Source organism: Diadema antillarum, unplaced genomic scaffold, assembly GCF_040938485.1.
Source record: "Diadema antillarum isolate AM-2024a unplaced genomic scaffold, OU_Dant_1.0 seq00000507_RagTag, whole genome shotgun sequence".
Taxonomy (NCBI): Eukaryota; Metazoa; Echinodermata; class Echinoidea; order Diadematoida; family Diadematidae; genus Diadema; species Diadema antillarum.
The window spans coordinates 3,007,441-3,147,500 of NW_027271462.1; the positions used below are offsets into that span (position 1 = coordinate 3,007,441).

Sequence of the window (140,060 nt, forward strand, 5' to 3'; positions counted from 1 at the left end):
TCTATATTTATTTATTTATCAGTTTATTTTTATTTTATTTTTTTTATTATTATTATTTTTTTTTTTGGGGGGGGGGATTTGTTTGTGTCTTTCGTTAGTACTGTAGGCACTTATCATGTTCACTATACAAGTTCATTCTGAAAATCTTTGTTTAACTTTGGACAAATGGAAATGGGTCCCGTGATTGAGGGAAAAAAAACTAAAGAAAAACAAGAAACAAAAACAAGAACATACTTCTTTTCATTCCATGGCAAGAAGAACGCATGAAGACAAGCGAGTGGAACTCTCAGAAGAAGCTCCTCCTTCCCTGCTATGTCGTCCCCATTACTACATTGTACAATCTAGAATCATAATCACCCTCCACCACCACCATTACTGATGCACATATACAATACTGATTGCTATAACTAATTAGGCCTACTATTTAGGCCCTACTACTACTGCTGATGTTGCTAAAAATCGATGATATAATACAATAACAATAGTAATAATTCACCTGGGGGTGTGTCATAAAGCTGTTCGTAAAGTTACGAACAACTTACTAGCGACTGGTGATCAGTTCTGATGTGCTATACTTATCAGAATTTCCATAATTCAGCACAAGAACTGATCACCAGTCACTCGTAAGTCGTTCGTAACTTTACGAACAGCTTTATGAAACAACCCCTGTTCTTTCTTCCATCATTGTTATGACCACCCCCTTCCCCCCAAACGCCCTCCTTCTGTATAGACTTGATATTGATGAAATACCCATATTGATGACGGTGACGACAACAATGACAAACATAGTGGACACGACAACAAATTAATAATTGTCAATATTATCTTTTTTTTTCATAATGATGATGATAGTACATGTAGAACAAGAAATAAAAAATAATGATACCAATTGATTTAAACGACTTTTACTTCTTATACTCCTATACTAGGACCAATTATGGTTGCATGGTATTTGCTCCTGCATGGACAATATTGCTCCAATGAAATATCTGCACGCGAAATACCAAACATAAATTCTATTACCCATAAACATAACCCTATAACCTTAATCCTAATCCTCGCATCAAGCTAAACCCCAAACCCTATATCACAACCCTATAACCTAACCCCGAGTCCTTGAGACCGGAGCAATTATTATTGTCACAGGAGCAAATATGCCGTGTCGCCGTATAACGTCCTGGTGATATACCAGCCACTGGTAGAGCAGTGGCAACACTGAAAAGAGGCTACCCTATAGGTAAATAAAACCTTATTATTATTATTATTGTTATTATTATTATTATTATTATCATCATTATTATTATTATTATTATTATACAGTCCATATTTTCACAAACCCGACAACTTCTCATTCAAATTGCTATCGATATTCTTGACTGCTATTTCTACTTCATTTACTACCATACCTCATATACCATCTCTCTCTCTCTCTCTCTCTCTCTCTCTCTCTTTCTCTCTCTGCTCTATCTTTTGTACCAACTTTCAACTTGAACAAAGAAAATAACAAATGGCCCGCGTATACGCAATGTCATACTACATTATGTTATCATCATAGCAGATGCAACGTTGACGATATTAAAGGCAAAATTTCCCTTTAGGTAATTCAATATTTCCTATGATGAAGTTGCTAATTGATAAACCGGTTTCACGTATTGCATGTGGAGCCTTTGAGGTCATTCCACGCTAAAACGACATATCCGCTACAGGTAGGCCTATACTGATTGAATAGTGATGATGTCCGATTCCCAAAGCTATATCATGATGCACTCGTTCATGGGGAGCACATTTCGCTTGATCAAAGATGAATGGTTCCCCTATAGATGTAATATTGCTGATCTTTCCAAGTAACTTGCTTTGTCATATAAGCGCCTTGGGTTTGTGTATCACTTTGCCCGACGCGTTTTTGCGCCATGCCGCGTCCCCAGCGGGTTCTCAACAGACAATAATCGTTCGCCCTTCGCAAAGCTGGATCTGCTAAGCCGGATTCTGTGCGTGAGGTTTAAAATCGATATTTACTTGTAGTCAGAAAAGGTCCATGTTGTAAGATATTTGAACGTATTCCTCTCATTTCCATGCATATATTTCCACTCTCCACCCCCCCCCTCTCTCTCTCTTAATAGAGGGAGATGGGGAATTCCTGTGAACTTTTGGTCAGCCATTCATTTTGTTTAATCCTTTGTCATCGCTTCGTCTTCTAATGGCGTGTAATTAAAAAAAAAATGGCAAAAAGTCTCCAAAGGTCTTTCGTCCTCTCGCATCGAAATGACTGTCGATATCTCTCGATCATATGCTTCATTTTCATATGCTTCAATTTATCTCTCCTTCACTCTATCTTTAGTACGTTAAGATACATCATGGTCGTATAGTTCTTTCCTTTATGGGATCATTATATCAATACATTTATATATACGTGTATATGTTTTTAACATCGACCTCTGTAAACGCACCTAAATATCATGGAAAAACTATGAATAAAGTACATTTCCGTAGCAACAGAATAAGTACACACACACACACACACACACACACACACACACATAGGCCTATATATGTGTGTATATATATATATATATATATATATATAGCAATAATAATGTCACAATAGAGGAATGCATTAAAAGCAAATTGCCTCGATTTTAAAATCAAGGCAATTGGCATTTAATGCATTCCTCTATGTGACATTATCATTACTATTTCTAATACTGCCAATACGCGGAGCAACTACAATATATACTTATATAATTATATGTATATATGTGTGTCTGTGTGTGCGTGTGTGTGTGTGTGTGTGTGTGTGTGTGTGTGTCTCGCGCGCGCGCGCGTGTGTGTGTACTTATTCTGTTGTTGCTCCCGAAATGATTTACTTGAAATGTTTAGAAGAAAGAGAATACTCAATGTTAAAGGCATTATCTACCATTTGCAGATGAAAAAAAAGCAAAATAGTTCTAAAATGTGAGTTAGTGATACAAAGAAACGACCTTATGAGTATCACATAATCAATATACAACAGATAAACAATAGTTATGATAAAAACCTTTCTAGAATAAACCGTCTAAAGTTATGGTTTATTGAGAAAAAAATTGTATTATTATATCCTTATATTTTAGGCTTCATCGCAAAATTTTTATATGGTAGGATGTTTTGTGATACGATTGACCTACACATTATGCATTAAATGTGATAACTCGAACACTTTTTCAGCTTCCAATGGGAAACAATGCCTTTAAGTCCTAAACCTTCTTCTACTACAAATAATATCTTTCCAATCATTATTTTTTTTTAACAAAATGATTATGATAATTGACTTGTGCTGACTTTAGCAAATCATTTGGTGTATAATGATAATAATGATAATAATAATAATAATGATAATGGACAATTACATAAAAGTTGTTTAGAATGCATGTTGCTACATATTAGGGTTACGTACAGGACGAGTGAAGAACCACCCCCCCCCCCACACACACACGCACCCCTTCCACTACACACGTACATGACAATGACAATGGTATGACAATGGTTTGACAATGGTTTGACATTTTTTTTCTTATGTCACCCAACGTCAGGGTATTGAAGAAAATTCAAACAAACTTCGTAACAGATAAAATCAGTTAATTAATACATTAATAATACGTAAATTACATATATATACAGAAAATTGCATGATATTTACAAAATATACAAAATATACAGAATGGTGCAGGACCCAGAAGAGAGAAAGAGAGAGAGAGAAGGAAAGAGAGAAGGAAGACAAACAAAACAGTTTACAAAAAGCAGGGCAACAATAACGCAGATAAAAGCAATTTCAATAGTAATATAAAGCATTCAATAATATACATGCACATGGGCGCCCGCGCGCGCACACACACACACACACACACGCACGCACACACACACATGCAGGATTCGTGATTCCTCGATACTTATCATTATGTTCGGGGTGGGCGGGGGCTTAACACGTCGAAGCTTTGGCATCATTTCATGTATCCATAGAAACGTAGAATACATCAGAGTGACAAAGTACAAACGCTCATTCCACTCTTCAAGTGATTCTGTGGTTAAATTACCATCAATTATCATCCTAACGTGCCGTACCGGGTATAGTTTTCTTAAATGTCCTTGAGTAAAGATAAGACATGTCTCGGTGGCTGCAGCTCCATGAAAATAATGGAAATCGCGAATCCTTTAATGCTCAATTATGACATTATTACAGCTCACGCAACAACGTCCCATAAATGCACCAATACTGATAATGACTGGACCATCCATTATGACTCATGATTTAAGGTTTGATGAAAGCAGATTCACTGCATGTATACAATAATTATCATGATCATGCTCAAGGATGAATAGTATACGAAACTGAAAACATCCTCAGAAATGACAACTGCAAGCGAAATGCATCGATTTGTTGTCATGGGATCTAAACGAATGTGACTGACTTTGAGTTTATTATAAATCATGATAATTGATAATCATTACGTTTCACTCTTTCAAACGTCAAAGATTATCAAAAGCTCTGAGGTTTCTCATTTCACATTATTTTTTTAGGTCCTCTGAAAACATTTGAAGAGATTTATCGCAAAACGAGTTAAACCTATTGTTACGTTGAGATGTATTTTGTCATTAAAGCTGCTAAAAACAAAAAAAAAATAATAAGAAAATACGGGATATTTTAATCACAACTTCTAGAATATTCCTTATAGGCCTATGTTACAAGTGAGGTATTACAGGAAAGGTTTAATTTTGCTCTATCTGATGATGGACTTACTTTGAAATGTTTAAAAATGGCTCTTCGCTCATTTTGCGATAAAACCTTATAATATAAAGGGATTTCCACAAAAATTCACTTTTCTAGCATAAAGAGAGAGCATTGACTAACCGCTTTTAAAAAGCAGGGGGAGTAATTGCTGCACTTAACATATGTCAGTTAAGTTGATGGAATGTGTAATTTTCATGAAAAATGAATTTTTGTGGAATTCCCTTTACATTTTTCTTTATATTGTTGTCTACACATGACGTCATAACCTCTAGTAGTTTCCTAATCCAGCGGTTCCAACACCAAAACTTTAAAATGCATTACTTTTGCATCGATTGTGGGATTTTCCTCAAACTTTCACTGATGTGTTCTACTAATGTTGCTGCTTTCACTCAATCCTTATTACTCTTTGGGTTTTGGTTTCCTTTAAGGACAAAACACGTCCTACTTAAGCCAAGACCTCTTTTATTAAAAGTTCACCTTCATAATGTGGGTTGAGTGAATGCAGCAATATTAGTAGAACACATTAGTGAGAGTTTGAGGAAAATCGGACAATCCGTTCAAAAGTTATGAATTTTTGAAGTTTCTGCTCAGTCACGGCTGGATGAAAAGATTAAGTAAGCTTGTGATATCACATGAGTACAATAACGATATAAAGAAAGAATAAAGAAAATTCAACATATTTCCATTTTTCTCGCATGACAAAAGAACACTCGACTTCTCTCTTTCAGAAGGCAGGGGGAATGATATTACCCTTAACATACGTCAGTAGCAAGTCGAAGAAATGTGCACTTTATTCAAAAAGTAAAGTTTTGTGAATTTCTCTTTTTATTTTCGTTATACAAGTTGTACGCATGTGACATCATACACTGCAGTACTCTTCTCATCCAGCAGTGACTGTGCAGATACTTAAAATATTCATAACTTTTGAACGGATTGTCTGATTTTCCTCAAACTTTCACTGATGTGTTCTACTAATATTGCTACATTCTCTCAATCCTAACGTATCTACGAAGGTGGACTTGTAAGCTATAAGGTAAAAATATGTGGAATTCTATTTATGTTGTCAGTACATTAGTCTTGCACTATTCTGCGACATCACAGACCTGTGTACACTTTCTATCCAGCGATGGATTTAACCAAAGGTATAGGTATATATATATATATATATATATATATATATATATATATATGATATCTTGGAATTTTCCACGTGTTGGACTTCGAATGTTCGCCATGGATCCAACGATTAATTTTTTTTTTTGTAATCGTTGGATCCATGGCGTACTTGAGACTCTTTCTTCTCTCTCTCTCTCTCTCTCTCTCTCTCTCTATTATTTTAAATAATTGTGTAAATCATCTGATGTAAACTTAAATAAAGCTAAATAAACAATTCCAATGATACCTCACTGGCTGCATAACAAGGAATATTCTTGAAATTATATACTATTATGATTAAAAATATCCCATATTTTCTCATCATTTTCTTTGTTTTATTTTTGGCAGGTTTAATCGTAAGCATCTCCAAATGACAAAATTTGAGTAAACTGATCATCATGCGATCAAACTAATCCTTATGAGGAGTGTGAATGCAAAACAGCTAAAGGCCATTTTCAATGTTTTTATAAGTAAATAAAGTAATTAATTAAATGTTTTCAAAGATACTGCACTAGTTACATCACAAAAATATTTTGCAGACATCATTTAGATTATCTGATACATAGTGATCATTTTCTTTCTTTTTCAGCAGCTCCACTCTCAACTATCTCAAGTTCGAAACAATGGATATACAGGATTTTGGCATTAATCTTTAAACTCTTTACATATCACCGAATTTGAACGAGTTGTCCGACTTCCTCCCAAGTCGTTAATGTGTTCCAATAATATTTCTGCAATCAGCGAATCAACATGATTATGCACGTGTAGGGGTGAATTCTCGTTTGAATATTGGGCTGTCAAAGTGGATCCCTTTCGCAGCTCTTCATGAACTGGCCAAGAAACATCTCCTTTGCCTGGGCATTGTTGTGGTCCATCGGAAATCTGATGAAGATGTAGGAATGTGTGTTCTCAGTGGTGTTGCGTGCGAAACGCTGCATGTCATACCTCTTGCATATCTATTTCACGTACTTACGAAGACTTAAATGTTATTTACCTCGAACAATGTGAAATACCAACAAATAGATAACAAACCATGTGACATTTGACAATATAATATGTCCTAATGTCACTTTCAGCGTTCATATAGCATCTACAGCGTTTGCATTATGTTTTATCCAGCATTATCTTTTTGTTTCATTTCTCAATACTGGACTCTGGGATGAATGGCGAATGCTGGATCGTTATTGGACCCCGGACGATAATTAACTTGCCCACTGAATCTGTATTGATAGCAATGAATGAATGACATTAATACCTCCATCAAGGAGGAACTTTGTGTTACACACCTCCTTGCCTCGATTATGTACTAGTAATGTTATAATGAATGACTCGTTATGTTATACCCTTGGAAAACTGGCGATCGAGTACGTTGCAAGACCGAGTGCATGCACAACATAAGGTGGCGCTCTCCAGACTTTAGAAATAGTACGCATCGATCACCACGGATTTCTAGACGTCGTACCGTGTGAAAAGAGGAAATTGCATAGTCGTGCATGGTCACTCGGTGAACAAACCAGACGCGAGTAAAACACAACTCACGGCCGGCGGAACCGTGGGCCGAGGTGGCTTGGGCCTCCACCTTTTCTTTTCCGCACAATATACACATTTAGGATGTAACCACTTTGGGCCCCCACCTTTTTGACCTCGGAAACGGGACCCCCCCCCCCCCAAAAAAAAAAAAAAATAGAATGTGGATTGCAAGTTATCAGCCGACGAACCCGTGAAGGGGAGCGCGTGTAAGCCCCCCTTTTTTCTTTGTTTTTTTCTTGTCAGCTGAAGAATATTTGCTTGTGAGCTGATGAAACCCGGAAGTGACACCTGAAATAAACATCAACTCCCCCCCCCCCCCTCCCCCCCCCCCCACACACACACACACACTTTTGAAAAAGTGGCGCCGGCCGTGAACTGCTCTTGATCGGGGCATGTTGATAAGAAGAAACAATGACCTGTAGCTGGGTACCGAAAAAGAACGAGCAAAACGGTGACGCAACGTCTTTAAACCTGGCTTTAATCCGTACACAATATGTCAAAGCAGTCCAGTGGAGAAGGTGGGATAGGTATCACCGCGCACGCAGAAGAATCGCTGTCCCTGAACAAAGGCAGAAAATCTTTCGGCAGGTCGTGGGCCGTTTGAAAGACGCGGAGATTTTAATCATCACAATGAAAAGAACGATTACACGAATCGAAGGATGTCATGGTCACTATAGCCTAGGATTGAAAAGAATTGAATTGGAAAGGCTGTTTTATTCATCAATATCTATCGCAGCCCGGCTGAATTACGACATTTAACAAAGGGCCATGAATACATTAAAAATACTCACAAAATACAGTGTAGCAATGAAAAAAAAATGCATAGAACAACGACAAATCAATCTTATTCATCTTAACCATTGCACAATGAGATCAACCTATAATACAAAACACTAACAAATATTACAAATACAATATCTCACATGGGTCTAGGGCAATTACCCCCTGGGCAATTACCCCGGGCCCTTCCCCTGGCCCTAATCCTAATCCTAATCCTGAACCTAATCCTAACCCTAACCCAAACTCCTAACACTAAACCTAACCCTAACCCTAATCTTTACTCTAACCTTACCACTAACCAGTATTTAGCTGGGGGGTAATTGCCCTCTGGGGGTAATTGCCCGGATACGATCTCACATCACTATTCTCAATGATTATCAAAAAATAAATTGAGTGTATGTTAATTGTGTGCCGGTCATTTATACTTATTAGTACAAGTGTTGTTATACAGCTCAAATCAACACATTTTACACAGCCAAAATAATCAGTTTGATTAAAAAAAAATATTTTATCACAATCTTCTCTTCCTACACATAAACTCCACATAGGTTCCAATATCAAAATACATTCAATTTACACACAGCGCATTACATCAAATCAGTCAATCAATAAATAAATACTATATTCGAATTATTATAAGACATGTACATACGAAAATAGCGTCAGACTCTGATATTTGCACATCTCTCTCTCTCTCTCTCTCTCTGTTCTAACTCTCATTCCACCAATACACACACTCTCTCGTATCTCTAAACAGCAAATATACACTATTGTATCTAACCAACACTCTGTGTTATATTATTGCACATTAACTATATTTGCACCAGAATTTGATCTCACGTAATAAACAACACCAAAACGCTGAAACGTAACATTATGAAATATTTTGAACCGTTTCTGAGAATGATAATATAAGGAAAATACATAATGCGACTATACCCCAACCTTTTCTATATTGATAATAAACTCTCTGGCAACGCATACCATGCACATCATAGGTTAAAACATATTGAGGGAAATAATGAATGCTCGGGGCACTTGAGGAGACATAAAACATATAACAAACAAACAAACAAACAAACAAAACTGTAATATTCATCAGGCTTTAATGAGTGTATGAGATAGGGAATGGCACTACTTTGGTACCGTTTTGTTTTGCAGTTAGATTGTTGGTATCTATTCTTTTACGTAGGCTGTAGTTGACATTCTTGGTAGTAGGAATCCAATCACTACATAGTGGGTTTCTGGCTATTTTAGTGGCAAAATCCAGGCAAGTATTATTATCTGATTAATAATAATGTGACCTATACGTTTTGCGTCCAACAAGAAAGCAAAACCGCTCCAGTGTGAACGGCCTTTTTAAAGATGAAGTAACAGGAGCAGTTGTTCCGGCAAGCTTCTTAATTGATAGGAATTGTTCACATTCATCCCCTCTCAGGGAAAAGAGGAATAATAATAGAGATTAAACAAATTGATGAAGATGGATAGGCACTTAAAGGACAAGTTCACCTTCATAGACATGTGGGTTGAGTGAATGCAGCAATATTAGTAGAACACATCAGTGAGAGTTTGAGCAAAATCCGACAATCCGTTAAAAAGTTACGAATTTTTGAAGTTTCTGCTCAGTCACGGCTGGATGAAAAGACCACTATAGCTTGTGATGTCACATGAGTACAACGATATAAAGAAAGAATGAAGAAAATTCAACATATTTCCATTTTTCTCACATAACAAAAGAACACTCGACTTCTCTCTTTCAGAAGGCAGGGGGAATAATATTACCCTTAACATTCGTCAGTAGCAAGTCGAAGAAATGTGCACTTTATACAAAAAGTAAAGTTTTGTGAAATTCTCTTTTTATTTTCATTATTATAGTTGTACGCGTGTGACATCATACACTGTAGTAGTCTTCTCTTCCAGCAGTGCCTGCGCAGATACTTAAAATATTCGTAACTTTTGAACGGACTGTCCAATTGTCCTCAAACTTTCACTGATGTGTTCTACTAGTAATGCTGCATAGATTCTTTCAATCCTTATGTATGTGAAGGTGGACTTGTCCTTTAAGCAGGAGGAGATGATGACGATGAAGAGGAAAAAGAAGAAAAAGAAGAAGTAGAAGAAATGGAAGGATTCTCTCTCCATCTCTCTCTCGCACTTTCTTTCGCCTTTCAGGGAATTACCTTATGTCAATCTAAAATATTTCAGAAAAATACGTCTACATTAAAAATGTGTTATGTAGTCATTCTTCAAAGACTCTATGTGCGGATAAAGTTGGGTAGAGCCCCCAGATGGTTGAGCCTGACACAACTGCGAGGGTGGGTCTGGACACATGATGGCGCTTTTCTATGCACCCACTCAGTGCCACACGGCACTGCACCCACTTGACAGCCCCATGCAACTTTCGTGGGCAGCACCACCCCCCCCCCCCGACATGTAAGTGTGCACGTTTTCAAAAAGTCTACTCAATAAAAATTCTCTTAAGCACTCAAAATTGTATTCAAAACCAATTTGTCGACTTTAGATAAAGTTACAATCATCCATGACCTCAGAGGCATTTTCCCTTGCACAACAATATATGAAACAAAGAATAGAATTACACTTTTTAACAATTTGAAATTCTTATTGCTGCCGGTAGCACTGTGACTTGTTTAGATGGTAGTGTTTTCTGCAAAGCCAAAGCAAAAAAAAAAAATAAAAAAAAATGCTGAAATAAAAAAATAAAAGCAAAATCCTTTCACTCACTAAATTGCACGTATACTAGTAATCTTATTAGTCTCCTTTATACCTACTTGTATTTCATCTCACGCAAAACCACGTACTGTACCCACAGAAAATGTAAGAGTTCTGTGACTGTACCTCCAATAGAATCTGTCGTAGTCTCGAGATTTAGATTGTTCTAAATGATCGATGTGCAGTGCTAATAAGATAGAACCCAGGTGGAGTGAGCATCCAATGAACATCCGTTATCTAGGGAGCCTACAGCCTACCTTCCGCTTCCTTTCCACACAAGTAAGTCTCTGAACTAGCCTAACCCTCTAGAGTACTGCGCATGTGCCGTTCTATTGGTGACGTCACACAGGAACCGGCGTTTTCTACGTACTGAACATGCGCTGATCACGTTCACGCAATGCACTACGTCCGTCATCTTCAGCAGACCGAAAGACCAACATGTGAGTACTGTGACCGCTACCAAATTTGTTAATTTGTACCGTAAGAATTCGACATTCCACTACCTATTTCACGATTTTACGTAGTATTAATTATGAGGTGATCTTCATTTGCTTTTATTTCAGAATCAAGATGTTTCAATCACTACTAGACAGCGCAAAGCGCAACCATTTCTCCAGTCCTTTTCTCTCAACTGCACGCTGTGAGGCGGCTGATGAGAACAGCACACAAGTGACGTTACCGGCTTCACAAAATGTCCTTCCAACTACGAGAAATTTAGTAGCAGCATCAGCAGCACAAATAGAAGGTAAATATGTACTAATGTATGACCTACCAATGCAGAGAGTAACATGGAAATATTTGGGTTTCTTAGCCAAGGATTTGTATTTTACGTGAGTGTGTGTGACGACATTTCTTGCAGTGACGTAAATTTACATGACATGACGTATGAACTATCATCAAATGAAATGATCATGATGATAGAAAATATATTGATCGCCAGTCTGAATTGCCGTTTCAGGGTATGGAACTATTCAACTATGTTAGACGATAACTTCTTACCTTTATCTTGCATTCAATTTGGTTAAGTGGTCGCAGAAATTTGGTTTATTGTAAAGTATAATAATGTCATGGCCTGGGTCCATTTCTTCAAAGTTTAGCACTTGAATGCTCGTGGCGTGGCATCCCTCCGTATGAATGACAAAATTTTGCTTCACAACTGACAGGACAACTAATAAATGAATTCACTTTCTGTATGGTTGAATCTACAACTCATTGACCACTTTTTGATTAATTACCTTGTATCTTCGAAAATATCCCTCAGTTTCACGTTCACCTTAATTGCATTCCACTCGAGGCAGAAGAAACCGCAGATTCATTTCCGGGCTCAGATTGTTGACTTGTACCGTACATGTATGCACGGAATTCTCGGCGACAAACACACGTCACAAGTGACATTTTTTACTCGACACTGGCACATGCTCATCATTTTAATCGACCGCCCATTTTCCCATTGAAAAGCACGTCAATCCAGTGAATGGGCAAATATGTGTTAACAATATTCAATAATTATAAAATGTGTGTTACTGTACTAATGAGAATTTTTTCAATTCTTTTTCCTCCCGTTTCCTCAGATTATTTACCTGTGTTCCCCTAATTTCTCTTGATTTGTATTCATGTTTGAATGTCTCAGCATATTGTGCCCCGTCCCACACATACTTTTGATTTATACGCGAGAATGCTGTTGCGTGAGGGTGGTCAATCTAAAAATAGGTGGTCGATGAGTAGTGACTAGTAGTAGACTTACTGTACATGATATTGTATCAATATGCAAATCTATAAACATGTAGATTATATCATGTAAATTGGTCACACTCATGATTATCTTGAAGAAAAAATAAAAAAATTGAAAAAGAAAAAGAAAACAGAAAGTAGAAAGCCAAAAAGGAGGAAGTCCTCAATTCAATCTTCCATGAGAGTATGATTTATTATCTTTCCTCGATAATTAATTTTCACACTTTATGAATGCTTGCACTAGTTTCAAACTCAAATATTTTCTTCCGTTTTGATGTCATAAATTTTAGATTTTTGTCAGTTGAAGATGAAAAGAAACAAGCAGATATTTTTGTGCGAGAACACGATGAACAAAGTATGTTTGTAATGTGTGAACACCATGGACAAAACTTGGAGGGAAGGGATTCCTGACATGCTTTACAAAGATCCTTTTATTTCTCTGTGACCATTGAAGTAAATAAGATTAGGGTAATAAGTTATAGTTTTATATCTTGAAATTGCATTTTGATTGATTCACCATTTATAAAATTATCCTTGCAAAAAGTTTGATTGTATATTATTATTTTTTCAATGGGGGGGGGGGGACGTACAATTTACGATATACAGTACTGATACACATGTACATGTACCTTTGACCCTATTTCATGCAGTTACATTTTTTTTTTTAATAGGAGTGATATGTGGTGTTATCAAATTACTTTTTGGAAAAACACATATGTCCATTTTGCAAGTTGAATATTGGTCAAATATTCTTTAAGTTATACATCAACTGCATTCAAACTGTTTTTTTTTTTTTGATCTGATTTTAGGTAGTCTCCTTTTTCATATGGTAATTTAAAGTGGCAAGATCACCAACTTTAGAACTCTGATTTAAACGCAAGTGGTATCTGAAATCATTTAGATTGTTTTCTTGAAGTTGGTCATAATGCAAATGATATTTTATCTATTAAAGAGCTGTGTTATGCCCTTGAAAGACCATATTCTTCTCTGCTATAAAAGCACTATAGTGAAATAATTTTAGTCCAAACCATATTGCAATTATTTCTTAGTATATTTACAATAGACAATGCAGTTGCAATAGTGCATGTGCTGAGCTCATTCTTCTGTGTGCCTTTTCTTTGTTTTTGTTTAATCATATATTTCTGTTGCATTTATCAGGTATACTTGTGATATTTTTTTTTTTTCAAGAAAAGGATCTGTTTTGTTAGTGGTCCTTACAGTGAGTAGAGTGGAAGAATGTGAAATACAAGTGCAGCTAGTCAATCATTTTGAAAGTGAGAACATTGTGTCAGGATAGGAGAAAAGAATTACTGTGATGGAAGCGGTGTGGGACTTGTGCTACTGTGTGTGTTGTTGTCACATCAGCACCAATTGACATCGTAAATGATTTTCAATAATTGAGCATTATTGAGTGTGGTCATAGGTTGAGTTCTGCTGGTTACATTCCACAGAGACCAGTTGCGAGTATGGCTCTGCCAAATTCTACGCCCTGTGTGGATTTGGTGGTATTCTCAGCTGTGGCATCACACATACAGCAGTCGTCCCCCTCGATCTGGTCAAGTGCAGAATTCAGGTAGGTGGTTTCTAGATGATGCAAGGGTGTGTATCTTTTTCACCTGGTAGCAGATTTGGCCCACCTTACATTTTATATGCATGGTGCCACATACAACCCCTTACCTGCTTGCCTTGGGCAAGTAAAACTCAACCATCCAGTAAGTTAAATGAATTGGCACTTGCGTGCTCAAAGTATAACCATTTGTGCAAGTGGAAGAAATGTGCATGCATATATTTTGTCATGCATAATTCAACTGTGGATTGATGCAGACTGTTACTGAAGTTGGATGAACATGCAAGCTTGCATCCATGTGACATTGATACCTGACTTTTGAAGTGCAGTGTTGAAAATATTGTCATGTGCCACATATCATAAAATACAGCCAAAAACAAAAAAACAAAAACAAAAACGAGCGTCTTAAAAACTTTCCTATGAAATGATTTAAGTCATTCTTCATAATTCATCCTGCAAAGGCTCCTTTTGTGTTCTTGTTGAGCGTGTTGAGCCAGTTTGCAGGCACCATGTAAGTTTGGCTGTAACATCTAAAGTTACTCCTTGTTTCTTACAGGTTGACCCTGCCAAGTACCAGGGTATTTTCAAGGGCTTCAAGGTGACAGTGAGCGAGGAGGGTGTACGTGCCCTGGCCAAGGGATGGGCACCCACTTTCATCGGCTACTCCATGCAGGGTCTATGCAAGTTTGGCTTCTATGAGGTCTTCAAGATTCTGTATAGCAACATGCTTGGAGAGGTAAAGAAACAAAGATATATCCACTTCTCGACACAAGCCACACACCCACCGCCCCCTTTAAAAAATGTACAATACCTGAGACCACTACGAAAGCTTTTCGCTTACCTGATATATTTGACATATTCAGGTAGCAGTCAGTGAAATTTGGAATGTACGGATGAACAAGCTTAGCTAAACAAATTTGAATTAAAAAAAAAAAGAGAAACGTACAAAAGCTATGCTGATTTCATTTGATAAACTAGTAATAATGTAAACTCTGAGTACCTTAAATCATAGATGTTTGTAAATCCAGAATGGATTTTAGTACAGTCATCTGTATGATTAAATATGTACTGTTGTGGTCTGTTCTGAAACTAAATTTTAAAACATTTTGTTGGCTCAGTTTTTGCTCTTGACTGCTAAGGAGCTGTGGTTCAACTTGTTCAGAATTTTTGTTTACCCATATGCCTTGAATGATATTGACTGTGGCATGGGTCTGATGAGAATTGTACAAGAATTTTTTGATTGACCTGGGAGGAATAGCAAACATTTCAATGTGTCCATTTTTTGTTGGCATAGGAAATGTCCTACTCGTACAGAACCTCCCTGTACCTAGCTGCCAGCGCCAGCGCCGAATTCTTTGCCGACATCGCCCTGTCTCCCATGGAAGCTGCCAAGGTCAGAATTCAGACGCAGCCTGGCTTTGCCAACACCCTCAGGGAAGCAGCGCCCAAGATTTACAGGGATGAGGGCCTCAATGGGTAGGTGGAATTCCTCATTACCTTTCCCAGTGTTAGTAGCCTTTACATCTATCTTTTCCTGGTGTTTGACTTTGATTAACTATCAACCATTTTAATAGCTCTGTTTGTGGGTGAAATTCATTGTTACGCAGTGTGACCTAAAGAAACATATCGCCGATGCACTTTGGTGCTTGTTTTAATTGTCTAATGCTATTAGCCTAGGCCTTGCCAAGCTGTAAAATAATGAAATTGCAATTGGCAAGAAGGAAGTATTTGTTAATATGTTCTCTGCACTATGAAATCCTGGTATTGGGTGAAAAATTAGGAACCCGTGGATCATATTCTAATATCTTACTTTGCAGATTTTGACCAATCAAAGCACCAAGTTACATGTATCAATTGCCAAATGTGATAAAAAGGGCCTTGCACCAACGTTTTAACAGTGGCAATAATGGGATTCAGCAAAGTTGAGCTTCATGGATATTACTTATATATCCTTCAGTTTTTCGAACGTACATTTTCATATGCTGGATCTGTTGTCTGGAACACTCTACCAAAACAACTCCGTCTATTGTGATTCAAAGGAAATGTTTAGAAGGAAACTCAAGACTGAACTATTTCAATTGTAACTACTAAGTATGTTCCTATGCTTTGTGAATGTTGTTTGTTGATGTATGTACAGCGCTTTGATCAGGTCCTGTAAAAGCGCTCAATAAGAAATAGTTATTATTATTATTTATTATAAGTGGTGATGATACTAAGTTTAGGTGTTGGTTTAATTGTGACCCTTTTCAGCTTCTACAAGGGTCTCCCGCCCCTCTGGATGCGACAGATCCCGTACACCATGATGAAGTTCGCCTGCTTTGAGCGCACCGTGGAAGCGCTCTACAAGTACGTCGTCCCCAAGCCCCGCAGTGATTGCACCAAGGGCGAGCAGCTCGTTGTCACATTCATGGCAGGTTACATCGGTGAGTTTGGACTTATCTTGCTCCCCACTGCTCCCAGTGCTAGAACTGGCTTTAAAGGTGCATAGACCCGGTAGTTGGCGGGGGCGCTGTTGGATGATAGTGTCAATCACCGTTAGCATTGATACAAAGATTGCCGAAGATGAACTGTCATCGAGAGTAAAGTGGGTAGGTGTTGCTAGGTAATATTGCCTTCGTTGTCTTCTGCGCATCACGCAGTCTGTAGTGATGCCGGGGTGTGTGCTTCTCAGTATGACGTCACAGAAGAAGTTTGCTAAAGCTGTCATCAATGAGCTGAATCATGAGCCGAACTGTAATTGGACCACTGACTACAGTGGATCGGATTCTACGGACTCATGGAAATGGGTTAAAGCGTAAGCGCTAAAGAGGAGTCGATAGCATAGGTCTCTGTAGGAAATTTGCGCCGTCTGCCCGCGTACGCATTCGACTAAACCACCTTGTCTATGTGCCTTTAAATCCAAAATTCAGAACAGAATTTGACTGTCATGTCAATATGGCATTATGATATCTTCTACAGCTTGTATACCCCTGTTGCCAAGATTTTGTTACATTTCTTCATACTTCTGTTTGCAGCGGGACGTAAGGATTTCTGAAGATGACCTTCTATAGATTAAGTTGTTGATATTGATGTGACCCCCTGCAGATATTAAGTTGTTGATATTGATGTGACCCCTTGCAATATTGATGTGTTGATACAGTTGATGAGATGGTTAAGAGAGTGGTTTCCAACTAAGACTTTTTTTTATTACAAGTCCTCAGGTTCTTGTGAGACATCATTTAGGTTACAGTACACTCTTTAGCAAACAGTTTACTGCTTGCAGTACCAGCAGCATAGTCAGACTTGGCTCTGTAGGCCAATCAAGGGAACAAGCAAAATTGTATGATTGAGGCAGGTGGTGACTGTAGGTGGGTTGATAGCCAATTTTAATCTATGGCTAATACTGGAAATATTATTGTCCTCTCTGTGTGTTGAAAATTAAACTTTCTAATGCAGTGAGTGATATTGCACAACAGGCATATTCAATAGAATGACCGTCAACACCAACATATTGATCAGTAGAAAGTCCTAAGTCGGTCTATGAGCCAAATGCTGCAGATAGTGTAAAGCGTGTGTTACTGTCTTAACATTCCCAACACTTTTGTTTCACTTTTGCAGCTGGTGTGTTCTGTGCTGTGGTGTCTCACCCCGCTGACACCGTTGTGTCCAAGCTCAACCAGGACAAGGGAAGCACAGCCATTGAAGCAGCCAAGAAACTCGGCATGGCTGGTAAGGATAATTTTCGTTCTCGAATATCCCAAGGGGAACATGTGTATAGAACACCTGATAATTATTGTAAAATGCCTGTGTATTAAATGCTGTGGTTAGCTTACCACTGGGTATTGCTTTGATCATGTGACACAGAATTGTACACACTTCCTTAGATCCGCTTCCGGGGTGGAAACGACGCACCTATCACTCGCCCCTTCGCACTTCCAGCCCACACTAGAGAAGCCTTTGTGTTTCAGTTCAACTTACCTCCTGTTTTGGAGCAGTGGGCTGATCGCCAGGGTTTCTTGCCTGTGGGTCGGTGGAGCCGTGAAGGTGTCCTGTGACAATAGGTGCGTTATCACCCAGCAACGCTGCCACGTTGTGTCGTCGGAAGTGCTTGAGTCATTGGTGTGTTACATCAATATACCTCCAGTGAAGGCACTTGTGCAGTCTTGCTTCATTCCTGCAAGACTGCTGCTTTTACTGGGGACAACATTCCGACATCATCATTGCATTGTCAGTGTGTGACCAGTAGAGATCATACCCTCAATGAATTTGTTAGACTCCAATTAATATTCCATCCTCAAAGTGTGTTGTTTATTTCCAGTGTAAGCCGTCATTTGTTAACCTGTTGAGGACAAAGTGATTTTGCAATAGAGCACATTCCCCATATAAACCTGCCTGAGTATACTCTGGACTGCTGTAAAAGTGGACATTTTTGCGGTGTGGAAACTTTTGCCCATTTCGCACAACCAGGGGGGCATTTCCTAAAGTGTTTTGGTTGGATATTTTTCTGACAAACTGTTACAGGCTACTTAAATCCTTGCATCTCATTGGCTGAGAGCAAATTGGTCCGACAACTTTGTCAGACAAAATGCTTCATGAAATGCCCCCCCCCGAACATTTTTTTTTTTGCTCGTCATATGTTCTACTAATATATGTCCTGATTCTGCGGACTTGAACTTTTACAATAGTCTTCAACAGGTCAATGAACCATGCAAATCCCCACACTATATCAACTTCAATTCACTAATAGAGAAAATATGCTGTCAGTCATTCATGTGGAGTACCGAGGCTTGGTAACAATTCTCCTGCTCAATATTCATATTTTGTACTTCTGTTTCTGGGACGACCACTGAATTAGGGCTTTCTATAGCTCAGTCGGTAGAGCACCAAGCTAGCAATCCGGAGGTCTCGGGTTCGAATCCTGATTGAATCCCATTTTCTTTGCTCATTTTTCCACTAATAAATTATATTCATTTCTGGTCATTTTTCTTCTGTTTGCGTTTGTTACATACTCAAAAAGCTGCATCACTTCGGTGATCCCTCGCATTTATCCTCAAGTTGAATTATCCTTCGGGTTTATGCCAGGTTCAAGTGTGTGCGTGTGTGTCACACACAAACACACTGCTATAGCTTCTGACCATCCGAGCATTGAGAATTTCGGTTTCTGGGACGAACACTGAACTAGGTCTTTCTATAGCTCAGTCGATAGAGCACTGGGCTAGCAATCCAGAGGTCTCGGGTTTGAATCCCGATGGAATCCCATTTTCTTTGCTCATTTTTCATGTTACAAATCCTTTTAAAGGAGAGATATGCCAGAGTCATTTTGCCCTATGTGATTTTTTTTTCTTTTAATTCATTTTCCTACATGCACTTACTGTTTCTGGTGAGTTGTGGAGTTTAAGAAAGTGATGATAAATTCGTCTTTTACCGTGGGTACCAAGGGGAAATGGGAAAACTCTCAACAATGAGAGATGAAAGACTTTTTGCCCATGAGAAAAACAGAAAGTACTGAAAAGAAGAGACAAATTCCTAATTGTAGATATTACCCCTCTTGCCATTTTCATGCTGCTGTATGCATGCAGTTTACATAATGATAAGTTCAAGAGAAGTGAGATGTTTGGACATTTATGGCTCAAATGGCAAATCATGCCATTTTGATTGAAATGGCAATTTGCAGTTGTGATTGACTCAGCATTTTTCATTCCTGTTTTCCAGGTCTGTGGAAGGGTCTCGGCCCACGTATCATCATGATCGGCACCCTGACCGCCCTGCAGTGGTTCATCTACGACTCCGTCAAGGTCTTCTTCCGCCTGCCCCGCCCACCCCCACCTGAGATGCCAGCCAGCCTGAAGGCCAAGCTGGAGGCTAAGAATCAGTAAACCCCAGCACCACTCCCAGGGCCCACAGATGCCATGACCCGTCAAATGTTTTGGAAACTTGAAAGACACCATACTCTCAAATGTGATGAAAATTATCTTGGAATTTCACATCCTGCAATACACCCATCTGAAAACACTTGCAATTAATAATTCCCTGTGGGCCACACAAATTTTGAATGTGAAAATAATGATTATGGATGAAAGAAAACGAAACAAAAAACAAATTTTGTATTCCTAAAGTCAGTGCATCATAATGGAAACAAACTTGGTACCTTACATGGATGTACTGTGGTACATGTGCTTTGTATTTGTGTGATACACATGTATCATAGTAAGTTCTACATCAGAAACTGGATAATATATATATTTGTGGCTAAGGTAGGCATGTAAAGAATTATAAACGGTAAGTCTATTTATCACTTACTTCACACGATGAGTATTTTGACTCATTTCAAAGATGAAGCAATCTTGCAGTATATTTATGCATATTATGAGACATTCTTTCATCAGTGAAACATGGAATCCAAGCCTATGACAATGCATGGATCATTAAATAAATGAGAAATGTCCAGTGTTGACAAACAAAAAGAGATGAATGAAGTTTGTGCGTGATTTGTTGCCGAAAAATCGAAAGGAAATCTATGGACTATAAATGATGTGGTCAAAGCATTGATTATGATGTATGTCTGACATATCACTATTTATAGAATACTTCGCAGATTTTTAATGCTCCCAGTATGCATAAGTGTGTACAGTGATTATCAAGAGAAGTGAAATTTAAGAAATGCTAGAGGCACTTTTTCCCAGAGAGTGTACATGTATATTTTTGTAGGACGTGTAGAAGCTTTCAATTATAACTTGATCGTTGTCTGAATGTGAAGCAACCGAGTTTGAGTTTGCTGTGTTTACACATTTTGGTCAGTTTCATGCAAAAGTGACACAAACAAAAATTGTAGGCCCTCCAGTTGTGTTGACGTTTACTTTATGCCCTTGAGTAATTCTGAACTGTTTCTGTCTTGATATGTATCGACTTCACACTCCATCAAATGATGGAAGTGTTGTGAGTCTGTCTGAAAATATGCATAAATTGAATAAACCAGAGTCAACTTGAAACAATTGGTTCTTGTGGAATCTTATTTATTGTTAGCCATCTCCATTTATTTGGAAGCTTCTGTACTTTTGACCATTGTGTGCATGTGTATGTGAGCTGTCGTCAGGGACTGTGTGTGTGTGTGTGTTGCGTGTATTGATGAATATATGTCATAGTGAACTCTTGATAAACTTTCATTGTACCTTGTAATCTCTGCTGTATTATGATTTTGATAATTCAGTGTTATTATTTTTTTTTTTTCATTTCATTTCATTTTATTTCATCATGTTACTGGGCTGAGCCAGATGGCTGTTTTTCAGCCAGTCCGTGAATTACAAAATCACATGCATAGAACACAACACAATAATACATAACTGCAATACACATAAAACATAGTATTTTCCATAATACATGCACAAAACTGAATTCCTAGACACATTTCATACAACATTAAGCTGTTAAAAAAGAAAGAAAAAGAATGACACAGTTTGAAAAGAGAGAAATTTATATGTATGGGGCAAGCAAAGTTACTTTGTTATAAAGAGCTGAATGCATGTATTAGTGATGTACACAGTAAGAGTTCCAAATTTCTTTTTTTTCCGAGAGCTTGAAACAAAAGTAGAATACCTTTCTATCTACACGTAGTAGCCATCCCCCAGGGTAAACTAATGCACTGTTGAAAAGAAAAAGGGGAAATAAGATTAGCGTGGGATTAATGCTTAGATTTGTGCATGTCATGGTGAATCAAAGCAAGTTTTTTTTTTTTTCCCATTTTGTTTTTGCTTTTTGCATTCATTCATTCATTTGCTGTAAGTATATCAATTAAGGATTTGTGGATGAATAGGTAGACAATATTCTTGCTTGTGAATGTGTCTAATCGTTAAATACACAGATTTACGTCTTTCCGCTTGTACTGTTATGCCATGGCCCCATGGAAGGCAATTTTTACTCCAGTGAATAGGCCATCCTGTATAAATTACAGAAATGAATAACTTAATGGATATATAGATACAAGTGTAAATGAAAGGTGAGACACAGATAAATAGATTGATTAGAAAAAATGAATTGACAAATATGAAAAGTACTGGTAATTCTGATTTATTAACAACAACAACATCATTTGAAGCTATTCATGGATTGACCTTTCTGTTGAACTCTGATTCATAGCTGCTGTGGTCTGTAGACTAGTAGAGGAAGTCCTTACTGATTCATTCATTTGCTGGTGTCCGCTGAACCAAGCTCCGTAGACTGGAAATTCACTTAACCTGTGTGGGTGCTCCACAATGGGAATGTTAACTGCATGTAAACCTCCCCTCCTCCCCCCCCCCCCCCCCCACCCCACCTGACCAAGAATACTGTAATCCCAGCATGCTTTTGGAAGCTCTATTCACACATTCTCAGATACCCTCAATATCATTTCTCGGCGTTTTACAAGGTGTTTTTCTTTCCGTAGAATGAAGTTCCTGTGTGGCTCAACATTCTGCAGGTGTAGTACAATTAACATAACTTGCTGTGCAATCCTCTTCTGTTCACATGGCAGTCATAAAATCCTGAACTCCCATGGTGATAATATGTGTAAATTGCAATGTTTGTAATTATGTAGAATCAATAAGACTGCAGTTGAGTTTTTATACATTCTACTTGTACATGTATAGCTTTATGCTATCATTTTGTTTTTTTATATTTTGCTTGAGAATTGCTTCAAAGTAACAAACTTTGAAAATGCCAGGAATGTTCAACGTCTTCAATATTTCACCCCCCCCCCCCCCCAAAAAAAAAAGAAAAAGAAAAGAAAAGAAAAGAAAAGCTCTAGCTGATTATGTACCTGCTTACATTATTTTGGTCTCATTCGTTGCCACTTGTCATTTACTGTCAAGCTGTTATTTTCGTGAGGGTTTAATTTTTGCAAATCACAGTTGGATCGCGAATTTAACAACACGCGAAAATGTCACCATGTGCTAGATTAATAGTGCATTTATAATAGCATCGGTGTCGATTCGCAAAAAATAACATCTCACAAAAATGTCTGTGACTTTGTCATTCACAAAAATACTGTATCTGTATGTGAAAATAACAGCTTCTACAGTGATTGATTCATATTTTTGGCACTGTCTGCTACTGTGCAGTATTTTGGCCTCCACCTCTTTCTCCTTGACTGTAGTACATGTGGAAATTGTGGTTACCATTCCACATATTTGCCTGTAGCTGTGTGAGATCAGGAGTTGTCTTCCGACAGTCATTATTCATTCATGTATGCTTTGCTGCTCAAATCTAGAGAGAACAGCGTGTGTTTTGACTCAGCTTCCTTTTCCATATCTCTTATCAATTCTGCCACAACAAAATATGTCTGACATAGACCAACTTCAAGCATCAACATTGACTCACTCAATAGCACATTAATTTAAGTGCCTCTACTGTGATTCAATGTAATATCTCTACATTGCTGTACTTGGGACATCTGGGTCCCATTTCATTAAAGTTGATATGATAGCAACTCTTGCTGGAATGGCAACTTCCCATAGCAAGAGCCAATCAGGAAGCTGGATTCTTGTCATTACTACGACAATTGCCATTCCAGCAAGGGTTCAAAACTTTTCATGAAATGGGGCCCTGGACTCCATTTCATAGAAAGTTGATGATATGATAGCAACTCCTGCTGCAATGGCAAGTATCATTGTAATGACAAGAATCCTGCTTCCTACCAAGAACTGCTATTCTAACACCTCATATGAAAGGAAACCTGGCATGTAGAACAAAAAGTGGCTGAAAACCTAGGGACCCACTTTATGAAGACATTTCATTTGCTACTGCAAGTTGCCATAATTACACATACATGTGCTTGAACCCATTTGCTGTGAGAAGTTACACTATTGCCATGGGAACTGCCATTATTGCAAATCGCATAATGATAACTATTTGATGACTACATGCCTACCATAAGGCAAGAGAAACTGCTCTTAAAATTTATATATATATATATATATATATATATATATATATATTTTTTTTTTTTTTTTTTTTTTTTTTTTACTTCTTTGGTACTTCTCTTATGCTGCGTTTATACCATGTTCCCGGCAGCCATGGCAGTCACGTTTCAGGCCACTGTGGACAAAACGGGATGGACGCGGTGGGAACGGATAGGCAGACGGGACAGGCCATGATTGCCGTGCATGCCGTGTCAGATTTTTAAACTGTAAAAAAAATTGCCAAAGACAGTCAGTCCCGGTGCCACCATAAAACAGGGTAAATGCGACAAAACGCGACGGCACCTAATAGGCCGTAACAAAGCTTGGACGCAGTCCGTACTACCCCCGTAGCAGGCCGCGAGGAAATATATTGATAGTCTAGCCAGAACAGATGCCGAGAGAACAGCGTCTGATAGCTCTATGTTTATTGGATCCAGGACTGGAACAAGCAAGACTAGAATATAGTACAAAGAGGGGAAAAACAGGAGAATGTCTCATCTACACATGGCGCATCACGTTTCGGTCAAACAGGGTTGCCATAGTCGCCGGGAACATGGTGTAAACGCAGCTTTAGATACTATACATTTAAGCAATTCAACAAATTGCAACATTCATCACCTAAGCTAACACAATCAAAAAATAAAACGTAACACACATTTTTTTTTCTTTCATGATTCAATCATTTTTTATTTTTTTTAATAAGAAATCAAGTGTAACCAACTTGACGAGTGAGATGGGAGGGGCAGGCTCAGTGTTGGGACACAAACGCAACCATGTGATCCACACACATTTCAAACCTCGCCAAACTTGCCCTTCCCCCTCTCTTTGCAGTCTCATCAGCTATCACCGTTATCATCATAAATTAATGTACTCTCTCTTCACTACCGCTACACTTCTGGAAGGCTTCTATCTTTACACTATGCAGGAAATATAAAATAAGCTCTATACTCTTCATTTCATTTACCGATCTTCGTTTTTTTTTTTTTCTTTCGTCTGAAGAAACCACAACAAAAAATTGCATCATGATTTGTTTTTGCTTTTTTTTTTTTGCTACACAACCTACTTGCACTACTTCATTTACAGTCTTGCATGGATTGATTTTTTTTTTTTAATTTGTAGATAATTTGACATATCTTTATAATAAAGAATGTGCTGGTACGTGAGACAAAGAATTTATTGTGCATTGGTAGGGTAGTACTTCCACCTCAATCCATGTTGCTATTAATCCTATATCAAGCAAGAGGTCAATTCGTGCACTTGTTCAGAATGGTGATATTACCACCGCTTGCCTTCCATACGATCTCGAAAAGTAATTCTACATCGTAGTGCCCTGCCGCAGGGTCTAGACTACAGCTTCTAACTAGCAGTAATAGTCTGCATTAACTGCTTTATACTGAGATGCCGGGCCGGTATGAAAAGTCAACACTGTGTGACCCGACTGTCTCAATAACAAGAGTCAAGCTCACGACTGGCTTCTGTACTATGACCTGGCCTTGCTTGAAAAGGAATTTGTACACAACTATGCAGACACTTGAACAGTTTTCACAACCGAACACATTAGGGGTGCAATGTTACATTAATCATGTATTCACTTTTACCACACAAATATGGGCACCTATATTGAAATAGCATATTTACAGCTCTAACTATCAATGATGTTGGCGTAGCACCCTCATCATTACTGGAGACACGAGAACAAGACATTTAAGTCAGAAGTATCTTATATCAGAATTAGAATTGGAGTATTTTGTGCAAAAAAATCACCACAAGGCATTTGGAAGTAACTTTTAAAGTCTTGCAAGGCCAATTATCATGTTCTCACTTGTTTTTCATCAAAAAATTTCATGAAAAACAAAATTACACATGAGCTCATTTTACATAGAGGACTTTCTTTGGTATCTTCAAGATTGTACAAAACAAAACTTTTTTTTCACACAAATAACAAATAATTTAATAATTACTACAATATTAAACAAATATTCACTTATCATGTACATTGCGAGGAGTACGTTTACTATAAATAGAACTGGAATGATACAACCACTGTGGGACACGATACAGGGATTGTTTATGGGTAGATATGCATAGGGTTTCTCAACGAGAAACAAATACTTATAAGAGAGCATTTCTACCTTAAAAAAATGGGAGAAAACACATAGTCAAAGAACAATTGCACAATGCTGGAATGGACGCAAGGCGAGCTCAACGGTTCACGCAGAGACATGCAAGCAACTTAAAAAAAAAATGCAGAGAGAAGCTAGGCTTAGGCTAGGCATAATCCCTCCTTCGTGCTACATGTACATCATTGATCTGAGCTTACAACTTGTCAAACGTCTTCACTTGCCTATAAAGCAAATGACTGGTTGGTGACGGGGTTTGGGAACGGACAGAGAGACTGACAAACTGATAGACAAATATGAACACAGACAAGACGATAGATAGGATAGATACAGGTGTTAACGAAGAGTGTGGTAGCTTTATACATGGATAGATGTACAGACTGATAGCCAGACAGAAATGAGACTAGAAGGGCGGGGTAGAACAAAAGGTGAAATTTGGATTGTGTTTGTAGATGACGAGGCATCAGAAGTGCAACCGACACATGGTACACCCGGCTCAGATCATGCAGCAACGATGAGATGAAGTGATTTCCTGCATCTCCTACTAACGAGCCTACAAGATGTGCCAGCCAGTTTTGAGTCACGACAAATGCACACATTTACATGTATGTATGCATACAGACGTGCATGTGAGCAACATACAGTAACGATGTTACATGTTGTGTTTCACAAAATCTTACATCACCTTCACCTCTTTTCCTTCAAGTGCAAAGCTGCGAAGCATTTCTGATGTTACGTTCCATTACACTGACATGAAGGGAAATTACAATTCTCGACATTTGAGACACTTATTTTTCCAATCTATGACATAATTTTACCAATCTATGACATAATGCCTTTTACCATGAAACACATATCAAGTGCATGCAAAGTTTTAAATTAAGAATAAAGGATGTTCTCCAGTGCATGGGTGATTACTCCTTTTCATCATCAAAATGTGAACAAAGCTAGTATGTGACCCTGGCAAGACCAACATGAAATCCTACAAAAGAGAACCACTCAAATGATCTTAAAAATTAGCTGGGCTCATGACAGCTTTGTGCAGCATTAGGCAGCAGACAATTTTAGCATCAGCAAAAAACAAAAATGTACAAATTACTCGACTTATTAACATCAGTTGATTGTATCTAGAGAATTAAAAACAAAACAACAACAAAAAAAAAGTTCACAGATGGTCTGTACAATACACATCAGCTCTCCCAATACCAGATGCTGTGATTACAAAAATATAACTCTTTCCTTATTTGTTATTTCCATTTCTGCATATTCTTATTGTTTCAGGTAATCAATCACACATAATTACAATAAAATCAGTATTTGCGACTACAGCCCTCAAATTTAGCAAAGTCTAAATTTGTTGTAGGTTCTTCTACTGACGCACCGCATTGTATAAAACTCCGTTCACCAACTATGTCAAATGGTAAAGCTTAATCTCTCCACCAGACTGAACACAGTGAACTCTTTCTTTGTGGGCATCTCAAACAAACAAACCACAATCTATGTACACAAGGAAGCAAATCTTTTCTCTGGCACCCTCTATTTCATTGTCTATCTATCTAAATGTGTATTGTCCTGCAGCAAATTCCGTGCTATCACACCGTCTTTGATATAAGAATTGAAAGGCATTTCTAAAGTGCCACAATGAGAGAATGTCCAGTCACATCATCACAAGTACAAATAGAATAATCTTCATGGCTAGTGCTGATTGGTGTGCCATTATTTTCTTTGGAAATAATAACAATGAAAATAAAACAAACAAACAAACAAACAAATACCAAAACACGGATACCATTATACTACTAGACCTGGGAAAAGAGAAAGTTGTGATTTCTGATAGTTTTACCACAGACAAAATCAGGACAGATAATTTTTTTTTTTTTGTCTGCTTACAAAGAATGGTGAAAGCCTTGCTTATGCAAAACTTTCCATGCACTGAAATAAAGAGTCAAATTTCCACATTATGCTGACAACCTTACTACATCCTTTGTAGGACAGCTTAGATATATACTAATGTCCTTGTGTATGTATAATTTGTGACGAACTCTTTTAGAAAACAAAGATGTACAGCTAAAACCAAAGCTTTTTTTCAATGCAGCAAAGTACATTAAAAGCAAAATCATTCATCATAAGATCAGCCTTTATGAGTAAAATACAATGTGTAGTACCCCAAAGAGCTTCTTGGACAAACAAATCCCATAAAACATCAATTTTTTTAGCAACAGCAGGGCTGTCTTCTGATTGTTCAGGTATCTACTGATGTGGCTTTTCAACTGTAAAATATAAAGAGTTTTTTAGTTTAGAGTGTAATGCGCGATGACAGCATCACATCTTCTCTTTCTCTATCTGACTTGTTACAATTTGCTGCTATTATCTTGTGTAATTCCATTTAAGCATATAGGATGCCTACAGGTGTATATCAGTAAACGTTACTGTGGCAACTATGTACACCTGTATATGCTCAATGAAAGCTGTGGACTCACTGATTCATCATAGATTTTCAAGAAATTCAACTGCTGCAGGACAATGAAAAAAAATTACTGATTACTCTATTTTCATTTTGACAACATTTTCCATGTGGTTTCTACTACAGCTGAGCAATCTTGCATGATAGTCCACACAAATTGTGCTTTACTGATACAATATGTTCATGACATAAAATGTACTTCTACGGCCTTTGGCATTGCAAGGTAGTTGAAAGTCTTACTAGCCTAAAATGTGTTGATAATTATCACACGTTTCTTATGCAATCACATGTTCCAACATGTTGATAATTACAACATGCTTTATAACCAGTGGTATGTTCCACTGCGGGACTAATGAGATGACACAAATTGCCACATTCTCTGATGTGCTTCGGTGATTAGTAGCTTTGAGATATTTGAAACTCTTAACAGAAATCGGTCAATCAGAGCACATCACAGCGCATTGTATATTTCAAGCTGCAGATTAACACAAGGCAGCAGCCATCTCTCGGAGTTTTTGGGACAGTCGAACCGTACGCTCCCTGTAATGAAGCTAAAATGTAAGACCGATACTCATTGCAAATCGGGTACCTAGACCCCCTACATGATGTATGTGTACAATGGCATCTCTGCTGAGGAACATTTTTAAATTTGAATGAAAAGATGTTGTAAAACAGATACAACAAATCAGTGGATACCAAACAATGGACAATGAAAAAAAAAAATCCTATTTTTTTTCTTTTATTACTGCATGTCTTGAGATACAGCATCATGTGGAAACTAAAAAAAAAATAACTCACTTGAGTTTGATTTGTTCTCAATGCATGTATCATCTACCTCGCACATATACTTGAAAAATCCAAACAAATAGCAAATTCTTTTCTTGTTCATTTGAACATTTTATAACAGAGAAGCTTTGGTGTTTCATGTTCTGCCAAAAAACGAGAGAGAGAGAGGGGGGAAAATGCCATGGTCAGTGATCATCATTTAATCTTTTTTTTTTTCAGGAGATGGTTGAAATTTTGAATTCAATCCTGACTAAAATTTCAAACAAAAAAAAATAACACCCCTCTCCCCCCCCCCCCCCACCCCCCCAAAAAAAAAATGATTAGATAAATAGATTGATAAAAGTTGCTGAGATTGACTTGAGCTACAAAAGTCAGATAAATGTGGAAGACAGAAAGTTCTAAACGAAACCTGTTGGTATGGAACATGATTGTCATCCAATAGTGGGCAGGAATCAGCCTACATAGGGCAAGATGTGACACAATATGAGTTGCTATAAAAAGAGTAGAAATATCAGAATAAGGAGCATACCAGGCTGGTACAGTGGTTGGATAGCTTGGGTACGAAAGACTCACAGTTACTCTACAAGTATTCTAGACGATGTCTACTTTTCATCACTCAAAAACTACAGAGCAAAACATGTTTGCATCAAGAGCGACCTCATAACATGGTCTGAGATGCCACGGTTGGCTTCAAGTTACGAGAACTTGTCTTTACATAACACGTTGAACATTCGACTAAATCTTCAGAATTTCTCCCTTTTGCCTCAAACAACCTAGTCCAGGAGCATGGACCCTAACATCAAGATTAGTAGAATCAAACAGAAGATTGATGCTCAAGAGATGTGAGCGTATTTACACAGAGATTGAAATGAATCAAAAACAGCCTCATATATATTTTTGATACAGAAAGTATACTGGTATCCTCCTCCAGAGACTCAAAGAGAGACTCCAGCTGTAAGTAGACTGATACATCCCTGCATGACTTCCCCCTTTAAGGAGTTCTGTCGGTGACAGGAGTGAGAATAGTGAGACAGGCGGCAAAGGATACCCTCTCCTCATCAGCTGGCAGTGTGCGAGAACAGTGCATCACGAGCACTAGTCATTTCACAGTCCTTTGAGTCTGTGATAAAAACACTTCAGAGAAATGCATGCCTTCTGACAGCAGGCATGTTTTGGCTAAACTTATCCAGCAGAATGCTTTTAGGATACACACCTTCCCTTCCTAACTACTTTTTGTATTGCATAATGAATGATGTCTTCGAGACCAACAATGGAGTGCCAAAGTAAGTACTATCTTCTTTCTTCTTTTTTTTTAGTGGGGGAGGGGGATCATGACGGTTTATTATACAAGGTTTTGGAGTAGTACTCCTTACTGGACGCTAAAGCCTATCTTTGTTTGGTCCCTTAAAAACTTTTAGACAATTTGGATAGGATTGTAACATTTATTGCTCCACGACTTTTACCACATGTCTAAAGTAGTACTTCACTTCTCACGCTGGGTGATACATTTAGAGGAAAATACTGTTTACATGAGATCCCTCGGACACAACGGGTGTTAACAAATTACTACAGACTTTAGGCCAATCTACACAGTGTACATCACTGTTAGTAGAAGTCTCTGTGAACTTGGTGTTGTATGCCCCACATACATAAAGGGAATAGATAACACAGCATTAAGATGTCACTGTGTGGTGTAGGGTACTGAAGGTGTAATGTAAGAGAACTGTGGGGTGCATGCTGTGTAGAAGTATTGACGAACATACATTGTATTGGGTGAGAAACACAGAACATGCCTTTATGGGGGATTACTGTCAACAGCCAGAGATTAATGAAGGCAGTGTCCTTGTGTTACACCAGGAAACACAGAGCACACTACAATGGCTTCATGAAAAACGTTCTTGGTGTTAAGTGTCACGATTATTAGCCTGTAAATCATACTGCATAGGATAATGGCGTATAGAATGAGAACCATGGTATGTAATGCCTTGGTGCAATGTAGTTGAATCACATAACTACAAGTGTCCTTGGATTTTTGCAAGAGAGATGTGATGCACGCTACATTGTAACATGACACCAGAGATTGTAGTGGTGGGCTGTGTTATGGTGTAGTGAGCTGTGTCACACATTAATGCTCTAGCTGGATTATATGGGGTTGGTGTAGTACTTTCTCATGTGTAGCAGTGTTAAACGGGGGTGTTGCAGATATTCAGAGAGCAGAATCGAAGTGACATAACCACATTGTGTTAGGTACACTGTAAGTGAAAGACCTTGCAACTTGACAACACTAACGAGTGTGTGGTTTCAGATATACATGTAATCATGCATTAAGTCACTTTGAAGGCATTTAATGCATGTACAGGTCAAAGTGTACAATCCTTGCTAGGTCTATTTTTTAAGTATTAATGTCACAACATACTGTTTCATTTTTTTCCACTACCAATCCCCTTTCCTGGCATGTAGGGATCCAAATTCCAAAGCATACAAGCGAGACTATGCATCATCTGCATTTACATGTGCACTCAAGGTGCTGTTCTGTAAAACAAGGCTAAAATTCCCATTTTATTTTTCCCCTGTTATTACTGAATACTGCCCTGCAGTTAATATCATATCTTGTTGTGCCTTATAAGAGGGACATCATGTAAACATTGTCAAGTAACATCATAGCTCATAATAAATGGCTTGCAATTTAAAAAAAAAACACCCAAAACTTAAAATAAAGAGTAACATTGATGACATCATTATACTTTACATCAATTAAAACATGGCAAGAAGATCCACAGAATTCATAAGAACACCCTCACTTAAGCTTGCAAATGCAAAGCTGGATGTACTCTGACAAATGCTCTGGTCTTTGTAGCATAACAGCTAAAAATCTTTAAGTCATCATGACTCGGATAAACTGTTTCAAGATCCTCAAAATACTGGTAACATCTGAAAATATTTGGCAATTTTACACAACATGAGAATGAGAGCCATTTTGTTATTAAGGAGGGATTCTGCTTTTCAAGTAATTTCATTATCAACTTCTCATTTCTCGGGGGGGGGGGGGGGGGGGGGGATAAGGAAGGTTTGAGGTTGGGGTAAGGGGACTTGGATCTGGACCAGGAGCAGCCTGATGCCTCCTAGTTGGAGTGCTCCATGGATGAGTTGTCATGGTGATGATCTGACTGGCCGTTGGTTGGGGTAGGAATCACCATCATCATCTGTGCTGGCTGCTGCATCAAACACTTGACCTGCTCGGCTGTCAGATGGCATGGTTTCCCCCGCTTGATGGCCTGACCAGATGGGTCTCGCCTGTGACAAACATGAGGAAAAGCATGGACTGGTTCAACTGTATGATATTGATATGTATTTCATGGACAGAACATCAAGAACTTATCAACAGTGTCGACTTTACACCTCTTTGTATGTTATTTGTATATGGTATCACTATCTGAATTAGGTTACCATACTAAACCAAGTATCACAGTTGATGCTTTTTTAACATCACATACCACACATACATGCACTAAAGCATTCTGAAGTATTTGGACGTGGTCTTGATGCTCTGATGAATACTACTTTTAACATAAAGTGCCCATATAATGAAATTGATCTGATTTCAGATGATTAACAGCATTCATGAAATTGATTGAATATCAAGTCTAACTTATGATGCAACACACTAAAAATAATCCAAAGAAACATTGATGTTTTGCGCAAAGGGGCAAATACTTTTCAGTTAACTAAAATCTAGAATTTCGGTAGATGCAGAGTTTCAATTTGGGAAATGAAAGATAAAAAGAAAATCCACCTAAAACGGTGAGCACTCCTATGAAATAACCCAGCATTAACACAGAAGAAAAGAAAGATCACTTCTAATAGGGACAAGTCAGTTCAGAAGACTTACGGTACAGTACTGAGACGAATTACTCACAGTTCTGCCATGCCATGGTTGACTGCTTCGTCTCTATCCTCCTCCATCCCATCGTCTGCCATCTCATCCCCGATGGCAGTGTTTCTCACTCTCTCCTCCACTTCTCCAATCTCCTCCTCCTCCTCCTGCATAGACCCCTGGTAGTTATCCCTCTCGCTCCTCTCGAAGACTTCTTCCCTGCCATAGCCCACATCCTCCTCCTCCTCCTCCTCCTCCTCATCTTGCTCGTTATCCTGGCGCCGAAAGTTCTCCTCTGCCTCCTGTCTTGCGAAGTGTTCCGCAGCCTCCTGCCTCGCGAAGTGTTCCTCGGCCTCTTGTCTGGCGAAGCGCACCTCGGCCTCTTGCCGTGCTAAGCGCTCCTCTGCCACTTGCCTCGCGAACCGCTCCTCTGCCTCTTGCCTGGCAAATCGCTCCTCCGCCTCCTGAGCGTAGCGTTGCCGCTGCTCCTCTGCGAAGTGCTCGCGATCCTCCATGCGATAGCGGGCCTCGTCCATCCTGGGCGAGTGCTCCCGGTTGCCAGAGTAAGTCTCTCTGTCGCCACCAGGGTGGGATTGTCTGTCACCCTTTGGGTAAGTCTCTCTGTCCTCATCGGGAAATGGGTCGCCCCCTTCACCGTCTTGGTACCCCTCGCCATCCTCCCCACCCAACACATACCGCTCCCTCTCTTCTGAGGGGTATCCGTCTCTCTCCTCACCCGGGAACCGTCCCCTGCCCTCCCCAGAGAAGTCCTCTTGTTCCAAGTCTCCGTCGTTGTCGAGGACTTCAATTTCGTTGTCAGCTGCTGCTGCAGCTGCTGCATCACTCAGCAGTGGTAAACTGCCACCAAGAGGCTGAGGGAGTGAAAGAAACACAAGAGGCTGAGGGAGTGAAAGAAAAAAAAAACCTTCGTGTTTGGTATTACATGGGGAAATGACGAACTATAGTGGAATCATTCATATATTTTTTGAGCTCATTTGAGAAAATTGTTGAGAACTGAAATACGCAACTGCAAAAGAATGAGATTGCTTCTCTCTGCTGCATATACATTTTGTACGTTAACCTACATGACAATGACAGATTTTATGACCAACAGATTTTTTTTTTTCTGGAATGGTCTCACATCATTTCCTTAAAGAGAATCTTATATATAATTTTGTCAAACATTAAAAAAAAATGTCCTTTCTTGCAATTACTGGGCCTACTTCTAGTGCTGACACTTTCTTACCATTACCAGAAATATTCCTTCCCATATCATCACTGAACCCACTATTACAACCAATGTACGTACCTCTTCTTTTGTACCAACTAACACCATCACTGTACTTACCACTTCCACCAGTATTGTCACCACAACTACAACTGTACCTACCACTACTGCCAATGATTCTACCATCATAGCTGTAGCTACCTTTACCACTAGTTACACACAATCATAGCCACTGCACCTACCACTACCTCAATGTACCTACCACCACTATCGCTAAGGCCACCACTATTACCCCATTACCATCCATTTACCACCACCAAAACCACCACCACTGTACCTTCCAATGTGCATGTACCTACAACCATCATAACTGTAGCAACAATTACCACCAGTGACCCACAATCATAGCCATTGCACCTATCACTACGTCAATGTACCTACCATCACTATCACCACAGCCACCACTATTATCCCATTGCCAGCCATTTACCACTACCACCACCACCACCACCACCACTGTACCTTCCGATGCATCTACTATCATCATAACTGTAGCTACAATTACCACCAGTGAGCCACTAGTACAGCCACTGCACCTACCACTACCTCAATGTACCTACCACCACTATTATCCCATTATCAGCAATTTACTATCACCACCACCACCATACCTTCTAATGTACCTACAACCATCATATTAAGTGTAGCCACAATTACCATCCGTGACCCACTATCACAGCCACTGCACCTATCACCACCATCATTATGGCTACCACTTCTATCCCTGTAACCACCATTTACCGCCACCACCACCACCAGCACTGCATCTTCCCCTACCAACGTTGCACCTACTGCTACCACTGCCACTGCCGGTACTTACATGGATGTGTGTCTCAAGGTTAAGGGGCATATCCTCCGTCGGCAGCATCCCAACAGATTTGCTGATGGGCGTGGTTGGAGTGTTGGGCGTACTGGGCGGGGTGTTAAGGCTGTAAGAAGATAACGACGGTCTGTCAGCAGGTTATTGGAAAAGCTCATGCAAAATATTTGGGGGAGGGCAAGCGTGAAGCAACACAAAGCAACAAAAGTTGGGGCATGCAACATATCAATGGAAGAAAACAAAGTAGAGCAGACAGTAAAATTTTCATGCATTGTGTGGTTGCAGGCACATATGAAGCTCTCACATTACTGGTAGCAACAGGCTGCTCCATTCAGAAAGAATTTACCAAAAATAAAACATGTTTTGAATGAAATCCCCCCAAATTAAAGAGATAGCTCTGCAAAAGAAAAAAACAAAAAGCACAAGAAGTATGAAGTACATAAAATTGCAAATCTTGATAGCATGTAGACCTAGCAAGTACATGTATGTCCATTATTGTACGTAGCTCAATCATGAAATGTAATAGAACTATGGCTTCTATTGTCAACGCCTCAAAATGAGTGTTTCGTTGTCGAGATGTAAATGTCTGTGTGAATGTCAACGTGATTTATAGCCACAGCGACAGAATCATGTTAGCATTGACAATTCACTGGAACAATTACATTACAACTGCCTATGTGCTGGCATCTGGAGTCATTTTCAAATTTCTACATGGTGGTCCCAAAAGAATTTATGGGACTCTTAATGATGCCTTTAATCCTTACAAAACAATCCAAACTCTCGATGTCCAATCATGGCATTATTATCGTTATCATGCAACACTTTATATGATATGCTCTTCTGATTCCAATTGTCCGTTGCAATAACTGTTGCAGACATTGTGAGGGTTGTGTGACAGAGAGGGGGGGGGGGGTGGAAGGGGGAGGGGGAGGGGGAGGGGAGAGGGAGTAGAAGAGGAAAAGGGAGAAAAAGGGAGTGAGAAAGAGAGAGCAACATCTCTTGAAAAGATAGGATGACCCATTGTGTCTGATTATCCTACTGGAGACCAATGCTATTCCTCTTGTCAGAAATGGCTAGGTCCAGTGCATGCATCAAAGCTACGACTACTGGTATCAATCACCATCGACCTTAAGACACGCCCAGTGAGTTAGAACCGTGGCAGGTGAATCGTGCGGTGTCAGGACAAAGGCTAACATGTGTACACATACACTACCAGGCAGACAAACGGGAATGGGGGGAGCCAAATGTGAGGAGACATGCACTGCGGACAGAGGGACATACATGACTGACGCCGACTCCATTATCACAGAGACTGTGTGAAAGATGTGACGTTGGCAACAGCCAAAAGTGTAACATTTCTTATGCATCTACGCAATCATGCATGGTCTTTAAGGTAGCTTTGCCGAGAGGTGATGATCTACACACAAGTTTTTCCATCTCCATGCACATGCAAACAAGTGAAACACATTAAAACTGACTGTTTAGCCGTAAAAGGTAATATGACATCAAAGGAACATTTGCCTACAGAATGACTCATCCACCAATCATCCAATGGTAAAAAAAGAGGGCACCGTGCTCTCCTCTAACATATTTGCTCACATTCTTGATCAATGCCATGACAAGATTTACTTAAGATGCAAAAGATAAAATCTCCTATTCGACATAATTTGGTGTTCAGTCTTAACGAGGACAGTGCTATGAGATACAGAAAGGAGTCATCTTCCCTTCCCGCCTGGAAAGACGTGTTGAACTTAGGTCACGACTACCTTCTCCACCTACACGTGTTGCCCAGTCGATTACAGTACCTACCTACCTATCTTTGTGAAAGCTGAAGATACGGAACCATGAGTGAGAAGAGGAAACTGGGCAAAGGCAAGGGATGTAGTGTGAAGGGGAGAAGGATTGTTGATAAAAGCGATGACAAACTGAAGAGGCAAAAGATTTCCTGGCCGACGGGTGAGGTCAGAAGAAAGATGGCACGAGGAAAGCAGAGATAGAAATTTGCCATTGGAAGACAGCAGAGAGAAACTGGAATCGAATAATAATTGAGAAAACAGCAAGGCTACTTCCAGAACATGAGACAGATGCAGACATAATAGACGGAAACTTTTGAAGAGAAAGATGACAAAAAGAAAAAGAAAAAAAAGGCCACGAAAAAGAAGAAAATGGAGAAGAAGATGAAGAAGAAGAAAAAAGAAAAAATATAGGAGGAGGAGTAGGAGCTGAGAAGATGTGAGAATTCCATCCTACTCAGAGACTCACCTGCCCATCCTCTGCGGCCTCCGCTTCATGAATTCTATCTCATCCACTGTCCACACGGCTCCCTTCACATTCTCAACTCGTACAAAGCATTTGTGAAGACTCAGATTATGTCTTACAGCATTCTAGGAAAAAAAAAATGAAGGGGAGGGGGCACACAGAAAGAAATCAGACATGTTACTTTCCCAACAGTGATGAAAAACAATTCTTTGCAATGTATTCATATCTTTTATATAAATTTGCTGCTTCTGCATCTTACAAATGTTACAGCATGAAGTGAGCTCAAATCTAGAAATACCACATGAACATTGGTTTCCGTCAAGGGTGGATAAACCCTGACAGTAGCAATGCCATTCTTAGAGTTTAGTTTTCAATATTCTTCAGCAGATCACACAAAGTAGTCAACCAAACTGCCCCTCAAAATTTCTCTTTCATCCTTCTTGGGGTTATATTGGGGTTACTCAATCCACAACATGCTAGCATACAAATGACGCACAGGTCTGAGTGCGTCAGTCGGAATTGTGTGCATAAGGTAACTATGGAATGCTTAACCCACGAGGCGAAGCCGAGTGGGTTTAGGCTAAATTCCATAGTTACCGCATGCACACTATATTCCGACTGACGCACGAAAAGACATGTGCGTCATCTGATTTATACAGTAGAATGGGTAATTTTCTTGTCAAAATCCCATTTTTCTATCGTGTTACCGGATGACAAAATTACTGGATGCATTTCCTTGTGGCTTGCCGTAAACGGGCATGCATACCCGTACTTACCGTTTTTACTGGATGCATGGCCAGCCATGCATAAGTTTTTACTGGATGCATGGCCAAGCTGAGTGCGCGAACGCTTGCTTTAGTGCGCGAACCTTTGTTACAAGTACGCGTACTCTTGCTGACTGCGCGATAACATGTTTACAACTGTGACTCAGCGTGCGGCCAGTAAAAATGATCACATAGCTCTCGACCAATCAGATCGCAGGATTCTCGCTACCCATTCTATAAAATCCAGAGACATCTCAACTCTGCCTCCCCCCCCCAAAAAAAAGAGAAAACATTGACCATTGCAGCGATAAGCTTTCCACTGAGATCTGTAGCCATAGCTTCTGGTAGAATGTGATATATACTGTAGCACCAGATAATCCTGACTGTCTCCAGCCAGAGACGATGTCAAAGAGCTAAATATTTCCCACTGACCTTCCATGTGGCAGCATTTCTCCTGAAATAGGCAAACGTCCTCGTGAACCAGTTGTAGATTTCATTCAGCGTGAGCTGTCGGTCGGGGGCATCGATGATGGCTTGCCGTATGAGGGCAGCATACGTGAACGGCGGCCGCACATCAGTATTCTTGTAGAAATCCGAATTGTGATGGATTTCTGCTATGAACAAAATGGAACACAAGTCACAGTTACATCACAGAAAAAGAACATTAAGCAAAGACATGTTAATCTAGGACAGATACAATGTATACATGATTGATGCATTGACAAAAGTGAATCAAATGTTACTGCTTATGAACCAATAGGATAGCCTACGATCCATTCATTCATACTATGCACAATAGCAAGTTAGTAAGTTATCAGGGTGGTTGAGACTAAATGCAAGGGGTCAACAGAAGACACTGCTATTTGCAATGAATTGGGCTGAACATATGAGTCTATTAAACTCTGTACCTCCAAATCACTGATAATATATTGATTTAGACTTAAAGGGCTAGTACAGTTTTGGTGGAGATGAGAATTGGGCTTTTAACTTTTTGCGAGATACCAAGAAAACACTCATGATATAGTACAGAACATACAATTTTAAGAGGAATTCAAAGTTTATCTGATGAAAATCGGGTTTCGCATGACTGAAACATCCAAAAACAAAGTAGAAGAAAGCAATTGTTATGAAGTGTGGGTCCCACACTTTATTAGAATCGCTCTTGTTTGATATCTCAGCCATTTCAAAACCAATTTTCATCAAATAAAGGTTGAATTCCTCATAGGAATTCATGCTCTTTCACATTTTATAAAATGTTTCTCATTATCTCACCAAAAAATGTTAGAAACCTGAAATTAGGTCTCAACCAAAACTGTACAATCCCTTTTTAAGCCTTTGTGTCTAGCAATAACGATACAAGGTTTTGAGAGAACAAAACTTCCTGGAGACACAAAAGAAAGTTTATGATTTCGATTTTTCAACACTTTTTTTTAAATTTTGATTTCGAATTATGATGGCCGTGGTCACCTGCATTCTTAATTATTCCATTAACTACATAGTGTACTGTGCATAAGTGGACTTTACAGCAGCTGTTCTGAAATTTTCAGTTAAACACTCACTGTGAGCATGTACCCTAATAATAATCTTGAGAGGCTCGTTCTGAGTAGTTAATCCGGTGTGTATAAGAGTAATAGGTGGGTAATTCAAACTAGAGCTGACGTTAAGACTGGAATGTTGGCTTGTACCTGTGCTAAGTGACAGGCCATACTTCTCGCTGTTCCGCCTCCTGATTGGCCCACCGGGGGTCACATGCTGCGAGGTCAGCTTGTGGGCCTGGTTGGGGCTGTGGGAGGGCTTGCACATGACCGGACTCCGCAGGGCCTGGCCCATGAGGGCCTGGACCGAGGCCTGGGTGGAGACCGGGATCAGGGGCGGGATCTTGGGCGGGTGGCCCGGCCCGGGGCCCGGGAGGGGTACGGGGTAAGGGGCGGAGGCAATGGAGGTGATGGGAACAGGAGGGGTGCTGGGCACCATTGGTAATGATGGAACTGCATGTTGGACCACTGAAACAGCCTTAGAGAGGGAGGGAGACGACTGTTGAAAGGAGAAAGAATAACAGTAGGAAGACCAAAGAATAATGTCAGTCTCTGCTCTGTTAAAATATGTTTCTTCACTGAGTGTAGCAGTATTTACTTCAAATATCAGTCTCTATTTGTCATGCCTTTGTTTCATAAAAATCTTTGTTTGATTTACTGGACATCTGACAGGTGTGCTAAGTTTTCTTTAGTGAGATTGCTTGATTAATGAAGTGTTCAGCATTCTCAATTAAATCCTGTTTATTTCTTTTTTTTTTACATTTTTTGTTCCTGTCTTGTTCTTATATACATGTATGTGAAAGAACATGGACAATAATACATCCTGGTGCAATGCTGTCCTATTCCAGGCAAACAAAGCACTAAAACTGGCAGGTGTACTTGTCAAGGCGGTGCTGTTCACAGCTGTAACAATTCAAGCTCAGTTGTGATTCATTCAGATGACAATGGCCTGCATGCATTACTGCACCACCAGCCTTGCAGTCCCCCACTTCTTCTTCTTCACAATTTTCACATGAACTTGAATGCAGTCAGCAGTGGAGTTGGTCCAGAAAGTCCCACATCTTGCATTCACAACATTTTGCTGCGACTCGAAACAATAACAGCGCATTTCCCCCTTTGTTCCCTGTCGCTGACTCGCGTGTTTACACAGCAAGCCGAGATGTGTTTGGCCAGGCACGACCAGATGATGTAGGTTTCCTGCTTGTTATTTCCTTGGGAACGCACAATATTTTTGTTTCAAGTGCAAGACAAAGGAAGATAAATATGGTAGTTTATGCCAGCTCACAAGCATCAACACTACTGTAACCAGGATGATAATGGAGGGAGCTCCTTATTTGGTGGGACAACACAAGCGTCGAAACAGGATCTGCCGTCAGACAAGCGTGTACAATTACCTTGGCAGAGTCTATCCCTGACAGGGGGTGATAAGCACGTCAAGTGCAAATGATGCAAGCTCAATTTGTTTAGAAACGGAGAGGGGAGATGTTGGGTGTGCATTTCGCAAATTAATCGCTGAAACGCGAGCCGACGTAAATATTGATGCGTTTAGCTGCCAAGGTCGACGGACAAGATGTCCGTCTGAAGACCGGCCTTGAAGTCTCCGGCACAGAGTTGGGCAGCGATCCAAATCTCTCGTCTGGAATGCGCTGGAATAACCTCGTGTTTGCCGTGCCCATGAAATCAATGTGAATAGTCTAAAGCATCCACAACAGAATAACAGTACATCTGCTCAAATTTATTTGGATATCATTTTAATGACAGCACATCCTCCTTTCTTCTCTCAAGGTATAATAATGCACTTTTGTCGATGGGTTTCAGTCATACAGGCACATGAACTCATGCAAGTCATCAATAAAATCTTACAAAGAGATTCTCCTATAACTACCTCTGGGAAAAGAAAAGGTTTGGCAGTGACAAAGATGCTCGTTCATTATTCAAGTTATTCAAGCGTTACGCAATCATGAGCACCATTCATTCAACCTCGCAATGGTACAATTGATCTTAAATTTTACGGCTTGCAGGGGTGGGTGGGGGGGGGGGGGAATGGAGTGGGGAGGGGTTGAACTGGATGGGGTACCTTGGCTGCCTCCTGCTTGGGTTCCACTGGGGGCTTCATGTGGAGGTGGGCCATCATGGCGGCTAGCCGCTCCCTCTCCTTGGTCAGCTGAATCTCCAACTGGTTGACCACCTGCATCTGGACTCGGGCCTGTGCCGTGCTGCGATCGTCGAGGGCATGCTCCGTGCTGAGATGCCTGTCATGTATGGGACAGTTGGCAGAAAGAGCAAAGTAGAACTCTTCGATGGATTGACTGTGCAAATGAAAACACGCTAATTGACATACATATGCACCTCAAGGAGACATACGATATATATCATACTCATGCATCTACAGCTGTAACTGATTAAAATGCAGACAATGCTGCCTACTAACTGCATTCACCATCTATCATACAAGTAATTTGCTGCTGCTATTCTACTCTGAGGTTGAAAAAAATAGAAGAGACTGCTCACTACACCTTTGCAGGCATGCCATTAAAAACCTCTTACTATACAGTGTTAATGCATAAAATTGTTTCATCTCAAACTCTTCACAACTGGGCAACCCTCCCCCCCCCCCCTTACACACACATACACAAATACACACTAACCATTTCAGTTGAAGTACCCTGTGAGTAAAACACCAATATATAATGTACATGTGATAACTTATGAGTGCTAGTACCCAGCATTATTGGGATTGGTAAAGACCACAGTAAAACACACACACACACAGACACACACAAAACACAAACAACCCACACTCAAACAAATTACTGTTACTTACTTGAGGAAAGCGGGGAAGTCTTCACAGACCGTCTCGCACCCTGGCCACTTGCACATGCCATGAGTGTAGAGGGGGTGGTTGGTGGCATTGATAAGTCCATCTTCATGAGGAATCCTGCATGGGAGATCATCATACAGATACTACCTGTTTAGAAGTGTAATATACTACTTTAAATATACGCCATATATTCAGCAAGTCTAAATTTTTTCGTGAATCGGGACTTCCCGATGATTTCGCGAGTGGTTAAACCTCATTCGTGGAATACAGTACTGAATGGAAAAATGTATACTTGCACATCAGATTCATATCGGGATCAGAGTCAATATTTTCGCGAATAGCACCCGACTCGTGAAATTCACGCAAATGAAAACGTCACGAAATATTTGGCATATACAGTACTTGCCATCCCCGTGGGTGTTATACTTTACCATTTATGAGATTACTTGTATGTCTTATAACTCTGAAGGGACCGTCTAGTGTTACATTGCAATGATAGACAAGGCAATATTTGTTATATTTGCATGGTCTTCATGAATACACACTATTTCATTCTAGACCCGTTGGCCGAAGCCAAATTCTGGAAATATGACTCCCTGCAGGCGCTATAACAATTTCAATCCTTGCTGCATTATTAGTCAAGTGATCGTATTATGGCCAATTACCGAACAGTATCTATACAGACCATCTAATATAAAGAAATATTCCTTGTTAAAAACTGAGCCCTCTCATTGGACAGTCCAGACACCATATCATCATTGAATGTGACAACAATTCATGAACTGAAGTGCATTCAACTCTTCAACATGATGAAAGGAAAGTGTATATCAAGGCAATGTATTGTTGCTAAACTGCTTCAGTTTTCAATATCTCTCTTCAAAACAACCCTCAGACCAAGGTTAAAAAAGAAAGTTTCATTTGAGGCTGCTTTAATTTTTCGCACATGATTCTGGCATCTTCAAATACCTATGAGAAGGCAAGCACTCACTTCTCCCATCAAAGCCACTTTATGGTGTGGGTTGGAATCTTGTGCTCTCAAATTACCTGGGATTATTATCTTAAAACGTACATAAAACCACTTTATGCTTGACACCCGAAGTAAAATGAGGGGGATGGTGTTAAACTGACAGAAACACTCTCAGTGAAATTAAATGGGTCTTGAAGAGTTATCAAATGCACACATGGCTGTTACGTGGGTGTCAGTATGACGAGTAAAGCTTTCATGTTAATCGTACAGGTATAACACACTCAGCATATCTCATTGTTTGTGAAGGTCTAATCAATTTCGAGGAGAGCTTTCACGGAATTTTCGATCCCATTTTTTTAAAAAATCCAGTTATGATGAATTTGAGACTGGAATATTAACCAATAGCCCAGGACAATTTCTTTGTCTGTTTTGTTGTTGTTGTTGTTGGTGGTGGTGGTGGTGGTTGTTGTTGTTGTCTTTTAGCATCAAATGTGATCTGCAAGCTGCTCTTCTTTTATCTTTCACTAGACCTAAAGAGCAATGAGAATCCACTGTTCTCTTGATCTCCACAATATGTCTTTCACTATCAACTGTCCTTATTCAACTGGCTTAAGTTAGACGATTTTGTGCAGTCAAAGGTTTTGTCATGCAATGACAACAGTGGACAGATCACATATGTTGCTTGTGATGGTCATCACAAACATGACGTCCAGCGACATAAGCCATACTGCAAGCCTTGTTTTTCACCGGTTGGGTTTGACATTTGCGTAAGCCCACTATATCACTGCAAAGGTCACATGCAGCTGACGTCGCAGAAAACTAATTAACCTTCCTATATCTGTCGCTGGTCAAGTTTTCAAGAAGTTTCACTGAATATTCTAATTGCTATGTAGCTTCCATACTGCTGCACAGTCCTCAATCGAGTTAATTTGTGTGTGTGTATGTTTGTGTGTGTGGAATGCCAGTGCAAAAAGAAGAAACCTACAATGTTACCAAGCTTTGTCCACACTTAGTAAACATAGTAAATGATTTATCAAGCCAGGGCAGGAACACTGTGCCACAACAGACCTAAAAAAGAAGTCTAGCAGTGTCACAAACCAAAACGAACGGATATGTCTTCGGAGACAAACATGCTGCTAAATAAGGGATGTACGGAGGATAGAATCGGATCCTTGAACACTAACGAGGTCTGTTGATATTTTGAATGAATACATACAATGTACAAGGGGCAGACAATCCTAAATTACACCACGCACAAACTCTCACACCAGTGTCGACACTACAAAAATGCCTGGATCCCAACAACTTCAGAGACGCAGAGCACATTCCACGTCATGTTTATCCCCAACTGACCTGATTAAACTTTTGTTCAAGGTTTCACACGAACAGCGCAGTCTCAACTTTACAAAAAGGGAAATGAAGGAAACATAAATGACCAATTGTCAGACAATCTTGAATTTTCCTATCTTTACTGCTAAGCGCTTTCAAGTCTGCATGTGAACAAACTACAAAATATTTCCCAGTTCTGCTACATAACTGTCATGTGTAACAGTGATTTGTCATCATATCTAACTACATTTCTGAGATCACTTATTGGAAAAATTGAAATTGTCATTCATCGCCATTGCTCGATGCATTGAGTATTGTGGAAAATATAAAAGAACATGTAGAAGTAGAAACAACACTACATGTAATCCATCCACAGCCGCGGAATTCCTCTCCCCCTCTCCACAAATATTTTCACAAACACTCCAGCTTCTTAAGAGCTGAACTTTTCTTTCTCACAGGATTAAACACTGTAGTATCAGCCTCTCATCACTGGCACGGAACACAATTAAAACAATAAACAATCTTAAGCGTGAATACTACCGCTGGGTAATTTTGGTCTAATAATATCAATCTAAACACACCACCTACGTCGAACAAAACAATAATGCCAATTCTCAAGAAAGTGAGAATTGAAGAGCTCTAGTCCATTACTTTGAACTGTAGCACTCCTTTCAGTTTGTGTTATGATAGAAAACACTACTTACTTCATCCGATTAAGTTGCATCATCAAATTTCTTTTCACAACCAGAAAGAGTAAACAGCAATACATGTCATCCTTGTCGCCATGTTTGACATATGACTCTCTCACGAGGAGAAAGTTTGCGTCACCATGCCCTCACATCCAAAAAGGTGCTTCACTCTCGTGAGAAGCAAAAAGCTTTCGCTCAAACGTCCCGACTTACTCATGCCCGAAGCACAGTTCCAAAGCTGTACCAACAGTGCCTAATTTTGGCAAATCAAATTGACTGCCACCGACATCTTGCGCAGCCAAGATGAAAGACTCTTTTGTTTGTATTGATCTACTATGAGAAGATGTTGTTTCGTTTCAAAACCTGATGAGAGCTTGATCCGATTACAATACTTGTGGTGGCAATATACTCAAATTTTCCATTGCCAAAATGTGACTACAAAACCTGTTGAATTCTAGAATCCCTAATCATTCTGATCATCCAAGAGGATAAAAAAAGAACGAAAAATTGCAAAACTTTCTTTGAGACTGGCCTCTGAAGATCATTTGATTTATTACAGTAGCATGGAGGTTGTATCGTCATACAGAGTCAGTAAATGAAAGCCTCACTGCACTTTGGAGAGAATCTATATCTATGGCTCAAACCACATTTATGAGTCCGTGGTGCCCATTCACGGATCATGTTCGGTTCTTATCTGTTGCCATTTTGCAAGGGGACTGCACCAGATGCTGTTGAATAGTGACACCTGGACGTTTTGGTCTGGATAGTGACAATAGAGCGACACAAGTATCACGATGCATGCGCCTTGCTGCCTTCACTGGACAAACCAAACCCACCTCCATTCTTACCCATCTGAAAAAAGCCCTGCTACGCAACGCAAGCAAAAAGCACAAAAAACCCCCACCTGCACAACAACAGCAACAAAAAAAATCGAGACTTCTTATAAAGTGCCTACATGGGCAATGTATCAATCAGCCCCCCTTCAACAGCTCGCAGCCAGATCTGAGCGAAGACATATAACTTGGCGCTCATATTTCTTCTCCCGAGTCTACACTCATATATCAATGTCACACCTCTGGTTTTGATTGTACTGTAAATATCTGACAAATCAATTATATTCATTAGACGTCTCTTCCCTTCCTCCTATACGGTGTAGCATACCCTAGTTTTCAAACATGTAGAATTTCAATCTCCCAATGACAATGTGATTTCCCTGTCATAGTATTTTCAAAATTGTTGTATTGTACTCTCCTCATGGCGATTTCCCTGCCATTATTATTTTCTTCTGCCATGTACAAACTTACTTCCTCCCCCCCCCCCCTCCCCCAACATCTGGTGTCCATGTGTATGAAGCAAGGAATACAGTAATGACATGTCTGACCAGTTTTTGACTATTTTTAACATGTTTTCACACAGGCTTTGTAAAAATAAAATACAACCACAAAGAACAGCTAGTTTGATGTTTGTTTGACAAAAATGACGGCAGATCAACACCACTATAAGCGATATCATACAACTGATAAGATTGCCTCCACTATTTTGTCAGTAAAATCCCACAACATCACATCCCACAAACACCTACAAATAGCTCTCCCGCTTCCCTGGCTGTATTATATATACGGCATCACACTCCACATCCCGCTTGAACAAACATGGATTGTGCAGATACCTCGTTACTGATTGTTGATTTTGTTCCGAGGGTTGGATTACATCTCACCAAAAAGAATACAATGTCCTTGACAAATAAAAGGCACAGTATATACAAAGAACCGTCCGAAACAAATGTGCAATTAGTGCCTTTAATTCATAATGAATCAGACTAAGTCAGGAAATGATACCACAGTCAGACACAAGGATAGATCAACTTTGTGATGCTGATGGTCTACTGACAAAAAACGTTCACAACTTTGAGAAAATTTGTCCCGTCTCACACGTATTGGTGGCCCTGAGCCATTGTTTACTCCAATTGTCCCCAAATATGAACTAAGCTGTATTTACTTCATTGCTTTCGTCCCAATTACTTCCTCTTTGGGGAAAATCCTTCAATAAACATGCTTATTTTGGATTTTGCCGTGAGCCCTTTGCTTTGAGTCACTCCCTTTCTTGTTGGTCCCAAAAGGGTCATGCATGTTTCTCTTCATGAACCCCTTCCAAACATTCCGAGTTATCGATGGATAGTATAACAAGTTCCGGGAATGGGAAACTTTCCATCAGTTGTAGTGATACATTCAGCGAGAGCAATGTCGAGAGCGAATCGCAAACAAATTCCTTCTTTGTCTAAAGTGTGTAAATATAGACGGGTAAGTACATGCCAACACTTTCACTTCACATGTATGTGGTTACAATTTCTTCTTTCGCTGCAGCCTTGGAATACATCCATTTTGATGTTTGTAGAAATTCCCGCTGGGTGACAGCCAAGCGTATGAGATGAAGAACTGACGTTACCAAGAGTTTGTTTAGACATGATCTCAGCATAATTTCTCTGAACACCTGCCTCTTCGGAGACCTGTCTCTTTTTGTTTCAGTTTTTAGAGATAACAGAAAATAAGCCTAGTCATACCGTGCAAAATAATCAATATTTAATTATCCCACACAAAATTCAACAAATCAGTCCATGTTTTTAGTATGCATGTCATATGCATATTATATAACGTGTGTATCGTACATTATAAATACATTTGGCCTACATCTCCCAGTTGCAGGTAGCTGAATATTTACTGCAAAATGAAATGTACAATCTTAACTTGACTCTTTTATTGAATTTTGACCAATAGTTCGAGTGCTTTGTTACAAGTAAAGGGATTATATAGTTTTGATTGAGATGGGGATTCAGCTTTTAACTCATTGTGAGAAAATTAGAAACCTCTTATATGAAATGTTAAAGAAAATAATTATGATTCTTAAAGCAATTGAAACTTTATTTGACGAAAATTGGTTTTATAAATGTCTGAGATATTAAAAAAAAAGCAAAACAAAGTGGTCCTAATAAAAGGTGGGTCCCTACTTTTATTAGGACCTCATTGTTTGTAAAATTCTAAGCCATTTCAAAACCGATTTTCATCAAATAAACTTTGAATTCCTCTTGGGAGTGTATGCTCTTTAATATTTCATAAGTGGTTTCTAATTATCTCACAGAGAGTTAAAAGCTGAATCCCCATCTCAACCAAAACTATACCATCCCTTAAGGCTTCCCAGATAACTTCTAAAATTATGACAACAAAGAGATATCCTGAAAGTTTATTTGCTGTTGCTATGGCAGTGGCAATGTGAAATGTGGTGGGCCTGATCTTCATTTGCCCAGGATGACTTGGTGGCTGCTCACGTAGCACCTGACCCGAGATCATCGGAATATTTGTTTAATTAGAGGCAGAGACGCTTTGCTCATGTTTGGAGGAGGGAGAAAAAAAAGAGTAGAGGATGCGATCATATCTATCTGGTGTGGTAGAGTCCTTACATGATGCCATGCGGCGTCAGCAGGAACCCCGGGTGGACTGGGGCTGCCTCCAGGAGACCGTTCATCATGTGGCGATGGCCGCTCAGCCCTGGTGGCATGGGCGACGACGAACTTGTGGGGGCGCCCTTGCTGTCCTCGGAGGAGGAGGCTACTTCTTTCCATAGAGACTGCAGCTCAGACGCTGTCATAACTGGTTTAAACGGGAGAATGATTATAAATTTCAGTACGAGTTTGAAATGATGCATAATAACTACAATGGCTTTGATGAAGATTTCGGGACACCTATTCCACAATCAGTAAAAAACTGAGAGATGATTTTCATTACCCATATTTGGGCAATCTTTGTCACTGCTAAAATAATTACACACATCAATTCCTCATCATTGAACAATTTGAAAATTTAAGATAATGCAAAGTCACCCACTGACATGAACAACATAAGAGATAAAAAAGAGAGAAAAAAATCAGGTCAGTCTCTCAGAAAAGCCAACCTAATCTTCAACTCATTTTCCTATTCAACACATTGTAGATAACTCTTCATTAACCTTTTGTAATTTAAAAATCATGCATGAGAAAGACTACAACTAAGATATAAAACTGTAACGTTTCCTGTGGACTAAATTTAACAAAGATATTACAGACATGTACGTGTATTTCATAGAAAAGGTTACGAGAGGATTTCAACTAATCCTTGAATAGGAGATGACACAAGCACTGATAGCCCAGCAAGATTGAAGTTGTCATATTGTGCAATCAGCAATACATGTTCCGCAAAATGGCTCATACAGCAATGAGCTCGACAGACATGAGCGCTAAATGGAAGCCATTTCCCCCTCTTTCTTCAGTGCGAGCATTTCGATCCCAAACAGCGCAGTCCCCCGCTATTGGTAAATAACTGACTGAAGCCCCTTCCCCCATATTCCCCCAAATGTAAATATTTGTAGAAATTAAAATTCTGGGAGCGCATAACACCATGGCGGGGCGCTCTTAATTACAAGTCCCTCCAGTGGCGGGGAATTGCCAGATTACCTCTGCAGCCCCTAAAGTGAGTCTCTCGGGGTTGCATGCCATGGATATGAACCTCTTGTCACAACTGATTAACTGTGATGTGCTTGCAAGTCAGTTGTCAGGACAGGTAGAATCAGACCGGGGCTAGTTTTCAGCTACATGCATCTTTTTTTATTTTTATTATAAAACATATATCCCACCTTGTTGTAACCTGGGTGGCAGCAACATTTGGCCCGTGGCGACAGCCTGTTGCTGGGCTTGGAGCTGGATCATGTGAGCCTGCTGCAGGGCCAGGTTGTGGAGTTGTTGCTGGTGTGGCGTCAGCTTGGAATGCACCTTGCTGCCATCACCGCTGGCCGCTGCGATGGCGGCCGCTTGCATTTGTTGCAGCAGCGTTGTCTGCTCTTGGAGCTGTCCAAATGCGAAAGCGGAGAGGTGGCAAAGTTTGAAATGTCTGACTGATCAGCAAATAACAGCAAGATATGCAATTTTCTTATGTCTGAAAATACTGTTACTTTATACATTTCTGTACATTTTAAACAAAAAGGGTATTTTGACATTTCCACAAGACAGTATTAATACCATTTATTAACTGATAACTCCAGAGACATTCTTTACACAGTGTTTGACCTGCCTGTGACAAAAAGTACCAACACATAACTTATATACCAATTTTTACATAAATCAAAATTCATCTTTAAAATTAAAAAAAAACTAAAACAATCATGCGAGAAAATCTGCACATATCTCTTGGCAAAATCACAGAATTTTGGTCTTCTTCATACATCATCAATTTCCTTAACTTCCTAACAAGCAATATACACTGTATGGTAATAAACATTAAACTGTTGATATAACTGCCAATGACCAGGTATTCAATCGAATGAAAATCCTAATGTGATTAACCCAGTATCAAAGCTATTAAAGTGCTTTCCAGTCTCCTCCTGATTGGGGTAAGTAGCAATAGCACACACCAAAAGCTGAAAGTTTGTTTCACTTGTTTTATGGAATGTATTGCATCAATTAAAGATGAGGAGATTTAGTTTTCTCTAACATTTACTCTCTTCCTACTTGCAGTACTAACAAAAAACAAACAAACAGAAAAACAGAATGTTTTCTGGGCAGTTTGGTTAGAGATAAAACTAGATTCCACGTTCTCGATGTTACCTTCAAAGATCAAATATCAAATTGTGTTTGTACACTCTGACATCAAACAGTTGCCATGTTGCATTCCAAACTTCTTGATTTTTTTTCCCCCATATGTTTTGACAACCTCAAAGTACAGTGTACACTGCATACAGGTTTACCTCCATGTATGGCTGGCTGACCCAGCAGAGTAGGCAACCGACACAAAATCTGCATACTGCAAATGCTTCTTTAATAAATTTTTACTACATCGCTTGTTACGATGCAATAAAAAGACATTCCCTCATATCATTTGCATACAGTGCAAAACCTTTTTTTGAATCATGGGAATGTAGGGTTGGTAAGCTGTAGCGAACATTAGTGTTCACTCCCACCAGGCATTGTCTTTGAGGAACTCAACTGATGTAGAAGGGAGTAGAGTTTCCCACAGGATAAAAGGCACTCTTCAGGCCTTGTACGACATGACAATAGTGATTAATGACCACACGTAACTTGAATAGGCCGAAACTAAGCATGGAGGGTACATTCATTTTCAGGCATACTGTACATATGGGCATACATATCCTCTCATGTTACGAAAATCTACCAGGGCAATACACAGTAACGGAAACAGTGTATTGTACTGAAGGGGAAAACAATAAAGAAATATGAGCATTTCGGTGGTTTCTTTCATACTAAAATTATTCCCATCTCAGAAGTTCATGGCATAACGACAACCTAACAAACCCATCTGACAACTCCAGAGTAACAACCAACAAGTTTCCATATCATTTTAAAGTTTTGAATATCCCTAATGGGCAGATTCTTCTTTAAATGAACATTCATTAAGCTACCTATGCGCATCACTATCATCCAAAAAGACATGTTACATAATTTATCTCTGGTAAGAATATTTTTTTCCATGACATCATCAGCATTAAATCTCCTGTTCTCTCTCGACTCCCCCCCCCCCCCCCCCCATTTTATGAGAAACAAAGACGTACACGTGGGTATAGGGATGATCCCTCTTCTCTCCAATCCATCATAGAGGAGCTCAGCAATTGCTAAAAACATGTAAACTTTGGCTTAGGCTAAATAAGGGGTCGCAGGTGCAGCACAGCTTGCTGGGTCAAAATTATATCAATTAATAGTGTATCTTTATCCTTCTTTCAACTATGTTTCTCTGTCTCTCTTTATTTTTTGTTTTATGGTGTCATACGTTCCCATCTTTCCTTTCTTTAGTTTATTCCTTGTTTCCTTTCATCTCCTTGTCTATCTTTCCTCCCCTTCTGTCCTCTCTCTCTGTCACTGGTTTTCTTTATGCTATCCTATTATCTGCCCTTCCAATTCTACTATGTTACTTTTCATCCTCCTTTCACTTCTATTCGCATCCCTCGATAGGTTTTCATCCCGTGATATGGACACTTTTTTCGATGTGTCCCCTTGAAGATCCCATACAGATTTTGGGGGCTAATTTCGACCCAGCAAACTGCGCAGTGCCACATCCAAATCAACTGTTTAACATAAATCTAAACTAATCATGAACGTGATATTTCCTTGCAAAACGTCTCCTACACTATCAGAGTCATCAAACAACAAAAGAAATCTCCCAATACCATGGGTGGCTTCAGATTGCTATACTGTATACGCCGTTATTTTCGCGAATTTCGCGATCTTTGGGCTGATCGCGAAATTAAAGACACGCGAAAATATTACCCAGTCATACCTTATGTACAAATTGATGACAAGCGCTGGCGCTGGACCACCAGCGCGCGTGGCCGTCACAGCACACCGGCCAGTGTACAAACACTAGTACTGAGTACTGCAACTGCTTGCATCGTATCAGTACTACACAGTACGCTACGGTGCAGTACGATGATAAACATGCATTAAAATGTGCAATTTTCGTGCGGCTTGTTACCCTAATACTAGTACGCGAACGAACACCGGCTCGACGTGGCTGGGCACGGATGCGTGAGGCCTAGGGATGCATGTAAAACTTTCGCTGGCGCTAGTGCAGCTCTGCAACTTTGTATAGTCTGCACCTATTTGTTGCAACATGGTAGGTACTTGTGAATGCCGTATGTGATTGTCTCACTGTAAGTTCCCGTAATTATTATTTCATTTTATAAATCTTCTACTGTGTCTTTTCTATTGTCATGTTTGGGAAGTCACAATTCGCATGCAAATGGAAAAACGTTACAAGTACAATGTACGTTGGCAAGTGTTTGAACGTGTTTCTCGGGCTTAGCGCGGCAGTAGACCCGACTACAAATCGTGAATTTAACAACACGCGAAAATGCCACTGATACCATGATTCGCGAAAATATCTGTACGCGAAAATATTGGCGTATACAGTATTTTGAAAAATTCATCCGACATGAAACATGTTTGATTCCACATGCATCTTTCCAGTAATCTGTCACTGTCTTCCATGTTATCTATCCCTTGTATTGATCATTGCATAAAACTTGCTAGTAACATTACATTTCCTTTCTCGTTAATATCTTGGATAATTTTTTCTTTGGTGAGAAACTCATCCATAGAAGGTGCATGTCTGCAGTACATGTAACTACAACATTGTATCATCTTACGAGTGTAGTTCAATCATTTCACTGACTGACCTTCGACTCAAAGATATTACCTTTCACAACTGAATAAACACTTCACATAATCATAATCATTTGTCATCTCAGTGCTTTCGGATAAAGTAGGGAATAAGTATATGTATTCTGTATTAAATCTCTAGTTACACACTTAAAATGAATAACAACTGTAATATAGTCTACATTAAACTAAACCCTTCAGCTTCACTAAAACTGAATATACTATAAATGCACTATAAAGTCACATAAATGCAGGTATGTGGGAGGAAGTGTTGCAAGAGTTACATTACTTTCTTTCACTGCAATATGTTATTTCCTTTGCTTGACAACTTGGTAGGCCTACTGTAAAACAAGGAGCATTCACGGCACGAAACTATCGTAAATCGGAACCGACAGCCTTCATCGTGGCATAAACTTTTGTGATTGCCACTGGCATTTAATGCATTGTGCAGACAAACACTTTCACATGCATTTTACTTTTGCTAATCTTGGCTCCTCACAAAATATGTGAAAGTTTCAAGCATGCAAATATTTCTAGTATTACAGCGATTTGGTCTCTTACCTGTTAGCCCCTGAACAGCCTGCAACTGCCTGCTTGAAAATGACTCCTGTAAAAACTTTTGCAATTTTGTGTGAGGAGCCAGAATTTGTACAAATACGATGTCTACACAATTCATTGAATGCTAGTGGCAACTGCGAGAGTTGCACGCCATGAAAACTGCTGGTGGCTCCAATTCGCGAAAATTTTATGCCCAAATGTTTCTGGTTCTGTGGTATATTGCCTATGCTTGTCCATGTGTGAGTGTGCATGCATGTGTGTCCCTTGCGTATACTGTAAAAGTGGATATTTTCGCGCGACTAATTTTTCAAACTTGGCCTGGTAAGAAGATTTTCGCGTGTTTTTAAATCCGCGGAATCAAGATAGCAAGTATGGGAACATATGGCAAGCAAAAATATTTGCATGCTTTATTTTTGTGCTAGTTTCTGGTTGCGCGAAATGCGCGAAAAATTCCAACACCGCGAAAGTTTCCACTTTTATAGTATATGTGGTGTGCAGTGAGAGTGTGTGTGAGACTCAAAATGGAGTTCATAGACAAATTGTATGTACAGTAACTCCTGTTTCACTGCACTCTGCCATGTAATCTGAATGAATGTACAACGATTTATGTTTTCCAAACTCTTGCGAAAATGAGTGTGAACTTCACTGCTTCCTCCAGTTGGGAGATGCTGGCACAGCAAGGAAACCTTCATATACCTTTCCTATTTACGGATCGAACTTCTTCATACTGTTATATGGTTTGTTTTTTAAGAGGTGCGCAAAGACTTCAACAAAGATTACCGGTATGTTCATCACATAAGATACCCTCATGGATGCATATGTAATCTCTCCTTTTCTTTTTTTTTCTCTTTTTTTTTTTTTTTTTTTTTTTGGTAAAAAAGAAAAAGGAGAGCTTCTTCTGAAGAGGAAATTCATTCATCCCTCCTGTATGCATGATATGAATCACGTGACATTTGGTGCCAAAATGACTACACAAGTGATAAAAGTTATCGCTCAGTCTTTTTTGGAAGTTCGCTGTAAAACAACATGCCCATAATTATAACTTGGGATTCATAAATATGTGCAGGAAGATGATTCAGATTTGATGTTAAGGTTGAAGTTGTAGCCCACACAAGAGTGAAAATGGAGAACGGAACAAGTCATTTACGAATTTCTTGAAAAACTCCTTTGTTTAGCTGAACAAACACATGGAATTCTTGGTTTCATTTCTCATACAAGCACACCTCACCACACAAACACTGCGCCACTCTCATGCCCGAGCCCTTCTTTGTACAGGGGACGAAAAAAGCCACCAACAATCGCCTGATTATTTTGGAAAACTACCAAGGCCAGAGCGCTGTGTTTACATTCAGCTAGCATCTTGTTTACATTAGGTGATGGTTGTTTTCTTTATTTCCCTTCCTGGAGCGCAGTTTTGTTTGTGATGTAAACACAGGGGACCATGATTGAGTGCGCTGGATGGGATTCCTTGAGGAACAAGGGGGAGGCCGGGAGAGGATGAGAGAAGGGTAAAGAGGAGAGGAGACGAAGGTAGAAATAAGGAGTGAGGGCACGAGATGGAGAGAAGGGAGGAGAGGGCGGGGGCAAGAAATGTTTGCGATAAACAAAAAGGCTGGGGCTGGCATCAGCAGTTATGCATGCGCCTTTCACATGGTGATTGCAATATGCAAGATAAACACTGGGCCCCCACCATAATTGGATTTAAAGGGGGGAGCAGGCAGGACAGGGGCTAGTTTGGGATGCAATACGTGACAATCATCATCATGTGGTACAAGGGACTCATCCTTTCTCTTCTTATGTTTTGCTTTCATGAGTATTGTGGGCAGACACTGGCCACGTCACAGAACGACATCTCCAGGATTAGAAGGAAACATAAATCAAAACATTAACCTGAACTACTACTTCCTTAGCTACACAGCATTCCACCTTCATGGTTGGTACGTAAACTTTGCTCAACCCTTGCCATGGATTAATTAGTATTGGTTTTATAACATTCTATATTCACGAGATTTCAAGGAAAAAAATTCAAAAAAAAACCTGAAAGAAACTTCGTACTGAAATTACAATCGTAATATCATTATTCAAATCAGGAAATGTTGTCTGTCTACCTCTGGTATGTAATAGGACAGTGCTAGACACTGCTTAATCACATACTGAGATATAAAACACACAAGGACAAAGTGTTTGGGCTGCACTATACAACTTTAAAATCACTAATTAGGAGATGTAGATCAATACACATTTGATTTATGCTGACCTTGATGTTGCAATCAATTATCTTTCACTCTAAACTGGAATTAAAGCTTTGGCACAACGAAACCAAATATGCGCTACATTGAAGTATAAAAAAAAAATGATATGTGCTCCCTAAAGCCTGAAAAGGAAAAAACATGCCAAAAAAACCAACAACTAAACTTTATTTTTTTCCTCTGTGTGTGTGTGTGTGTGTGTGTGTGTGTATGTGTGTGTGTGTGTGCAATAAATGTGTGTATAGTGTGTCAATTAATACACTAGGAAATATCTCTCCACTAGAATATGGCCATTCTCACCTGTTTACACCATGAAGATTACACTTATGTGAGATTTTTTTTTCTTCCCTGTTCACATTTGTGACTGCCCAGTTCAAAAGTAAAACCCACAAAAAGTCACAGATTATGATACTCTGTAATGGACCAACAATTGTCACGTGGGTTGACCAACTCAAATTCTAAAAGTTTACCTTACCTGAGAATAGTAATCTTTTCTCTATCTACTGTCAAAATTTGGAAGTTGAAAACAAAGCGGAAATCAAGATATAGCTTTTTTTTTCAGGAATAGCTTTTTTTTTTCAGGACCTTCCTTCTTTTTTTTTCCAATTGATACTTTTCCAAAGCACGCCAGAGTGAGCCAAATCTTTAACCCGTTGAAGAAGGTTTGATGTTGCTACAACACGCATTTCCCATAGACACCTGCCTGAGTATACTCGGGACTCGTCCTCAATGGGTTAAATATTTTTTTTCTCCCCTTTCTATGAAACTGCACCTCCGAACTCTCTTATTTCAATAATTGTTTGAACAGGTTAAGATGGGCTAATCTTAAAATGTTGTATATCAGTTTCAAGCTAAGAGCTGTAATGCTCTCTTAAATTCTGTAGAAAAATTCATTTGGTCTACTTTTTATGGGGGAAACTTCAAAACCTCCTTGTATTTTGGGCATGTACTGCACTTGCACAAATGACTTTATTGGCTGATGCCTAGCTTGCCGCGCAGATTTACAACCTGTGGGGACTCCTGAGCAGGACAGGTTAACTTATCTGAAGTGACTTCTGCGCACCTCAAAATGCAAATGATGTTGTTGGCAGGAAGTGTTCGATGTCACATTCCATCAGAACTTGTGAGAAGACGCGCTATGCGGAGACAAACTTACAAAAATCAAAAGGTTTGAAAAATAGAGTGACAGCTCATCAGTTTTTTCCCCTTGCCTGAGTTGTAACCCTTTGGGTCTGAGTCCACATTAGCCAGAAGCGGGTCAAAACTTCTTTAAGATTTCAAAACTTTCTACATTTCAATATCAGTGTGAAAGTCATAAGACAGCTCCCCAGTTTTCCCCAGATGCTTGAGTTTGAGTCCACATTGCCCAGTATCAGAATAAAACTTTTTTGGGGATTTAAAGCTTTCTGTATTTCAGTATCAGTGCGAATGCCCTCCCCCCCCCCCCCCCCCCTTTTAGAGAAATGCTGGGACGGCCCAGAAAACGAATGTATTGTTAGCGGTCCGCCCGAAGATTTGAGGAAACATTCGTAGAGTTGTGAGTCAGAGGGACCTCCTTGTCTGATAAGAATAGCCCAACCTCATCCTTGGAGATGATTTCCATGAGTGAGTTTCTCCCCAAAATGATGGACAAATAGAAAAAAAAGAGCTGAGCCCCAAGTATAAAAGAACCTATTGTTGGATTTAAATCCAGACCACAAATCAGTGTCGCAACTGTTTGGGTTACCCCATTGTGTTGTATACTCCACGATAACGATGAATGAACATCAGTGCTTGCTCATGTGCTACGGTTCTTTGGCTTTTATATTGTGGGCACAAAGAGAGACTAAAAATTTGGGAAATGAATAAAAAAGAAAAAAAAAAAGACTCCGGTGACTAAATTTCGGTCTCAGCGGTGGGGTCTCTCCCTCCATCAATGGCTTGCTGTAGAAACGCTACAAGAATGAAAAGTGAATGGCACTATTCACAGCGTAAATCTTACGTTTTGAATCAATGCCCTGACTATTTCAATCTGTGATTCCTAAATACAGCCTATTACAGCCTCAACCTTCCAAAAGTCTTGCAACAATGAATAAATCTACTTCGCCCTCGGGCTATATATATTCTTTTCTAACTCCAAGACCTTTGAAGAATATGGAACAGGGTTCATTCATTTAGAAATTTACACACATACACACTCATGCACACACACAAACATACACACATACCAGAATGGAATGACACATACCATGATATTCACAAATGCTTACATCCTTTTGGAGGGGTTGAACCACTGTCCCAGTCCCCCAACCCCCATTAAACCTCTTTCAGTTTTACATAAACAGAAGAATGAAAAGGAGTTGTCTGTGTGTATCACAAAAAAGCTGATCCATGCTTGTGTGTTTGTTTGCTTGCTTGCTTGTGTTTATGAAAGGCATAAGTGCAGCACAAAATACAGACAGACATGGTCATCAACTGGGTATGATATGAGACAAGACACCACAGGAGTGCAAAGGTGCCAATAATTAGATATTTCATATTTTTGTCTTGAGTCCTTCAATTATCATTGTCCCTGTGGCAACTGTCTGCAGTCTGCCCAGCAATTATCATTTGAACTATACTTGCACTTCACCAAAACTTAATTTGCTCTACAAGTATACAAATCTATTTCTAACCAAGGAGGTACTAGGCGAGTGTGCCTAGTACCTCCTTGTTCTGACACACCACCTGGCAAAATCACCATCTCAACCCTTCTTCCTCCTCCTCCTCCACCCCCCCCCCCCCCAAAAAAAAAAAAAAAAATCTCTTCTGCCTTGTACATGGCTACCAGGAAAAATAGGCAAGAAAAAAAAAAACTGGTTTCTAAAAGAAATTGACACTTTCTTAATCACAATAATGCTCCAAGGGCGCCCAAGAGTAATCTACATTAGAATAAGTTCTATTTGCTTTCTGGCTCTGATAATGTGCATCAAAACACACACTAAAACCTCTTTTCAAAGAATTTCATCAAGTTACCGGTAGAATGGAATGATCAAAGAACTGAGCAGCTTTCATGATGTTTACTTTATTCCATGAGCATAACCATAGCTACGAATTCCTCAAACTTTATATCTAGTTTGTAATTTTCACAGCTTTGCTATCCCCCCCCCCCCTCATTTTTTCTCCCTCATTTCCCGGAATAATGTATGTGCTGCAGGAATATTAAACATATTGCAGCATTGCACTATAAGAACAACAGTACCAGTATATATTATATGATATGCACGTCATGTATGCATGCACATTGTGTGAATTTCATATGTGTGCCAATAAGTATGGATGCAAGTACAATGTACGCCTAAATGAATGTTTGCATGAGGTACGTACATATTCATGTGCATACAATGTATCATGATGGAATTGTGCTGTCAGATAAACGACAGCATTTATTAGCCCTCACTGCTCCCAGTTTCTATACTCTTGTGGTGGGTGCTGTTGTACCTGCTGCTGCTGAAGGTAGGACTGTTGTTGCAGCACAATTTGCTGCAACTGTTGCTGGCTGAGGACCTGGCCCTGGAGGAGACTCTGCATCTGCTGGGCTGAGAGCGTCTGGGCTCCTGGAGGCATGAGGATGTGTGGGAGGGGGCTCGGCTGCACCCCTGCGTTGCCTGCGGCGGAGAGCAGGCCCTTCTCGCTTCCACTCAACATGGACAGGGAATCTGATTTCTGCGAGGAAAGAAGGAAAGACAGAACGACAGACAGACAGACAGGGAAGGAAAGAGAGAGAGAGAGAAGAGCATCCACAGAAAAAGACAAACAGACAGACAGACACGCATAGAGAGACGGACAAGAGAGAAAGATAGAGGGAGATGGAGATGGAGAGATGGGGAAAAAAAAGTACACAGGGTTTCAAATCCCATTAAAACTGATTGACGCTCTGCTCTGTTAGGAGAGAGAAGTGCAGACTAATTGCATTACCAAATACAAGAGATTGGAGTAAAGCCTCGCCATGGTGCAGCTTAATTTCATTCAGCATTTCACTCTCTTTGACAAAGGAATCAGACAGCTGGATGAGCTTATTAGCACCAGTGCCGACTCTGAAAGTGACTAATTGATGACTCTGTGATGTATTCTGTAGATATATAGATATAATATATTCAAGCGAAATTGCTTACAGGTACAGATATTTGCATGAACTATCATATTGAGAAGATCAGTGCAGAAACAAGTGATTTCTAGATGTGTTTGTGTACCGCTTTTTCGCTTCTTTGCTCAAATAGGTGTCTTTGGCATACTTGAACGACATTCCCCGACTGATCTACACCACACGTACAATATCGCAAGTTGCCCAATGACTGTGGTTTAGGGGGCACTTGCTACCATGCGCACAAAATTTGACGATCCCATGCCAAAGATAGTTTTGAAAACATGCTGCTTCTCCGGCACAGCTGCAAAGAGACAACCGTAAACCATTGCAAGCACTATACACATACCAATACACATATGATCGAGGCATTACATAAACATGCAAGGCATTCTCAACTTGAGACATGGTCATTGTCGTCGCGCAGCTAGTCTGGATTCTTGATTTTTCTTTCCCATGGCTTAATAATACAATGAAATATGTTTTACACGTAGCAGGCTGCGTAATGGCCGTGTCAAAGGAGAATGTGATATGCATGGCCAGTACGGTATACGCATCTGGATTATGCGAAAACAAAAAAGCGCGTGCCTAATTCCCCGTTTAGAGTTCCTCGAAACACGGCAGGTCATTCCAAGTTTACCTCAGACGGTGGTGATTCTAAATGTTCAGGGCACAAAGCACAAAGGATGAGTGTTGAGGTAAAGATCGCGCTAGACAGCCAGTGCGAGTCTAGTACTACCTCCGGAGGTCGTGCTAAACTTGTGCTACATGGGGGGACTCTAAACTGTCTCGTCATGAACATGGCACACACTTCCAGTGACCTGCGCTGTTTGTGGCGGAGTGTGCATTATGTGCACAGGAGAAACTCTCTTGAGGAGAAACGCACAACCACTGGTTTCCATAGAAACGTATGCAAAACTAGGCTAGACAACCAAGGAACTTTTAACATGGGTCTCTATCATCCCCGCCGAATTAAAAAAAAAGTGCTCGCTTTTGTCTGTCATGTCCTCTGGGGGTCTTTTCTACCCCTTTCAGTAACTCATACATTTATGGCCAGCTCCTGGCCCGAGTTAAATTGACCCAAGCCAAGCAGTAAGAATTGCGTTCAATAACTATAGCAGAGCTGCGCCGCTTTTACGATGACCCATTCACGAACTCAGCCACGTAGGGATAACTACAATGGTGACTGAACGGGCACTCCGGCAGACGCAAGGCCAGGTAATTACCTTTGACCATGCAAGGAATTTTGGCCCGAGCCTGGCACTGCTATCGTTCATAAACTCTTCGATCGGCACCAGGCCCACGCCTAGCCCGATCCTGGTGCTGGTTACAGCAGTGCCAAAATAGCCTGAGCCTGGTGCGGGCCACTTTGGCCTGACCAATTCATAAACTCAAAATTTTATGACTTAGCTCGGGCCTGGCCCGAGCCAAGAGAGTAACTGGGGTATTACAGGTCCTCCTAGACAAGGGAACTGCTTCTCGGGTAGAATAGCGCAAATCAGCTGCATAGTGACAACTCCTAAATCAAGATCTAATGAATTTTGCAGCCTCCCGAGAAACACACTTTAAACCACGTTCATATGTCTTTCGAAACATGTCTGGAAACGTTCTATCTTTGAAGTTAGATATGTGCAGCCTATGGGTTAATGAGCTTTTTGCTGTTTACATTGTTTGGAAGCAAGCTGCTTCCTTCTGTCACCAATCCAACAACCTCCAGTACCATACACCTGCAACATTCAAATACAATCAAATGGAAACATTGGTACCTAATTTGCACAGACCATACAGTATACGTAACATGTAATACTACGAAGGCAGGGATTTCTCCCAACCCAATATGAAAATAATTTCAAATCATTGGTCCAAGATAGAAGACTGTAACCTATATTTCTTTTGGCCCATTGAATCATCAGTTACAATTTGTTATTCTGAAGGGTTGTTAGATCAAAAAATGAGATAATATTCATTAAAGTAAAAATGAAATAAGGTTTGTTATTCCGATGGTTCGTTCATCCAAAAACGAAATAAGGTTCAGAATTCTGAAGGTTCGTTAGTATACACTGTTTTTTCATTTTGCAGTTACTGAGCCAAGAGTTTTTTTTTTTTTTCTGGACAACAAAAACGCAGAAAACAATGTACACACTCATAAATTTGGTGGCCCACTTGGAAAAAAAAAAGTTATTCTTAAGTGATGGTGGTCCGAAATCTATTTCTGGTGGTCCCAGGCCACCAGGCCAGCGCTAATGTTAGGGCCTTGCAAATACACACAAGTTTTACAGTCTGTCGGAAACGGGTACAACGGTAGCTTTCCAGAAGGATCCAGATGATCTGACAACCTGAGCCCAAACATCGAGTCCAACTGGCAAGTCTGCCAAAATGTTATTTTTACCTGACCTCTCAATGCCGCACATGTGCATTCTCACTTCTGTTACGGCCAGGATTCTATGTACTGCCCACTGAGAGCTGTCAATTTCTCTTCCTAATCACGGGAACAACCTACCATGAGAAAGCCTTGGCCCCTTGCATCAATTAATTTTAGCGAGTACCATCAAGGACATGCTTCATCAGGCATGTTCACTGGAATCACTATTAAATGCTTACTTCCAAGAGAACAAAAAAAGCAAATATACCTGGTATACAGGGCCTAAAGTATCTGTTAACTGCTAGGAAGTTTTTTGCCTATTTATATTATTTTCACATATATACACCTCTTCATGCACAAACAAAAAGACAGAAAAAGAAAGAAATTAAAATCTGTGGGTGTGAGAAATCTGGGCAGAAATGTCATGCATGAATAGATCTATGCAAAGAGAGAGCTCTTTCATATTTTATTCCTCTGTTGTGCTATTGTGATCAGGCATACTATAGAAGCTCCTCGACTGTCAATTCTATAAAAGTGGGCTAACCTTAAAGAAACACTTTTATAGACTGAAGGTAAACAAAGTCCAAATAACCAAATACATAATGAGGTGGATAGATGTAGTAAAAAGGAGAAACAAAAGTATAATACTCAAAAACTTTGAGAAATGGGGACTTCGGTTGTAAATCTTAAAATCAAAACCATGACTAATGCACAAAGTACATTGTAGGTAGAAAAGTAAAAAGTTATTGGATACACAGTGCAAGTTTTACAATTGATCTTGACCGCTGATGCCACCAAATTTTGCCCAAATTTAAATCAGCAAGTTTTATTATACCTTGCACCAACTCTGATTACAACTGTTTTATGAGAAAAAAAAAGCAGACAAGTTCAAATTTGAAACAAAAAAGACTAGTCAAGTCAAAATCATTGAAAATCAACTATAATAACCCTTGAGTTGTAGTAACTGAAAACTGAAATCCTAAAAATTTGAATGACCTTTAATCCCTACTCCTGCCAGGTTTTGCACCACCTGCATGAAATCAGATGATTCTATCCCCGTTAGATGAGGTATCAACATCATATTCATTGTACTTCAAAACTTATTGTGTTGACTGAAGAACTTGGTCTTGGTTCTCTACCTCATGAAGTACGGTACACATTTCAACATGATGTGTGTATTTTGCTCACTACCAGGCTTAATTTGAGAATCTGGGCAATGCATGCTTTTGTTCTCTCTCCATATCTTTCCTTTTTTTTTTGTCATGCAAAAATGAAAAAAAAAAGGACAGAAGAAAGAAAAAAAACAAAAAAACAAAAAAAAAAACCCCAGAGCATTTTTACTGTTGCGCCCACATGATTGGGATCCCCCAGCTCATGCAGTCAATATATTGTATCTGCCACAGGGATGTGGCCCTTCATTTACATGTACATTTTCATGAAGCTCATTGATCTTGACCACTGACCATGGATTGATCTTTTACCCTCTCTGCACAATGAAATTCCAGTCTATTTCTATCCACTTCATCAAACCACTGCACTGCACCTAGTGATACAACTGTTGATCTCTGGTCTGAAATGATATTTCAGCTAAAGTTCGGTGACCTTCCCCCTTTACCCTTTGCCCACTATCATTTCAGGTAAATAATTATTATTTAAAAACAAACAAACAAACAAACAAAAACTTTCCTTTTTAACAGACAATACTACCCATGGCCACATTTACCTGAAGTTATGACTGGAGAATCAGTTTCAACCAGAATAGATTGATATTTGACCTTGACCTTTGACCTGTGACCACTACCATGTTCATGGAAATAATTCTGAATTTATTCCTACTCTGTCAACCAACTTAACATTTGTTTAACATCATCACTGGGTATTCCTATCTGAGAAAAAAAAAAGAAATGGCAGAATAAATACTTTTTTTGCCAAGGTATTTAAATTTGGCCCTGATTTTTGGCCACTGTACTTTATCCAAAGAACTGTAAAAGTAGTCAGGACTAACATTCCAAATTATATTTATCACTGACGTTCACAGATGAACTTACAGCTGTAAATGGCAAATAACAACCAAAGTTCAGTGACCTTTCACCTATGACCTGGAGGGGTTTTGCCAAAAACATAGTCAGCCAATCTATACCTCGTAGCATACCTGGGATAGGTATCAAGAAACCTATGGGTCTTTCATTTCTTCTATTGTAATGATTAGACATGGGACGGACAGATAGCCTGACAACATACTGCCCCCCACACCCTTCGAAGCATACATATACAGAGAAAAATATCATCAGCAATTTCGGTAATCGGGTTAAGCGTTGGAAAATTCATCTTGCCAGCACACTGCAGGTGCTAAACCTGCCATCTACCTGTGTACTGTAGCAAACAACACCTGCTACTTGCTTGCTTTGTCTTCACATTCAACAACATTGCACTAAAGTACTTGACATGGCTCTGCAGGGAAGAACATACTGGTACAACATGACAAGTATAACATAGATACAACATTGGGGGGGGGGGGGGGGGGGGTAATTTATCAATTCCTTCCATTACCAATATTTCAGCACTTCTACAATGTGTATATAAATTGGCAGTTCTGTATCCTGCAAAGAGTTCCAAACATGTCTGTACTCTACGAGCGCGAATATAATTGTTTGTGAAATTGACAGGAAAAAATAAAAAACAAAAAAGCACTCGTGAAATAAATTGCATATAGTGTGCATTTACTGGGAAAACTGAATGATAAAAACACACAAGGGTTTACGCAAACCTGTATGGCAATACAGCCAATTAGGTAATACAAGGGAAGAAACATGTTGCTACTGGCAACAGGGTACACATGTGCATTCATACCAGCACAGTCTAGGATTGATAATTGGCCATTCTTTGAACACAGAATTGTCAATTTTGCTACTTTTAAGATACCCTTTTTTTCTCTCCCTCTCTTTAAAAAAAAAAAAATAAATACAGGCACTTAAAGGCAATTATTACAGTACTTTTTACTGTTCTTTCTTGTTTGTTTCAAGGGTGCAGTGGTACTAATCAGCTATTCATGTGGATTCCTTTTAAATACTCCTCCCCCCCCCCTCTTAAAAAAAGAAGAAGAAAAAAGAAAAAGAATTACCTTGGTCTCCCAAGACAATCACAAAGGTTTATTCTAATCCTCCATCATCACACAGACTATATGACATTCCTATGCGACTGAAACATCTATCATGAATTTTCAAAAGACCTTTTAGGATTATGCTGCGAATGGCTGTGGCACCTGCTGTAAATGTGCACATCATTCATGCGCCATGTGCACGGGAGTCTGTTGGAAAATTTGCTATGACACAGACAAAAGGGGAATCAGATCGCCTTGGCATTAAAAAGTAATTTCCGTCTATTTTCTATTGCGCTCCTCATACACACAAAACCATGATTTGGCCACATCATAACTTCCGCACACAGCTGAAGCAGTAGTGCATTATAATAACATAAAAAAAAAAATGCCTTTCTGTATTATACACTAGAGTCCATGAGAACTGGTAATATTTTATTTTGGGGCACAATAATCACCATAAGAAGACATTCACAGGTTTTGTGCAATCTTCATGAGTAACAAGAACAACACAAGCACAGTCAGAGGTGGCACACGGACTGTATTGGTATTAAAAGTGAATGAAGGCCATCATGTTGGCTTGATAAGTTAATAATCTTCTAATACGTGAAGGTGTAAACTTCAGAACTGCCTAATCCCTGCAATCTACTGGAAGCAAGAGGTGACACAAACACATCTCTAGAGTTAGTCAAAGTGACTGACTCCATGCTAGTCAAGCACTTGACCCTGGTTTGACCCTACTACAGATTGCATTTTTTCTTTGCTTTTTTATTTTCCATTTTTTCCCCCACTACCATCAAACATATTTGCAGACAGTCACGAACATTACCAGGCATTTATCCTGATGACACAAAGTCTGTTTGTGTGAGAGCATTGACTTTAGCTTTCAAGTATGCTTAAAATGGAGATTTGGGTGTGTTTAATTCTCGTGTTTTTCTTTGTTTTGTGCATAACAAACAGCAGACACTAATAACATATTGACATCAGGAGCATTAAATGCAACATCTGCAAGTAAACATATTCAGACTGGAAAGGGCATTCACTTTGATACAGCAACTGCCTGACGTGCCCACCCTTACCTTTTAATGCCCTAGGATAATTATGGAAAACCATGAAAGTCTGTGATTATACAGTGTACAAAATAAAATTTCATATAACACTAGATGTGCAAATATGTGATTGAGGCTGAATGATATGAACGTGTTATTGTCAAGTTTTATTTTTCCCCAGTGCAAAAAAGAAGCAACTGGCTCACGTGCCAAGCTCTGCACAAAATTCTTTTTCATAAGTGTCGCAAGACAAATCCTAATTTTGCCGAGAATAGCAATGATTACATTGAACTTGGCTGCATCCAAATCAGCTGCCACAATAAGTCCAAGACTTGGTGCTTGTGGTTTCATTGGTGACACAGTATCTCTGTCTATTTCTATCACTATTCCACGACTGCCATTAAAGAGGGTAGAGAAAAGTTGTGCAGTCAACAGCATGCTTGAATTTCTAACGATTGATCATTAAACTTGATAGCAAACTACTTTGATAGAGATGACACAGTCAAGAATTTAGCGCCTCACCTTTGGTGCGTCTGTGCTTGCTCTAACATCGTTTTCGGAATCGCTGCGCTGTTTGGAGTCGTGTGAAGCGCCAGCACTATTCGCTAGAATCTCACTCATGGAGTCCGGTTTACAGCTGAGAGCCGATGATCACCACAAGGTACTGCACGAGGAAGAAAATGGGAGAACAATGCATCATTAAGAAAGCCGAACATCTTGTTTCATCAGCATTAGCTACACATAATTTACCTTGTTTAACGCTTCACAATAATTTTTTTCCCCTTTTTGATTGCCACGGGTACAAAATATAATGTTACCTCATGTGGCAAGACACATTTCACGGTAGTTACCACGGCAACGACTGAACAAAGTTCGGGTGTACATTGGAATGGCGCCTCCTCTGTTCTCGTTTGTCCGCTGGGTAAGTGCATGTTACATAACATACAAAAATCATGCTCATTTGTGCTTGCATCATGATCGAGACATGCACAGGGTGTATGTTAATTAGCAAAATCAAATGAACGAATTTTAAAAAAAAATATTGAAGAATACGCTTTCAAAACTGTATTCACTGTAAATGTGACACAACAGCTGAAAGATAATACAATATTTCAGGCCGAAGGTCACAAGCTGTGGACACAAAGAAAATGGCAGATTGAAAGGAGTCTTGTAAACAATTTCATCATTTCTGTATGTCTCGCAGGAGAAAGAGAGAGAGAAAGAAAAATTAATGAGAAAAACCTGGGAAGTGTCAGCCACATTGTTGACGTGCCAGGTTTGTTTGCGCTAGTCGCTGCACAAACTACGCTCCAGCTCAAGACAAATATCGCTAGGTGCTGATGAAGGGAAGCCTGGGTTTAATGCGAGAGGTAAATCCGATGAAAAATAAACAACGCAACTTGGGGATGCAGCCGGAGAGAAGGGGATGGGAGAGGTGCGGGTTGTACAGGTGTAAGCCTCCACAACTAAATTGATATTTTTGCTGCAGGCGCTGTTTCCTAGGCACGCGGTGGTTTAGGAAGGGAATTTGTTTTTGGGCCAGGGCTTGTATATGGCAATTATCTCTGGTTGTTTGTTCAGATGATAAATCACGCAATGACAGATATAGCAGCGAGCCGGTAATGCGAGAAATGAAATCATTGTTTGTGTTTGTCAGAGTCGATGTGTGCGTGTGTTTGTGAGGCTGCACGCAGTGTTACCGCCTGCCAAGATGCACATAAAAATCCGTCTTATGAGGCAGCTCGCAACCTGCCCCGTGTGTCTTGTGTTTTTGCCCACTTTCTGCACTGAAGACCGTTGTTTGTTGCTAAAAAATCTTAATCAGATTAGGATGTGATACGTGAACTGCAGACAAGATGGGATTAAAATGTTACTTCTTTTGTGACAGTTGACGATGATCCAGACGAGAGAAAACAAGAGTGGCATAACAAAAACAAATTAATGAGTATTTCCACTCAAGACAGCCAAGGCTAATTTTGCCAAAAATAATCACAAACAGTTTCTGTTCAAGTGCCTCTGGAACTGAAAGCATTTTTTTTTTAACATCATGAAATAATCAAGTCTGTTACTCTGACAATTATCTTTTTTTTTTAAGATTAAAGACATATCTTCACATTAGCTGAACTTTTCTTTTTGGCAATGAAAGCAACCATTTACTCCCTACCAACTTATGCACAGAGAGGTGAGAACTGGCAAGGGTCTCCTTTCCTTTGTGTGGTTTCAACAATATGATATAAGATCTCTGCCCACTATGTTTCTGGACATATCATATGGGGAGCCTATTTTTCATTGATATTTTTTATTTCAGAGGTACAGCTGTAGCTGTTTACAAAGTGTCTGAGCATATCTCCTGTGGTTGGTCACTTTTGTTTCTAGCCTTGAGGTATGGTGAGCCAATCCTTTCTTAAACCAGTTTCCTTTTTCTTTTTTTTTCTTCTATTTTTGCATGGTGCCCTTTAAATGTTGTTTGCTGTAGGTAGGACTCCATGCCTAATTTGCTGCTAATAACTCTTCTGCGGCATAAGCCCACCTGATAAATCCCATCACAAATATTGCAAGCTGTGTGGTAATTATTTCTTCTGGATATATGTAAGTTGGGAGACATCAGGTTCTCCAGTCATCGCGCATTCCCCACGTAAAGTCCTCAGCCTAGGGCAAAGTAAGCAATTATTCCATGCATGCCGGCAAGCCATCAGGTCCATGCCAGTATACACCTCAAATCTGAAGATCCAGAAATGTAATTAGTTGGACAATCATCGTCTTTCTGAAGGAGACAGTAAATTTCTCTTCAACCCAAGGGACACAATATCGAGAATCCCATAATTCATTCTTCCTTAGAATTCCCTTTGTTCCTTTCCAAGGATTTGCATTTGCAATTACACAGATATCCTCAATTCATGGTGGATATAACATATTAATGAAAAAAAAAAGGAATCGCACTACTTTTTATGCTCATTAAAAATGTATTTACCTCTGTAGGATTACCAAGCACTCTCTTACCCCAAACAAATGCTGTGATAATTGGCAGATGCATGATCGAGTGCAGCAAGCACTTGGCATTTTCATCAAAATCTGTGGAGACAATCCTCAAAGAAATTTATGAAAGCTTTGAAAAGTGTTGTTGCGAATCACGTCAATGGCACTCTTAATATACTACAGCTTTGTAAAGTGTCTTAGTCAGTATACTTGTACACAGGAAAAACACAGACCAGGATCTGAAGTCTCAAAGAAAACTATCCCTTATATGTAGAAGCCACTTTCCTTCATCATGATGGTTGCGATTTCCTTCACAAGATTGAACTTTCATTCAAAAGGAAGAGCTACTTATACTACCCAAAATGGACAACTCTGCTGAAGATGGGATGGTCTACTCTTAATATAGAGAATAATTCCAGAAGATCATTCTGGTATACCTTGGTCCTATGTGCTGTCTGGTGTTGATCATATATATAGCAACTTTGATCACTAAGACTGTGGTCTTTCACAGATTATCTCTGTTGTAGTGTGAAATGGCACAGAACTTTGTGATGGCAATAGGGGTTTCTAAAAGCATCATCTTTTTAGAATACTCTCTTTACCTTTTACTCTGTATAGGACATCAAAATTAACAAAGAAATGATGTTGTATACAAACATAGAAATGATGTTGAAATATTACAATATCATGAGAATGATGAGAGAGAATGAGCAACACAATACTAAAAATTTTCCATAAAATGTATCAGCTGCCCACATATAATACTGGTACTTTTCTGAAGGAACTGAAAAGGTACATTGTATTTTTGCGGGGCTGCATTTTTCTAATTTGAGAAAGAGCATTATGTTTCAAAACGCGTATGGAATGGTGTGTGCGAACGTGGTTTGAAACGCGATTCTCGGGATGCTGCGTTTATCTACCCATCATCGAATCGCGATTCGAGTGTTGTCACTGCGCAGCTGCTTTGCGCAGTTTGACCCGAGAAACAGAGGTCAACTGAGGCCCGTGTTGTAACCTGTGGGTTGCGTACTGCATGGAAGGTGACCTCGGCCATGTGTTTATCTACTCTCAGAAAATGCAATCGTGGTTCAAATGCGTTTCAAAACGCCCTTTGAATGTCATTTCAAATCAGCATTTCTGAACGCATAATCTGAAAACACAATTACTTTCATCTATTGCCGGAAAATGCCTCAAACGCATTTAGGGTCGTGATTGTGCCTCAGAAAATGTTTGGATTTAGTCCTAATACACCCTTTAATAGTCAGTCTCCTAGTCTAACGTATACCCACAATCACAGTCATGTCCCCTTTACTACAGAGACTCTATACAAGAAATTCATCACACCTCCAAGTTCAACCTATGTATTTCACAGACATTGACTGCATATATAATTTCTCACATCTCATCAAAGATAGGAATGACACAAAACGGAGAACGTTTCCAGAACGCTTTTGAAGAGAGAGTGTAAACACACCAGACACCCAGGTCCTGCCCCCTCCCCGATGTGATTTATGGGAAAGGGGTTAATTATCCATTACCCGCTCCTGACCCAGGCTGGGTTTGAAACAGGGGAGGATGAGACAAAACAAGGTCGTGACCAAGTTTGTTGTCCTCCTTCCTGTTTTTGTTTGGCAGTGCTGAGGTCAAACCAGCGGGGAGTTGGGTCTGGTGGAGGCAGGCTAGTCTACATCTGCTCAGACCTGGAGATATGTTGAGACGTGGGGGAATGGTCCTTTCCCCCATGATATTTCACACATTGTCTTTGAATGCAGAGGGGTTTCACGAGGAATCCTGCTGAATTGATGCTGTCTTCACAAAAGATTCCAATTTGCAGCACCAAAATACTAAAATGGAAACTTCTGACATGCAGACTTGTAATCTGCTAAGTCTTCTAGTAGCTACATAGCTGGTGAGCTGGTTGACAAGTAAAAACTGGAAATATGACTTGCTTTTAAAGTGAAAAACTAGGTCTTCAATATCAGACTACAAGTACATGTCCATTATGTGAGTCAAAAGCTTCTTATTGTCACCCTTCTCCAGAATCTACACAGAATGTCCTATCTTTGGGATAGAAAGTACAGATTCTTTAAGCCTTCCTATTTCTCATCCCAAATTCCACAAACTTCAAAGCACAAGTGTACAGTTCCACATTTTTCAACATAACAACAATTCCATTCACAGTCACACAACATTAATGTTAACGTCTCAAAAAGACCCTTTCCAGTGGACTTCATGTTTCTGGAAGTTAAATCTATATACGAGCAAATCATCTCTGACTGAAAACAATAGTAAGGACGAAGAGATTCACTTGAATTTGCTTTCAAGCCCCTGACTGCATCACCTTGGAAAATGTGTCAGAACATAACAAGGAAAATATTAAAAACTCGAACAGAGCTGTCGGGGATTTTTTTTTTCCTCCTTTTGCGGAAAAGGTTACTACATAGGTGACATTTCATGAACTAGCAAATATGACACACATAACGGCTACAATGCAGAGAGCTGAACAATCGCAAAACTGAATAGGCTTATATATTGAGTTGCCCACCGATAGGACTACACAATTTTTTTGTTTTACAAGCATTCCTTTCACAATGATCCTTGTCTCCGAGTGTGCCTATTTTTGCTTCAAATTTCCTAATTGGAAGTATATTTGTTTGTTTTCATATTTTTTATTTATTCATTATTTTTTTTGGAGGGGGGGGGGGGGAGGGGATTCAATTTTCCTTTCCTTCAAAGTCAGTCTCTATCAGAGAGACAGCTTTCCCTAATGCAGTGCTCGACACTACTGTAAAACACGATATATTCGTGGCATGAAATTTTCGCGAATTGGAGCCAACAGCCTTTTTCGTGGCATGAAATTTTCGCAAATTGCTACTGGCGTTCAATGCATATAGTGTAGACAAAAACTTTCGCGTGCATTTTAATTTCGCGAATCTTGCCGCTCACGAAATTTGCGAAATTGAAATGCACGCGAACATTCCTCGTTTTACAGTAACTTTTTTCTCTGGTGGCCCGTTCAGGCAGATAAAATCTTTTACATCTGAAATTTTGGTGGCCCGTAAGAGAACTGGAGTGGCCGGAAATAGACGTAATACCCAACAATTCATTTTGAATCATAATGTGCCCAATGGGGCCAACAAAAGATAGTCTTTTTGGATGTATTTGGTGGCTTGACATTAATTTTTAGTGGCCCCAGGCCCCGGGCCACTGCTAATGCTGAGCATGGCCTAATGGATTAAAAGAGAACAGGATGAAATTCCAAGCACTGTTTTCTTTCTTGTCGCTCTAACAAACTGCTATACTTAAAAGTCTTTAGAAGTTTACACAACCTTTCATAATAGTGAGAATTGAATATGATTCTGTGTTTATCACGCAGATGCATTCACACACTTCTTGTCTCAAGATTGTCTACGATGGGATTCTATATAACCTGATACATCTTAAATCCTACAAATCTACATTAAGGAATCATAACTGACTACAGATGCTTGATGTTGACAAAGAACTTCCCGGAAAGAAACATGGGACATGAGACATAAGTGCTTGCTTCAAAGAAGAAAGTTTCACATATATGGCTTTTGCTAGCAGCCAGTGCAACAATCTACTTCATAAGTGCTTGCAGGCATGCACAGACAACACAGGTATCCTATACTATAATACTCGAAGTTGTTGTTGTTGTCGCGGCCTTATGTATTTCTTGTTTTATTTCGGCGTTGCTGGTTTCTCTATCTCCTCCCGAGCCGTCGGCTCCGGGCAGTTGCGACCGGTGCCGTCGGCCGCAGGAGAGTATCCTACATCGAATGGCGCGGGTTTCGTCCCCTCTCCGCCTCCGTGTCGACGTCGAGGACGAAAAAGAAAAATTAATTAGCTACATGCATAATGCATTTTTGTGCGTGACGAAAGAGCCGAGCGTTTCAATATTCACGGAACCTGCGCTGGCCTCCTGCTTTCTCGATCTTCCATCTTTTAGCTTGCAGAGACACTGGGGGATACTAAAGATGATGGTGCAGCGAAATCTCTGACATCTTCCCGGCGGACGCGCACGCACACACACAATGTACCTCGCAGAACTCTATACACACTCTACACTGTGTGTATAGTTCTGTGATGTACCTTTGCCTCCGCCTGTTACGTGTACTGAATGTATTGACGATGGTTACACGAATCTGTGTGTGTGTGATATGGACTACAAGGGCATTTACGTACAGTTCGCCATTATTGGCGTCCCCAAATGAAAACAACGAACGTTGGTTATGTAATTGTATTTTGCACAACTGCAGAATACTGTTATGCAGCTCAGGTACGTCATTTAGTTTGCTCGCCGTTTGCTCTCAAGTCCGGTGTCATTGTATGCAGACTGTTTAGGACGCGGCTAAATATATTTGCCGACGTACCCTTACATATCAGATTACACGCGCAGCTGTGTCCATTCGTTTACTGCAGAGCTGCTGTAGTCATACATATTCATAAGATGAGCGGACGTAGAGGAAAACCTCGCTTTGCCGACCGCCTATTTTTAAAATTGCGGGCAAGTCCAAGATAATGCGCGCGTTACGTATGGGACATTCAGAGACTTTTATGACCTGAAAAATAGTGTTAATGGCCTTTGATCATATTGAACTTCATCATGGTGATTGATATCTAGGAGAAGTATAAACATGTAAAAAATTGAGAAAAATGACCTTGACAATTATATTCTAGAAGAGAAAATATGTGCCGTTACGTATGGGACCAGAAAACTTTTGTTTTTTTGAACATTTTTTTCAACCTCAAAACTCTCTGAAAGTATTTCATTCTATAACTTATAACTCACTGTGATGAAAGTCACAACACTCAAGATTATCACAGGTAAGTTTCATGTCATTAGGCAAAAAGCTCTAATTACAGGTTCTAATTAAAGACAGACATGACGTGTTACGTATGGGACAGTTACGTATGGGACAGTTTGTCCCCCATTCATTTAGTGTGTGAAGAACCATGTTTATGGGTATTTTGCATAATTATTGTAGTAAAATCAGTTGAAACTACTCAAATACTGATCCAGATTGTCAAGGAAACATTATTCCCCGAATATTCACCATCATAATCATATTCAATCATATCTTTATATTTTTATGACCAACCTGAGTATGCATGCCCTTTGTCCCCCATTCATTTAGTGTGTGGAGAGCCAAGTTTATATGGGTATTTTGCAAAATAATTTTGCAAAATACCCATAAACAAATTTTTGCATAACGATTGAGGTAGAATCAGTTGAAATTACTCAAATGCTGTTCCAGATTGACAAGGGAACAATATTCCCCGTATATTTACCATCATAATCATATTTAATCATATTCTATATTTTTTATGACAAACCTGAGTGTGTATGCCCTATTTTTATCAGGATAGTTACTACTGAAAAATTGAATAGTTTAAAGTGTTTACTTCCATTGATGAAGGGCAGTTTGCCATTTAGTTTCAACAAAAAATGACTTGACACAAGAAATATTAATTTTAATAAATAAGCAATACCTGCTGCGTGGAACCCCAGTGATGGAGTAGATATATGATGTCTGTCTAGCAGTCAGGTCATTGATTCGTGTCACACCTCGGTATGTATACCCATGAATTTTGTCGTGGCTACTATTGAAACTGAATAAGGACAATTTGTGTATCGCTTGCAATAAAAAGGAATCATTTTACTTTATATATTTTTTTGTATATATATCACAACCATTTCAAATTGGATCTCCATCACATAAACTTTGGAATCCTCTAGTCTTAGGATTGTATGCTCTTTAGTAATTCATATAATTGGTTTCCAATCATCTCATTAAATGTTGAAAACTGAATCCCCATTTCTACAAAAACTATACCATCCCTTTAATGCTGATTTTTCATTGTGTATTTTGCCATTTTCCCCTCCCCCTTTCTGAAAATTGTTCAGTCAAGTACATGCATTGTTTCAAGTGTCTAAAACTCAAAAAGTAGCTACAATGTTGGGATGCTTTCTTCAGGATGATTGACCACTGGTGTACTGAGAGACCTTCCCAGCTAGCTACATGCATTCACATGCAATATGTATGAGGATGTCCCATACGTAACGCATTTGTCCCATACGTAACATTATTTTAATGCCTAATAGAATATATTTCTTTTACTGTTTTTTCTTTTTTCTATGGTATTTAGTTTCTCTAAACAATAAATTAGAACTTTCCAAAAGGGCATTAAAATATCCATAGCAATTTCAGAAAAAACCTAAAAAAATGACCTCAATTTGTTACGTATGGGACATCTCATGATAAGACACGAGCTAATTTGCATAATCATTTGCATAATCCCTAAATTTTTATACCAAGTTAAACTATTTGATGAACTTCTTATGTCCACATATTAATCAAATATCATTTGCTTTCCTTTGAATTAATATGAATTTTTATAAATGTCCCATACGTAACGCTGTGTTTCACATTTATGCAAATGAAGCCCTTGAAATTTGCATAAACTTACATAATATCATTTTTTCCTCCATGGAAATCAAAACTTCAACTCATAAGCTTCAAAATGATACCAAACACGTCAATATTGAGCAAAGATGAAATTTTGCCTTCTGAGGGGACCTTATCTTGGACTTGCCCTTGCAAGTGGAAATAGAATGTGTGGTTCTATGGTCTATCAAACCAAGTTTTGGTGACAAAAAAAAAAAGAGGGAGCAAATGAGGACGAATGCAGTGATGTATATTCTTCTTTCTTCCATAACATGGGAAAAATATTAAAGAAAAAAAATACGAGGTCGTGAGAACCTACTCCCACGGGTGCCTATTAAACCTGATGACTATGATCTCCCCCTCCCCAAATAATAACAATGATGATGATAATAATAATAATAATAATAATGATAATAATGATAAGGATAATGATAATAATGATATAATAATAACAATAATAGGAGCAATAATTGTAGGCCTAATATTAATTATGATAATGTACAATCTGAAGCAGATGTAGTTCTATATTAATATGATATATCAAGCCAAGTTTTGGTGATTAAAAACAAAAAGGAGGGAGCAAAATTATGAAGACGAAAATATCTTATTTTTCTCTCATAACGTGGGGAAAAGAAACATGAAAAAAAAACACAAAACAAACCGAGGCCTTGAGACCAGCCGTGGATTCCCGCGGGTGCCCGCGTGGATGCAAGAGCAGGGGGTAATCAAAGTCATAGTGTTAATATCTTCCCGTTTCGACGGGAACAACCTGTGGGCAGAACTTTCGGGGAATCTCATTTGCGTTTTTGGTAATTTTTCCCTGAATGTTTTTGTTTTTTGCCCTGCGGAGGTGGAAGTGTGTGTGTGCGTGAGGGTGGGGGGAGGGGTGAGGGGCAACAAGACAACTGTTGGACTTCAACGGGTGCAAATAACCCCTCGAAACTCAAGTTCTATAATAAAAGCAAGTAGTGGCGGGAATGATCCCTACCAATGGACCGGATCGCCTGGCATATACTACAAAAATGTATTATAAAATTTCTGGGAAGGGTGGTCATTTAGAAGACAGCACATTATTAACGAAAGAATGAGAAGACTTTTCTTTTTATTTCTTCAATAAAAATGTGCAAAATTGTATTATGAGAAAAAAAAATAAAACCCCTCAGACCCGTGGATTTCCACGGGTGCTGCTAGTAGAGCAATAATCCATTACCTGCTTTTGGGGGGGGGGGGGGCAACCAACCCACAAACAAACACACCCCTGATATCTACACCATTAGTGGCATCTTTTATTGAAAGAAATTTTCATGCTTGGCTTTTGCAAGTTGTGCAACCTGCTATTAAAACTTTGTGCAATGGCAGAGTAAAAGGAAAGGGAAATTGTGACATCTTTGACAAGAGACCCGCGGGTCTAGCGCTCACCTGAGTATCGCAAGTTCACCTTTCACGCAGTCACTAATCTAAATTATTCACAGCTCTACCAAAATTTGACCAGGCATTCTGAAGTAGAAGATGAAAATGTACAATAAGGGCCCAGATTTTTAAAGATTCCTTAATTTGGGGAATTGGGGGCCCCCTGGGGCCCTCTGGGGCCCTCTGGGTGGGGCATGGTGCCCATTTTGATAAATTGAGATCCTGACCCCCTAAGGATGCTACCTGCCAAGTTTGACGAAAATCTATCATGAGGTTTTCAGGAAGAAGATGACAATGTACGATTCAGGCCCCCATTTGGACCTTCCTAACCAACCCCCCCCCCCCCACCCCTGCCCCCAAGAGGGGCACCCCTGGATCTCCTATGAACAAACTCGAAACTACAGTCATTAATGTACTCACTCATAGTATTATCTTAGCTGTATAACTTCTGATTCTAGAGAAAATTTTTAACGATTCCTTCATTTGGGGGGTTTGGGCCCCCCTGGGGGCCCCCTGGGTGGGACATGGTGCCCATTTTAACAAATTGAGATCCTAACCCCTTAGGGATGCTACCTGCCAAGTTTGGTGAAAATGGGTCATGGGGTTCTAAAAAAGAAGATAAAAATGTACAATTTAGGCCCCATTAGGACCCCTCCTCACCTCCCTCCCCTGGGTCCCAAGGGGGGCACCCCTGATTCTGCCATGAACAAACTTGAAACTACAGTCATCAATGTACTAACTCATAGTATTAACTTAGCTCCATCACTTCTGGTTCTAGAGAAGAAGATTTTTAAAGATTCCTTAATTTTGGGGGATTTGGGCCCCCTGGGGGTCCCCTGGGGGCCCCCTGGGTGGGGCATGGTGCCCATTTTAACAAATTGAGTTCCTAACCCCCTAGGGATGCTACCTGCCAAGTTTGGTGAAAATGGGTCATGGGGTTCTCAAGAAGAAGATGAAAATGTACAATTTAGGCCCCATTAGAACCCCTCCCCACCCCCCTCCCCTGGGTCCCAAGGGGGGCACCCCTGATTCTGCCATGAACAAACTTGAAACTACAGTCATCAATGAACTAACTCATAGTATTAACTTAGCTCCATCACTTCTGGTTCTAGAGAAGAAGATTTTTAAAGATTCCTTAATTTTGGGGGATTTGGGCCCCCTGGGGGTCCCCTGGGGGCCCCCTGGGTGGGGCATGGTGCCCATTTTAACAAATTGAGTTCCTAACCCCCTAGGGATGCTACCTGCCAAGTTTGGTGAAAATGGGTCATGGGGTTCTCAAGAAGAAGATGAAAATGTACAATTTAGGCCCCATTAGAACCCCTCCCCACCCCCCTCCCCTGGGTCCCAAGGGGGGCATCCCTGATTCTGCCATGAACAAACTTGAAACTACAGTCATCAATGAACTAACTCATAGTATTAACTTAGCTCTATCACTTCTGGTTCTAGAGAAGAAGATTTTTAAAGATTCCTTAATTTTGGGGGGTTTGGGCCCCCCTGGGGGCCCCCTGGGTGGGTCATGGTGCCCATTTTAAGAAATTGAGTTCCTAACCCCCTAGGGATGCTACCTGCCAAGTTTGATGAAAATCGGTCTTGGGGTTTTCAAGAAGAAGATGAAAATGTAAAAAGTTTACGCACGACGCACGACGGACGACGGACGACGGACGACGGACGACGCACGACGCACGACGCACGACGCACGCCGGACGAAGGGCGATCGCAATAGCTCACTTGAGCCTTTGGCTCAGGTGAGCTAATAAATGCTGAAGTTGAACAGCATGTGCGACCAGGGATCAATTTGGAATGCGTCTGCTTTCTGTTGTCTTGGCAGTCTGGATAACTAATAGCTACGATGTACCCTTGAGTAAAAATTGAATGTAACCTACATGGTTCAATGTACCCAGGAAAGGTTTAGGCCTACTCTACGCTGTGAAGCACAGCAGATTAGAGTTGAGACATTTATAGAGCCCTGATCCAGCCGTGTATTCAGCCTGGAATTTATATGACATCTTAAAAAGAAAAAGAATGAGAAAGTTTTGCTTTTGTTCTTGTTTCATATTCAACGAAAAAAAATCAAATGACGGGAAAGTAGGGTGAAAACAAGAAAATGATAACCAATAATTAGGCCTACTAAAAGGGTACGAAAATTGTGGCAAAAACAACAACAGAAACAATGACATCTTTACATTGTCTGTGCCACATAGAAAATAATTTGCAGCACTCTTACTCTAAACAAAACTGGAAGCAAATTAATAGTAAATCTTTAAAATCCTAACCTGCTTCAATGGTCCAAATGTGGAGGTTTGCATCTACTGTATGCTTTAGACCATAAAGTACAAATTACTGCCCTTGTTAATTGAGCATTGATCAATAATTAAAGTATATATGCAAATCTTTGGTGGCTGCGTCTATCTGTAGGCTTTATATAGTACATGAAATGAATGAATTGTATACCTTGCAGTTATCAATGCTACATAAAGGCTACTAATCATGTACTGGGATCTACTGGGATAGGAGATTGTCTAGCTCTCATATTACCCTGCCAGGCTATCTGATTTCCGTTTCCCCTGTCAAAAGGTGTTCATCATTATGACCAGATTTACCGAATGTTGCACACAGGAACACTAACAGTGGATGTTCGCTAATGGCGCTGCGCTGGGCAAAATATTCCCCGAGAAACTACATCTGGAAGGAAGAAAGGATGAACAGATTAAAAGAAAGGAAGCAATTTTTTTTTTCTCTTTCTCTGTCTCTTCTCCACACAGCTTGGGCAGCAAGACAAAGGCTGAACTGGAAGACTATTGGTAAATCTCTCAGCGAGGCTGTCTAATTACCAATGATATTTGTGACTCTTGGATTGCTCAGAGAGAGAGGAGCACACAGCCCTGTGGGTTATACCAGGCCAACGGTTCAGGGGAAGCCAAGGCACAGATGTTTACATCATAACTTCAGATATACTCGCTTGTTTATAAATAATGTCACCCCAGGGGAGCATTTTGTTGATATTTTCCCCATAGCATCTGTTCCGGCCTAAATACCAAAGATATGACATTTGTGATATTGTTTTCAGGTTAAAGGAGAGCGAGAGAGGGGAAGTCTCAGACACAACTGTTGTATCATAAGTGCTCTAATTACATATTTCTGTAATGATATTCATGGCATACCTCACTTAAGTCCATCCCTTATCCCCACCCCTACCCCTCGGCCCAACATCTTAAGACCACAAATTCATAGCCTTGACTGTGAATACTGCCATTTATCATCTGATTATGCCAACTCAGTGTACCACTGTTTATAAGTGTTACTGACATCTTCTGCAGTACAGTTGCTGTGGATTTGGTATCATGGAACAGTTAATGCCACGCCCTGAAAACGTTGCCCCTCCCATCAGGTATTACTATTTTCAGAAAAGACACCCCCTTCCCTCCTAAACTGTAGGCCTATACCTTTACCCCTGTTCCACATTTTTAGTGTTGCAGAAATTGAATAATGGATTCTTCTACGCCAACTTTGCTGGGAGATTTGACATGTGATAAATCAGATCAACTTTGACCTCCTATCCTGTTTCTGTGTACCATTCTTGTTTGTTGGTGTGCTGTTTTTTTTTTAAACCTTCCTATGTGATTCACATTACTATAGGTAACAATGTTGCATAACACAATATTGCAAACTTGAGATACCCATCGCGGTAACGGCGCAATAATCACGTCAGGCCATTTCTGGCAAACCATCAGTGAGCACTGACCAATACCTGGGGAGATCTTTTGCAAAAATTGAAGAAATTTCAAAGCAAGAACGCACAAGCAAACCTTTAAAGATGTGATGGGGGCAGAGTACAGCCGATTTAATTTTCAAATTTTCCTTTATAGCCTCCGCAATAATCTGTTCTTATTTATTTCGGAATCTCCTCAAGGGGGGGGGGGGGGGGGGTGGAGGGTGGGGAGAGCGGACCTACAGGAGAGAAGTACCTCTTGGGGACAAACAATCACAGTGGTAGGACTGTTTAGATTGTGGTATAAACAAAGACTGCATCCAATGCCACAACAAAGAAAATTTGTTTGGAAATGGAATACATGCACCCATCTGAGGACAGGTGGGGTATTTGTGAGTTGTTTGCGTGGGCGATATATATATATATATATGGATAGATAAATAGATAGATGCAGAGAGATAAAGCAACATCAAAGAAGGACAAAAGATGTGGAGGGTTAAAGACCGGATAAGTCATATACACCTCCCAGATTTATTGGGACTAATTGAATACCATGACATTCACTCCTATTGACACAACTATGATTTAATCGGTTGTTCAAAGCAAAAAAAGAAAACAAACACAAGTGATAAGGACGTGCAGAATGCAATTTGAGAAGAGAGGGCACAAGAATGACAGAGAAATGAAGAAGAAAAGGTTAACAAATAATACATGAATTGGGGAGGAAGCGATAATGGCATAATCATGCTATGTTATATTTATCAAGGAGGGTGATCACGCTATTGGCAAAAGAAAAAAGTTAAAAAGAAAGATAATTCAGTGTAAAAGGGAATAGAGTAGAGGAGGGAAAACACGGGTGAAGAGAGTTTGAAAGAAATATGCTGAGAAAAGAGAAGAGAGAGAGAGAGAAAAGAAAAAGAAAGTATGTGTCTTACATAGAGAGATGAAAGGAAAAAAATAGATAAAACTGAGACAGATACAGACATATGAATAGATCAGGTACCAATTTATCTCTCTTTGTATATAGATTAAAGACATAATAAAAAGATCGATAGACAAATGGATAGATAGATAGATAGGTAGATAGATAGATAGATAGATAGATAGATAGATAGATAGGAAGGTAGATACAGAGATCAATGGATAATAAGGGAGAGAGAGGGAAAGAAGAGAGGGAGAGAGCAGGTATACCAATTGGTTCTCTGGGATGGGAAGAAAGCAAACATGGGTGTACAATGGCAAGGCAGCTGCATCCCCACAAGTTCTGGGAGGGAAGACTCTGAACAGGAGTTTACTAGATACTAAAGTGAAAGAAATTGTGATTGTTTACACAACTTTACTCCCCATCTTGGCTGGGCTTGTACGAAGTTCGTCTCTCAACTTCAAATTGCCTTATCAAGTAACATCCAACGTTGAAATATTTAAGGACAGCCCTATATACCTCGATTGGAATGAAGGTTTTGTTACTACAATCAATTGTAGTCACTACTGCACCTATGTACGAAGAGATTGTATGAAACAGGAGGAAAGAGAATACAAAGTTTGAGGGTGGCTTGTCCTTTACAGGGAAATGGGCTGCTTTTGTGGGGCAGTAAACAATGTTGTACCAGGGAGGTGGGAGAGAAGAGATGTAAGTGCAATCCAGATATGCCAATCAAAATTCAGCGCCACTGATACCACAAATGAGGTAATATCCTGAGTCAGTGTTAGGACTATTATAACAAATAGGCCTACTACTGGCTATCTGTACTTTCAATTTGCTGTAAACATCAGTGTACAACACATACCAGTCACGAAGCTAAAGAAATTCAACAAAAAGCTTCAGAATGCATGTACCTGGTATCTGCAGGATGGTAAGTGATAGCACCATCAGAGGCTGGTGTCAATGGAACCAGAGTGGTATTGCGTTGGTATAATGAAATTATTTTAGGGAGTGGGGAACATATTCTCCCTTCTGTTTGGGGATGGTAGGAGGTAGGAAGGGTTGCTTTCATTTTCCATTGGGATTTTTCGATTTCACCTCCTAGACGTGGATGTCGAGGTAATGACGCCATTTTCAGGATCAGTGCATGCTGCAGATTCGCCAGCACGTCCAACGCCAGAATCGCCAACACATCTTCCAAGGATTGCAGGTCCCCCTAGATTCAAGATGTGAGTGACATCATTGCTTGGCACACCAATGGCCAGCCCATGGGAGGGGATGGGGCCATGATGTCACAGCAGAACATCGTGAAATGGCGTGCACTGAAAATCAAAATGGGTGATAGCACGGATGACGTAATGAGTGGACTGCAGCAATTTGGAACCGCTCTTGTACGAGAAAGGCGTTCGCGTCCACACAATTGAAAAGTCCCTAGTATTGAAGGTACAGGGACTCTTCATACCGTGACCTTAGTGATACACCTGTGACATAGGCCTTTTTTTAAATTGCCCTTTAAATATTTTGATTTTGATTTTCTTGTAAGTCCAATGACACAACAAAACTTTAAATGGTGACTCTATAGTCAAGTTCACTTCTTCTATAAGGCCAGACTGCTGGATGTTGTAGCAAAGTATCATACCACAGTGTACTTCAATACAGGATGCAGCGTAGCTCATTGGTCCAATCTATTTCACCTGTCTAACGGCCGAGACCATCACTGAGAAAGAAAATTGATGGTTTTACTACGGAAGTAACAGTAATAAACTCATATGACATCACTCCATCACTCTACCAGGATGAGGGATTACAGACCCACATTCAAACTGGATGTAGAACAATACTATAGCACTGTGGAAACTTCTGCTGGTTATCACCTGCACCATTTCCGGCCATGCAACTACCTACAAATCTGTAAACTGCTTTTGTCTTCTGCGATTTCCTCTGGCAGACACTTTAACGCTTCATGATATCAGAGAGGGAGCTTCCATAGCACCATATATTTGATTTTTTTGTTTGTTTCAAATTAAATAGGCCTATTTGTATGTCTTCAGCAATCTGTGTGTCCCAGGTCATTTTCACATGTAGCGAGAGTGCATAATTTGAATCACGATTCTAGTGATGTATCACGAGAATCATAGTTCAAATGACGCATTTTGGCCATGTGTATGCATGCAAACTGGAATCAGGGAGGGTGATTTGAATCGTAATTCAAATCATAATTCAAATGATGGTCCTAGAGTGTCTTCCATTCACGATTCTCTACAATTAAGGAACGAAACGGTCATGTGTACGAATTGGCTTCCAAATTGTGTTTCAAGGGGGGTGGGGGGAGGGGAGGAGCTTACGGTGACCTTTCAACCACTTCCACAGAAAAACTGCGCTCCTAAAATGCTCGCACTGCAGTCAAAATGCACGCTACTTACTGCTCAAGAGTGATAGGTGGGAACTCGGAGAGAAGCCACACCTCCTCTCTCGCTCTGAAATTCAAAGCCACAGAATTCTTGAAGCCTTCCTCGGTCATGTGTACGGATGATAATTCTAATTGTAATTGTAATCATAGTTGTAATTCGGCATCGCAATTACGTTTCTCGACCAGTGCGAAAATGGCTTTAGTTTTTTAGGAGCAGGGGCATCGATAGTTGACTTCCACGGGTGGTTTCTTTCCCCCTTCCTCTCCCAGCTCCACTCTGCCCCAGTCCCTTTCATCTACCTGTAAGAGGGGGTTAAGTGGGTGGGGAGGGAGGGGGGTTGTGGGGAGGTAAGAGGAGAGGTGGGGGCAGACACAACCAAGTTCTCTTGCCATGAATGGAGGGATGTCAAAAGGTCATTGCCGCTGAATTGGTAGAACCTGCAGACGGCATTCAGTGCGGTCGCCCGCTCCCGGTGTGACAGCACTAATGTTGCTTTCTTAAGGTAGTAGAACTCCTCTTTGTATACTCCCTCCCAATTTCCATAAAAATTTCATGCCTAGAACAACATCCATCCTGCACAAGTCATAGCACCTGCAACAATACAGACCATACATTACAATTAAACTGGTGTGGCAAATGTTTATGTATTGTGTATTTTTATGTGTTCAAACTACTTGTACAGTCATACCCCAGTTGATTCTACAAAAAGAAATCAAGAAAAATGAAAAGACAAATCCCAACTGTCAGTGATAATGGGAACATCACATTTATAGGCCACTGTCCCATTAACCAGGCAGAAAGGCACAAAGGTGCTAATCTATCGCCTTTCATGCAGTTAGAACATAATTTCTCACCTCACTTCATAAGAGATGAAGTAGATGAACAGAATGGTTGGTGTTTCATTACAATCAGACATAAAAAGATCGGAATGCATGCAAAAAGAATAGATGATGTCACCACCTCGGAAGTCTCTTACTTATCACCACAAAAGTCTTCATCCATATTTTTTTTTCCCCCGAAAAGAAGCAGCAAACACACTTGCATCCTTTAGACCTATATTCAAATTATTCCTGTGTTGTTAATCAAGAAGAGATACAAACTGTGAGGGGGCGGGGTTGGAGTGGCAAAATTATTGCCCCCCCCCAAAAAAAAAAAAAAAATGCAAAGTATAAACCAATGGGAGAGTTGGGAAATGATGACATCATCGCTTCATCTAATTTGCATATGTGCAGTTGCAACCAATATAAAGATCTCTGTTCCTCAGAGAGATATATGCAACATTAGAACTTTTTTCTATGTTCAATTCTTTTTACATGAAACTTTACTATGCTATACTTTTTTTCTTCTTTTCATTTTACTTAGAATTCATTTAAGTGTCAACCTGAACACAGCATTATCTAATTTTTCTAAGTTCATAAAATTTTGACAACATATCAAACATCCTGTTGGTTAATTCGGGTAGCATTGCTATCTTCCTCGTCAGGAAATCATTAAGTACTCATGCTCACCATACTGCCCTTGTCAACATGCTCTTTTTTTCCCCCTGATCTAAACCATCTTTACATAACACATGAATCATCATCATGTCTATTCCATGAACAAAATCAAAGCAAATAACGCTGACTTTGAACAGCAAATAATGCCTACAAATACCACAAAACTAGACAATCGGGATATTAGGTGCTCTCTCTCTTTTTTTTAATTCAGTTTTTCACACAAGCTTACAAGCAGATTTAATATCATTCATCAATTGCATCTCAGAGAAGAAAGCACTTTTTCTTTTGCTTTTCAAGACATTCAAATGTATCAGTTTTGTCTCTATTCATACTATGGTGGATACAACATTCTCCCATACTATGTTTTAAATTCAGGATTTCCTGATTTCAGATATTGAGACCACTTTTTTTTTTAAAACAAGTTTTATAACATTACCATTCAGACTATAATAAATCAGCAATTATCAACAACAACAATGAAATCAAGTTCAGCAGTTCTTATCATGATAAAGTATTAATATTCCTGAATAAACCATTTTAAATCAAAATACTCTAGTACTCCTGCAGAATGCAGAAGAAATGACTTTCAAACTGATATTTTTGGGAGTTTTCCTATTTAAAAGAAATGTCAACTTCAACTTCAAACACCAAACTGCTACCTTTGAATAAAGAAATGCTACATCACAGTTTGTCAGAGTGTAAATGATGTCAACAATTTCATATTAAAGTCCTCCAAAAATTGCTTACCAGGCCAAAGTGCTCTTGTCAGCGATCAATCACAAAGATGACACGGCTATTTTCTGTATGTTAATGAGGGAGTTGTTTACTGCTTGTTTATGATAAGATCCGTACTGAAATGGAGGTTCCCTGTTTACTCACGTTGCACTTTGCTCACACAAAGGCCATGAATCTTATTAGGCTGGATGCAGCTTAACAACTCCACAGGCTTATTGATGCTGTTTACTGTTGACACTTGCGTCATAAAAGTATTGTCGATAGACATACAGTACGCAGGCACAAGCTCACACACAAACACACACCCATGCTCTCATGCACAGACACTCAAATATATATTATACACATGATACATGAAGTAAACTGTGGATGTTCTGATGATAGATATTAAGTTGTGAGGGGTTGAGTATGAATTACTTCTACACCAGTGCCTTTTATTTTCTCCTTCTCCAAAGAGCAACAATTTTCAGAGACAGCTGTTTGTATCCTGCAGTAAGTGAAGTGGTAAAAAGCAAAATCTAAGTGCAAAACACACCTCACTGTCAAATCATTGAGTACACAGGAAGTCTATTGGCAGACCATCCTATGCTGTCATGCATATTTTTGGAAATACTCTTAACACAGTATTCTAAACTAAGAGGCATCTGCCTCGAGTGAAAGCAAATCAACAGATAATGCTCCTTGAAAACAAAGGCCATCTTGGTTCTTTGCATTACTCAGAGACCAGGCAGTATAAAACCATCAGAAAGAAGGTATTATGATGAATAATCAATACATACAACGTAGAATAATGCTGAGAGCCACAAGAAGCATGTGAAGTTCTAAAATAGCACTTTACTTCACTTGGGTGACCTGAGATTTTGAAGAACCCCCCCCCCCCAACAAACAAACTTTGTTTCAAAATGATGAAGTGGCATTAGGGAAAATCCATCACCATATTCCAATCTTACCTGATAATGAAGAGGCATCCAGTGTTAACCTACTTATTATATGCATTACATGAATCCATTCTTTATACTGTAGGCCTATACATGGTCGCCAGTCTACGTAACTAGACTAGTGCTCAAATTCTCAAATGAATACAGGGGAATATAGCACTAGCAGGTTACAGAAAGTGTATTTCATCAAGGGAAAGTATTCAACGGGTCTGAAAATGAAGACTAAACACTGCAGAAGTGATAATCTTCTTTGAGACAGCCTGTTCTGTCTCTCTGGCTTCCTGGCTGATAAAACAGTGAAAATACACCACCACAAACAGCAGTTGGTAGTGAGTAAAATATCAGGGTATTCTGAACACTTGTCATCCTTTTTTAAAGTTCTTTGAGTGCCTCCGAGGTGTAGACTTACAGGGCATGCCATAGTTTATCTCGAACTTACCATTTGGCATCAGAATCGGCGCTTAAAAAACTCAAATTCGCCACAGGTTTAGCAGATCCCATTCCACCTAAATTGCCATTGGTTTTTATGCGAATGCTAGGAGGCAACATTTTCAAGGGATAAATGTTGCACTGTAACTACATCTATGAATGCCATGATATGACAGGTGTATAGTTTCACAGGTTCCTCAGTCATAATTTGGAAGCCACAGACGGTTTCTGTTCCACGACTTTGCGCCGTAAAAATGCAAATGTGAGTTGTTTATACCTGTGAGAGCGGCAACTATTGTAAACAGTCTACACAAGACATCCTCATCATCATTACCACATACAGTGCGCTTACAATGACACACTTGCTAGACAGGAAAGAAAGCCATTATTTTGATATATATTCAAGCTGGTATTTGCAAACCAGAAAAGCTTAAAACAAAAAGCTACATGAAATCAGATTTACATGAGAGCACAATAAGGATTTAGCAGATAAAGCTTGTATTCAAAAGAGACCTGTTAATGTGACTTTCTGTCTTCCTTGAAAAGTGTACAGATCGACAGTTCTGGGACGCCTATGGCAAGTTTTCGGAAGATGATTGTATTGTATTGTATTCTGTATCACTGGCCAGGAATTACACATAAAAAGGCTGCAGAATCCTGTTTTTATGGACCAGCTAACATTATCACACACTTATTCCAATGATTTGTCTTCTTCTGTTCGAGCTCTTCCTTCATGACAGAAAGACGCCGTTATTGAGTTTTGTCTCGGGGATTCTCGTGACATCTGCACATATATTGGTCTTGCCCGACCCCAAGGGGACAGTCACCACCCTCGGTACAATGGGCTCATAACAGGTTACTGCCTTTTCCTGGCGGGAATTAGAGTTGCTTACTTCACCCAGAAATGTCCATTAAATTGTTTACCGCTTGTTTACCCTGGCCCCGGCAGAGTGCATTTCTTTTGTTTGCCATTCTTGGCTGCGGTTCTGCCCAGGATTCAAATCTAATGTAAACAAGAAAAAGCACTTAGCCATATGTTTACCTTTGTTTACCTCGTGACCTTGCTTGTTGTTGCAATGAGAGCGAAAGAGAAGCGAAAAAGATTGAAAGGGGAGATGAAGAGAAAGGAGGTATATGAGCGGGGTAAGAATATTTGCTTGTGGCAGTGTGGTCGCTCACAAGAGGAAAAAAAATCATCAGTTGCACTAAACTACACTCTTGCTTGTACCACAGCCTACCGGAAGGTAACACAATTGTGTGAAACTAAAAGAGTCTAGGGTATGGTATTTAACAGAATATGCCTTCTGGCAGACATTTCTGCAAGATGGGCCAGGGCCCATCTTACTACTAAATATTCTATCCCATCGTAGCCTTCAACTTCTTCCCACAAAACACACACCAAACTGAGCAGCACTGTACTGGAAGTGAAGCAAGATCTGAGCTCCATCAAATGGTGCATGGACAAGAACCAAGTTCAAGCATGTCACTTCTGGTCATCTTTGAAAGTCATAGTCATCTGTCCTTGTAGTCAGATGGGAGTAGACCACCATTTTGACAAGATGATGATTACAATGTACAGTTGAACCTCTATTATCCGGCCTCCCTTTATCCGGATCTCTCTATTATCCGGACGCAATCTCGCCGTGATTTTTTTAAAAAATAATTACGGGAAGAAAGGGGGATTCCCAACTCCTTGAGAACTCCTACCCAAACACACATGAATTACATATTACTTCCAATAAGATTAACATACATTGCATCAAATTTCCTTCCAAATTGCTTACCTTCACACATTTCAACATCCCGAAACATCCCCAAATGTAACAATGAAAAGGTTGCAGTATACACATTACTACATGTGGTACTACAATGGGCTACATCAGTACAAGTGTATGTTGTACCGTACATGTATAAAGCATTGAGTCTCCCGTATCCGGCCAAATCCCTTATCCGGTTGAGCCCCGGTCCCGACTTGTCCGGATACGAGAGGTTCAACTGTATATAACTTTGGGTGCATTTATGCTCAATTTACATCTAGGCAGAATTAAAACGCTTGTCCAGAACGCTGTTCATGGAGGTACTGACAACTTTTTTGGGGTGGAGAAAGAGCCGATTTCATGAACATGCACTGTACATATATGCTTACTACCTTGACCTACGCAGGCAGGTAAAATTGAGGCGCACACTTCCTTATATGTTTCCACTAGTAGCTATGTTTTTAGCATGTAAACAGCATTTGAATGGGCAGCTGGCTTGGAGCAGGCATTTTCATGTGAACTGGAAAGATGTTGAAATGACGTCATTATAAATATCTTTCGCATTTATGCTTCCCCTGTAAACGTTCTGGCAATGGAAAGAATCGCAATTGTATTAAATGCACTTTATTTTAATGCGTTTTAAATCTGCATTTTGAAACGCTGTTTATATCAAGGTGAGTTGGGATGCAATCTATTTTGCACTAGTCATGTTCCAAAATGCTGATCATGGTCCCAAAAAGTAATCATAACCACACTCAAAAATTGAGAACCAAACTACAATGTAAGAGTTTCTATAGGTCATGTACATACTGGTATGTGCTATCTATGGTAAAGGTGGATTTTATATGATGCAATTTCTGAAGAAAGATAAATGTCTTGTATTGTTGTTGTTGTTTTTATTTCCCTGACTGTCAAAGTTTATTTTACGGACAAAATGCAGTGAGGAAAGTTTGGCACAGGCATCTCATTTCACAAATTTTGCAGGACATGTGTGCAAAATGTCCAAACAGCAAAACTTACAGCGTCTACAGTACTGTAAAAGTGGAAATTTTCGCGGTGTTCAAATTTTCGCACATTTCGCGCAACCAGAAACTAGCGCGAAAATAAAAGCACGTGAATATTTTTGCTTGCCATATCGTGCTCCTGTGCGTGATGTCTTGATTCCGCAAAATTAAAAACACGCGAAACTCTTTTTACCCGGCGAAGCGCGAAAAATTAGTCGCGCGAAAATATCCACTTTTAACAGTATTATAAAGTTTAAACTAATGAAATTATTAATGCATTGTACTGAGACATCAATATGGTCAGAAACAGAAAGACACATAAAGCAGTATTCAGATCAACTTGATTACACTTTCAGGTGTAAAGAGTAAAAGATGCCTTCAATGTATTACAAAGGAAATATCATTTTCCCGCTAAACATGCACGCTATAGAAGAAGGCAAAATTCCCATTCCTCTGTCTAATAATACCTCTCATTAAAAGCAAACAAAATTCTGGATGAAATGCAATTGCTTAAAGAGGATCTGAATACTCGTCTCATATATCAACGATATGCATACAGTAAAGCAAACACCTAAAATAAAACAAAAACTAAAGCAAAGCAAAAGAAACCATGATGCAGGTCACAGGGCTACATGAAACCAATCTCAACTTTTAACAAGACACTTTAATGAGTTCATACACACTACTTACAAACAAACACTGCTTCTTGAAAATGAAATATTACACCCCACTTCTACTCTCACTCCAAATAAAAGACTTTCGGCATGAGGCCCACAGAAGAGAGTTTGTATTTGCAACATACTCAGTAAAGACACCACACAATTTGTTTTCAAGTAAATAATGCAGGCATATGATGCCTAGGAACCAATGTTGCAGTACGGAACAAATGTAATGAGACAGTAATTGCCCATGTCTGAGCAAGTCTTGTGGTTTTCCTTCGTTTGGCATCCGCTGATTATTCGCTACGGGATGCACAAACAAATAACATAATTTGGTCCAATTACCTCAGTCAGTTTCAGGCATGCACCTCACAGCCCAGGAGAACCGAGCGTATCTAATGGTACCTGGCTGTTTGTGCCAACAGTGTGTAGAACACAGCAAGCAGACAACAGGCAGATTATGCTTTGGTCGAGTTCATGAAATGTTATCTATTTCCTCCTCCTTTGCTCTCATTGTTTACAACATTCTTTCCTTTCAGCGCCATATGATGAGTTTAAGGCCTCGATCTACCAGCTTTGCCGAAGACTATCGCTGATGGACTGCCATACGATAGGCCCTAACCTTTATTCTGTTTGAAAACTATGGTTATTCTATTTACAAAAGAGCAATACATTGGCCTACTTTCCTGCTTTAAAAAAAAAAAAAAATGTAAAAGCATGGAGATTTGTCTTTGAGAGTCTTTAACTGAACAAAACCCTGTGCTCATCTGTGCTATTAAAGAACAAAGCATTCAGAAATAATACCAATTGGATGACTTTCACACGACTCTGTCAATTAAAATCATCGCGACAAGGTGAAATTGTATGATATCTCAAGGCTGCACAGATTACCAAGAGATCTGTGCGGAATTCTTTTTGTCTATGGTACCTACAGGGAAAAGCATGAAATTTGCAGTACAAAATAATGACGGGAAGGGGGGGGGAGGGAAGATCTCCTAAATTAGATTATCTCGATAGACATTTCATGACAGCAAAGTAGCTGCACAAAAGAGAATTTGAGGTAATTGCGATCAAGTCCTCTCGACACACCTCCAAGGTTTTGCTTTGATTGACTGGAGCGGTCCTTTCCTGCTCCCTCGAAGACTTGTTGGAAAATACAGTCATGTTGCCACAAATATGCACAGACTCCACAGTTCATACATGTCGCTGTCGGATTGCGCAGCCGAACAGCTATTTTCAAGGGTGGCTGCGGCATAAACGTCTTAATGCTTTTCCTGTTTACCGACTGGCAAAAATAAAAACATGGGGTCATCGCTGGACAGCTGCGATGACATCAGCAAGGCGACACAATAACATACGGTGCATTCAGACAAGCAGGAAAATAGGAATATTGGAGGGGGTGGAGAGACAAAAACTCGAAAATATGAGATCACGGACAGAGCCAAGGTTATATGCTCCTTGTAATATTCGAATGATGGAGCAAACACTAAAAAGGAGACATGACAATAGAAATAAACAACCGGTGTTCATGAACACACTATTCATGCTATGAGTGCAGAGAGGCAGAGACAGTGGCAGCAGAAATCAGTGATGGCTTTGTGATTAACTTGCACCCTCGTATATTTTTCCTGTGTCTCTTTGTTTTTGCAGGTGTCTTGCACCTGTACCTATTTCTGCAATGAAAAGTTTTCATCTTCCGTACAACAGGTTCAAAATTGTAGAACTTGGAGTCCCCCCCCCCCCCCCCCCCCATTTACGATAACCTTCCGCAGTACAAGTATTGAATCGGGTTGAGTTTCAAACTATTTCACAGTGAAACTGAAATGTTGTGAACCAGGGCCCCCTTGATAATGAAAGTTTGTGATTCATAAACAACAGGCAAAAAATTGTTAATGGATGCCCAACTTAAGATGCCTTTTATAATACATAGGCCTATATAATATGTACGGTGCTTATATAGCACATATCACTACCGTATTGTCTCTATGCACTTTAAGGGAGAGGGATGAAAATGGAAAAAAACAAACATTTTATAAGAATCATATACACTTTGAAATATCTCACAAATTCTTGAGCAGTATCATTCCCAAATAATGATTTTGCAACTCATCCTACAGTCAAAATGTAAAGCATCTCAGCATGCATTGTAGCAAAGCAGTCTCTATTCCTAGTGTGGTAGGCTACTGTAAAATCAGTCAAAATTTCAAACCAGAAATTCAGCCTGTATCATAGCCATGAGCTATAAATAGTAACACAGTATTGGGGGCAAAAGCTCTCTTGAGGGGCAGCCCAGAGTGACCTTTCTAATTTGAGGTCAGACAGACTTCTCCTTGGGGTCAATGCACTCTATAGGTGGCAGTAACGCTAATCCATTCAACCTGTTGGAGTGCTAGTCTTGAATGCTCCAGACCTTTAAAATTCTCAAACTATCCTATGGCATTATGAAAACATTCCTCTGCAATCATTAAGATAGATTGTATGTACAAACAATGTATAAAAATGTGGAAAAATGTGTTATTAGCAGTGAACAGTTACTACATGTACCGGTACTGAATGTAATGAGCTTTAATATTCATTTGCACACAATCAGATGCCAAGGTGTGCCATTTACAACATTACTTTATTTTTTGAAATCAAATTTGAACCATCATTTTGTCATGACCACAGGATTACATTTTGACAATGAATACCAGACATGGCTCAAATGGCTCCCTACATGTAGATCCATTGTGATGCTTGTGAAAGAATGCAGATTACTGTAAAACATGATATATTCGCGGCATGAAATTTCGCGAATTGGAGCCGACAGCCTTTTTCGTGGCAAGAAATTTTCGCGAATTGCCACCGACGTTCAATGCATGTAGTGTAGACAAAAACTTTCACGTGCATTTTAATTTCGCGAATTTTGGCACTCGTGAAATTCGCGAAATTAAAATGTATGCGAAAATTCCTTGTTTTACAGTAATCTCTTTTGTGGAAATCATTCCATATTGAGTGGTAGCACTGTCTTTGCGTATAATCAACAATGTACAATGCAAGGCGACATTCCATTCTAAAAAGTTCCACAATACTTTGATTATGGAACCATGAGAGTCACTTGTTAAGACTATACATTGTAGGAGTTGACATGGACATTTCTAATTAATTCTTAAACTTAAGCACAATGAAGGCACCCAACATTTTCAAGGTCACATATTGTCTTCAACCACCCCCCCCCCCACAAAACAAGAGAAGAAAGAGAAGTGAATCTGTTGTAGGATAAATCTGCATCCTGACTACTTGCATCTATATTAAAAACAATTTCTACATTTTTCGACATGAATGCCAAACAGCTTTGACTATATCAATAATTATACAGTCAAACCTGTCTATAGTGGCCACCAAAGAAAGACAGGTGGCCGCTATAGACAGGTTCTTCAACATGCTTTTTCTCTCAGAGGGAATTGATTTTAGTGGTCGTATACGGCAGGTGGCTGCTTTGGATAAGTGGTCACTATTAACCCGCTGAGGACAAACTGATTTTGCTACAACACGCATTTCACATAAGACTCTTGCCCGAGTAGTCTCTGGACTGTCTTCAGTGGGTTAAAAGACAGGTTTGACTGTACAAATGTAAAGCTCTAAATTTTCACAAATTGGAGCTGATGGCCTTTTTCGCAGCATGAAATTGTCGCTTATTGCCACTGGCATTCATGTTGTAGACGAGAACTTTTGCGAGCATTTCAATTTCGCAAATCTTGACTCTCACGAAATTCGCAAAATTTAAGTGCACGCAAACATATCTGGTTAATTACAATAGGCCTACTCCTTTCGAAGTATATGGGTCAGTCATATGTTTTAAAAAGGACTAGGGTAAACACTCACTGTATGTAATCAATGACATGGAATCTTATCTCACAGCTGTATCCTAATCGTTCATCAAGTGCAACATTTTGCATTGAGGTCTACATTCAACAAAAGAATTTTGGAAAGAGGAGAGCAAAGTGCTGTGACACTGACAGCTAACACAAGTTTCAAGCAGCAAGCTATTGACACAAACAATAGCATTCTCTACAATACACATTGTACGTCCAACAGCCTGCTGGTGTGCATACATTGTACATGTATGCTTCCAATGAATGGATCCCAGAAACATCAACAGAATGATCCATTCTGTGAATCAAAGATTTCAGGACATATGACAAGAGAGAGGAAACTGGACTTCCTATGATATGGCCGCAGGGCAGACAAACCCAAAGTCCTAACTCATTCACTCTGTCACAGCCCGTCACAATTCTGGGAAAATGGGATGCGTTCCTCTAACCCGCACAACCGGCTCTCAAGGGGCATTGTACCGGTAGATATCCAGCCTTCGCTATTAACACCAACTGGGGTGGGTTCTAAAAATCAACATCAGAATTGGAGTTCGCATCAGGGTCGGTCTTAAAGAGAAGTGACTGATGTGTGTGTCCATTTGCCTTAGAATACTCTGAAACTTTTCTCCCAAACAAAAAGTTGCTGTGAATAAGGGTGGGGAGTGGGGGAGAAATACAACTTTTTGTACATGAGTGACTGAGTGCCGGTACGTAAATATGTTGTAACGCATGCGCTGGAACAATGATGAATTCTAAATATGTCTAATAATGAGAAGACTGGTTATGACTTATGACTTTTAATTTCTTAAACTTTGTTAGAAAAAGCAAGGGATGTTTACAGATTCATGTGGATAAGAAGTACAATATCTGTCAAGCCAATTTTTTTTTTTTTTTTAATACTTGAATTATACATAATTACTTGACTGGACTCATAGTAGAAACTAGAAAGAAAAGAAAGGAAGAAAAGTAAAACCCACACTGAAGCAACATGAAGCTAAATTTTACTGCCCAAAATGTCTTACCTTTGTAAGATTGGGAAAAAAATTCCCAATTTGGCTTTCAATGGCATCTTTTTGCCATAATTTGACCATCATCAACTTATGAAAAGAAAATATCCAGAGATTTTATCAATATCAGCCATGACGGACTGTGTGAGAAATCTTGCCAAATGACATGCTTGACATTCAATATACCATAACATGTATGCACTGTCAAGTGGAATCAAAACAGCGTTCAAAAGTGGGCAAACTTGAGTACTTGATGGTATCAGTCAAAGTGAACAAGGTTCTTGTTCATGCAGAGGAAATCTCACATCTGAATCGTTCCAACTTCAAAGCGTGGAAAGAAAACAGGGAAACGTTGAGAAGTAAGGGGATGGCTAATGAACTCGAAAGGGTTAACGAGCAGATGCTTCCAATGGGCTGGCCCAGACACAAACAAATCTTGTTTACAGCCCCTTAAAGAGTGCGCCGGTGATCATTAATTTCAGGACACATGCCAGGGAGCTCGAGCTGCCAGTGACGTAGCTTTCCCCCTGGGACTCGCCAGGGAGAGTCGCTGGAGTCTACGCCATCGTAGGGTACGTGGGCTCAGCCACGAAAGGAAAAGGCTATGGCGCGCTGTAAAGACTGGTCACAACTGCACATTAACTAGAATGATGCATGACTAATTGTTCGGCAAATGGACAATGTATGTCTGATGATATTCCCATCTTATCAATATCAAGTGTCATACGCCACTGTAGACAAGGAACAAAACGCTTGTGTAGGTGGTAACGACTTGCAATACACAGCTATTATTTCATGCTCTTCAACATTTGGCATTTTGCTTGTACACTGCACATAGTCTTACAAAATTATAACACTCAGCAGAACAGGCAAGAGAGCTATTGTATTAATAGAGATATATAATCTGAAGGACAAGTGTCCTCTTTCATATCATTCACTTTAACAGCCAGGTGTACTGATCTAGTTGCCCTTGCCATGTAGGCAGATGGATTTGTAGTGTAAGTGTATACTTAAAGGACAAGTTCACCTTCATAAACATAAAAATTGAGAGAATGTAGCAATATTAGTAGAACACATCATTGAAAGTTTGAGGAAAATCGGACAATCCGTTCAAAAGTTATGAATTTTTGAAGTTTTTGTGCAGTAACCGCTGGATGAGAAGACTACTGCAATGTGTGAATAACTTAGATGTCACATGCGTACAACAATATAAGGAAAATATAAAGAGAATTTCACAAAATTTCATCTTTTGAAAAAAGTACACATTCCCCCGACTCGTTATCGACAAATGTTATGGGTAATATTATTCCCCCTGCCTTTAGAAAGAGGCAAGTCAAGTGCTCTTTTATTATGCGAAAAAAGTGAAAATATGTTGAATTTTCTTTACATTTTCTTTATACTGTTGTACGCATATGACTAACAAGCTGTAGTAGTCTCCTCATCCAGCGGTTCCAACACAAAAATTTTAAAAATTCATAACTTTTGCATCGATTGTCCAATTTTCCTCAAACTTTTACTGATGTGTTTTACTAATATTGTTGCATTCTCTCAATCCTTATGTTTATGAAGGTGAACTTGTCCTTTAATTGATTTTCCTCTCTCAATAGTTGCTGAGTTTAGTCTTGTTTCAAAATCATTACTCGTTCTAACAATGTCACGGTCAGACTCAAGAGGTTTCTGATTAGGTTGAGACATTTCTTCCAAATGATTCATGACAGGAAGATATCTTAATTAATATGATGGACATGTAGATGACATTAGAGCAATGATCACGAAACAAGGTCTAAAAACTGTCACACATGTAAATGACCATAGAAGCAAACACTATTTTTGTTTTAACTTTTTTTTTTAGTACAATATTGCAAGCCACACTCTCATAAAGTGCATAAGCAGGAGTGTACACTCCTCTTGCGATTTCAACATATGTTTTTGTACCTGTATGAAAATAACTTAGCAATTCCAGGCTATTTGAAGCCATTAGAATATGAAAAAGATGCCTGTTGTAGTCATTACTATAATCTGAGTAAATCTTGCCTGAGCACTGTTCACTAAGGAGTGCATCTCATCTCCAGGAACACACATTGTTCACACTCTAGAGTGGTTTTGGCTCCTTTTCAAATAGGCAACAAACAAGGTAATCAAAATTTTGGATGTGTCGCATGAGCACATCAGTATCAGGTGCATGCACGTTTATTTGTGTGTACGTGCAAGTGTGTGTGTGTGTGTGCGTGTGAGTGTGTGTGTGTGGGTTTGTGAACTGATGTATGTGTTTGTGTTTTGTGAGTGCACATACACTTGTATGTTCAGAATCACTGGTATACAGTACATTAAGTAAACACTCTCTTCCAATCGCTGACCGCACAACCAATATGGAACATATGTCCCAGGACCAGTTCTGCTTCAGCCATGAGTCTACAGCAGAGTCAGGAGCCAGCAGGACATCATTGAGGGTCTGAGTGTGTGTGTGTGTGTGTGTGTGTGTGTGTGTGTGTGTGTGTGTGTGTGTGTGTGTATTTGTAAGTGTGTTACCATGGTAACTATACAGGACTCATCATGTGCTTCTATAATATGTATTTCTTAGATGGGCAAAACAATGGGTTTTTATAGTGGCAGTGTCACGAACGGATCATGTCAAAATGTTCCAGGAAGTAAACTTCGAATTTCCGATGATGTCGAGCTACAAACAAGCGTTAACAATGGGTGAATGCCAACCATGGCTACATACAGCACTCCCATTCTCATTTTCTTGTTTGTTTTTGTTTTTGTTGCACATATGCAGCATCAACCTTGATCATGATTTCCTTTCTCGACAACATAGGCAAGTGAGGTGCAGAAAGTTCCATGCATTCTAACTGATCTCCCAGTACTACAACTGGGAGAGCAGCACCTGGGGCAGTTTAGATGAACCGCTGAAAGTAACATTTTAGAATAAAAGAATAAGGATTAATTTGATTCCTGAAAACCTTTTCTGAGCTTGCTCTATGAATCATCATGTTCATTGATATATGAAGATCAGAAAAGGGTACTACGCTGTTTCGTGTACTTGTAACTTTCATCACTGAATCAAAAGTCTCGATGAGATTCCATAATACTACAATGTACATGCAGATATAGCATCATTATGCCATATATGATTATGATGGATACCTCAGCCTGGTTTTCCACACTGCATAAAGAAATGAACGAGACGATCAAACACAAGTCGTTGAATCTCCATCTTTCCGCTGTTTCAAGCACGGAGGTCTGATCGACACGGTTTATCACCACAGTCAGAAGGAAAGCAGCGCCCCTCATACAACAAAAGGGATTGAGCACACTTGGTATTTTCATAAGCAATTACTCGAATTAGGTCCCAGAGAATTGCAGCAAATGAACTTGAACTTGCTGCGTAGTAAATCAGCACACCTCTCGAGACTCAATCACTTTCCCCCTCTCTTTCCCCGGAGCAGAAAACATCAACATCCCATAATGTAATTATTCCATATTTGATTATGGGATGAGAATATTGCAGCGAGCATTAATTACGGAACATGCTGCAAACGCTGTCAGAACAACAAGACGTTATTAGCCAACAAACCGGGTAATTACTTCGACATGCGGGTGCAGGGCTGGCAGCAGGATGTTCAGAACTAGTTTTTTCCTCCCTCGCCAAGGCTGAGTCTCATTAGGGGGGTGCTCTGGTGGTGTTGTTGGCTTATTATTTGCCCTCTGAGGTTTGTATTCCATTTTCTCAACTGTTTTGAGGGAACCATGTGATCCGCCTGCACCCTTGTTAATTTTAAGACCTATACTTCTTAACACAAACAACTTTTTCTCTTGCTCATCCTTACCCTCCCCCCCCCCCCCCCCCCCCTTTTAGAATGATATGCACACTGTCCTACCACACTGCTGGGCATCCCATTACCTAAACTTTAAGAGCATCCTCACATCAACTTGATTTCTTGTCAAAAACTTCCTCCTACAAAAAATGTACCCCTTAAAGTCTTCAATCGCTTTTCGATATCATTGCTCTTGACCTGAATTTTCTCTCTATCCTCAACAAAATTCTTCATTTTATCAGTTATGGCAGCAAGAAACTATAATATTTGTATCACATTTGTACATTCAGTGGTAGTTTTTGCTTGAAATCAGACAACACACGAACAGACACACATCTTCCTTCTGTTAGCTGCTGGTTAATACCATGCAAACTGGCATATGTGTGAATTTCTGCAAAGGACCAATAATACTGAAAACAAGCCAACACCATCCTTGAAGTTTCAAGCCCTTGTCAAGCGGTATCACTATTTCAGTACTTCGGTTAAAGGATATTCATAATCATGTTGGGTCATTTTTTTTTTCTAGCTGCCATGCCCTGTTTTTATTCTCTCTCAAATACCATATAACCTCTGTCAAATACCATCAAAAGATGGAATTTTGCACACCAAAACTCAAGTCATCAGACCACAGTTATTACTGCTCAGAAGGGGGAAAGAGAGTTAAAGTATATATCAAAGACGTCTGTCATAGTCTTCCTTTATAATAAAATCCAAACGTGTCAATATGATTATGTAATTTTTATTCACATGGTGAGAAACACAGTATAGTCTTTAGCTTGCACCAATGTCAGAAACCAACAGTTGTCAGATCCACAATACCCCGATACCCTCTAACATCTTTCCCTTTTCCTTTCCTCATCGTCTTTTTCCTCTTTTTTTAAAAGGTCTTTCTTGCTTTCTTTTTGCGAGGGGGGCCTTAAGTATATTTTTTCAGAGTACATGTATAAAGTGGTTTCCTGTACAGCCGAGGGATGTTTTTGTTTCCTCCAAACACAATGGCCAAATTAGGGCCACAGGAATCAGGCATCAAGTTCACTCAAATAATCAGCGGAAGAAAAAACAAAACAATCCAAGTGTTGCCAAGCAGAGCATTGCCTTTCCCTATGTGCAAGCTGTATACATTTTTTTTTCTTGGTTTCCTTGTACACACAGCAAGTTTGGCTGTGTCACTTTTACCTATTGATAGCAGACATGCGATAATAATGCATCAAATATCTACAGACAAACAACAGTGATATTATGTCAAGCAACACGTCTGCATTTGTAAAAGAACAGAACTTGCTTTCTGCAAAAACAAAAACAAAAACAAAAAAACTGTACACTTTCATAGGTTGTTCTTGACAAAAGTAAAAATTTCCTGACTGTGAATTTTAGTAGACCTGCCATGACTGGCTAAACCATACAAGAGATGGCACACTCTGCCAAAGTTACTTTCAAAAATATGTAGGTATTTTACACATACGGGACTGTCTACTGTTTATTACACTGTCTTAGCCCCAAATGTTCTCGTTGTAAAGAAAATTTGTGTAGACTCTGACATCATACACCTTGGTTCTAATCTCAAGTGTCAGGTACAAAGTAATTGGCCTACAAACTGCACACTGTATTTTCAGATGGTTTCCAAAACTTACAGTTCATTGTACGCAATCCCTACTAAACAGAACTACAATTCACGGTGAAGCAAGTGAAAAAGAACATACAATCAATGCAATCAAATTCAAACGTGCAAATCCATGACAGACCAATGGAAAAATCTTGATCTCAAAATTTGGTTACACAACATGCAAAACCTGTTAAAGTTTCACTATATCGACTGATATGAATTTACTGACTTGCTAAAAGCTAATAATACTTTGTACATTCAGTAACTTTCATAATATTCTCGACATCTTGTATTTTGGCATGTTACGTCATTTTTGACATCAATTGATATACTGTACTAAAGCCTATATTATATTTTGGAACCCACATCGTACAAGCTTTGCTTTTTAGTGGGTTCCTCATATTACACGTCAATTATACATGTATCCTTATACATTTGTGCAATTTTGTTTCAAACTGACCATTGTGTTAAAAAATTTCTTTCTTCAAAATCAAATGGAATATAAAATTGTATGAAATGTGGAATATGGAAACCGAATAAAAAAAGAAGAAGCTAACTTATCATTCTTTCCTTCCATTAAAGATGAGCTGATTTTGCTATGACACACATTTCCCATAGATACTTTGTACCTTCCCGAGTATAAACTGGGGACTAATCTTCAATGGGTTAAGTGTCGTTTCTTTCAGCATATTATTCCCTTTTAATGCTCTTAACATGGAAGGATGGAGATGATTTTGTTACTATCTGATCAATGGACATCTAGTCATTTTCCATCTGATCACGAGGCTGTGCACTGTCTGAGCCTTATCTCAACGGTGCTATAATTAAATGTACACATTGCAAGCTAATACATTTCATTTTGTTTTGTCAGTCATCATTACTTCAGTAACTATGTATCGAACCAATGATGCATTGCCACTTGGAAGTAACAGTGCTATTTATACATTGCACGTTCGATAACAAACACTTCGATGCATATACCTGAAACTTACGAATGAGTTCACTCACTATAGCAGTGTGCCCCTTTGGTTGTTGCTTTCGCCTACTTTATTTGCATATTTAGTGAAGCACTTCACCATTCAGTTTAGATACATTGTATATATGTTGGTTGTCATTCATACACTTGTACATGTACATATGTACATATTGTACTAGTCTATGACATGCAATGCATTGTGCAAAGTACCACTAAATGCAAGATGATTAATGTTAAACATGCTGATATGGAACAGATGACCCGACCTAGATTTCTAACAAGATAATGATGAAACCTGCATGAGGAGGGGGATCTGGGTTGCTGTACTAACTCTGTTTGAAACTGAACAAATGTCTTAAGGAAAATATCCCAAACTTTGTAAGGGAAACATAATGATTGGAGATCTAGCTTACATTCCGGGCACCATGTACAGTCTGTACGTCATATATTTTGGGAGTACAACAATTTGCAATTTGGAACTGGCGAGTACTGTCTATGCCAATTATTTAGCATGGTTTTTATTTTCCACGAATTTTGCAAATTGGGTGCTATTCAAAAATCGAAAAACACACAAAAATATTAACTCTGATTCCGACATGAATGTGATGTGCACACATACATTTCTCCTTTCAGTATTGTACTCCACAATCGCGAATTTAACCACTTGCAAAATTGTCGGGAAGTCCCCTTTCGTGAAAAATTAGACCCGCTAAATATGTGGTGTATACAGACTTCGAGAGGTTAAAACCTTGCCATTGAGCACCACAGAAATGGAATGAAGATAATCCCTCTTTGGGAGAAAAGTTATTGATTTCCCCTTGAAGATGATATACAGGGCAATTGGGATATGGGCCTGGCAATATTTTCATGAGTTGTGAATTACACTAATAAATATCAGTGGACTTGAGAAATTCACATGAAAAAAACAATGACACACAATGAAATATACCACACAAAGATGAAAAATTAACTTCTTAGGCCTGAATTATAACAATTTATGGGAGGATATACACCTGTACCTTAGAGATGTTCTGGAAGTAAAAAAAAAAAGAGAAAAGAAAAAGAAAAAGAGTGGCTTATAAATGAAAGAATAAGTGTCCAGAAATGTGCTTTAACCCAGTTGCGACCACTCAAATGTTTTTGAGTCATCTGGTGAGGTACTTCTCACCCAAAGTTTGCCCTACGACTTGGTGCTCTTTGCCTCACACACTTTACTATGAAAACTCTCTCAAAACAAGTAGGTCCTACATACATCCTCCTTGCTGGAAATGCATCTGCCCTGTAGGAGGTATAAGCGACATCGCTGTACTTACCTGCAGGCATCTTCTCACAACGTTTTATGTGATATTTTCTCAAAGATATCTCCTGCTCTTGTTACATATTGTTTTTCATTGTCTGTGGGGTGTCACGCAAAACCATCATACAAGTATATGTTGATAGATAACGCTTTGCAATGGGGAAAATCCCTAATGTTGCTGTGTCGCTACGGGGAAAAAGCCCCACGAAGCCTAGTGATGAAACTCAAGAGCATGCTTGATGAGGGGCAAATGTAATAAACTTTCGCACTGAACAAGAGAATATAATGTTCAAGCTATGTATAAGCACACCTTTCCCTAGAAACAAATCGAAGATATATTTTTTTTTCTTTTGGCTAGATCTACAAGTACATATATATATATTAATATATATATCTTTTATTTTTTATTGTTTTTCAAATTTGTCATGGCACTGACTCAATTTCCCCATTTAGGTAAATGCTTAAAGGGACCATATAGTTTTGGTTGAGACCTAATTTAAGGTTTCTAACATTTTTGGGTGAGATAATGAGAAACCTCTTATGAAATATGAAAGAGCGTGTAATTCTTTGAGAAATTCAACATTTATTTGATGAAAATTGGTTTTGAAATGGCTAGAGATATCAAAAAAAGAACAATTCTGATAAAGTGTGGGACCCACACTTTATTACATTTGCTTGGTTTTACTTTGTTTTTGGATGTTTAAGTCATTCCACACCCGATTTTCATCAAATAAACTTTGAATTCCTCTTAAAATGGTATGCTCTGTACCAAGTGTTTTCTTGATATCTCGCAAAAAGTTAAAAGCCCAATTCTCATCTCCACCAATACTGTATGGTTACTGTCCATTATCTTAGACCTCTATATATAGTGCTTCATACAAACAGGCTGGAGTTGCAAACTTCTCAAGGGACATAACTGTGTTTTACTTACCAATAAGTGAAATGTCTTTCACAATCATATAAATAACTGCAATTGATATAGATAGCATATTTAACTACATATTATGAAAAACCCAACTCAGAAGATGAAGCCCTTACATTTGTTTAGAACAAATCACTTTGTTCTGAGACGTATGAAGTGCTCCTGCACTGCTGCAAAACATGTGACATCAAATTGCTCACAACTGTTGTATTGCAAAGAAACTTTGTTTCCTTTTCCTTTTTTTTTGTTTTTTGTTTTCACAGAGATTCATTGCCAGTGCAGGGAAAATGCCTCAACTTTGACCTTCATCCCTGACGACCTACAAACTGTTCAACAGAACCCGTCTATGACAATGTAAATCCTATGTTACGGTATGAGTGCATTGTTACGAAATTTCTTTTCGGAAGGAAGGAAAGACATACCTTGTTCCTGCTTCTGTGCTGACATCAAAGATCTAAGATGAAAACTTAATCTGTAGTTGGCTGCACGGCCGCCTCAAGCTCTTTCCAGAAACTCAGAAATTCACACAACTGCCTGCATTTTGGATCTTGCGAATGCCTGTCATAAACCTGATCAAAGTACGTGTTGAATTCCACACAGATCCAAGCAAGAATTCAAATGTATCTGTCTCTAAACTGACAACACAGAGAACATAAACTGTTCATCTAATAGACACTCCGGTAATTTGAAACTCTTCACATATATGGATGTATGTCTAGAATAGAAATGATTATTTGAGGTGAATCCCCCACCCCCTTAAAAAAAGAGGGGGGTAGGAAAGAGAGCCAAAAAAAAAAAAGGAGAAGAAGAAAGAAGCAATAAATAACTTGTCAGAAGACAGGAAGCAATGACAGATCTGGTAATAATAGCATTAAGTCATTGAAATCACAATACCAGCAATAATATGGGAAATCATCGTGCATGGATGCTTGATCAGAAAAAAAAAGCCGCAGAATACAGGCACTCGAGGGATGCTTAAGTTTTCTTCAATGCCAGCATGGCTGCTAACATGGTATACAACGCATTGTTATATTACTCATATACTTCTGTTCCTTTTTCTCTTTTGTCTCCCCTTTTTTTAATGCATATAAATCCCTCCCATAAAAAAATTCTTCCCATGCTTTTTCATGTACGTTTTATACATTGCGACACACACGAACACATACACACACACACATACACACACACACACACACACACACAATGTTTAATCTATTTCTCATTTAGTAAGCTACAACCCCTTAGTACATATCATCTGGCTGCTAGGGGAAATAACCAGTCATAGGGTGACAAATCAAAACCACGACCCGCTTATCAAGCCATGTGATGTAAACCATGGCAGCAAGCTCACTCCAGTAATTACAATAAACGCTCCCCGTCCTAACGCCCCCCCCCCCCCCCCCCCCACCACCACCACCACCACCAGGCCAGCATCTCTTCATCTTTGTACTTGGTCTATCATTGCAGCAGAAAAATAAATAAATGGCACAATGCATGTCTAAGCACCTGAAATAGTCACTCAAACACACGACTTAACAATGCAATTGAGAGTGCAAAGCCAACTGTGTCTCTAAACAAAACGGCTACAAGTTTGGCGGAGGTTCTTTCTGATTCAGAACCAGGGGAGTATGAAGTGCATGTGTACAGAGACCAGGTAAAAGGTGCGCTTCACCAATCACAAATACTGACTATTGACTGCGCTGAATGAGCGCCTAGTCTCCATTCAAGGTGTCTTGCATGAGCGTCCATGGGAAAGATGACTCATTAGGTATCATTTACCGCATGAACAGCTAGCACTCTAGATAAAGAGGAATGGGAGGTGAAAAGTCGTCATTTTATTTTTGTCTGTCTACTATCTCAGACGCAAGGCTAGGTGAGGTACACACTACAGCGCGGACTGTGGGAAAGTGCACCAAGGGTGGCGAAGCATGGACGCTGACTGAAAAGGAATTGCTTCAGTGAACTGCTTACTATTCATCAAAGAAATCAGCCTTCTATGATATTTCTGTCTAAAGTTTGCATTTTCATTGTTGTTGTTGATCTTCTTCTTTTTGCAAAACCGCGAACACCACGCAAGGCCCAGTCTCTCAGTCGCATTGAATCTCACCCACAACACAAAAGCTAATGCCACGACAAGGAGTAAATGCAAGGTGCATTTACAATAATGACTTGCCCCCACTGCTGTGCACCTGTGGGCCTAATGCTAGTGACTACGTCTCATGCAGTAATATACAATGACACCAATGCAGAAATGCAGCTTACAAATTAAACTCTCTTTTGCAGCCACTCTATTTTGACAACACTCTGTCTTGATACGTGGAATCCATTTCCAAGATGAACATAATATTGGCCACAGCTGCCTTCAGTTGACTATTCTGTCTGCTTCTGACACATCCTCGATATTTTCTGATATCTGTATTGTATACACACATACGTGCAAGTAAATATTTAACCATAATGCCTGAAATAATAATCATCCAAAGAAATATAAACCCTTCAAATCCTGAGACTATGATGTATTTCTCCCCATAGTGGGGAAAGTACAATGATTGTGTGAAAGTTATGTTGATTTTAAAATCTGGTATAAGGCTCCATGATACACAGCATGCTTGTTGGCAAAGAATGGGTGTTGTCTCTATAAACCTTGACAAACCACTCATGTTCCCAAAACAGGGCACTCAAGGACACATCATACAGAGAAAATGATTGGTGATGTATATGAGGATGGGTTATCTGCAATATTCTCAGTGCTATATTGCACTCTCATCAAACCATGAATATCGCACAACATAAACTCAAGAAAAACAGCAACAGCAGGGAACGATTTTTCTCTAACATTGTTGCAGTGTATGATATATCTCATCATATTAATTATGAGTCAATTCTCATTAACAAAAGGAAGATATTACAGCATAAAGAATGGAATGATTACCAAAAATACAGCACAAAAGCTATATTTTGACAAAATTGAATTTGGTTTAGCCGAGACTCTCCAGGTACTAGTACTCTATTCCTGCGACTTGGAGGAGAAAAACAGTGGGCCAAGTGTGCAACTCATCAAATTTCTGACAAGACAAGTTTCTGATCGTTGGAGAGAAGGACATGGTAATCTAAACTATAATAAAGTACTATGTAGGCCTACCAGTACCTTGATTGTACATCTGGACTTAGAAATGAAAAGCACCAACAATAAAAGAGTGATCTTATGACAGTCCCTACAAAGAATGCTCAATGACCATGCACTATTCGTAATGCCATGTTAGCTGTATTTTTTTTTTTCACGAAGAAATAATCATCTCTTAATATAGAGATCAAGCAACTCCAACGAGACAAATTAAAAGTTAAACAGAGACAAACATAAGATTAATGCATAGTCTCTTTCGTGTCTCTTTCTATATATTTCTGTCACTTGTACAAAATGTTCTTTCCGTTATAGGTACTGAATTTGATTAACTAGGACAGTTTAAAACCATACAAAATGAGGAGGGTGGGGGGGGGGGTGTGCTGGAGAGAGAGAGATGGGAGGTTCACAGAAAAAAGAAACGAAAGAGAGAGAGGGAGCGAGCAAGACACACACACACACACATAAAGAAAAAAAAAAACCATCAAAGACAGAACAAGAACAAAAATTGGATATTCTAATGACGAATCGGGCAGAGTAAATAGCAACAGCAGTCGACAACTCTTGTGGACAAACAGCAATATGCGCAGCTTGACAGCTGAGCATTCAGGCCTCTTTGTTGTCCTAGCCTCTCTGCCCATGAACAGGCTCTTGCAGCCATTTGGCTAGGTAAACAGCGCGAACAAAAAAACAACCCTTGGGTAAACAAACACACCCGCTTGCTCACAAATTTTCATATTGAAAGTGGATTCAATTTCCTGTGTGACAAAATGCACTAAATCAAATGGGGACACATCCCCCCCCCCCCCCTTCATTTTAGTCTCTGCTTCTTCTTATACCAATATCAATATAGCCACTAGCCAAAGAGATTGACACATGAAAATTAGTAGTTGGCCATTGTCTGTCTGTTCTTGCTTATATTCAGCGTGTTGATAAGCACATGGACCTATTGTACCCTACTCTGGTGCAATTTGAAGCAATTTTGTAACTATTCTCAGTGCTGACGACAAAAAACCTGACTTAAAAAACCAAGTAATCAAAAGCAAATTTGATTTTTAAAGTGATGGGGAGATTGCATTTTATATGGCACAATCAACTGATCAACCATGCTGAAAGGTGTGTACTGTACCACAAAGGATCTTTTGTTTCCTCTTCAACTCTTGTGTCTCTTTGGGGAGGGGGGGGGGGGGGGGAAGAAGGGAGACTGTTATACTGCCCTATCACTCCTTGGACAACCAATTCACAATACAAATAGGGTTTTTTTCCTAATCAAAGATTCAGAGGAGAGGATACTAGGTGGATAGTGTGGGGGGGGGGGGGGGGAGCAACTACAAACACTCAGTGAATTCTACAGAATCTTACCCATCTGAAGTACACAATTTCAACTTAAAAAAACAAAACAAAAACACACATCAAAGTAAAGAAGTAAAACTAAATATGGCAAACAAACCCTACTGCTGATGTCATTATGGAATCCTGTTGCAATGAAGACACTCCAGAAATGTTCTAAACAGGTATAATATCGGTTATGAATAAATTTCATTTATAATCTTTCCATACCTGCACATGTACACATTTATTGGAAAACTCTTAAGATAAGGAATATTCTGTGCTACAGGTAATTACTGCCGGTACTCTCTTTGTCCTCAAAGACCATGGGAGGGAGGGGGGTTGGGGGGGGGGGGGGAGGGGCAGGATAGGGAGGGGGAGGGAGGGGAGCAGCGAGAGAAAGAGAGGATGGGGGAAGGGGGAGAAAAGAGAGGGTTAGGAAAGAGAGAGCATCATTCAGACAATTCAAGAGAGATACATGTAAGACAAGGTTTCCTTTTCTAAAAGTTTCCTTTCTTCCCCCATTTCATTCACCCCCATTAATCAGGTCAAAAGGTCAGTGCATTTGGAAGTTATACCGCTTCCATAATTTTCCAATGGAGTATCAGATTATAATGCTTTTCTGACTGGGAATTTATGGCCTGTACTAGCAGCACCATACAAAGGAACTGCAATCAGTATGTATTAGGCATATTTTGATTTTTTTTTAAAATTGTAATTTGTGTGTGTATACGTGTATTCTTGTACAGGGCCTACATCATGGCCATTCGTTCTTTTTTTTTTTAAAGACAATTTCATTAATTCATTTCCTTTTTGATATATGTGGCTAAGAATTGCATTTTGAATGGATGGATGAAAAGGGTGGAAAAGATTCTTTGTGTGTCTGAGCAATGACATCATTATAAAATGAGTAGGCCTAAGCACAAAAAAAAAAAAGTTAAAAAAGAATTATCCTCCAATTGTTCATTTAACCTTTATTGATTATGTCTTTTGAAGAGCTCCAAATTGTATTCTGATCGAATGTCTTTGTGTACAACTTCTCTTCATTCCTATAAGGCAATATTTTCTCTTAATACTTTTGATAATCCCCCCCCCCAAAAAAAAAAAAAAAAAAACCAGCAACAAATACTTTATACCTACTTGAAAAACTGGTACTTAAAAACTCAAGACATGGGACAAATCTTGTGCAAATATTTACACTAAAGCTTGTAAGTTCAACAACAACAACAACAACAACAACAACAACAACAACAACAACAACAACAACAAAATCCGTTTAAGTCCATGATAAAGAAGCTCTCTGATATTTTGACAAATTTATGAAAAACTGACTAGGGAGCACAAAGACGTGTTCAATGTACCATTAGCTGTGCTTTCTCCTGTTCAGCACAGTCAATGATAACATACATACTGTGTCAATGGGACAGGCAGCTGGAGTGCTCCAATCTACAACAAAAATAGATAACTTTTCTTTATACAATCACTCTGCCACTAATGATATGGTTACATGTTTTCCTCATACTCCATGTGGAGTACTGAAGCTGTTACATAGGTGATTAGACGCCACTGCTAATGGTGACGTCCACGCTTGCGTCTTTCTGGCTACTTGGCGAGTCTCTACTGGTATGGCAAAGGAAGAAAGAAAAATACGCTCCAGGAGATTCTAATGCCTGCTACATTACAATAAAAATGTGTCTACAAATGAACACTCATATCAGTACTACTATGCTTTAAAACCATTAAGAATATACTTAGATTTTTATAAGAGACTTCACATTGTCCAGTCCCAGGGTCCTGCTAAAAGTCAAGGTTATCTAATTCAGACCAGTAACAAATGACAGAATTTCCACAAATACTTGAAAGAATACCATTACATACAACTGTATCAACCTCATCCAGTTGTTGTCGATTTGTGCTACTCCAGTTGTCTGCGGTACATTCGTACACAAACAAATTCCGTAGGTAAGTGTCTCCCCCACCCCAACACCTGCCTCATCAAGATAAATGGTAGTGTTATGCTTGCTTAGAATTAAAGGTATCTCATCCAAAGTAATATTCATCCTATCTGACCTTGTCACATTTGCTGCTTACAATCCTTTAACCAGTAGAGAAATCTATTACAGTCAAAATTTTGTTACATCACAGAAAGCCTCTGTTAACTCATTGAGGATGAATCCCGAGTATACTCGGGCAGGTGTCTGTGGGAAATGCGTGTTGTAGCAAAATCAATCCGTCCTCAATGGGTAAAGAACAATTTTAAAGCTTTGAAATCTATTCAGTTTCTATACACCAGTAAGAGCAACTGTGATGTTCATGGCCATTGATTTGGTGAGAGATGCCGGTCAGAGACTGCAGGACACCCTGCCGATACAACCAACGTACAAAGAGCTGCCAAGAAGCTATCGGGAGTATCAGTCTCAACGTCATCGAAATTAATCAGTTCTAATTAAAATGGCTTCCTGTTAGACCTGTATACATGAATATTAAAAAATGCCCATTCGGGCAATTACAAGAAATAAGTCTCAAAACACCCTGTCTAGTAGTGGTGTTGTCTCACAGTTTCAGCTTTGTTGCACTGCCCTGTATTTTACTGTGTAGTATGCAACGGGGTAACCCGAGTAAATTGATGTCCATTCCGACAAAATGGACATAAAGTGACAGGTGCTATTGCTAGTAGTAACTCTCTACATCTCAAGCTCAACCTCACATTCGCTGCATTTTGAGCAATCAACTGAATACTGCACTGTGTCCTAAAAATCAAGAACATGCATTCTCAAGTCTCAAGACAAAAAAAAAGAAGGTTAAAATATTCCTAACATTATTCCTGTAGAACTATTGGCTGTAACGTTAAAGTTCAACAAACTGCACCACCACAAGAAATTGTTAGTGTGAAAGAAATCTACTCAGTGAATCCCAGGTAAACTCAGAGAGCTAGATAGCAAAATTATGGCTGCGTCTAAGAAACGGGCCACAGTCTTACAGTCGACAGAGCTAGCCGAGATAAATATGTGCGTTGTACTCGCTCGAGAAGTCGCCCTTCGTAAACCGGTGTCGTTTGCACGTTCGCGAGTGGAATGTACGGCACGTAGCACGCAGGGCGAAGCGGTGCGACATAAGACACCACGCCTGACAGTTCGGCCGAGATAACGAGCAACTACCGTACCCCCAGACAGAAGTTACGATCGCTCTCCTTCCTTTGCAGAAACATGACAGTGGAAGAGTACAGGGTGATCTAACTCCGTACATATTTCTTTACTGATATTCATTCTTTTCATTGAAAACAGAATTTTTCATCGACAAAAGTTGAGAAACGACTGTGTTTAATTCGAGCTCGGCAACTGTCACATGTTACCCTACCCATCCATACCCACGAGGGCCATACAAATTGCGCGGCTCCGCGCGATGAGCGTGCATTTCCTATGCAAATTATTTATCCGAATAGAAAGCCATTGAAAGCACAAATAACAACAAAAATACATAATATAAAGCGAAAATTCATTGTAATGTGAGTTTATGACAATTTTAGGATATACAAGATACATAAGGCAAACACTCACCGTCTAGGAGATGTACTCCGGCAATTCATCAAGGCGTAAAAGAAACCTAAATCAGCTAGTTTCTTGAATGCAAAAGACATTGAGCCTGTGTACAGCTTCTTGCTGAACCTGACAACGATAAACAATGGAAATATCAGTGCGCTGGAATTGAGAATATGCACTGTGATTTGATGCGCTTATTTTCCACGAAACAGAACAAAATTAGGTACATGCACTGAAATATGTATACTCTGTTTCTCTAATACGTACATTGCAGTGGAAATCCCGAAACAAACAGATATGTCTGCATTTCTGGGCTACATGGCGGTGGAGGCATGTTGTTGTTCTTAGTCGTGCTCCGTCTCCTATATTCATGACGTCAACAGTGTCACCTGCTGTGTAAACAAACCATAAATGCAACGTGTAAATTACCTCAATGCGGTGCGCTGCGTGTTATTTTTATGTTGATGTCTGGGAGGGATGAGTTGATGCGGTTTCGAGGGACAGTGCCTGCATCATGTTGCCCCTTCTCCAGATTTTTCCAATTCATCCCGTATCGCGCAACATCCGACATAGCGACATGGGCTTCGTCGCGGGGACACTTTTAATTATGCAGAAAGTTTCCCAGGGACGCGCACGGGTAGGCATGTATAGAGCAGCCAGCACGCCCAGATTGGCCCGTGGTGCTGGCGTGGGGTTTCGCCCGTGTTTCAGCAGTCAGCAATGTACAGGCGAGCCAGATCGCGATTGGGTTAGCAAGCGATAATTTTAATCTGCAGAAACAATGTGAATGTCTCACGCATCATTGATTATGCATCATATCTTATCCTTTTATTTTCTTTTTTTATTCAGAAGTTTCCTCATTTTCTTTCTTCTTATATTCATTCGTTCTTTCTTTCCTCTCTTTCTTTCTTTCTGTCTTTTTTTTTTTTTTGGACTGAGCATATAATATTAGGGCCTATCTAGAATTAATTCGTGTTCCCTGCCGCGTCGTTCATCCGAGTTCAATTATTGATGTTAATGGTGATCTTTGATAGCGATCACTTCCCACATGTAACTACCCTTATTTTTCTTGGTCATTACATGTCTTTCAATTGAGGTATATGCCTTGAAGTGTACACGGGGGTGTACTGCGGGGATGCAGTTTCTTGAAATCTCACAATTATTTTAAGCATCGAAACACGCGAGCGTGTTGTAATTATTACATCTTCCCTGCTTAGCATCAAAATAGCTGTAATTACTCTGAGGTCGTATATTTGTCTTTCTCTAGCGTTCTAATAATCGATAATACAAATGCCCCAATTAAACTTGTAGCTCCCAATCTAACCGAATTGCCAACCTGTCCTGAAGAAAACGTCTATTCATAGCCAACCTAGTCTCCCATCATTGTAGGGCCTATGTGGTTATACGCCATCACTGTAAGACCTATGCGCGTCATCAATCCAAATCAACTGATTTTTCTTTTGTCTGTTAGTGTTAGTTGATGAATCGCTATCATACGAAAAATGTTCACCATCGGGTAATCACAAGATTAATGTCCTTAATTGCGTGTTATCATCACCTTCATTTTATCCTCTCTTTTTCTTCGTTTCTGCTTTGCGAAATTAACACTCTTCACGTTAGATTCTGATTGGTATACACAAAGTTAAAAAAGCAACAACAAAAACAACACACAAACCCTGCGAATGATAAAAACGATGAGACAGCTAAGAGACCCGCCAGAGAAGAAGGTAATCTTCCCACTGTTTATTTTACCGCCTCTGAATCTTTACGCCTTGACTGCGCATGCGTCCGATGGCAGTATGTCTTCCTTAGTCTTTATAAACAGACTCCATACGTGAATTTCTTCTATACAACACGCATCCAATCAATGCAGGATCAATGCAGGAATTTCAAGACTATTCAGACAGTACAGGCAAGTACGCGACCCTGGATTTGTATCCGAATACTATACGCATTACATAAGCCGACTTCCCTGCTAAGTTTCCAACTTTATTGACTTCCCGCTCCCTTCGAATTCGGTCCTTGCATAATGATGTAAATAATGCCTGATATAAGGTCTGTTATAATTATGTATAGTACATTGTACCATCCTTGCCATATGTATGTGGTGACGTTGAACTATGACTCATGACATTGACACACTTGAACGGCTAATGGAGGGCAAATGGTGTTCAAGACATCTGTCTGGTAACAAACGTGAATGGTATCTGATGGTATTGTGATACAGACCTATTAGAGGGGGATTATGCAGTAAAGTCGAACCCGATTTTTTTTTTGTATTTCTGTTTTTAGTGAAAACTATAACATTTGCCATGAAACAAGTCATACCTGTGAAAGTATAATGCTCAATGGAGCATAAATGAACACACAACCAATACAATACAATACAATACAATACAATACAATACAATACAATACAATACACAATACAATACGATACAATACAACACAACACAACACAACGAAAATGTCTACTTATGCAGTGGAGTCCCAACATAACAAGAGACATGGAAATAAATTACGTTCCAAGAAATGATAATTACGAATTATGTGTTAAAATCACACAATAACAGGGAAAAGCATTCACAATGATTTGAGATAACGGCCGGGTGCCACTTTTGAAAGAAAACAGAATCAAATACAGATTTGTAGACTAAGGTAAGCTCCCCACCAATCTCTTATGGACATCAACCCGATATATTATGTACTGGGATAAACCCCAACAAAAGCAACTTCTGCACACTCTGTGAGTTGTGTCTCTATAACAATATGTCCTGTTTTCAACTGCCGCTGTATACTGCACTTTAGGCGTCTTTGGCGTACAATTACTGAGTAGTTTGATTAGTGTTTTCTGCAATGGATCGATATTGATAATAATATCATCGATAATAACATAGGAAAATCGCATCTCTACAAACCCAATAAAACGACTTTAATTCAAGTGCACCCGTAACTTTGTCGAGTGGTATAATGAGCATGTCGCATCTCATGATTTACACAGCTTTTTTTTTTTCTTTCAAGTAACAACGAAAGACTGGCCGCATTACACATTGTAAATCTATATCTTTAAGACCCTGTTCAAGGGCTTATTTCGTTCCATCGGGTGATCGCGTTCGTTGGCTCGACCATCAGGGATAACGGGGAATGAAACCCAAATCTAATCATACATGGGATTGTGAATGGAGTTCAATTCAATTCAATTTGATTCAATTCAATGAATGTAGTAATCACTAGAACACATAAGTGAAACTTTGAGGACTGAATGGGACAATCCATTGAAAAGTTGACTTTATACAATTTAATTGGTGCTGCCATTGAGCGATGAGAAGACCATAGAACATTTAAGTAACCTCACGTATGGAAAACCATACAAAGAAAATTCCACAAAATGTCATTTTTTGAAAACTAAAAACGTACACATTCCTTGAACTTCTAATAGTGGCATGATATCAATGGTAATGTTAATCCCCTTTTAGAGGAAAGTCAATCTCCCCTTTGTAATACTAGAAAAGTTAAAATGATTACGTAAATTTTCTTTTTTTATATAATCTATATTGTCTTTACACGTGACGTCACAAAATGCTGTATACATTGTAGTCTTCTCATCTATAACGTGGCGGCACCGAAGCTTTAAAAATTCGTAACTTTCTAAACAACCAAAACCCAGCAGTATACCAATAGTATTGAATAAGTGCACCTCGATCTTGTTTACGTATATCTATGCATGTCAAAATGTTCATCCATGAATGAAACGTCAATAGAATAGATAGAAAAACAACAGCAACATGAAGAATATGTTGCATTTTCTTTTTATCAAAGCGTGGATTTGATTGGCTGAAAGTTCAATGACGTTCCCTCTCTTGCTGCGCTGCTGTCATAGCGCTGTATGAAGCGTGCCTTTCCCAGTTTCTTCTGCATGGACTGATGGATTGTATTTCTGCTTAGTGGTTCATTTCTCTTTATGTAGCACACTATCTTATTGATTATGCATTGATATATGCATAATATTATGGAAAAAAGTGTAATTTGGCATTCGTTCACATCCGGGGTTCATATGCACACGTTACACATGGATATAATCTTGATAAGGAAGATCCATCACACAGAGTCTTTAAATTAATCTATAAATTGACCCCCTTATTATACACTTTAGTTGCAAGTCTGCATGCATCGCGTATTGCTCAGATTACAGACAAAATTACACAGCAGAGGGATATCGGATTGTTATCATAAAAAAATGTAGGCCTACATACTCGATCAGTAATCAGATGGTAGCGGGCGTCACAATATATACAAGTACATGATATCCTCGCGTTCGGGATACCAAGTGCCACAGGAGTGGGATCAAAATGTTGCTCTATATCGGTTACAGAGGGCGTGCTCAAATAGTGGAACTATGGTAGGCATGGTAGGAATTAGACCAAAAAAATCGTCTGTCCGGAGGATTTTTGTTTTTAATCATTTTTTGACATTTATGGCTCTCCAGGAGTTTCCGTGAAGCCAGACGTAGTCTCCGCGAAACATATTCCCGACGACTAGTATACAGACCGATCTTTCGGTCAAGTTAAGGAATCTACTAAAAAGTCACAACTAAAGACCCCTATCAATAACACATGCCTATGAAAGCTGATAATTCAAATTTTTATCGTTTTAAGAGCTTGATGGTGTTATATTATAAAGACACCGTCCAGACGTCATCTTGCAGTGATAGATCCTTTTCATTTCGTGATGAGTGAAATGTGAACGATTCCATTGCCTCACTTTTGCCTTTAGTGTATATCAAAATTATTGGTGAGCCATTTTTTTTTTGGGGGGGGGGGGGTGCTGGGATGGGGGTTAGGGTATACTTTCGTCATATTAAAGTATTCCGTGCGCATCGTTTGCGAAGACAACACCACAAAATAGTTTTATTTTGGTAACACTTGTCTCCTGTATACGATGGGAGACAGCATGCATTACATAAACGCATGCTTAAGAAGATCCTGGTTTCAGAGAAAAATCTCTGTAATGATTAAAGTGTAATGATAACAAACATACTTTTTAGTGTCAAACCCTGTAATGATTTCACTCACTACGACTTGTCCTGTACCTGTCCCCATTATGAATGATACGCAATTTCTGTCCGCAGTTAAATATTTTGCTTATCATTCACTGTAGCAGCGTTTCTGATAATGGAATACAATAAGCTATCCACTCGTTTACTTGGAAGGAAACAAGAGTGAATAAATGATGTATAGAATTCACGGAAGCACAAAACCTATACGTTTACAAATGATGGACTATACTGGTGGTACAGACAACCATGCATGTCTGATCATTATCCCCGGTCATTTTAGTCACAATCATACGTGCAATCACTGCAATGTGTATGCTTTTCGGTGGTTGCATCCATACTATTATGACTATTGCGTTTATGTGTATTCACGTAAATCATTTTCGTATTTCTCCACTCGAGAAATATAGTGGATTGTACCTCGTGCGTTCCTTCACAGCTGTAAAAAAAAAATGCTTAGTCTCTAAACACCAAACTAAATACTTTTCAGTGACAGTTTTAAAACATTACGACGCGTTTATGATTATATTGAACATGTTTAGGAGCTAAACACATGCTGTGCTTATTTTCATCACGCCGTAGGTGTTTATCACACACACGTTTATGTTTTAAACGGTTCTGATGTTTAAAACTAAACACCTGCTCTATTTATAGGCTAAACACCGAACGTTTACACCATAATCACACACAGTGTTGAAATTATACTGAACACCGCAAAGTCACATAATCACCCACACTATTTAAGATCTAAACACTGAACCAAAAAATAAACATGACGCACTGTTTAAGATGTAAACACTGAGACATGTTTATTGGCTGTGACAGATTAAAAACACTGAGACATGTTTATTTGCCATTTTAGTGTTTATTCTTAGAAAACGTGTCTGATTTTTAGATCGATCACAAAAATGCATATACACTAAACATGTGACATGTTTACATTATCATACATGGTAATTTCTCAGTGTTTATATGAGACATGTTCACACATCATACATGCTAAGTGTTTATATGAGACATTTTTACACCTTATGCTATAAGTGTTTATATGAGACATGTTTACACATACATTCATACATGCCAATTTCTAAGTGTTTACATGAGACATGTTACTCATCAAACGTTGATTCCCTTGTGTTTAATAACGTAAAGTGGATTTTTTCCACTTCTGCATGGAATGAGTTAAACGCATGGCATTTTATAGAATTTACCCAGTATGTACCAAAATCAGCAGCACACTTACATTGCATAACACCAAGGAAGACCTGGGTTAGCTTTCACAAACATTTTGGCTGCAAGAGTCAGAGGCAATTCCCTGAATGCAAGTTATCAAAACATCGGTCAAAGCTTGGGCAACATCTGATAAATAATAACTTAAAATCCTTTAGATATTACCATGTTTTGCTGTATGACATCATACTGAGTTAAATGCAAGAGACCTGGGAGTCACAGGCGTGTACACGAAGACATATTGTAAATTGAATTCACTCCGATACACACACAGTGAAATTTGTATTTGCAGGAAATCGCACACAACTCACTTTGGAAAAAAAAATATTGCATTTAAAAGCTACTTTTCAGTCACATGCAATTCTTGGCCTGCTTTCAAGAATCGCCTTCTTTCTACTGTATTCAGAACTCATTCTTAGTATTGTAAAACAAACAAACAAACAAACTTGTTGATTGTGAATTGTAACTCAATGCTTCAGAAGCGTGGCACAATGTATGTAACACCTCCAGGAACATAACTGCAATCTTTGAACAAATCCATGCTAACCTTGAAGATTGCATCAATTATTGGTAAAGTGCTTTGGGATATCCGAACAAGATTAGGCTCACCGCAAATTATACAATGCACAATATATGGTCGTATTGGTACAGGGAGTGTATAGATGATGCACTCCATCACAAAAAAAAAGAAGAAAAGAAAAAAAGTGTTTTCACAGCATTTAGCCTGTGGTGAACATCTACGATCCGTGATCAGTACCAATAATGGGCATACATGAATAGTCTATTAGAGTCTAATCAGTCTCATCATACTCCACTTAATCATGGTATGGAGGGCTAATTTCAGTCTCGACACAGCTAGATTTTTGGTGAAGACAAGAGGACGTGAACAAAGAGAAAATCATTATGAAAGAAAGATATTATTATATAATACCTTTCTTTCATTTATCCTATGCCTTGTCCGCCTTGGACTACTTAACATAACAATGTCGGAATTTCGGAGCTTGGGTATTTGTTCCATGTTCATCGTGTCACTGCCGGAGGCAACCAGGGACAGCCTGGTGGTAATAGTGTCGCTGCCCGGAAAGCAGTAGATGACAGGTTCGAGTCCCACTGGTTCCTTTTTTCCGACATGTTTGTTAATTTACAGATCAGCAGTTGCGATCTTAACAAATTTTCATTTGTAGAGGGAGACAAACTGAAGAAACTCAAACTCTTACCTGAGAAAATAATTCATTGCAAGACTTCTCCCTTGTCAATATGTCAATTTGTCAGTCAGTTGCAAGACTCCTCCCTATATACTTTCCATACATGTTGTAAACTACATTTCTATACCTCTCTCCATGTGACCGATTTCAAGAATGTCTCAGAAAAAAAAAACTACCGAATGCTGCATTTCCTACCAGGTCTACAAGAAAATTGCAAAGAATTCCAAACAAATACAACTACTGACCTCTTATGGGCGTCCAATATCTGCTGAATGTATAGGATTCACCTGAAAAATGAAATGGCCGAGATTTTGATTTGATTTGCTTTGATTTCTGCATTCGCCCACAAGAATATAACAGAAAGCCAATCGAATAAAGCTCTTGAGTAATATTCTAACAGTGAATTACATGGACGCTGGTTGATGAATCAAATGAAATGAATAAAACTGTTTTTTTTTTTTTAATAGTGCAAAAGGCTTTCGAGCAAGTGTCTTTACATGATATAGATGAACATACGACTTTACGTATCAGCTGTTAAAAAGACAAATTAAACAACTCTAAGAGCAATAAGAATGCAGGTGACCATTGTCGTAAGCACATGCTTGATGAGGACAATCATGGCCTCATTATACATTATAATGTATATAAAGCGATCTTTAAAAAAAGGTGGGTCAGACCTTATTAGAATCGCTTTGTTTTTGATATTTCTGCCATTTCAAAACCAATTTTCATCAAATAAACATTGAATTTCTCTTTGAATTATATACTTTCATATTTCTTAAGAGGTTCGTCATTATGTCACACACACACACACACACACACACACACATACACACACACACAAACACGGAAAACCTGAAGCCCCATCGCATACAAAACTCTATCATCCCCTACATGATTTACTTTATTCTAGTATACAGGTTTAGATGCACACTGTCAGTAAAGAAAGAAAGAAAAAAAAAAAGGTTGCTATTAACAGGTGGGATGCCTCCCAATAGGTCTATGCAGTGGACTCCCGTTATAACGAAGTCCTCGGGACCGGCAATTTTCTTTCGTTTTATCGAAATTTCGTTATAACCGAACAAATAAGCAATAAAAAACATAAACAGATAATGGTGCGGCCTCAATTTTTATTTCGTTGTAACCGGAATTTCGTTATAATCGTGTTCGTTATAACGGGAGTGCACTGTAGTACATCATGACAATGTGAGACAACATCACATGGCTAGCGGGAAATTATTGGCATTCAAAATTGTTACCCATGGTTTATTTCCTTCATATGGTGTGTATAAATACTGTCAGTATATTCGCTTGCGATGCCCTTGTAATCCTCAGATGTATGCACTGTTAAACGGGCTGTATAGAAGTAAGCGCATATTCATTTTAATCCAGACAGGTTAGGCGTGACCCCTGATCAATTCTTCCATGACGTATAATAGGTACTGAATTTTGGCGGCGTACAGTAGTAGTATAGGTGTACGTATAGCGTCATAAAAATATGATTCATATTTCTATTGTTCTAGAACAAAAGAAATATGAAAAGACAAAAGAATTATGAATTATGAAATATGGATTATGATATGATTTATGATAAAAAGATGGATTATGATATGATTTATGATAAAAATATGGATTATGATATGATTTATGATAAAAAGATGGATTATGATATGAATTATGATAAATCGATGAATTATGATAATAGATATGAATTATGGATATTTACATAACAATAGAAATTGGAAAGAACAAAAGAATGTATGAAATATGAAAAATGAAAGATGAATATTCATGAGATATGAATTATAGATATGAACGATGAATGATGATTATGAAATATGAATATTTATGGATCGATATGAAATATGAAGAATGAATTATGAAAAATATGCTATTGTTTTAAGAATCCGCGTCATTGTTTCATCATATTCTTTTGTTCTCACATCGAGAGATATTTTCGAAGGCAATGGTCGAAATGGTCATAATGACGATTGCAATCGTATTCATGACATTTGTTTGTTTGATGACGTCACTCCGACAAGTTCGGACCTGTCCTCTGACCGACGCTCGCCCGATCGAAAACAAAAGAACTTTAAAAAACAAAGAAATACATAAAAATGGGGGCGTGTCCTCTGACCGACGCTTGCGCAATGCTTGCGCAATCGAAGACAAAAGTCAGTATAAAATAAAGAAATACATAAAAATGGGACTCGAGCCCGTGACGAGTTCGGACGTGCACTCTGACCGCCGCTTGCGCAATCAAAGACAAAAGAACTTATAAAATAAAGAAATACATAAAAATGGGACTCGAGCCCGTGACGAGTTCGGACATGCTCTCTGACCGATCCTTGCACAATCACAGGGTAATGTATACAAAATGGAGAAATACATAATGACAACAGAAATATTAAAAAGTATGACATCATCGCATAACTTTGGAAAGCGACGTACAGTTACTAAGAATAGTTTCGGAATGGGGATATAAAAACTCAGCTCCGAAAAGAACGGAGCATTCGAATACCCTGAAGGAATTGCTACGTGAAAAGCTGTCAACATGTTCTCATACTACGGCAATGCCTACGATACTCGTTCAACGGCAGCACTGCCAGGCATGGATAATGAAGCCAACAGAGGTGAACTTCAAATAGACACTATGGCCAACTCCGAACCAGTCGGGATAATGGAACAAGAACAACGTCGCGATCGTGATTTTAGGGGAGATGGCAATACAATCAACGCGTCTGGAAATGGACAAATTGACAAAGACAAGACAGCGTCTGGAACCGACGAGGCAGGTGTCTGGAACACGAGCAAAATGGGTACAAATTGTGATGGCTACGACGTATGCAAATTCCCCATTAACACAACGCCGAAGAAAATCAGATACGTTACGGTCAAAGTCTTCAAGGAAAATGTCTACGTTGATATCCGAGAATTTTTCACACTGGGAGGCAAGCATTTTCCAACCAAAAAAGGCATAACGCTACCGGTCGACGATTTCAAAAAGCTGCAAATGATATCAAAGATCCTGAACGCTGCTATCTACCGTGCACGCTACCAACAACGCTGAAATTGTCACGATAGCCGTCAACTAGACCGTCTGATTCAACGTCAACTAAGAGAGATCCATAATGGGAATGCGTCGAAGGAGGTGCAAATGCTTTCAAAGAGTTTGGACACCGCCTTCTACTGTCCGGCAGTGAGCGTTACATACAACACAACGTGTCTGGACTTGACCTTTGATGCGTCGAGACTGTTTCTTTCAAACATCATCAACTTCGTCTAGCCTTATTATGTGAAGGTACTATCCATTATGAAACGTAATCCTTCATTCCTTTGAAGTTTTGCCTATAAATAGGGAAATCACCACCAACTAAGCAGTTTCGAGAGCCAACTCGAGGGATTGTGGTCATGCCGTTGCCCTTATAGCTGAGAACCATGTCTTCTCAAGAGTCACAGTCTCATTCTCAGAGAACCTCTAATTTCATTTCACAGTTAAAGAGTTTGTTGAGTTCAGCGTATAATTCGTTAACTAGCTCGCAAGTACAGACAACCGTCGACAAGGCCGTTGCCGAACTACAAGGCCATCTCCATTCTCCAGCCACTCCAAAGGGTCGAGAAAAGTCATCCTCGGTAAGTGAACGCAATACTAATCATTCGAGAGATGTGGGTTTAGATAGTAGTAGGAGCGGGAGTTCCCCGAATGTCCCTGCCAACCAAGATATTCCGGGCCCGTCTCATCACCAAGGCCCTGGCACAAATTACAAAAGAAATCCTCGCGATGCACCGCCACCGCCGGTGAATTACTTTTCTTCGAGCGATGAGGAAATGTTTTCTTCTCCCGAAACGAAAAAGAATTCAAATAGGAAACGTTCAGGAAGCATTGGGAATCAGAGAGGGGGGAACGTGCAAAAGAGGGGTAAAAAACGGGTCAAGAGATCTTCCGAGAAAAATGAAGAGGGAAACCCAAAAAAGAAAAAATCGAAAGAAAATCACATTCCAGTGGAAGAGAATGAAGAAGACATGTTTTCGGACATTTCAGCTTCACTTCCCTCATCCCCCACTTGGGAATTCATAGATCAAAGAATGTCTAAGAGATTTGGGGTGAGGGAAGTGTGGTATGACTTCAAAGCAAACACAAAAGGTATTTCTAACATACGGGATATGATTGACTACATTCGCTCATCGCTCGATGAACTGAAATCCTTACTCGTGTCTAACACTTCAGAGCGCGATTACATGCGTCTCGTATTAGTTTCGGAACAACTCAACGTTCCGATCGCTTTCCCTTGGGCCCTGGTAAGAGATTTTGACGTAGAACTGATTCTAGAACGAATCGAGCAAGTGTTGAATAGCAACCAAGACTTTTTCATCAGTCCGGGATTCACTATAAGATTCCATCATGTGGTGAATCCCGCCGGTGGACGGGCGTCGAAATTCGACGGCCTTCCATCGCGTCTCGCGGCCCTCAAGAAGAAGTCGATAATCACAGTGCCGAGGGACGAAGATAACCTATGCTTTGCAAAGGCAATTGTCATTGCAAAACTGCGAAAAGAAAACGATAGGAGATACAGACTGTGGTCAAGAAATGACCGTAATACCACGACAAGACTCCGAAATGAGGCGCGGGAATTACACAGGTTGGCAGGGGTACCTGAGGGAGAAGTAGATCATTCACAGTATGACTCCTTTCAAAAAGTGCTCCTTCCAAAGTACAAACTGGTCATTTATAGAGGACGATATGAAGAAGCGTTAATCTACAGCGGTCCTCAGGCTTCTGATACCATTTATCTCTATCTGTCAGACCGTCATTACGACGTGGTTGCCAATCCATCGGCGTTCCTGTGCTCCAAATTTGTTTGCGACGAATGTCACGAAACATATCGCGATCCCAGATATCACGAGTGTTGCCACATGTGTCGCGATTGTCAATCGACCGATTGTGATCGCGATAGCTTTGGTGAAACCGATCGCACGCTAGTATGCGAGAAATGTAACATGACGTTTCTAACCGTGAAATGCTTTCGAGCACATACTGTGAAATTATTCAACGGTAAAACAGCTTGTCAGAGGAATTTCAAATGTAACAAATGCAACAAGGTCTTTGACACGGATCTTGTTGATGGCGATTCCAAGAAACACAATTGCAACGAAATGAAATGCAATGTTTGTAAGCTTGTGGTCGACGGAAGGTATCACGATTGCTACATGCAAGTGACGAAAGAGAGTCCCTTCCACTCAAAAAACGTCAAGAAAAGTGAATCAAACCCTCCTCAACAAGATCAAAAGTGTGAAAGTTCTGAAAGTGACTCGCAGTCCCAAGACAGAAAAGCTAAGAAATCTCCTACCAAGTATATATTCTTTGATTTTGAGTGTACTCAAGAGACAGGATTACACATACCAAATTACTAAATTGTCGCGTTCGTGTATTAAGTCATTTATTAGTTAAAAATGTCGCGCCGAGTGAAGACCCACGCAGTCCTGCTCAAGACCCTCGCACACTGCTCTCCTGATCAACGGAAACTTCTCATCAAGACAGCTAACAAGAACTTCATTGACGCCATCTGTGAATGTGTTTTGAACGTGATCTGCGGTAATGTCAAGCTGTCGCAATCCCACAAGAAAACTTTGACTAAGCACAAGCGAAAACTCCGTAAATTAGCGGATCGTCGTACATCTCTGGCAGAGAGAAAACGAATCTTAAACCAACGCGGAGGATTCATTGGTCTCATTGCCAGGTTGATCACGCCTGTACTCGGAACTCTCGCTTCTAACCTCTTTGCATCGCCAAAGTAGACACTGTATAGAGGTACCGCGTTGATAATGGAGAATGCGCGCAAGATGGTGCTTGTGCCACAAACTATGCTTCATTCTCTCAAAAGTCAATCTTCATCACCTACAGAGCAGCGAATCAACGAATTGGACGATCAGATTCGTTCGGTGTTGGACAGGCCCGATCTACCAGAGTATGACAAGGCGTTGTTGTATTCGCAATACTTACAGCGGTTTTTGAAAGCGACGGACAACGTTAAGAAGCCATTGTCTATTGAAGTCGTTAGCGACAGCTCAAGAGACAATGACAGCACGCATCTAGTAACTCATGGACAGAGGGTCGCGCCAAAATCTGAGGACGCAGTGGAGCGTGACATCTTGCAGCACGTGCCTAAGAATTTTGTGAAAAGAGCTTCGCAGTTGCTGGAAAAGATGAAAAGGTGCGACGATGTGGGATGGACGGACAAAGGGGAGCTGATTGTGAGCGGGGAAAGTGTGCCTGGCAGTAACATTTGCGACTTAATGTACGACATTTTCAGAGAGCGAAGTGGTTATATTCCTACTGGTAGTGAACATTTTATTCGTGCGCTGGCTCGTTTGAACATTCCAGAGACTGCGTTGACCAATCTCAGCCGACGTGACCAACTTCAACGTGTTAAGAGGGGGAAAGATTTGGAGACCCCGATTCATCGTCGTTTAGATTCTCCAGACCCCAAAATGTACACAACCCCTACTACAACTAAAAGTTATACACGTACAAGGCGTACAAGAGCTAGTGATGCTAATGGTTCTCAAACCCCAAAGTGGCAATCTTTTTAAAATACGGCTTAAACGGTATGACCACAATCCTCGTTAACCCGAGCTGTTCTCGTTAATTCGTGTAATGATTTTATTGTATGTTAATTTACTACTCTTCTATTTCAAACAGTTATGTACAATTTTAAATAGTAGCCCTTACCATTATGATCTGCGTGTTGATCTAGGTGGGTGTTGAAGTACGCCATCGATGTTGCGTATGGGGTGATATGAAAGTGTGTACACAAGCATTTACATACTTAATATGTATCATTATATTTTACGAACGATGATTTTTTGATTGTATTAACGTTAACATCGTTACATATCCCCAACCAATTATTTCATCAGGTGACCCGCAATGTGTATATAAGATTGTACGGTCTATGTTCAGATGTGAAGGAGTGTATACATACATAATATTCTGTTTGAATGTATTTGAAATTTTGATGCTAGCTGTTCTTTTGAATTTGTCCGCATGATATAGCGATTGACTATACTATCTTAACGTTTCTCCACTTCAACATTTCATCGTCTGAACATTTCGACTAGTTGCTATGTAAATATTGTAAATATAAGTTCGTGTGACGTTTGATTTTATCTGTGGTGTTTACCGAATGTGTCATACATTTTATCTCCTGGCGTAGTTGTACATAATATGTCTTACTTCATGAAACGATGTAAATAGTCAAATCCTGCCTGGTTTATGCATTAGTACATTCAGTGGTGAAAGTAGTTGTTTTTATTATTATTCGTAGTTAATTCCATAAAGACCGTCATATTGTACATATATCCACCACTTCGACGTTTCGTCGATTCGTCATTTTGTCATTTCGTCATTTCGTCATTTCGTCATTTCGTCATTTCGTCATTTCGTCATTTCGTCATTTCGTCATTTCGTCATTTCGTCATTTCGCTGTTTTAAATCTGTGCATGTAACGCATGCAAATTTCTTTTTTTTTAATGTCTGTTTACCTAGAATTAATAACTTTGACGAAACGGAAATACACTGTAAAATGTCTCACGCAGATTCTGCAGATTGATGACTACATCACCTCAATGGTTTATAAGTTGTTAATTATTCTTTCATCACCATGTATGATTTAAGCCATGCTTGAACATCGAAACATAATTGAATAATGTATTGTATTTTTTATATGAGGAATAGTTCTTTACGTATCCAGTGGAAATGTATATAGTTTGTTCGTTGCACGGTGTAATGATTTTTTTCTCACAATCACAAAACGTAGAAGGAAGCAAAGAAAAACAAGTACAACAAGGAGTAATTTATTTACATATTTATAGTCTGTTGTTTTATTGGAGAAAATAAAACGGGTACCACGTACAATATTCTTACGATACAAAACGCACTCGTTACATCTTATTTTTGTTTTGTCCTGTGTGATATGTGTTATACAGCGTGACTGAGGAAAAGAGAAGCGAGAAAGAAAACGAAGAGCGAAAGAGAAAATGAGACATATACTCGTAACGAAAATAACAAAGTGTGTATTACTATGAAGAACGAAACCCAGCCCAAGTTTAATCTAATATATATATATATATATATATATATATATAGGTTACCTAATTTTACAAAGTATTCAAGCGGTTGTTACGCTAGGTACGCTAACCTAAGTAATATATGGTCTATGAATTGTAAATGATAATATATTCCATTGGTAACAAACTGTCACAATCACTCAACGTTTCGACATAAAGGTACAAACTTAATTCTCTTATTTTCAAACTAGCTTTCCCAGACATGAAAGAACATATATTCATGATTTGGAGTTATATGATATATATATATATATATATATATATATATATATATAATAAAAGAGAGAGAGAGTGAGGGAGTGAGAGAGAGAGAGAGAGAGAGTGAGAGAAAAAAGGTAATAGTACAGGCTTGCACATACGATATATACAAATTACTACTAAGTTAAATACTGTTAGATATCTAGCAATCCACATCAAGAGAGAAGTTTACACTACGTTATACACGCTATTACAATATCTTCTTACAAACTATCGAAGCTACGTGCGATTTGTAATAGAGTAAAAGATGTATCATGAACACGATGGGAAACATCAGAACGTCGATTAAACCAATCATTCACTCTCTTATCATTTCTCGTATAATCCTTGCCAAACACATTTAATACACTTCGAGTTGTTTGACCCCCTACTCGTTTCGTCACGTAATAGATACAATATTGTCCGCAAACTGTGGATACAGTTCCTTGTAGCCGTTTGGAATTAGAGGACCATGCCGAGGCATTATTGTCCAAAAACTTTACAAAGTCAAGACTGTAAGTTAAGGGTTCATATCCGTAAGAGTCAAAGAATTCGCCTTTTCCGTTGCAAAAGTAGAAAGCCACCCAGTGTGTTCCTGGTTTATCGCTAGGATCGGTATTCGCGATGAAGCACTGCTTCGCCCCACTAATTGATCGCGGTAGACAATTTGACGCATATACTCCTTTGAAATAGGGCTTGACAATAGGATCGTTCTCTAAGAAACGTTGAATCTGCGATGTATCCATAGTCGATTAGAATATTTCGGCAGTCGGTTGTCCGGAAGAGGTTTTATTGGTAATCGTAGATGATGTTTCTGCTTTTATCAATCTGAATCAGTCCCTGTCCTTCCGAGTAGACGATACAGTTGACGGTGTTTGGAATGGCCACGTCGAATTGTAGCTCTAAGCGCAGATTTCCTTGCTTGATGAGATTCAAGTGACATCCGTCAGATAGGTCGGGCGTGAGGTCGAATGCAAAAAGGGTATAACCTTCGCAGTATTCTTCTCGATTGATGTTAATTCCCTTGTCTACAAACAGTCGGTTGGTTCCCATGAATAGTGAATTGTAAGCGTGAATGTAACTTTGTCCAGCTCCCGCTGCAAAGCTAGGACGTAATGGTCTCATCGGCACCGTTTCTCCGTCAATAGTGAGGGAGATGAAGTTGAGGCGTAAATGTTTAAAGTTGAAGGGGTTCTTGCCAAAAGTACCGTTAAAGGCGTCTGTGTCAACGAATCCTACGACCACCCGATTTGGTAACTGTCCGTGAAATAGATTGTCTTTATTAATCGACATGCTTCCTGCAGGAATGGAAAAGGACTTCACGTCTACTTTGTTGACGGGGTATTTCGCGGTTGTCTTCTCCAAGGCCTTGGCGTGGTTTAACATGATGGTAGGACTGGTCTTTACTCTGCGAACGTAGAGGGCAGCAGATTCTATTTTAATTTTATATCGGGCATTCTCCGTCGAAGACAGAAGACAAAATGCGTCTTTGCTACGATTTAACTTGATTTTCAAATCAACCCCCGGGAGTAACAGTCTTTCTTGAAAAAAAATGTCGGCGTAAATCGGACCAAGTAGAGAAAGTAATTTACTCTCGACGATGAATCCATGTCTTTTCGCCAGACCGGGATTAGCTTCTGCAGAGCTTGCCAGCGGGTTAACGACATCCATTTTCCCCGCTTTGTCCTTGTAATATAGCTGTTGAGTGAGTTGAGACTCTTTGGTCTCTCCTCCATAGTGCAGCAGAGATTCGATGTACGCTCTGTAAGGGTATGTATTCGACGGCTGAGACACTAGTTTTTCATTGAGCATGATATCAACTTGTGCAAAGAGAGATGGGAGAAACAGGTTTACGGGACCAACTGGGGCATCAGCTGGTAAAGCCGTGTTATCATTGTTCGTAACTTTGACTGTCACTTGAAGCATGGTCTGAGAGAGGTCCAAGTATTCTTCCGACGTGCCGGACACGTTGAATTCAATGGGCCCTTCATCGGTGATGCTGCTAACGGGGTGATATTCTACCCATGGTCCTTTGACGATGCTCATTTGAGTGTGTGGTACCGTGAACAAATCCAATTCGGACTTGCAGCAGACATCGCTCTTGTCGTGTAGAAGCGCCATGTTCAGCAAAGACAGCAAGGAGTGTATGAGACTGGTAAACGAATAGTCCGAATTAATCGAAGATGTCGCGCAAGCGAGCTCTTTTCGCTGGAGAATTTCGAGACCGAATGATACGCTTCCTTCCTCGCCTCCTTCTTTTAACTCTTCCTACAACTACTAATCGCGCTCCTCCAGTCTGATTCCCAATTTTTTTCTTTACTGCTCGAACAGTCTTTGAGGCCAGGTGTTTTCCCGCCCGAGCCACATTTTTTCTAGTTGCGCTTTTAAAAGATTGTCCGTTGATGGTGTCCTGAACAATGTTCATGCCTGTATGCATAGCTTCTTTTCCCAAAGCAACAGCCCCTCTTTTTAAGAGAGGAGTTGCGACTTTGAAGAGCCCCTTCACCAGACTACCCAGCCCGTGTCCTCTCTGCATGGATGCCCCGCGGAAGACGGGTAATCCCGAGCCATATTGGTCGTGAAAAATCCTTGCCGGTGCGCGAAATACCACCATAGTTGGACGTATCGCTGTGTAAATTTAGCGTCCAGCTAGTTCGTAGAGCGCTCTCTAAAGTGTAACTTCACGATCACTTTCCCGCGTTCAAATGGTACCACTTCACCCGATTCGGTTGTTAATATAATCTCTATCGTTTCAAAATTGTAAAGCTTAAGAGGGACGTAATGCGGAGTGATATAGGTATTGACGATATTATCGCGATCCTTGTCCGGAATGACTGCTATCGTCCTCAGTAAAGGTACAGCAGCGTCACCTACGTGTTGAAACTGAACGATATCAGAATAGACATAAAATGTATGAAATTTCATGTGTACATCCATTGGCATGGGACTCAGTGTTGATTCCGTGAGATGGCATTCCCCTTCAAACCCGAGCATCATAGCCAAACCACAGGGAATGAGGAGCGCCGTATTTCCTTCTAATCGGATGAAACATTTTCGTTGGGTCCTCTTGTAATAAAATGTGATGCTTTTACGTAATTTTCTCCGGAACTGTTCGTTGATCGAGTCAATGAGTTCCTCTCCAGAATTATAATATCCCGCAGGAATCTCAATTTTTTTCATCAATGGAACAGCGTCGTCCTCTACTTCATTATCGTAAATAGTGAGGGTGTTGTTATCATGTCGTACATTATACCACGTGCACTGAAATTGAACTTCTGCCAACCCCACCTCGTAATCTTCGTTGAGTGAGAGAGGTGCGTGAAGCCGCGTTGTAAACTGACACGTTTTGTTATTTGGATAGTACGACATGGAACTATTACTGGGCAGCGTCACGTAAAATTGAGAAGCCATGTTCGATCAGCCTCTTCTCCTTTGTTCAAAGCGAAGAATGATAACGAGAGTAACGTGAATCGTGTTTTTAACGCATAGTTAAGTGTCGAACCCAACTATCAAATTCTTTGCCATACCCTGACCAACGAACTAGGTATTCTTTCTGCCCATTGCGCATGCGCGTGCGTAAAACCTTGTCCACGTTGTAAGTAGTCTCCTTGTCTTTCGAAACTCTTATCAATTCCCTTTCATAGAACGTACCCTTCACTCGTTCCCCGTTGTAATCCTTTATTCTGTAGACAGGTACCCTCCTATTGACGCGGGAGCTGATTGTAAAGACCTCCCTCGAAAAATTTGCTTCGTAACCCTTTTCGAACTTTAGTTTGCTTTTACTAATACGAACTTGATCTCCGATTTCATACTTGAATCGTGGAGCTTTACGCTTCTTCCCTCGCATTGCCCTACCGTAGAGACTTTTTATGGCACGCTTTTGATTCTCAATATTCACGTCTTTTGGTTTCATGCCGATACTAGAATGAATGGTGTTGTTATAGCCTTTGACAAAATCTTTTATTACACCGAGATACCTGTAAGTGTTTTTGAATGTGAAGAAGCGCCACATTTTTGTTCGCAGCGTTCTATTGAATCGTTCAGCAACGCTGGCTTTGGTTTCATTTTCTGTTGTGTAGAAGTGAATGCCTTCTTTCTCGAGATATTTCTGAAAATGTCTGTTTGTGAATTCCGAACCTTTGTCTGTATGTAGCATTACAGGCACTCGGCCCTCTTTCAAGATGCTTTCGAATGCCCCGACAATGTCTTTTGATTTTTTGTTTTTTAAAGGAACCACCCAAGCATATTTCGACAGTACATCTATACACGTCAGTAAGTAGCGATAACCATTATTAAACCTTTTCAAATTTTGAACATCTACAAGATCAGCCTCCCAGATTTCGTCGATTCCTCTCACTTTCACAACATTTCTCTTAAATGTCTTTCTCGCCGGTGCGTGCATTGTATACGCATCTTGTTTCGTTAACCAGTCTCTGACACCCTGCAAGCTCGCTTTTTCAGTTTCCACCTCTCTCACCGCATTCCACAACTTACTGACACCGCCGAAACTAGCTGGATGTTGAGGATCGTAATAGATTTCCTCTAACGCTCTCTCAAATGAATTAGACATTATTCGTCTCAGCAACCACACACTGCAGAAGCAAACATCAGAAATGGCATTCCTTTCACGTTGCAATGACATAAAAGGCATCAATGATAGACAAGGTAACGAGTAAAAAAATCATTTGAAAATGAAACGCATCATTTATTGTACACGCATACACACAGTGCAGCGAATTTCGTTGCTTGAATCAATTCACATTCTATTAACATCTACATTCCATACATTATACAACATATACAGACAAAAATGTAAAACGTATCGCGACATTAGTCCAACAGTCATTTTCGGAGCGTGTTCCGACCAGCGCACTTTGTAGCGTTTGAGTCCTTCCACGAATTGCGCGCGAAATTCCTCTTTCCGCTCGTCCGGTATGCAGGCATGTTGGTAGACGTTGACAAAATAGCATAGAGCCATCAGCGAACGTTTGTACTTGTTGGGATGATTGGGGTTCTCTATACAATTTTTGAGCAGGGCCTCTATACAATCGTCGAACCTCTCATTGCCTCGAAGCTTGATTCGTCGCACACGGGAAAATTGTTCCTCGCTTGCAATTGTCCGACATGCGCGTAAGATTGTCTCGGTGTCTACGGCGTGAAAGTCGGAAGGAAATGTGTCCTTTATCACCGTTAATAGCAGTCGTTCGTCTAAAGCACGTTCCACTGAGGGTCCGTCAAGACGATGTCGGGCAGGCCGGTCTCGAGCCCCAAGGCCCTGTAGACCACTCTCACAGCGGCCTCTATCCCCTCCACGTGTCTCCCTATGTTGACTCTTCTTTGTTCCAGCTGTTGTTGAGTCTCTCCCCTCAGAATAAATTTGATGTACTCCAGGAAAAAACCGCACTCGACGAGATCTGGTCTCATCCAGAGCACCCTGCCAACGTAAGGGTACACTCTCTCCACAGTCATTGGGTCCAAATGATGAACCGCCTGGAACACTTTGCGCTGTGGATCTTCGGGAGTACCGTCTATTGGAGAATCTGGCACGTTTTGCACCCGTTTCAAGACTTCGATGAGAGTTAGATACTCCGTCAACATCAGCAAGTCCACCTTCTCCACCGTCCTCTGCATTTCGGGACACCAGGTGTTGGCGATGTTCGGCTGAGACATTCTGTAACATGTGATGCTCTCGGAAGGTTTCAAATTGAAATGTGTCCCTCTCGCATGTTCTTCGAGTTTTTATTCTTTTGCTTTCCAAAGGACGCCACCATCTCTTTGAATATGTATGAGGCATTTATTGTTTTATGCAGGACGAGTCCGAACCCGTCACTGGCTCCAGGTCCAGTTTATGTATTTCTTTATTTAAAAATTCTTTTGTCTTCGCTCGCGTACAAGCGTGGTTCAGAGGACAAGTCCGAACTTATCGTGAACTTGAGGTCCAGTCTTATGTATTTCTTTGTTTTTCTAGTCTTTTGTCTTTGAGTGTGCGAGCGTCGGTCTGAGGACAAGTCCGAACTTATCGTGAACTTGAGGTCCAGTCTTATGTATTTCTTTGTTTTTCCAGTCTTTTGTCTTTAAGTCCCCGAGCGTTGGTCAGTGGACACGCCCTGACTTTTGTCTTCGATTGCGCAAGCATTGCGCAAGCGTCGGTCAGAGGACACGCCCCCATTTTTATGTATTTCTTCGTTTTTTAAAGTTCTTTTGTTTTCGATCGGGCGAGCGTCGGTCAGAGGACAGGTCCGAACTTGTCGGAGTGACGTCATCAAATCAAACAAATGTCATGCATACGATTGCAATCGTCATTATGACCATTTCGACCATTGCATTCGAAAATATCTCTCGATGTGAGAACAAAAGAATATGATGAAACAATGAGGCGGATTCTTAAAACAATAGCATATTTTTCATAATTCATTCTTCATATTTCATATCGATCCATAAATATTCATATTTCATAAGCATCATTCATCGTTCATATCTATAATTCATATCTCATGAATATTCATCTTTCATTTTTCATATTTCATACATTCTTTTGTTCTTTCCTATTTCTATTGTTATGCAAATATCCATAATTCATATCTATTATCATAATTCATCGATTTATCATAATTCATATCATAATCCATCTTTTTATCATAAATCATATCATAATCCATATTTTTATCATAAATCATATCATAATCCATCTTTTTATCATAAATCATATCATAATCCATATTTCATAATTCATCATTCTTTTGTCTTTTCATATTTCTTAATCCATATTTTTATCATAAATCATATCATAATCCATCTTTTTATCATAAATCATATCATAATCCATATTTCATAATTCATAATTCTTTTGTCTTTTCATATTTCTTTTGTTCTAGAACAATAGAAATATGAATCATATTTTTATGACGCTATACGTACACCTATACTACTTACAGTTCTTTGCAAGGAGTTTCAACATCACGTACTGGTACTGGTAAAAAGAAATTATTACACAAGAAGGAAACAAATCACTTGGCTTTGCAATACTTAACTGCTCCCATAGATTCTGAAAATAAATGAATAGCAAAGAAGTTGACTGAATCCATGAGCAAGTTCAAATTATACGGGTAGAACAGAATCCCTTCATCACATCAGCGCTGTAGTGTCTTGCATCAGTTTTTTACTTACTTTGCTGAATTTTCTGGAAATAATGCAGATCTTTTTGTTACTTCTTTCTTATTCATCATCATTATCAAGCAGAGTTACGACCATTACTGTATCCTTTGTCTCTTGGGAGTAGCTATTCACATCTGTAATTTACACTTTCAACAATATTTGCAATAAATCAATTTTCCATTTTCTTTTGTTGTTGCTGTTGTAATGGATTGGATCATAAATTTGGGGAAAAAGTTGGAGTAGGTCCTCCCCCCCCAAAAAAAAAAAAAAAAAAAAAACCAAACCCTCCAAAACCCCAAAAGAATTCAAAACAGAAGAATTTAAAGCATCTAAAATCTACATTTTATAGAAAATCATTTACATCCTCTTTAAGTATACATAATTTTCATTGATTTGGCCCTGCAATTTCAAGTACTAACTTGACTTCCAATTTTCCACATGGGTAGTAGACAGTGGTGTATCAACAGTTGATTTACTCTGCTGACTGCACCATGCCTCGTTCTCTGCCAGCAGAGGTATATGCATTACTCTAGATTTCTACAGTCGTCAGGACATCATCGTCATCCACTTTGGTGTCATCGCTTTCCAAGACAATCCTGATAGGCTTTACATTCAGTTTTTCACCACCTGTTGAGTTATGAAGAATTGTACATGGAATAAAACTTAATTTTCACTCAAAATATATCTATCAACCCTTCGTCATTCACATTCATTCATTCATTCATTCACTTATTCTAGATACTCCATAACTTCGTAGAAATTAAAGATATAATGAAATCAGAGTTTTCTTGTGATTTTAAGCTTTGCTTCTTTCTACACAGACGAATAAAATCATTGTGTTGTAATGTATCATACCCAGTCTAATCAAGTGAATGCACTACCTAAATTTTGTAAGGAGAAAAAAATGTTATTTCAGCATTGAAACGATTAATTTCTGCAATTTTTACATGAGCTGTCTACCTGTTTTTTCTTTTTTTTCTGTAAGCTCTCTCTCCCTCTCTCTCTAGATTATGTAATGTGGAGGTTCTGATGTTCCAATGGGATGGGGAAATTAGACCCCAATAGGCCCTGTTGTACCAAGCTCCCCCCCCCAAAAAAAAAAAAATAAAATAAAAAGCAACCATGAGCTGGATCTGCCATGAGCAAACTTGAAATCAAAATCACCAATCTACCTGCTCATTATAGCAATTACGTAGCTTATCACTTAAAATCCATGAGAAGTTTCAAAAAGATGCCTGATTTTGAAGATTCTGTCTCAACCCCCCCCCCATTGTGTCTCTGTAGGCCTATCATGTGCTCCCACACACAAAGTAATTCCTTCCTTGATAACATGAAAGTGTAACTATTTTACTTCAAAACATTTATAAGCACATTGTGTAAGATTATTTGCAAATCAAAATTAATTGCAAATTATCAAAGGAAAGGTCTAGCCAACTAACGTTACAATTACAAAATGCAAGCTTTCAATGAAGACTAACCTCTTACAGATTCTTGGAAATTGGCAGAAGCCTAGATTAAAAATGTTCATCCTGCTACCTTGGCTTCAAACTTTCATCTTCAATTATTACTTGGTAAAATAGACACTAACACGTTAGAGATCTATCTGAAACTCTATTCCAAGGATTCATAATCTCGTCACAGAGCCAGCTAGAGCACGTTCAATGCGTGTACTGTCGTATTCACGGCAAACGCATCATATACTTCTATTTTCGTGGTCTAAATTTTATGTTATTTCTGATGCACGAGATTCTAACACAAACCACTGGTCGTATGTACGCGTGGAACTTTGTTGAAAATGAGAGCGCTAATGATATAGGGTCACTTTGAACTCACATTATGAACTGTATTCATCTATAACCACGTCTAGAACGGAACAAATCCAGAAATTTATTTACATTGACATGAAAACAATGTCATCCGGTAAAAGTCTTTTATTGTTAGGCTGTTATACCCACATATTTAATACACATGTGGTAGTCAAGCTTTTTGACATGAAAACAATGTCATCCGGTAAAAGTCTTTCATTGTTAGACTGTTATACCCACATAATACACATAATTATAATCAAGCGGTATACATAATTTGCTCAAAGACATCGTATAAGCGTTTGACAGAATTGATACGCAAGATTCATTTGGTAGATTTCGGTTTAGTTAAAAAAAAAAGATTATGAACATCCTGTGAATAGTACAGCATTTTTCAATAAGTAATCATGATTGCTGTTGTATAATATAATTTTGCCTGGCGGCGGCCAGTGTTGTTTGAAATTGCATGAAGCATATTGTTAGATTCCAACACGAATATTCTTATTGACTTTGAATGACTCGCTGCAATGTTAGTTGTTGTCATGGCTGGTACTGCTGGGATTGCAACCCCCCCCCCCCAAAAAAAAAAAAAAAAAAAAAAAACCGACAAAACAAAACAAAACAAAACAAAAAAACTAAACTCGAGGATTGGTGGGAAATGACTCGGGAAAAAAAAACCCACAACAGGCAAATGAACAGCAATGCTAAGAGGAAATGTTGCAAAATCCTGCCGAGAAGAACTTGATATTTCAACATGATAGAGTGACACTTTCGTCGATGTTTGATACGGGCATTTTAAATCTTATGAATATGAAACGTTTCAAGAACGTTAATTGGATCGTCGTTAAGTCAGTGCATGTTAAATAAGAACTTGATGTAAGATTAAGAACGTAACACATCAAAATGAAATCCAGTTATACAAGCTTTTTTATTTTTTCTTTGTCTATTATCTTCATGGTAATTTCGGTATAACTTCTCCCAAAAATATCAATATAGCACCAGCTTTTAGATGAGACTGACGTAATGACCCGCCCCCCCCCCTCCCCCCACTTGCTAAACAGGGAACTATACAGCAGTTTGGTATGACACATAGAGATGTCTCTACCGTATGTCATTTGTCGCATATATGTATATTTCAAAGAGCTTTCATCCCTATATCATCTTTGGAGGAAATTTTGAGTCGTCTGCACGCTCAATAGCGGACATTGTCAAATGAGTTGAGTGTTACGAAGACCCGCTAGGCCACGAAACTTGGTACACGCGTCGGGCGCATCCACCGAATTGGTATATGAATGACGCCACCTACGGCCATATACAATACAATCCACTGTTGCATGGATGATGATGGACAACTGAATACAAAATTCATTCCA

At 39.5% G+C, this 140,060-nt stretch overlaps 3 protein-coding genes across 3 annotated transcripts; 1 reads left to right on the plus strand and 2 right to left on the minus strand.

Moving 5' to 3' along the window:
• Nucleotides 1-11,369: 11,369 nt before the first annotated feature.
• On the plus strand, nt 11,370-21,206 carry LOC139733980 (solute carrier family 25 member 3-like). Its single transcript, XM_071644791.1, has 8 exons — nt 11,370-11,397; nt 11,521-11,702; nt 14,140-14,261; nt 14,812-14,991; nt 15,550-15,731; nt 16,506-16,678; nt 17,853-17,963; nt 19,947-21,206. The coding sequence occupies exons 2-8, from the start codon at nt 11,528-11,530 to the stop codon at nt 20,108-20,110; spliced, it is 1,107 nt and encodes a 368-aa protein (XP_071500892.1). The 5' UTR covers nt 11,370-11,397; nt 11,521-11,527; the 3' UTR covers nt 20,111-21,206.
• Nucleotides 21,207-32,594: 11,388 nt separating this feature from the next.
• LOC139734054 (uncharacterized) lies at nt 32,595-114,165 on the minus strand. The gene is made up of 13 exons (XM_071644871.1): nt 113,894-114,165; nt 68,016-68,157; nt 60,343-60,567; nt 50,545-50,755; nt 49,337-49,526; nt 42,901-43,014; nt 42,154-42,328; nt 40,227-40,575; nt 38,974-39,152; nt 37,781-37,902; nt 35,519-35,627; nt 33,453-34,282; nt 32,595-32,830 (listed from the first exon to the last, which is right to left on the minus strand). The coding sequence occupies exons 2-13, from the start codon at nt 68,112-68,114 to the stop codon at nt 32,659-32,661; spliced, it is 2,775 nt and encodes a 924-aa protein (XP_071500972.1). The 5' UTR covers nt 68,115-68,157; nt 113,894-114,165; the 3' UTR covers nt 32,595-32,658.
• A 16,351-nt stretch (nt 114,166-130,516) lies between these two features.
• LOC139734017 (uncharacterized protein F54H12.2-like) lies at nt 130,517-131,848 on the minus strand. Its single transcript, XM_071644823.1, has one exon. It carries the CDS (start codon nt 131,846-131,848, stop codon nt 130,517-130,519), a length of 1,332 nt encoding a protein of 443 aa, XP_071500924.1.
• Between the last annotated feature and the right edge of the window lie 8,212 nt (nt 131,849-140,060).

Bases quoted from the DNA above. Each gene is read 5' to 3' on its own strand.
- LOC139733980 (XM_071644791.1), top strand. From the start codon at position 11,528: ATGTTTCAATCACTACTAGACAGCGCAAAGCGCAACCATTTCTCCAGT. The intron at 11,703-14,139 runs GTAAATATGTAC...TACATTCCACAG, and splicing joins ATCAGCAGCACAAATAGAAG to AGACCAGTTGCGAGTATGGC. The intron at 16,679-17,852 runs GTGAGTTTGGAC...TCACTTTTGCAG, and splicing joins ATTCATGGCAGGTTACATCG to CTGGTGTGTTCTGTGCTGTG.
- LOC139734054 (XM_071644871.1), bottom strand. From the start codon at position 68,114: ATGAGTGAGATTCTAGCGAATAGTGCTGGCGCTTCACACGACTCCAAA. The intron at 43,015-49,336 runs GTAAGGACTCTA...TCTCCCATGCAG, and splicing joins CTGACGCCGCATGGCATCAT to GATTCCTCATGAAGATGGAC. The intron at 39,153-40,226 runs GTACAAGCCAAC...TGTTCATAGCAG, and splicing joins TGGCCTGTCACTTAGCACAG to AAATCCATCACAATTCGGAT.
- LOC139734017 (XM_071644823.1), bottom strand. From the start codon at position 131,848: ATGGCGCTTCTACACGACAAGAGCGATGTCTGCTGCAAGTCCGAATTG.